The 144,179-nt window shown below is 39.7% G+C and overlaps 1 protein-coding gene and 1 pseudogene across 1 annotated transcript; both read left to right on the forward strand.

Moving 5' to 3' along the window:
• Nucleotides 1-14,385: 14,385 nt before the first annotated feature.
• Nucleotides 14,386-71,380, forward strand: LOC101548843 (zinc finger protein 322-like; annotated as a pseudogene).
• Nucleotides 71,381-85,316: 13,936 nt separating this feature from the next.
• TMCO5A (transmembrane and coiled-coil domains 5A) lies at nucleotides 85,317-101,508 on the forward strand. The gene is made up of 11 exons (XM_004609760.2): nucleotides 85,317-85,354; nucleotides 86,764-86,913; nucleotides 87,300-87,423; nucleotides 87,802-87,852; nucleotides 88,552-88,623; nucleotides 92,218-92,274; nucleotides 92,723-92,782; nucleotides 93,464-93,528; nucleotides 94,961-95,021; nucleotides 97,386-97,426; nucleotides 101,310-101,508. The coding sequence occupies exons 1-11, from the start codon at nucleotides 85,320-85,322 to the stop codon at nucleotides 101,506-101,508; spliced, it is 915 nt and encodes a 304-aa protein (XP_004609817.1). The 5' UTR covers nucleotides 85,317-85,319.
• Nucleotides 101,509-144,179: the final 42,671 nt, after the last annotated feature.

Below are 144,179 nucleotides of genomic sequence, written 5' to 3' on the forward strand. Positions count from 1 at the left end.
ACAAGGAGAAGAGAAAGGCAATAGTAACTTACAATATAAGTTCAGTGTCCTAGAAAGATGTTACTTTACAAATTAACAGTCTGATTAGGGGGGGAAAGCTGATTAACTGTTTGGGGAAGAGAGCATAAAGAAGTGGTTACAGATAGACAAAGAAATGGGAGTGACTCAGGAGCACCTTGATGGATGTGACTGGGATAAACCTAAGCTCCTTGTGGCTATATTATCCTACACACTAGCAAGACTCACAAAGAAAGAGAGGGAGAGAACCCTAATAAACTGAATCAGAAATGAAAAGGGGGACATCACAACAGAAACTAAAGAAATTCAAAAGATCATCAGAGACTACTTTGAAAGTCTATATGCCACAAAACAAGAGAACCTAGAAGAAATGGATAAATTCCTTGATTCCTATAATCTCTTAAGGCTGAATCAAGAAGAGCTGGAGTACATGAATATATCCATTAATATCAAGGAAATTGAAACTGTAATTAAAAGTCTTCCCAAAAACAAAAGTCCAGGTGCAGGTGGATTTACTAGAAAATTTTTTCAAACATTTAAAGACAACAACTTGCCAGTTCTTCTCAAGCTTTTCCAGGAAATTGAAGAAAAAATAATTCTCTCAAACAGTTTCTTTGGGTCATATCTCCCTAACAGTAAAAGCAAACAAAGACTCCACAAAAAAAAAAAAAAAACTATAGGCCGATATCTGTGATGAACACAGATGTAAAGATTCTTTGTCTTTTTTTGACATCCTTCAAAGAAGTGGATCAAACACTCAAAATTCATATGTAACAACAAACCCCCAGGTATAGTTAAAGCAATTCTGGGAAAAAACAAGAAGGGAGGCATCACCTTCCCCAACCTCAAACTCTACCACAAAGTGGTAATAATTAAAACAGCATGGTACTGGAACAAATTCAGAGCTGCAGACCAATGGAACAGGGTTGCATATCCTTATACACACCCTCAAGTATATGATTACCTAATCTTTGATAAGGGTGCAAGAAATGTGAAGTGGAGCAAGGAAAGCCTCTTTAACATATGGTGCTGGCAAAACTCGATAATTGTTATCATCACTGTCATCCCATTGATCATCGATTTGCTTGAGCAGGCTCCAGTAACATCTCCATTCATTCTAGCCCTGATATTTTAGAATCCTCTCTTTACTCATTCTTCCCAGTGGTGCCGCATTGCAGGCTCTTTCAGGGTAAGGGGAATAAGACCCATCATTGTTACTGTATTTGACATATCAAATATGCCATGGAGAATTTGCCAGGCTCTGCCATGTGGGCAGGATGCTCTGAGTACCTTGCTAGGTTCTCTAAGAGGGAGAACTAGGCTATAAAAGGTCATGGAAATTATACAGAAGAATATTGTGTATCCATGAGTGAGGTCGGTGGGTGAGCAGGGAGAGATAAGAGAACCAGGGTCAAAAATGGTTTAAAGACCTCAACATCAGACCATAAAATACATTAAAGACAAGGCCATAAAATACATGAAAGACATAAAATACATTAAAGAATTCATATAATACATTGGAGACAAGGTTGGCAAAACCCTCCATGACACTGAAGCTAAAGGTATCTTCAAAGATGACACACCACAGGCCAAGCAAGTGGAAACAGAGATTAACAAATTGGACTATCTTAAACAAAGAAGCTTCTGCACCTCAAAAGAAAGAGTGACCAAAATACAAAGACAATCTACAAAATGAGAAAGGATATTTACCCAATACTCATCGGATAAGGGGTTGATATTAAGGATATACAAGGCACTAGTTGAACTCTACAAAAAGAAGACTTCCAACCCCATCAGAAAATGGGGCGATGAAATGAACAGAAACTTTCTCAAAGAAGGTCTCTGAATGGCCAAAAGGCACATGAAAAAATGTTCTTCATCACTAATCATCAGGGAGTTGCAGATCAAAACAACCGAGATATCGTCTTACACCACAAAGACTGGCCCACATCCAAAGGAACAAAAGCAACAAGTGTTGGTGCGAACGTGGGGAGAAAGGGACTCTCCTTCACTGTTGGTGGGAATGCGGACTGGTTCAGTTCTTTTGGAAAACAGTAGGGATGATTTTCAAAAATTAGGAATTGAGCTCCTGTTTGACCCAGCTCTACCACTCTTGGGACTATTTCCTGGAGAGGCAAAAAAGTATAGTAGAAATGACATCTACACTTGTATGTTCATTGCTGCACCATTTACAATAGCCAAAATCTGGAAAAAGCCTGAGTGCCCAAGAACAGATGACTGGTTAAATAAACTTTGGTACATCTACACAATGGAATACTATGCAGCTGTTATAAAAGATGAAGTCATGAAATCTGCATTAAGTGGATCAACATGGAAAGTATCATGTTAAGTGAAATGAGTCAGAAAGAGAGGGAGAGACATAGAAAGAATGTATTCATCTGTGGAATATAAAGTAAAAGAATGGAGACTAGCAATCAAAAATAGTAGAGATAAGGACCAGGAGGTTTACTGCATGGCTTGGAAGCCAGACTCAAATGCCGGGTAAAAAGGCAGCTCAGGTAGAGAAGGGAACACCAACTAAAGGGTGTTTGGAGGACCCGGTTGGGTTGGGAAATGTGAACCAAATGTAAGCTATTGATCGAACACAGTGGCCACTCAATGCCTCTAGTGCAAACTATGACACCCAAAATGAAAGCAAAAAGAAAAGAGAATGCCTTGCCACAGAGGCGGTGTGGGCGAGGGTGCTGGGAGGGATACTGTGATCATTGGTGGTGGAGAATGGGCACTGGCGGAGTGATGGGTATACTCGATCATTTTATGACTGAAATGCAAGCACGGAAGTTTGTAAGTCTGTAACTGTACCCCACGGTGATTCACTAATAAAGTTTTTTTTAAAAAATATCACAAACAGAAAATGCTCAACTTATATAAAATTAGAGTAAAATAGACACTGTTAAAAGAAAATTTTTAGGATGAAGAGTCAAGAGAACAAAAGAACAAACGAGTAATAAATTTTTACATAATATAAAAGTCTGGGCAAAGAAACACATCTTTAATGTTTTATTCATAATAAATTTAGAAATAATTTAACAATAAATACTCCAAAAGCTCAAAAGCTAAATGCACAAAAGTTAGTTTTCTTGTGGAAGGTTCATTGCAAGTATTGGAGCCTCTTTTGAGTTTCTCCTCATGATGAAATTCAAAATTTTAATTCTGCCATCTGAATTCAAGGATTCTTCCACAATTGCTAAGGCAACAGATACAGTAGTTCAAAAAGTAGATAAAAACTTTTCTGTTCTTCACCCCAGGAATGCTTTACCCAACCTAGGAATGACACACTCTACCCACAAAACTAGGCATGCAGTTCAACCCAAGTACAAGAAGGAAAAGAAATGCAGGTCACCAAGGCTTATAAAATAAAGAGTATGGTCAGTGGAGAATCAAAGGCAAGAAAAATAGGAAATGAATAAAAATGAGGGTGAGGAAGGGATTCGGAGAAAAAGAAGAAAGGAAAGAAATTATTGCAATTCTACCTCAGATTTAAAACCAAGGATCTCTAAATTTTGAGTTCTACATTCCACTCAATGACAATCAATCATATGCAATATTTAAGTTTTCAAGCCCTGAGTTCCTTAGCTATGTAGAGATAATTTCTTGCGAATAAATGTAAAAAATAATTTGCAAAACTAAGTATTCTGGAGAGCAAAGTCCTTTGAAAAGAAGTTAGAAAAAATATGTAAATGAAGTATAGTTATATATGACAAACACACAGATACATGTATATTTTGCTTATAGAATCTTTAATCTACAAATATATGTGATTTGAAGAATACCAGTAGAGATAATTTCTTGCGAATAAATGTAAAAAATAATTTGCAAAACTAAGTATTCTGGAGAGCAAAGTCCTTTGAAAAGAAGTTAGAAAAAATATGTAAATGGAGTATAGTTATATATGACAAACACACAGATACATGTATATTTTGCTTATAGAATCTTTAATCTACAAATATATGTGATTTGAAGAATACCAGCACTTTATATATAGTTCAGCTTAAAGAAGAAAAAGCAACTATGTATATCTTCATATACATGCTTATATTTAATGTGCATACAAACAGAGAAGCATTTATGGTAAGGTGCGCTGGTGTTTGTATTCTTTTCTCTCTGCCTCTCAACTGCTTCTTCGCTAGAATCCGGCCTAGGAGGCACAAAAAAATGAGTACAGGCCATATGAATTCAGCAGCCCCATGTATTTGGATGCTCAAAAGCAGCAGTCATCTATCAAAGGAAGTGTATTGGACTAAATGGAGAGATTTTTAATAAGAGGCAAGGGGGTGCACTTTACCTAATAAAAAGAGCATAGAGAGACCCTGGCTGTGGCTAATGTGCATAAAAAATTCAGCCTGTCAGATCCTCACTTTTCTAATTCAGTAATCTAAATAATTTATTTGACATTTTAGCTCAAGATGACCTTTCTTAGGAAAAAATTACTGTTTTAAACTTTTAGCAAGTACAACCCCAGCCACAGAATTCCTATTGAAGCCTGCATTTTCCCAAATGAGCAAAGGTTAATCTTGTAGCACTCAAACACATTGCTGACCCTTTTAAACAGCTCACAAAATGTCATTTAATTTTTTAATCTAATTTCAATTATAGTGTAATATTTGGGTTGAGTATTTGGTGGGAGTTGGGGTGGAAGTGCGAGATTATAGTCAGGTTCTTTCTAGTTAAAGTAAAAGTTTGAGCAAGTGAATCATTTTAAATTAAATGGGCATTAGATAGGAACAAGCATCTCCCATGGCTGGAATTGATACAAAGCAACATTTTTATTTGTATACACAATACATAATAATATAATGCACAATATCTCTTAAATCAGATTAACAAATTGAAGGTATAGCTAAAGCTTGTTGACTCTTGAGAACAATATGAAAATCCAAGTGTCTCAAAGGTGTTGTGTGATAGAGGTTATTTAACCTTAAATTCAGATTACTCAAAAGAAATTCATGCCTGAGTCATAGAGTGTCCAGTTTATCCCGAGATTCCATTCTAGAACCATTCTGAATCAACCCAGGAGGTCAGCAAGGGTACACATGTCATAATCACATCACAGTCTCTTCCATTATACAAGCAGCTTTGGAATGTGGAATGAGCAAACTTTTGTCTAGAAAGTAAAAGCTCAACTTGTTAGTAGCAGGACAGCAAAATTGAAAAGGTGAAGTTGACAACATGATAATCATTGGATCTTCACTCTCCAGAACAATCTGTAAATTCATTGCTCCATCCTAGAAATCTTCTTTAGGTGACCAGGATGCTTTAACACTTTGTTAGCCGGATTTACCTCCTACCAACACCCAAGATAAGAGTATTTGATTCTCTACTTGATAAATACCCCAATCTCTACAGTACTGTCCATTTTCTAAGGAATGTCCTCATGGGAACATGAGATGGCTTAAATTTCTCTGCTATTTGCAACTCTAAAATTTCCTCATTGATAACTATGCCAATGATCTGAGTAGAATGCCCTGTCCTTTTCACATCTCTAGATAAAGCAGCCCCCTAAGATCCTGATGCTCCTTATTTTTACTTAATCATATACTTAATTAGGCTGGAGTGATAGCACAGCGGGTAAGGCATTTGCCTTGCACACAGTCGACCCAGGTTCGATTCCTCTATCCCTCTCAGAGAGCTGGGCAAGGTGCCAAGAGTATCCTGCCCGCACGGCAGAGCCTGACAAGCTAACCCTGGTGTATTCGATATGCCAAAAACAGTAACAACAAGTCTCATAATGGAGACATTACTGGTACTCGCTCCAGCAAATAGATGAACAACAGGATGACAGTGCTACATACTTAATCAAAAGTACCTATAAACCGCAGTCATAAACGTTGCCTCAGAAAAAATATGAGATTTTTGTTAACCTACATAAAGATGAGCCAGTCTCTTGCCTCTATGCACCACATAAGTTAAACCAAATTTGTCTCCATGGTAATTGGTAAGAGACACAAATATAAATTTGTACTAATATTTGGGGATTGAGCACACCCATCAGTGCTCAAGGATTACTGCTGACGCTGTGATCAGGAATCATTCCCACTGGTACTCAGAGAACCACCTGCAGTGCCAAAGACCATCAAAGGGGGTTGGCAGTGTACAGTACGAAGCACATTAGCTTCATAGCATTTAATCAATTTTTTCCAAATTTACATTTATAAAGACATGATGAAGTCTATGTGGTTTATACTATCCCATGGATAAGGAAATAACTGTCACTGTCATCCCATTGCTGATCTGTTTGCTCGAGCGGGCACCAGTAACATCTCCATTGTGAGACTTGTTACTATTTTTGGCATATCAAATATGCCATGGGTAGCTTGCTGTGTTGTCGCTCTGCTGTGCAGGCGAGAAACTCTCGGTAGCTTGCTGGGCTTTCAGAGAGGGGCAGAGGAATTGAACCCACGTCAGTCGCGTGCAAGGCAAATGCCCCACCACTGTGCTATTGCCCCAGCCCTCTTTTATTTTAGTGATTTTACCTCAAAGTTTGTCAACTCACATGCAAGTCAGAATCTATAAGAGTGCGCTCAGTCTCATACATTTTAAATAACTTTTTAAATAAATAAAATAAAATTATTTTTATGTTTAGCAATCCCTAGTGAGGAATCACTGCCTAGGTGACTAAGACTTCACATAAGTTATCAAATTTAACTTAAATAGCAAATGACTGAACATACACACCCATCCTGCCTTAAGAAATGTACATGAAGAAAACTCTAAGTTACATAGAAAATAAAATTACTATGTAAACAATTATTCATAACATGATTGGGAAAATGATTCAGTGTGAGGGCCCATAACTACCCCACACAAGGCCCTGAGTTCAATCCCCTGCACTAACGTCCAGCACCACTTCACCAGGTGGAGTCCTGACCTGAACACTGTAGAACTGAGCATCACCAGAATTGTCCATGGTCTGACCAATACTGAGTGTGTCCCCTCTAAAGTTTTCCTCTTATATCCAAAATTTATTTTGGATTTATTCTGATTATTTATTTTATAAGATACATCATATTTGTGGTCCTGATCATTTTTTGGCATGTTTACTATCGAAATTAGTGTTGCCATAATTTTTTTTAAATTCACAGTCCATGGAATGAAATAAACAAGATAGCATCGCAATACCAAACCACTCACAAAAGAGTAAGAATAAAAAATCAGAAAGTATCACAAAATTCCCTTAGACCAAATTTTCTGGACCTGATTAAATCACTAAACAGGTTGGTATGTTAGAAAGAAAATATAGCATCTCAAAAATTTGTTCCCAAAAAATACCTTTGTCATTTTCTTTAGTAACTCTTCTAGAAGATTCTTTCCACTTCAAAGTCTTAGGTCCCTGGAGCCAGAGAGATAGTACAGTGGGGAGGCACTTGCCTTGCATGCTGTTGGCTCAGGTTTAATCCCTGGCACCCGCACCATCAGGAGTTATTCTTTAGTGTAGAACCAAAAGTTGCTCCTAAGCATTACTGGATATGGCCCCCAAAACAAAACAGAACAAAAAGCTTAGGTTCCTAATATACTAATATCTGGACATTCTCATGGTTTTCTAGAAATAAGTTTTCCAAAGCATGGTCCTTAGAACACAAATTCTGCAATAGTTCTGAAACAAAACACTTATAGAATCAGGTAAGTCTGGGAGATCTAAATGCAAATTATCATAATACGTCTCCAGGAAATTATTAGTATATAAATAAAGTTTCTTTAACCAGCCTTTCCCAGTTTGTGAAATTAAAAATCTTTAATTTATATGATACAGTAATATTCAATGAGAAGTGCCTTAAACATTCTTTGAGGAACATAACATCTAAAGCTATCTTTTTTTAACCTTATTAAAAATAGCAGAACATAGGGGTTAAAAATGTGGCTTATGGGGCTGGAGTGATAGCACAGTGTTTAGCGCATTTTTCTTGCATGCGGTTGATCTGGGTTCGATTCCCAGCATCCCATATGGTCCCCCGAGCACCACCAGGAGTAATTCCTGAGTGCACGAGCCAGGAGTAATCCCTATGTGCCAAGTGTGACCCAAAAATAAGAAAAAAAAGAATGTGGCTTAAGTGGTAGAGAAAGCCCTGAATATTTGAACCTTGATGCATGGCCCACAAACACTGATTAGCATAGCACTGGTGACCCCAGAGGACCCTACGTACCCGGGGTGGCCCAGATAATCTCTTGCACTGTAAGTCAATGCAACCTCAGGTCCCTGCACTGAGCTACCAACCCCACTGGACAGAATTACCAGTGAGACCTGAGTTTCCTGAGCATCACTTGGAAGGCCAAAAAGAAAAGAGAAAGAGACAGAGACAGAGACAAAGATAGAGACAGAGAGAGATGGGTGATGGGGAGGGGATTTAGCAAAACCAGCTCCAGAGAGTTAGTAGAAGAGTTAAAGGTGTATGCCTTGCATGTGTCCGACTCTGGTTTAATCCCCAGCAGTGCATGGTCCCTCAAACAGAGAGCAAGAAATAGCCCCTGAACTACTCCAGTAATGACCCGATGTTCATCCCCAAAAAATAATTCAGTAGAATTAAATTACATAGTTAGTTGCAGGGTTGTAGATATATCTGTATCTTTCCTTAGAATTTGAAAAATAGCTTCAAACAGAGTTAATGAATTGGGGGGGAAAGTGGGAAATTATTACTGACCACACAAAATATGCTCTAGTTTGAGACTATAAATCCAGAAATCCTTTTGCTTTTGAAAGCTCAGCAGCATCCTAATGTAATAACTGTTGCACTTCTTAACTTTGAGTAAACTTGCTTACTATGCTTGAAGGTAAGATGAGAAGCAATTTAATTATAATGTCCAAGTTCCCCCTTACCTATGGCATAAAAGTAGCTATTAACATTCATACCTCAATATTTCTGAGCTCCATTTACTTGAGCCCCCTACTTAAATGTCAATAACATGTTACAGCTTCCAGTGAGTCACTCATCCTTACAGATTTTATTGCCTGTTGCTAGGCTAAAATCTTTGCCTACATTATCTGAAAGATCAAAAATAAGTCCTCGGAGCTATTCTGTAAGGTGGGTGTCATATAATCTATTTTAATGAGAAATTAAGGTTTAGGGAATTCCAATTGCTTCCGACCCTTAGAGGAGACTTGTGATAAGAATTCAGAACTTGTGTAGCTTTTCACTCCTCTGCTACACGACTTGAGAAGCTACATGCTCCTTGTTTTCAAGTTAACTTAGGAATTGGTCAGGACAACCAACTGGTACAGTTAAAACTCTCCCTCCCCCACCAGCCCTCCTGTGTAGATTAGTCTCGACCCTCACTTGCACTGCAGTCATCCCCACGGCCTTCAGTGCCTGTAGACTGATTCCTGTTAAGTGACCAATTATATTTGTGCAAAATAAAAATGCTTCCTTGCTTTTATGTGACAGCACTCCCTTTGAACACTGTTCCTGGAACTTTGTGAGAGTTTTGTTTGTCTGTTATGTCGAACAAGTCTTGTCATTTTTGCTACTAAAATTATTATTGCTTACTCCCCTCATCATCTTGGAATCCTGTCTGAGCCTACCACAGGAAAGAGAAGTAACACCCAAAAGCTAGGGAGTTAGAACACAGCTTCCTTAACTATGTGTACGGATAGCCCAGAATGAAGTTGAGTGACTTCATCCCAAAATATTCTGGTATTTAGAGAAACAGTTCTTTGAAGAATTACTCACATTCTTTCCACCCACCAGTGTTCATACACCAGAATGGATGATGGATTATGAAAATTTCCTGAAAGCTGCAGGGGGAGGGTGGGACCGAGGGGGGTTAGACTGAGGCTATTGGTCGTCGGGAATGTGCACTGTTGGTAGGATGGGTGTTTGATCATTGTGCAATTGTAACCCAAACATGAAAGCTAGTAACTATCTCACAGCGATTCAATAATTTTTTTAAAAAAATGAAAAGATGATTAGACTGGGGCTGGAGCAATAGCACAGAAGGTAGGGCATTTGCCTTGCATGCGGCTAACCCAGGTTTGATTCTCAGCATCCCATATGGTGCCCAAGCACCACCAGGAGTAATTCCTGAGTGCATTACCCGGGAGTAATCCCTGTACATCTCTGGGTGTGAACCAAAAAAGCAAAAAGCAAAATAAAATGCATTTAGCCCAACTATCCTGCAAAGGCAGTTTGGTCTTGCCTTGCCAGATGGCATCTCCACTACTTTCTTCCCCCTCACATCCTCTCTGAAACCAGACTCACATTTATTTAGTCCTTCTATCTCTACCCTCCACCATCAAAACATATCGACATTTTATTATGACCATTGACCTTTGGGCAATGGTCAGGGAACATGCTGATAGTGTGGAGGCAAAGTTCCTATATGCATCTCAGCCACTAGAGCCAACACACTGTAGTACAGGACCCAAAGTATCACTTGTATCACTTGTCACTTGTCACTCTGTTGTTCATTGATTTGTTCGAGCAGGCACCAGTAACATCTCCATTCATCCCTGTCGCGTGCCAGTATAGCCCAGTGGCATCTGCTGCCTCCAGGAATATGAAGAGCCTCAAACCATTCATTCAGCGTCTTGATGAAGTCTGATCATCTCGTAGGTGGGCAGCCAAGCATTCTTTTGACATCCAGTGGAATCCAGTAGGTAACAGCTCTAGTCCAGCGGTCATCTCCAAATTGTGTGTCCTGCCCATCTGATTTTCGATGACTTGGCAAATGAGACAGTGTCCCTGATTCTTGATCCTTGACGGAGATTGGAACTCCAGATTCCTTCTCTCACTTGAATGAAACATGATACTCCAAGCATAGCTCTTTTGATTCCTCTTTGGGAAAACCAAATCGTGTTCTCATCTGGTTTTCGTAGGGCCCAGGTCTCTCAGGCATATGTATTGCAGGAAGAATGATGGAGTCAAAAGGATGTGCCCAGAGCCAGAGGTTCTTCATCCTCTTATGCTTCGATGCTCTTGAAGGCGTTCCACGCTGCTCTCTTCCTCCTGCACAGTTCAGGTGCCAGGTCATTTGCCATATTGAGTTCTAGACCTAGGTACACATAACTGCTGCATTCGGAGATGTTCGTTCCATTGAGGGCAAATGGAGCATCAGGATCTAGTCCATTTCTTATGAACATTGTCTTCGTGAGATTCAGCTGCAGTCCAAACTTTCCACACTCATGGTCAAAGTCAGCCAGCATCGAGCCGCTTGTCTGATATTTGGTGCTACTAGAACAATGTCATCAGTGAAGTGGACGTGGTATAGTTGTTGACCGTCTATCTTCACTCCCATTCCTTCCCATTCCAGTCACCCCATGATGTTCTCAAGGGCGGCACTGAAGAGTTTCAGTGAAATGGTATCACCTTGCTGAATCCCTCTCTTTACGTCGATGATCACTTCTTTGTAGAATGGTGAGATCCTGGTGGTGAATCCGTAATACAGCTCACGAAGGATCCTGATTGGCTAGGGCTTTGATGACCTGCGTTTGAACGCCCTGTTTGGCTAGGGTTTTGATGACCACTTGAGTCTCAACAGAATCAAAGGCCTTCTTTAAATCAATGATTTAAAGCAGGACCCAAAGTATAATAATTAAACTGAAAATGTGTTGTTAAGGAACATGTAGAGGAATGACAGTCCTGGAGTTGGAACAATGTATACCTGAAACTCTATAAATAACTTTGTAAATAAAATCACAGTGCTCATTAATAATAAATGACTTGCAAATAATCCCTATTCTCTAATATTCAAGTCCTCCCCAAACCCCTTCCTGGAAATTACACACACACACACACACACATCCCATAGGCTACAAATATTCTGAGGGAAATATGTAAGCCTGTTTATTGGCCATTGAGGCTGATTGCAATGGAGGCCATTTGACCAAAAGTACTTGACCCCACCAGCTCAATTTCTTCCCCATGTATTCAACCTGGTCCTCTTTTCTATTCCTTCACCTTTACCCACAGAATTTAGAAAGCTTTGGGCCTTCTGCCTAGATCTTGTTAATGACTAGTTGCTCATGTTCTTTTATCCTTCACACTGAGATTTACTGTGGCTCCAAACTATGTATCCAATCATGCCCCACATGAAATCAGACTTCTAAAATTCATCTTGTACCAATCTCCATTCCAGACCAGTGCACCCAATGGATACTCTTCGGTCCCTTATTTGCTTGGCCTCTGAGAACCACTGCTGACCATCTTCTCTGTAATGACCTCTCTTCTTTCTCTCCTCTACCATAACATTTTTGGCCAGGTTATATTCTTGCTCCTCTGACAAATGTCCCTTTTATTTTTTATTTTATTTTTTTGCATTTCTCACACTGTGTCTGCTCCTAAAGCACTTGGATTTCACCTTTTATTATTCTATATACTCTTTGGGGGTATAGAGGGATAACTCCTATTTTTTAATTTTACTCACCACATATCTGGAATATATATAGTTTTTCTCTTATCTAACAACAGTCTACTGAAATTTCAGAGGTATATTTCCAAGAATCAATTTGACAAGTGGATCTAGGTACCCAGGACACACTTAAATTCCACGTGTACTGAATAGAATTATCTCCTCTCTCTATGAGACATGCATTTATTATATTAGTAAAGAGTATCACAATCTACCCCATCACCTGAGAAAGAAAATGACAAAACCATTTTTGTCCACCCCCATGGCACCAGCTCTGATCAGTCTCATTTTCTAGTCTTCAAGTATGTTGTCTTCCATGAGAAGAGTCAAGTTATTTTCAATCTAATCCCTACTCCACTTTCGTGTAATTCAACTCTAAGTACCCTGTCCCAATATGTTGATACTGAACTGAATTTAGAACCTTGGTGCATTTTCTCTTAAAATTCAAAGAGTTTAACTGTGTTTCTGTTCAAAAGATCTTCTCCTTGGGGTTGGAGAGATAATAATACAGCAGGTTAGGTGCTTGCCTCAAATGTACCTGACAAGGGTTTGATCCCTAGAACCCCATATCATCCCCTGAGCATCACAAGGTGTGATTCTGAGCAAAGAGCAGGGAGTGAGTCTTGAACACGAAAAACAATTCCTCATTCACCTGGTAAAATCATATTTATCCTTAAAGACATAGAAAGTCAAGTGTAAACGCCTTGTTGCCTCCTGCTGCTAGAACATACTATATATATGTATATATATGTGTATATATATATATACACCTCCATTAATGATATTGTTCTCACTGGTTTATATGTTTTTCATTTTATCTTTCCACTTTCACTGAAGGGCTGGAGCGATAGCACAGCGGGTAGGGCGTTTGCCTTGCACGAGGCTGACCCGGGTTCAATTCCTCCATCCCTCTCGGAGAGCCCGTCAAGCTGCCGGGAGTATCCCGCCCGCACGGCAGAGCCTGGAAAGATGCCTGTGGCGAATTCTATATGCCAAAACCACTAAAACAAGTCTCACAGTGGAGGCGTTACTGGTGCCCACTCAAGCAAATCTATGAGCAAGGATACTTTCACTGGAAGTGCTTCTGGTGTGGGAAAAGAGCATCTTCTTTTCATCTTCACATCCTCAAAGTATAATATGGTATTAAACTTAACATGGTAAGTTTTTCATAATGGCTAACTAAGTGCATTTTTCCATAGCACTTTAAAAGAAAAAAATGTGGGGGGAAAATCAGTGTTATGAGAGAAAAACAGGGATTTCTAGTTAAGGAAGAAGTAGGGAAACAAATGCTCTCATAGAAAGAATTCTGGAAAAACAGTTAGGCACTCTTTGCTTACCCCATGTCTGCCACTGTATAGTATATGTCAATTGTGACCTTAGGACATTTAACCATATGGAAAATAAAGCAATGCACAGCTTAGCTTAACTCGCTTGAGTCTATAAGTGCAATTAAGAACTTGTCAGATGGGGGTGGTGGGGGCAGTCCTTCCAGCACAGGATTGTATGAGATCTAAATCAGTGTTGCTGCTTATAGAATAGTATGCTATACAAAGCACTTACAGAATAAAGGACAAGCCAAGAACCAAGGAGATAGCACAAAGGGCTAGAGTATGCAGATGTCTGAGATCAATCACAGACCACATGACCCTCTGAGAACCTCTCAGCATAGCTCTAGGATCCTGCTGGGGAAGGCTCCCCACCCCTCAACCCCAAAAGAGACAAGCAAAGAACTTGAACTTCTCTCGTTCCTTAAAGTTGACTGTGAGCTTTAGACTCCCGGAATCTCGAATTTTTCCACCCTGGAGAAGCCCATGCTCTCTGTTAAACATGCAGCACGTTTTCTCTCTCTTACTTTCTCTCCTTTACATTTTTCTAAGTAAATTTCTTTCAATAGAAAAATCATTTTGATTCTCTAACAAAAATAGGACCCATTGTATCTTATATGTCAATAAATCTATGAATACCAAAATAGTCTGCATTTTGTTTCAGATTTGCTCTTTTTGCCAGATGACCAACCATTCTTCCACACTGCCGATACATAGAAATTGGACATTGCGTGAAAATGGCAGGAAGGATATTGAGATGTTGGAAGTACGTCTTGATGTTTACACAGTAGTAACCCCCATAATCCCTCCCCTTCCATTCTAAGGAAAGGAATAAGAGGGTCCAACATCACTAGGGGAAGGAATTTGATGCCTTCTCTCTGCACAGAGAAGCCAAATCCTTCTTAAGTCTACTTATGCTGCACGAGAAACAAAAAGAATGGCCTATTCCCCTATTTTCCACCCCCTAAAAAAGAAAAGAAAAACATTTTCCTTATTTTGGGGCCATCATTTTGATGCCATTTTCTCATGCACCCTCCTTTTTATCCAAAGCCAACCTCTTTTAGTGAGCCCCCTCAGAAGGACCTCAGCCCTAAAAGACCAACAGGTAAGAGAAGTGGGTGGGTGGGCACCTTTGATCTCCCTCTCATTGGACAGTCTCCCATATTGAGAGGCTTTAGTTAATAGGAACCTCTCACAACTATCAAAGAGCTTGTTCACCCTTCAGAGAGACTATTAAATTATCCACCGCTTCTCCCACATCAGAAAGATTCTATAACTTAACCCATTTGATGTGAGGCATGATAAAGGACAGACACAACCCTCTGTTCAGAGATGTCCTGAGAACCAGTTGAGCAGCTGGTGATGCAGGTCCCTAACCACTGCTGGGAGAGGAGCAGATGGGGTTCCTAACAAGCACTCACTAGCTGTCCCCTTAGAGCTGAGAAGGAAGAAAAGGCAATAGGGAAGATTTGGGCTCTGAAGTGCCACTCTCTTAAATTACTAATAAAAAACTTGGGAGACATTGAAGCACCATCATAAGTTCTTGCAGCCTTCATTCTTTTTAATACACTTTTGTTCGCCTTCATTTCCTTTCAGGGAGGGGAGAGAGTGACAGGAATTCATGATTTTTAAAAAATTTGGGGGGAGTCACACCCGGCAATGCTCAGGGGTTACTCCTGACTGTGCACTCAGGAATAACTCCTGGCAGTGCTCAGGGGACCATATGGGATGATGGGAACCGAACCCAGGTTGGCCGAGTGCAACGCAAATGCCCTACCCGCTGTGCTCCAGCCCCCATTCGTGATTTGCTGTCCCATTCTGCCCAGCTACAGACTGGTACACCTGAAAGGTGCTGCCTTATAAGGGTCTCAGCTTCCCCCACACCTGCAAACCACAACCGGCAATGTGGACCCGGCCCCTCCCTCCTGAGGGCCTAAGAGAAACTGTGGGAGTGAGGTCAGAGGGTGACCCTCACCTGATCACAATGGGGAAACCTTTAGGAAAAAGAAAGCAGTCTAATTTCTTTTATTCCTCAAGGCAGTGGTAAGGGGTTTTGATCTTTCCTGGGCTTGTTTCTCAGCCAGCCCGCTTCCTTTGTCTTGCCCCTTTCATTGAGGTTCTGCAGTTTTATTTTTTCTAACCAGAAAATGTAGTGTGATTCTGTAAATGTTTTCTTGCTGTTGTACTTTTCAGACTACTTTCTTCCTTGTTTTTTGGGGGCCTGAATCTGCCTTTGGTCACACTATCTGCTCCTCTATGGTCACCTCGGAGAAGATTAACCCTTTCATTAAAAAAGCCTGGCCAGGGTCAAACTACCGCCTGGCTAGGGACTCTTTACAGCCCTTTGATCTCCCAGCTATGGAGAAATTATTAGCAAATTCTAAGCCTTCCCATGTGATTTGTTTTTGTAAATTTGTAGAAATTATTCCTAATCCTATTATGTGGCCTAGGGCAAACCTGCATTAAATATAGGAGACTTTTTGTTATGTGGCAGATGGATAATAAAGGAATGCTGAATGCAGCTCCATTCCAAGTTATGGGAATGTGGACACTTCATCAGCATTCTCTTAATCCTCTGCCATGGCTCCGCCTTTGATGAATGCTCTCATTTATGACCACTGATGCCGCTCACTTAATTTCAGAGAAGAAAAATAATACCTAGCTGTTAATGTGAATATTTGAGTTTATGGCTGTACAATGAATAATTGTGACATTATCAAAGGAACATCTCCTTATACATTATTCAGTTGTATAGACCACATTAGCCAGAGATTGGAAACTTGCAATTTTGCATCTTCCATCTTCTTTGGAACGGAGACACCACGCAGACAAAAGTCAGTGTCTCAAACCAAATTCTACCTGACAATGCGTATCAGCCCGCACTATATTTTGCTCATTGTGGTGCCAATCTCCTATCTTACCAATGACATTTTTTCAAAGAAAGAGGGGATTTCCTAGAGACTCGACCCCATGCAACTTCCATAGTTTATTATCAAATAGGAAAATGTCATCCTGGTTCCTGCTTTAATACTGATGCCATGGAGGATGTCGTGAGAGATAGACTGAAAATTAAGACAGCTCACACCTTCACTTCTGATATTTTATATATAAACTGGGGATCTTTTCCTGTGTGTGTTTGCACACAGAAAGCTGGGGAAATTTTCTGGGAGACGTCTATAAAGCACTGAATCTTTACTGGGATCTGCCAGGCAGAGATCATGTGAAACATACTCGTGTAGTCACTCACTTCTCTGTTATAGAGATGAATGTGCCTTGGCTACTTCAGCACTAATGCCTTTGTTTCTGGGAAGGTGGGGAGTAAAGCACCAGCAAGGAGGTAGAGTGCTCTGATGGAACATTTTCATTGCAAAAGTCTCACTGGTCTGTGGGATATACATAGGCATATCATTTTAAAATCTTGGGAATATTTTCTAAAAGAGTACAATTTGCTTTAGAAGACCTAAATCAGTCAAGGAGTGGCACCACTGAGCTATTGACATTTTAAAAATATTTCCATTCTAATTTTAGTTCAGTCATGCTTGGTACTTTGTCTTTGGGGGTTAAGATCAGATTTCCCTAAAGATGCTTTTCTGAGTCATTATTTGGGTAATCCTTGTGAGATCAATTATAGTCACTGATGACAAAATGCCTGAAGAGAGGTTTGTCAGATTGGTAGGGACCCTTAGGTGAGTGGAATCAGCAGAATGCATCATTTTTTTCCAGTTTTAGTGAAACATAAGTTGAATATTCTGATGTTCTCCTGGTTTGAACACAATATTTCATTTATTGGCAAATACTATAAACTGAAAGATTGTAGAAAAAATGTACTTTCTATCTTCATAAAATTTATTCAAGAAGGAGACTCACATTTATGATCATTAAATGCCAGGAGCAGGTATAAACTGGGTGTGCCAAGCCCTAGTCACCCTGTATGTAATTTAGTAATGTGAATAGTAAAACACAAGAACTGTAAGTAGTTAAAAGAAAGGATCTGGTCAGTCACTTAGCATTTATTTGAATATTATACAATTAGTAAACTCAAAGCAAATTCAGACTTGCCCACCTATGACCCTGTATACACACACACACACAAACACATACACATATAATTTCATTAAATGAAACAAAGGGCCAACAGACGCTATCTGGTCTGGTTACTAGCTGGGAGAGAGGAAGGGACACTCAATGCCAGTGCTCTCAGTTCTGAGAATTGGAACCTGTGCTATCTAAAAAATGATAATAATAATAATAAAGAAGCTATGATGTTCAAGAGAAAGATATTGGTGCCAGTTTCTCATTCTGCAAGTTCCATTTACAGGAGTACAATCTGAACATTATCTAGTGATGCCAAGGATAAAACTGGGGGTGGCTGCATGTAAGGCAATTGCTTTAACTATCCCTCATCATGTTTGAGAATACCTCTTCCATGATAATAAAGGCCATACTTAACCTTATTTTGAGGCACTATGTTAAAGAGCACAGGGTTCAGCTTTGAAATCAGCCAACCCTAGATCCAAAGCCTCACAAGCCCCTCTGATTGCACTGACTATCTGCTCTCAGATACATCATCTTAGTTTCCTGAGTCTCAGTCTTCACTGCTATAAAGTGGGAATAATATTAGTTCCCTCCCAAAGCGTCTATCAAGTTCCCACTAGAGGTCAAGAATATATAAGGCAGTCATTCATTGTTGATTTTTTCCGTAAAGTTGAGCTAAATTCTTAGTTTACAAAAGGGAAGAATAGAAGGGGGAAGGAGGAGGAGGAAGGAAGGAGAGGAGTGGAAGAGAATTGTTTGCCAAACCTTCCTTTATTGAAAACAAACAGCCTTTACTGTCCAAATAACTCTGTTCACTTGTATTCTGAAAACAGAACAGCTAGCTTCCAAAAGAGTCCCATGTTTTTTTACTTCCAAAATATGACAGTCTAAGAAAAAAAAAAAAAAGACTGTAAGTCAACTTTGTTTTCACTGTCACGCAAAGCAAGCAGGGAAGAGAGAAAGAAAAAAATCTTATTAACACTCTCTAATTCTTTGTCTCTATAAGATCAAGAAATAAGTAGAGCCAAATGAGACATCAGAAGTGAGGGCTGTATATGGTGTTTTTCTTCATACATAAAAGAATTTCATGGAAAATTATACTGAGGTTGCATGCCAAAATGAGGGGGACTTGCATGTGCAAATATACATTTGTATACATGTAAACATATGTAAATACATGAATTCACTCATATATGCATATATATATGCTTATGTCTGCATACAAACAAATAATGGCACCAACCTAGTTAGTATCTGTTGGGACCCTGAAGTCTCCTGACCTCATTGATGTTTGCCTAAAGGCAAAGCAACCACTACAAAACTCCAAACCCACAGATCAAAATTTCTACTTGAATCTAATATGCCCGATGTCAGTTTTCTTTGTGCAAATGCATCTAACAGCAAATGGGTTGGGAAACTCACCATCTATATCATGTGCAATAAATTATACTTTCCTGAAATGTTGCCTTGCTAAAATATGCTAAGAAAGCTGTGAACAATATTTACAAATAGTTCAGATGTCACAACAAAACACCCACCACTCATGCATTCTTACATTTTGCTATAATAAGTGTGGTAATAGAGGATACCGCTCTTAAACATTAAGAAAGAAATTCTTTAAGAAGACATAATTGAAAGAAATTCTTTAAATTTATATTAAAATCCTTCCCTCCCCCTTCCTAAAGAGTCCGCTCTCTCAACTGTCAAGACAGCAGCCTCCATTTCAACTGGCTTCCAGCATCTCCTCACACAGCAGGCTGTTGTACATTGCTAATTTACTGACAAAGCAGAAAAGTTTGTTTTCTGCTATTATATACCATTGATGCTTTTAAAAATGGTTGCAAACTAACAAATGCCATGTCATACCAGGGAAGGAGAAAAGACTTCTCTTGAGCATAAACCAAATGACATGACTTATAATCTGGAAGGCAAGTAAGTGCAAGGTAAAGTAGGTACTTTCATCCTCTGGTCAATTAGAAGACACTGGAGAGAAGAAAATTAAGTGCATCTAAGCACCTAAAATGAATAAAGAGAAGGGCTTTTTATCATAACTCAGTTTTCCTGCCTTTAAAATTCCATGATATTTCAAAACAGAAAAGCTTGAGAAGGAGCTTTCAAAGCAAAAGGCAGGATTCTAGTATGAAAATGTGAAAAATAAAGTAGAAGCAATTTGCAAATGAAGAATGCCAAAAGTAAAATTTTAAACAGGGACTTTTACATAAATAAAAGATATCCTTATATGATGTAATGAAGAGGTTAAGGAAAATGTCCTATATGAAAGGAATAAAAGTTTTTTTTTCCATTTTAACTATTCTTGTTCTGTTCATAAATTAACACCGAATCTCAGTAGTGATACTACACCCAAAAATGACTCTAATAACATACACAATTTTTCTACAATGAAGTATCAACTCCATGTTGTGTTAGCAACTTTTCTAAAGTAGAAATCTAAAAAGAATTCTACAGAGAATCAAAATTTTAATAAAAGAAATCAAAAATTTAAATAAGGTATCACGATCATTGATTCATTTGCAGCTGCTTTGCTATTTAAAGAGAAATAAATCTCTTCTTAACTCTTGAGTCTTTTTTCTAAATTTTACTGTTTGGTATTTTATCACCTCATTAAATTAACCCTGTGTTCAAATTCCAAAGGTGGTACATGAGAAAGAGAACCCTCAGTTCTTAACCCCCCCCCACCCCCGACACAAGCATCATCCTCTCAGCTCTCTTTGGGTGTAATAAGTACAGAAAACAGAATCACTTGAAAAATAAATGTGTTTACCTACCATCAAAACACCTTTCAAGTCCAATACACATTTTTGTTCTTTTAATGCCAACACAAATATGCAGGGACTATGGCAAGGGGTGCTTTAAAACATAGCTAGACACACAGATTAAAACACACTTCTCTCTCCCTGCCAAATTCCTGCCTATGGGGAACAATTAAATGTGCCGTCCATGCATTCAAATACTGAATAAGAAGTGAATCTTGTATCTCTGCCACTTAGACAAGTGTAATTCCAATGGAAAGACTTATCAACAACTCACAGGCAGTTTAGGGTTTCGTTTGGTTTGGTTTGTCAAACAGCACAAGTCCCCACGCTGCATCTGGACTCTGTTACAAAGTCACACAGGAGAGAAAACCCCCAGGAGAGGGGTGCTCATTTTGGCTGATGAACAAGCAAATAAACCCAAACATCAAGGAGGCAGCTTTGAACAAATAAACTACTCTGTGCTAGACTGAACACACATAACATTACCCAGGAATACACAGCAGAAGAGCTACTTTATTGTGGCTTCTTTGCAGTTAAAAAAGTCAAATATAATTGCTGAAGCCCATGACTGAATTTTTTTTCAATGTGAATTTATTCCACCAATCCCCTATGAAATCACCCAAGGTTTTGTATAAGATAAAAGACCTCATTGCTTAAGAACATCTGAAAATAGAACGGAATTGAAATTAGAAAACAAGATGGTTTTCTAATATTTGATGTTGATATGTTGAGGTTTTCATCTTTTTCTGCTTCATTGATTACTTTGTGTGTGCAGGTTTGTGATTGCCAGAGAGATAAATGGTTGATGGCTATTAGTACACTGCCACTATGACGCTTCCACCCCAACTGCCAGACTTTAGTGATCTTTTGGGTATGACATTATGGCTTTAGTCAGAGTCCCCACCAGCCTCTAAAACAGAGTCCAAGCAATGGTCTTGCTGGAACCTGACTAAATGCCTAGTTAACTATAAGGTTACTTGCACTGAAGCAGGTCACAAAGAAACATTCAAGCCCCCAGATGTCTGTCTTCTTGCCTCAAACAAAGCAGATGTCTTAGATTTTGCAAGGCCGTATGTAATCTATTTTGTCTTTGCAATTAAGAAACCATATATTTACCATGTCTTTGGACATTCTGTCCTTGTTTTTTCAAGGGGAATATTTTTTTCAAGTGCATATAAATCAAATAACATTTGGGACTTTGCAAGTAACGAGTGCTTCTTCACATAAATTTAGGATAAAACACGGAAGCAAAGACTGCTTTTCTAATTCACTAATCAGTTTATTCAGATCACAGATCTCACAAGATTATCAAGTGTTGTGTTTTTAATAAAAGGCAAATCTGTTAATACCACTGAAATCATTACTGAGTATTTCTATTTTGATATCTACTTTCAAGACTTACAAGCTGATGAATTCACACTAAGCTGAGAACTGGCAGACAGATTAAAATGCCAGAGCTTTGTTCTTAATGAATTTTGATGTTTCTGTTTCAATATATAAAAACATTTTCACATGATTTTAAAAGAAATATCTTAGTTTATCAAGAATAAAGAAAAGTGAAAAATAGGTGAATACCTTAATTGACATTAAGGATATCTGAAAAAAACTCAATAGTTAAATAGCTTTTATGTATATGCATTCATGTATGACAAGTATATATATACACACGTATGCATTACATTCTAAAAGGATGTACATCAATTCAAGTAATTTGATACATGCCTTCACAGAATCTATCCAAACCCACTTAGAAGTTTTCCTAAATATGTTATTTCATTATATTCTTTATTGGTTCCAAACATCACAACCTAGCTGTTAAGTAACCACTGTCTTTAAAGCATTATAAATATTCATTTTAGACAATAAAGTCTTTAAAATACTCTCAAAGAATTTCAAGCTATTGCAGATGAATAAATCACCACATACCTAAATCTGTATTTGCATAGTTAAATTATGTATAGTAACTGTGGAGTCTTTTACTTCTATTATATCAAAGCCACACTGGTATGTTTCCATGAATCTTGCCTTTAGAGATTGCAACATTATCATAATAAAGTCAAATATCCCATATGCTACTATAGGTGTTCCATTTTCACCTGGGAGGAACTCATTAAAAAATAAATAAATAATGGCAAAATAAACAAGTCCCAGAATCTGAATTTCTTTCATTTGGCAACTTATGTCACCTTCTTTGAGGAAACTGAATCATTCCTGTTCTGTGGATTAATTCTAGCAGACTTTTTTATTTGCATAAAGGCAAAATGAAAACACTTTTGAAATAAACATAACATATATTGTTACTGTCATTTTATCAAAGCTTTCTCTTTTTGTCCTAAAAGTGCACCAAAATGCTTTAAAGCTCTTTCCATAGTATAAATTCTGGGTTAAAGTTTTAATAAAGAGGAAAGATGCCATCCAGACATGTCAACCACGATACCTATAGTCATTCTTTGCATTTGAAACACTACAAAAACATGAGCTTATTAGAAGTAAAAAACTTTAGTCAGTGTCCATGAGTTCATGTATATTTATGAGACTTGTTTGAGGGCTATCTCAATTTAATGTAATTACTAAGTAGCATCACCTGTTGTCTGCATAAATATCTAATAGCGTCATAGAATTCTGAGAAGAAAAATCCACCTTAAAATAATCTCACTTGTATGAAATATAAAATATTTTAAATATTAAATAATCCATAAGTTGTAGTTACTCCTTTAGCATGTTTGAATCTTTGTTAAATTTCTGCAGGGGAGGTATCTTTTCCTTTTCTGTATTTATTCTTTCTTTGTTTTTATTTTATTTTGTTCTTAATTTTGCCTTTAAGTAAAAGTGTGCATAGGAATTTTGTATTTAACCTGATTGTAGACCTGATTTTTACTTTGGTGTGTTCTAAGGACTCAAAAGAGTTTCAGGATATCATACAGAATGAAAATATGATAAGCTACATAGTGTATTTCTGTGGAATCTGAACAAAATGAAAGTCTGAATTGCAGCCTCGAGTATTTAAATAAGTTATTACAAAAGGAGTGCTAGAAACCATTATATTGTGCGATTTCTTGCAAATAATGGAAATGCTTCTATCAGGTATTTTTGTTTAAATGGAATAAATGTTGAGAGAGCTGATGTTCACCCATTGTAACCTTCCACACCACTAGAATTAGTAGTTATAACTTCATCTTTTGAAAAGGAGACAGACTAAAAAGAAATTCACAAAGTTATATAAAAAGAAAAACGATTTAATTCATTCTTCCATCTCCATCACTTGCAAGTGGATCTTTTCTTCTATAAGAATACTGATGAAGACTTTCAAGCATCCTTATCCTGAAAATTCTCCTGTCAGAGCTAAAAAACACTACAGCATTCTTTTAGGATAATATGTCTCCTCCAATTCAGAATGCCATGCAGAGATGCTGCGCTCAGAAGTTCTTAGAGAAATTAAAAATAGGTTTACTATAAATGGCCTGCCAACGCCTTTATATTAATTGAGTTTGCCCTCTCCCATAGATTCTTTGGTTCAGTTAACTAAAGGGTAATATACTTTGAACATCATCCACTTAAAATCATTTAAATAAAATTTCTGATGCTACACAGAATTGAAATCATATTTGGTGAGAATACTCAGTGAGTATCAGACATAATCAGACTGAATTGATCTCAGTTTCCCATTCGTAAATAACACTCTCCAGGAAAGACAGATGCTGGAGGAGGCATACCAGGTCCTGCTCTGTTGGACTCTGTATTTCCAGGGAAGTAGAAATAACAATGGGTAGAGGGTGAGAAGTCTATGTGCAAATCCTAATATCACCGCTGTGTGCATCCAAACAAATCTATGCCAGTATGAAGATCTTGGCTTCTTTTTTCATAAGAATTAAATGAGATGCTCTAAAAAGCTTTCCTCTACAAGAATGTGTTCCATTTATGTAAATTTTCGGAGGAGGATATTTCCAATAGACAATGAAGAAAATCAGCAGAGAGCATTGCAGCATGCAGTGGGTCTTCAAAAAGTGCTTTCCCAGGGTCAGATGTCTTAGCCAGAATCCAGCTGGACATCTTGCTATGCAGAGAAGACTGACTTTCTAAGTTTTCAGCTTTAAATGTGAATGGGAAAAATACAAGGATAATTTAAGATTCTTTAGATATTTAATGAGGATGTTGCTATTTGAGGTATATTTGTAATAACTTGCAATAAAGTCCACAGTTGCTCAGAGTACATATAAAATTGAAATTGGCCGAAGAAAAAAGAACAAATCAAAAAGTGTGTCTTGTTGTTCTTCTAATATTTTTTTCATCCAAAACATAAAGTATACTTTAGCTGAGTCCTGACAGGCCTCTCTTCTGAAGATTGTAGTTCAGACACAAAGAACTTCACTACAAATGTTTTTTATTTGGCCGAGTGGTAGTACAATGCTAGCATTTGTTTACAGAGAATTTATGTGGTCATTCCTGGGATATGAATTCTAAAAAAGAATTAATGCATTATGCCCAAGTGGTATTTAATTCTTCTTCTCACTTGCTAAGGGAATACTGATATTGGGTAACTTGCTCCACTATTAGTGATACCTTTAAAAATAGCCGGAGTGACAGAATCTGAACAGCCTAATTCCCACTCCTGGCAAAAAAGAAAATTGTTGCCAAAATATAGAACTCCCCAGACTTTAGTTCACTTACACCCATGGTTCTCCTCTTCTTTACATTTTTAATTTTCCAGTTGCTGCATGAACCATAAACCTCCTGCAGCAACTCAGTGTTTTCTTGAAAATAATGATGCTATTAGAACACAAAACACACATAAACAAATCAATAAAGGTGAACTGGCAGTTTGGAATAATCATGCCTAGGTGGCAGAAAAATGATCTCATCCTCAAAACTACAAGAAGTTCACAGGAAACATTTTTTTACACTTTTTCTCTGAAATCCCTTTTGTTTGTATGCAAAATCCTGACTCTTAACGATGAAGTTATTAAAGATCAACCACAGGCAAGCTGGGAGAGAGTAAGACTGTAAAATCTCGTCATAGTCTCTTCATGCACATTTACATCTTGTGGCTAAATGCTGGTTTAAATTTTTCAACATTATACATAAATAATTTCATTTATTATCATTAATGAAAATCTGAGTATATAAATTAACAACTACAAGATGCTCCTAGTTCTTTCCCATTTCTCTAATGACACAATGGCACAACGGTGCCTATTTAGCATGCAGTGCCTGCATGATCCAAACTTTCCAGTGGATTTTAAATGACTGTCAGCTATACAACTAGTTTGAAGAGAGCAAAAAGCACTTGCATTCAAATAAAATCTATATTTGATGATCTTAAAATATCATTTTCCTTGGCTTTGTACAGCATATTGCTTACTCAGATAATGTGCGTGCCTTTCCTAGGAAGTACTTTTTTGAAATGTGATCTTGGGTGATTTTATGTTAAACTTCCTTACCCTATACATAGGATGAATAATGCCAGATAAAGTACTGTCATTAAAAGCATTTTTATTAAGGAGGTTGCAAGAGAAACCCTTTAAGCAGTGCTGCCGAGCTCTTTTTTGAACGGGCTCTTTTTTGAACGGGACATCCATATGAATAGAATCTCTTCAGACCTAGACCTCAGCCACAGCACACCTGGCTTATGTTTGGAAAAGAAAGTCTCTCTTGTTTGGCTACAGAGCTGGCTACAAAGAGCAAAGACAACCTTAATTTATCCATTAAGAATAGAGGCCCATATTTAAGAGTCATCAGCAATAAAGGAAAATACACTGGATCATTTCAAGTGCATGCTAATCATTTAATGTAATAAATGGAGCAACTCTAATTATCTCCTGAGGAAATGATTTCACACTAAAACAATGGGAATGAAGAGGTTACTTCAGGAGCATAATACACAGCTGAAAATTACTCATGTGAATCTGAGGAGATTTCTCTTGCATTTAACAGAGAGAGAGAGAGGAAGGGAGAAAGAAGAAAGACGGGAAAGGAAAGATTGTGTGTGTGTGTGTGTGTGTGTGTGTGAGAGAGAGAGAGAGAGAAAGACAGACAGACAGACAGACAGAGAGGGAGAGAAAGAGAGAGAGAGAGAGAACTTTTCACCCACATCTGAATTCAGTGCCTCTAATTCTAAGAATATAGTAAATGGGGTTAAATATACTTGTGCCAACCCTTTGTGCATACTTTGTGTTCTTGTTTATAACACCAAACAAAGCTCCTACAAGGCTCAAGATCAGTGGCCATCACCACAGCTCTGAAAGCGACTCCTAAGTAAGAGTGTCTACTTCAGATGCAGCAAAACAAATAAATTAGACCACAGACCATGATAGCCTTGTCACTTTGCTTCTCACTTCTCGCTCCAAATGATCAATTTGCCACCTACACAACCCATCCTGAGAGGATACATTTCAAGCACCCAGTGAGATGCTTGAAAAAAATCTTCTAATTTTTCAAACTGCTATGACTAACTTTTTAAAAGGTGCTCTTTAGAAGTTACTTCTGTTTAGGTGTGTGCTTCATTTTTACATCACAAAATTAGAGTAAGATATACAAAGGTGGATCTGTGATAAAAGATGAAATCATTTGTTCCATTCCCTGGCAAAAGATGACTTTCACCATAAGCTTAAAATAGTATGCTAAATTCCATACTTCTGTTGCCTTCTTGTTCTATTGCTTTTTATGAAACATACAAAATGAGCAATATCATTTAATGCACTTAAAAGACATTCACGTTAAATAAAATAATGACAGTGAATGGGCACACAATTCCCTCAATACAGGGAAACAACGATTTTTGAAATCTTTCAATTTCTTCTCTTAAGTAGATACAAATCTGAAAATCAACAATAGAAAGTAGGAACTTGGCTGTTGTTGGGTTTTTTTTTTTTTAATATCCACCCTCCAATTCCCCATTGTTTAGCTTTGGAAAATAATGGACACCTTTAAAATTTTTATTCCTCAGAAATAACAAAGCAACAGAAAACTGTTTAAGTATTGCATATGACCTAAAATATTTTAAGTACATATTTATCCTAGTAGCTAGTAAGCATGAAATAATTCATGACTATTTCTGTTTTGGTCATATTCAAAGACCTATTTGTTAAATACCAGATCATTGTTGGGTTTGAATTAGCAACCAAATTAGGAAAGATAAAATAAATACACAAAATATAAAACAATCCTGTGTGAATAAATTTTCCAGTCAGTATAAAAATCCAAAGTGGAGATCATACTTTTGACATTCCAGTTTTGAAAGTATTTAAAATGAACATTGATATTTCATGGAAGGAAGTGTGTCGGTTTCCTTTTTACCTTAGGATCACTGGTCTCTGTGTACACAGAAACAACTCATTCAGATATGAAGTTAATTGGAATCAACTGCACTGGTCTTTCCAGACACACACCGGAATGTGTACCACTCAGGCTCGGCTTACCATAATATTCTCTATGGAATAGTTGACCACAGGATTCTCATTCACAAACAGTCAGGTTAAACAGTTAAATGCTAGCAAATCCTGCATAGCCCTGTGGGAAATTTCACTTTAATCCCGAACTTATAAGAGGACAATCAAAGCCCAAAGCCTGGTAACAAATCTGATCCTCTGTTGCAATCTGCGGCCTCCTGGGAAGGAGAGAGGTGCTCTCTGTACAAGCCCGAGATGGATAAATACCTAAATGATGAGATAGATGGGGAATGTAGAAGAGGCGTCTGGCCTCAGCCATTCGCTTCCAATTCCATATTACACTGCAAGAGGCAATTCTTGTGCAGCTCAGGAGCAGCCAGTCCTGATTACTACAAGTTGAAGTGTGGCTTAAGGAATGATTAATGACAGTGTCGGGAGAAAAACAAAGCACAATGAGAGTTATCTCTAATCCACCTGCTTGCAGATGCTATAGTAAGGGAATGAAAATGGCCCCGGCGAGCCCTGATGATAAAAAAATCAAACTAGAAAGGTGCAAAGCTGTAGATATGTATTAATCTGATATATAAAAACTAGGTCTAAGCTTGAATAAAGCATTAGGCATGAATGGAGCCCCATAGGTGATAGATACTGGGCCATAGTGGACTTCACATTGTCTGTATTTTTTAAATCAAACAGAACTGTTCCCTTCAGTATTGCCTTTGACATTAATAGGTTGGTATTTGAAAAGTCACAGTTCACTAGATGAGCAGGCTTGTGAGTCCAAGCTCATTAAACAAACCCCCTTTTTCTTGTTGTTCTTAAAAATTATGGTGACACCATACCACCACCTTGTGGTCTCTGTGTGCATGTACAGAGCACCCCTAGAGATCTAAAATTCAATCACTTTTTTTTTCAAATATGTAAATCCAGGTGGAACATAATTATAAGACCAATGGTGTATTTCATAAGCAAGAGCAGTTACGAGTCATTTTTACCTAAAACAATCCATTACCAGTAAGATCGTTGGAGTTTCATAATGCGGCCTCAGCCTGGTCATTCCAACGATAGTTGCACTAATTTCAGGAGACGCGTGCAACAATAATCAGAAGATATCAAGTACCCATTTATCTGAATAGAATGTGCAAAAGTCTCTTACCCACACACTCCTCTTTAAGAAGTCATTGACTTCTAAAAATTAAAATTTTAACCCTAAGTATGAGCATGTTCTGATATATTTTCCTTTTTGTTTGGCAAAGACTGTAGAGAAGTGAAATAGATGTGTTCATTATTCTAAAACAAAGCTTGTTTAGCTCACGTTCCCAAATATATAACAACAGAGTGCCAGGAACCCTTTATAAAAGCTGACTCTTTGTGGTCCGACATCTTGTAGATTGACCATGCATTAGCCTTTTGATAAAAACTTCATTCCACGAATGTGATCACATCCAGCAATTCCATTTGGGATGCAATCACTCCTGTTAGGAGGTAATGATGGATGATTCCCTCGGTAGCCTCTGGAGACCAACTTATTCCTGGGTTTGGGAAAGCCGAGTCTGCTTCTATGTACGATGCTAAATGCCAATTGCATGCTCTTCTCCTTCCAACTAACGAGCAACAAGTTAAATGCTAATTCATATTTCATGCAAGTTTTTTTAATATTGAAAGTCTAATGAAGATTTAGCGTTCCGTTTTTTAACAAGGCTGACATTACTGTTGAAAGAAAGCAAATACATTATTTTAATTAATATCAATTCATAAGTGCTCCTGATTTATATATTAAACAAAGAGAGAAAGTGTCTTGTCATATACTACAATTGATTCTGTATTCACCCATCATTTACTCAGAGCCCATTTCCCCCCTTCTTCCATGGAAAATGTATGATGAAAATTGCCACGTAGAATTGTGTGTCTCTCACGCACAGTTAATGCTGTGCTGTGATCACCTCGCCCCTTATTTCTGTATGAGCTTCAAGTCAGTTCTAGCCAACTGTGCTTGTCTCCACCTGACATCTTCTACTATCAAATAAGCAGCCTCTATTGTCTTAAGCATAATGCTTTTGTGTATGGCATAGCCTTCCAATAATCGCAGAGTGTAACAGCTCAAGTATTATCAAGGCATAATGTTAGGCCAAAGGCGGTAATTAATAATAGCAGTTGAATGCAGTGGGGAATAGAATTGCCTTACAAACCAAACCATATTCGGCCAGTTAGCTAAGAACAGAATGAACCAGATTACAAGAACCTGAGCAGTGAATTGAATGCCTTGCCATGGATGTCACAACACAAACAAGCAGGAAAGTTTCAGAATTTTAAAAGGTGCTCTTATGTCCTCAGATGATCATTAAACTGAATATTATTTTTTATCTAAATGCTCTGGGATATCCTACTTTTCCCCTTCAGTTCTCTCAATTGAGGGGTATGATCAAAATTGTGTTTTCTTAGTGAAACCTCTACCCCAAAAATGCTCTCATCTGCTTCCCTATAGCTCCCCTTTCTCACCCCACCTATAGACTCTGTCACATTGATAATATCAATTTCCAAGGGAATGACAAAAAAGAGGGTTAAAAAAAAAGACACACTAGAGTGCTTCACATTCTGTGCTTTGAATAAAAAAATATTTTTTCTTGGTGCTATCCTGTTAGCTATGTCCCTACCCCCAGAAAGACCCCAGAGATAGAAGCAGAACCTAAAAGACAGATATCTTGTGGGTGGGCGTGGGAGGGGGGGAGAGCTCAGTACTTCTGTAGAAATATTTTAGAGCCAAGGAAAGGATTTCATTTCTTCTTAATTGTTGGGCTGTGATACAAGCCAGTAATTATTTTGTCCCCCAATACCTCAACAAAAAAAAAAAGAAAAGAAAAGAAAAGAAACCCACTCTTCATGCTTCATGCATGAATCACTCCGGCCAATACTGCTGGCTGTCTGCTGTTTCCGGGGAGAAAACATTCCAAAGCCAAAGTCGAAATATTAATCCCACCCCATTTTTAGGAGGGAAAAAAAAATCATCATTTGCCAAGAGCAAGACAATTGGGACTGTGAGAGAATCTGACCCGAAATACCAGCCAAATTCCTCTTCAGTCAAGCCCAGTCCCTTTCTTTGACGGGGCTTAATCTAAAGGTATTTAGTCTTTCTGAACTGTATTGAGGCTCTATCCCCAGCAGTGGCCTGGCTTCCTCATTCAACTCCCTGAAGTGGCAAGTGTTGGATGTGTATCTACTCTTCTGCCCAGTCATCCAGGCCTTAGAAAAGGCTTTAGAAATGAAAACCCCAAAGAAAGATACGCTCCCATACTCACACTAGTTACAATTATGATCTATAAGATCAGGCATTTCCCCGTGAATTCACCATGGCCTGGTTATTTATAGCTGCCATTCTGGTTCAGCCAGTTGCTCAGTTACTCTGTTTTGGCTGGTTTTTGGTTTGGGGTTTTTGTTTTGTTTTGTTTTTTTTCTTCTGCAATTCTAAAGAACTGGTGTCTCCATTCTGGGTCCCATTTCCAGATGGAAGAGAAGACGTTATTTGTGCTTCAGTGAAAAATCTTAACAGCTGATGTAAGGAGGTGTTCAGATTCCTATCTAAATTACATGCCAGACATTCTGCATTAGCATTGTTAGGCGGGTTATTTATCTGCAACCTGAATATATTTCCAGGATATCAAATGATGACTTATAAGCTATCTCCTATGAGGTGATGCACAAGCCTAGAGCAATCTAGGAAAATGGTTAAATCCACCTTTACTGACAATCTTAGCTTGAAAAACAGATACAACATTGTTCTATTTACCTTCATTAGCACAAATCCAAGCCATATTTGTTTATAACACCGTGCTAGTGACGACATGAAACAGTTAGGAAGCTGTCTACAAGGCCACTGGGTATGCAGGAAAACTACACAGTCATTACTACCCAGTAGAGGGCAAACACAGTGGATTTTATTGCTAATTTGGACCAAATCCCTGAAATTTGATGTTTAGATTGTGCACGGGTTATGAGCATACAGTTGTGGAATAAATGTACCATGGTATGTTTTTAGCATCTGTGGAGGTCTTAATTGAATAATAGACTCCTCTCTGTACAGCTTAATGAAATGCATTGTGTATTTGGGAATTCAAACAAGGTATGTGCCATTTGGAAAAGAAATTATAAAATCATTTGCTTTGCTGCCAAGCACTCCCCTACATGACTAGAATGGGGTGGGGAGAGTTAAAAACTAGAAACTATGTTCAGGTAGACAATTTTTTTCCATTATGATCTTTGGCATCCCTTTGTTAGAATGAAGCCCTACGTCTCTTCCACCCCATCCTTCTCCCCAAGTGAAAGGTAGTTTGGGCAAACGTGTTGTGTTATTCCATTAGTTTATGTTTAAGACTAAGAAGAGATATTTCTGTGCTATAAATTATTTATAAACACAAGAACAAAGGGAGGCTGTCAGGGCTGCTGCTACTTTGAGAAAATAAAAAAAAAGAAATGATGAATTTATGGAGAGTCCAATTTGATAAAGAGGGAGGAGATGCAACCACTAATTATTAACATCCATCTGCAGACAGAGACCTGAGAGTAGAGAATTAGATGGATACATTTACATCTGTCTGTCACCAAAAGGAATCTCACTAATGGTATTCCACACTGTCACCAAACTCTCTTCATCCAGCTCAGAGAGCCTTGGAGACATAAGAGGATATTTTATCAACAGCCGAGCATGGAAAATATGCAGAGGACTTCAGTGAAACAACTTTCCTTCTTCCTGCATGCTTTCTTCCCTTCTCAAAAAAAATAATAATAAGTTAGCACAGTGGTATGGCCGGTATCTTAATATTGTGATAGGCAGGGGTCAGCAAATTTAGAAAAAAACTTTTCTAGGAAAGCTCCAAGCCACACTCACAGTGATGTCAGCAGAGGGTGGAGGGTTAACAGACATAATGAAGAATATGCAGGGGGCAAAAAGCAACCTGGTTTTTGATGCCAGCAACACATCTGCATACATAATTCTGACACTAAGTCTATCGCTTGTCTTCTAGATACTTGGTCATCCCTAGGAGGGAACTCAGAAAGGTGCTTTTGAAAATCCACCCCTCTGCACTGTTGCCTTTCGTTCTTGAAAAAAAAGCTGAGTGGGAGGATAAATATAATAAGTCTTCAAAGGGGAAGAAAACACTTCATGCCTCCTGGTCAGCTTGATGATTGGGACATGGGATGGGCAATAGCCCTTTATTTGTGAACATTAGTGTAAATCTACAGGCCCTGCAATGGGGCGCAAGTTCAACTTTGCCCTTGTCATCTTATTTTCAGTAGCAAGGTCATCCGCACTTGGGAGGTTTCAAATCACCTTTGAAAAATTTAGGGCACTATTTATATCTCTCACCCTTCTACACACAAGCCTTGGGCTGGTTCCCATATCTGCTATTCATAGATTTGGCCATTTTCAGCCTGGATTTTTGATGCGTTATCCATCATGTGATTTTTCCCAGTTGGTCTGAATTAGCCAGGGAGAGTATGGGAAGAGAATTTTTTCCCAATTCTCTTACTTTTTCACCTATTTTTAAATCAGGCAAGAGGAAAGAATGGTGTGGCTCTTTTTTAAAAATTGGAGATACTATTTGATCACTTTTGCACAGTATAAAATTAGACTGACAAGATTACACTGTTATTAATCCAAACCAAATTAATTTTTTTCTTTAAACATGATTAAACATTTCAAGTGAAAACACTGAATAGACATTGTGTTTAAATGTTATTAAGATGCCGTTTAGATCTTTATGTACTCTCCAAAGAATTTGGCAGAGCCTGAAGACATAGCTACAAGGGCCGGAGCTCATGCTTTGAATGTGGAAGCTCCAAGTTTGGTTCCCATCACCATATGGCCTTCCATAATCAAAAGAGACTCCCTAATGTCTCCCAGCACCCCCAGGCTGAGCAACTCTGCATCCTGACCCAAACCATCATGCACATACACATACCATAGTGCTGAGCACTCCTGGGAGTAGTCCTAGGAATTTGGGGAACTGGGTTTAGAAAAATGAGATGATAATGAATCCTGAGGTTTCTTTATATATTTTATTTTGTATTTAGTGCTAAAAATAACAATTGTCAGCAGAAATTACAAAAAACTAAGATTTAAAAAGAAAAAAACGTTCCACAGACCACAACCTCTATTTATCCTGCACAAAGATTACTCAAAAAATGGGACAAATGAAGATAAATGTGATACCTAGGAGTATAAAATTTGTTTAAATATTATATGATACTTTATGAAGTGGAGATGCTTCCTTCCATGTTCTTTTTTCATTACACTTTGTTTTTAAACAAAGAAGTTAAATGCTGAAAATAGGCCTGCAAATCCCTATAGAGTTCCAAAGAATGAAAAGCTGTCCATGAATTAATCACACAGGGCACATTGGAATAGATGGAGCTGTTTTTAATAGAAATTTTTTTAGAAAATTCTCATTTTTTCCTAAATAGTTGTTTACAATCTAGATATGTGCAAGATATATAGAAATTCCAGAAGTTTCTCCAACATGGTTTTCCAAAAGACAGAGTTAAATGTGGAGCTTGGGGAGTGGAGTGACCAGTAACTGGACACATGAACTGAGAAATCGAATAAGCATGACCGAGTGGAATAGGAGCCACTGTCAGCCAGAGGAAGAAACCTGTGTTCTCTAAGTCTATGGAACTTTGACAAAGGAAGAGAGGATGAGAAAACAATTGCAATCTAAAGGAATTAGGCAAGAAATTACAAAGAAACACACATCAATTGATAGCAAAGAGAAAGAAGGAAATAACTGCAAGATCCAGTGCCTCAGGACAGAGCAATAGAATTCCAAGTGCCATCAGGTGCTCATTTTCACTCACAAGTTGAAGTCAGACGCTGAATTTCCAATGACAGTTTCCTCTACCATCTTAGAGACAAGAGGTCCTAGTTGGGGGTGGGAGGGGGGCAGGGAAGGAATGTTCACATTCAAAACAAAACAAAATCTGACTTCATCACTAGCTGGTGACTTGACTGAACATTTCTGAGTCTCCCTTTTTCTATCATCTATGTAAAGAATTTAATAGCAGAAGATATCTTATTATCTGGGCACACAACAGGTGATGGATGAAGAGAAAAAATCACTTGCATTCGCGCTTGAAAATACGTATTTCCTGGGGGGCTGGAGCGATAGCACAGCGGGTAGGGCGTTTGCCTTGCACGTGGCCGACCTGGGTTCGATTCCCAGCATCCCATATGGTCCCCTGAGCACCGCCAGGAGTAATTCCTGAGTGCAGAGCCAGGAGTAACCCCTGTGCATTGCCAGGTGTGACCCAAAAAGATATATATATATATATATATATATGTATATATATATATGTATTTCCTGGGACTTATGTGAAAAATTTCTAATCTTACCTTCCTTTCCCCACATGTACACACATACACTTAAAAAATAACCTAGGAACTGTAGTAATAGCACAGAGGATAGGGTGTTTGCCTTGCACACGGACAACCTGGGTTCAATTCCCAGCATTCCATATGGTCCCCCAAGCACCACCAGGAGTAATTCCTGAGCATCGCTGGATGTGACCCAAAAAGCCAAAAAATAATAATAACCTATGCACACTTTGAGTGTAGAATGTTATAGAAAGGTGATTATTCTTTTTCCTCTTATCTGGACTCACAAGTTTTACAAAATCAGACCACGTTCAAAGATTGACTAATTCCTCCTGTTTCCTTCAGCACATTTTAAAGAGCAAATCTGTGTGCTTGTTAGTTTGTTTTCAATGCTACTGCACTTTAGAGATCTGCAGAGGACATCAAATAATTTGAGGGGTAGAAAGAGTGACAGATGCTTGATGAAGTTACACCAAGCACTGAATTCCAGACATGTAGAAGGAAAATGCATATTTTGTAAAGAATGGGAATTGGTAGTAAGGTACGCTATTGTCTTTTACTTAAAAATCGTATTCAAAAATTACTAGTTCATCTTTATATTTACTTCCCATCATGACACAGTGAAAGCAAAGGTTATGAATCTCCAGCACCTGTTTCTTTGCTCACCCTCTTCCTTGCACACACACACACACACACACACACACACACACACACACACACATATTTTCTTCATTGATTTTCCTCTTTTCTACACCCATGTTATATTTATCCTTCAAGATCAGTTCCCACAGAAGGCAAACATATCTCTAGTTCCTTCTAGAACACTTCTAATTGATACTGACTCCATATAATAGTACTGGTTCAATACAAATATCAAAGTCTCTTCCTTTGCCTTCTGATAAAGACAGTATGTTCTGCAGTTACTGTGCCAGCTATCAACTGACTGCTTCTCAACTCCAAATACACCTTTATTTGCTCTAGTTTACATTACTAGAGTTGAACTCTATAAACCTTTAATTTTACTAGATGCCACAATGTTAAACCTAATCAATTAAGACACTGGAGGACAAGACAGAAGGACTCCTCTTCCTTACTCTGTTCTTTTTATTATTATTATTTTATAGTTTTAATTAATCACTGTGAGATAGTTACAGATTTACAAACTTTTATGATTATGTTTCAGTCATACAATGATCAAGTACCCATCCCTCCACCAGTGCTCATTCTCCACCACCAATGTTCCAAATAACACTCCCAACAACACCCCCTCTCCATCTCCCCACCCCCACCTCTATGGAAGGCACAGTCCCCTTTACTCTCTCTCTCCTTTTGGTTTTATGGCTTGCAATACAGGTAGTAAGTGGCCATCATATTTGTTCTATACTAAACTTTCAGCACGTATCTCCCAACCTGAGCAACGCCCCCCCCCCAAGCATCATCCACTTAGTGTTCCCTTCTCCATCCCAGCTGCCTTTTCCCCCAGCATGTGAGGATTTCTTCTGTTCTTTCCTTATTTTCCTTACCACAGTTTCCAGAAGATGGTCTTCTGACCAGTGGTGTGCAGGGGCCCAAAGCAGACAGCTTTTAGCAAGTGCAATCCCTCCCTTCCTTCCTTCCTTCCTTCCTTCCTTCCTTCCTTCCTTCCTTCCTTCCTTCCTTCCTTCCTTCCTTCCTTCCTCCCTCCCTCCCTCCCTCCCTCCCTTCCTTCCTTCCTTCCTTCCTTCCTTCCTCCCTCCCTCCCTCCCTCCCTCCCTCCCTCCCTCCCTCCCTTCCTTCCTTCCTTCCTTCCTTCCTTCCTTCCTTCCTTCCTTCCTTCCCTCTTTCTTTCTTTCTTTCTTTCTTTCTTTCTTTCTTTCTTTCTTTCTTTCTTTCTTTCTTTCTTTCTTTCTTTCTTTCTTTCTTTCTTTCTTTCTTTCTTTCTTTCTTTCTTTCTTTCTTTTTCAGTTTTTGGACCAACCTTGTAGTACTCTTGTGCTCATGGATCACTCCTGGTTAGCTCTGGGGACCATATGTGGTACCAGAGATCAAACATGGGTTGGTCACATCCAAGGCAAGCACCCGACACACTGAACTGTCACTTCAGACCCTCAATACACATCTTTAATATATGGCTTCTCCAGGAGTTTGGCTGGCACCCAAGACACTATATCCTGCTTACCAATACCTCAAACACTTCACTTATGTTGGCTATACAGGAGTTCACTCAGTTTCTGGTCCTTCCAAAAGAAGCCTAAGATTAAGGCAGTAAACAAACATCTTACTACCCAACCCTGATTAAATTTCAACTTAAAAAAAATTATAAAGAAAAATTTAAAGACAGTATTAACAAAACAATACCTCTTGCATGAAGGAAGTACTGTGTGATTTTTTAAATAAGCATAAAAATAACACAACCTAGAATTCAAAATCAAAAGTATTTGATAAACTCAGTGGGAAGAAGTTACTTAGAATGCAGAATTTCAAATACATATGCCTGTGTAGCTAGTTGATTCTACATGTTTTTACACCATTGGACAGTAATTTCTCTTAACAAAGGAATTCTTATTCATGCTGATGACTTGAACCTAGTATCTGATAAGAAAATACTGATCATAGTATTTAATTAAAAGCATTATTATCAAAGGATTATAAAATAGCACTCCGATGAGAATTTTTCAGATTTTAATCCTAAACTATTTGTACAAGGTTAGGTTTTTTACTGATAAAAAGATAAGTGAGAATCCTTATGGTCCTCTGAAGAGATATATGATCCCAACAAGTTATCTCAGGTAAGTCTAAAATGGACTGTGGCAAATTGCAAATTGCATAACTATTCCACTAGATATTCCAGTTACCCTCCAGATGGTACTTCCACTCCTTAGCTTGTGCAGTCATGTTTGTCCCTAGACTTGCTTGAAACATATATATATATATATATATATATATATATATATATATATATATCAGCAGGACATCAATTCCAAGATAAGTCTTTTGCAGCCCATGTTCAATTGGTCATTTCTTCCTTCTCTATGTCACAAAACAGTCATGCATCCTTAATGGCTGTGTATTCAGCATAGATCCCAAAGTGATGACAACAGTGAATCCATATGGGGTGGGGGGTGGATAATAAAGCACATAAGGCATTTGCCTTGCACAAGGCCAACCCAGGTTGAATCCTTAGTATCCCATATGATCCCCTGAGGATTGCCAGAAGTGATTCCTGAGTGCAGAACCAGGAGTGACCTCTGAGCATCTCCAGGTGTGAACCAAAAAGAAAAAAAGAAACAGTCATTCCATGAAAAGCAAGAAAAAAATAAGCCTGTATGGTTGTCACTGTCATTCCGTTGCTCATAACTTGCTCGAGCAGGCACCAGTAATGTCTCCATTGTGAGACTTGTTGCTACTGTTTTTGGCATATAGAATATGCCACATATAGCTTGCCAGGCTCTGCCATGCAAGCAAGATACTCTCAGTAGCTTGCCAGGCTCTCCGAGAGGGATGGAGGAATGAAATCCAGGCCAGCCGCGTGTAAGACAAATGCCCTATCCGCTGTATGGTTATATAAGTCACGAAAATTTTTCTGAATGTTATCAGAAGATGATTTAATGTATTCTAATTTCAGATAATAATGGAAAAATGGAAATAAGATTTAAAGGAGAAAAAAAGACTGGAAGAAACAAGTGACCAGCCTGAACAGCAGAGAGAAGTTCAGAGAGATAAAGTTTTTTGAGAACTTCACAGCTTAACACAGTTCTAGGTTCCCTGTTTTTAATGATCTTACTCTGGCTTCTAAGTTGTTATTTTATATTTGTGAACCTTCCACAACTCCATCATTCTAATTTGAGCAAAAACTATTTTAGATTTCTTCTATAAGCAAAATATGTGAGGGACAGATATGCCCTAACAGAACCACAGTTACCAAGTACGAAATCCAACAAAAAATGTAAAATGGTGATGGCATGTTCAGACTCACAGATTCCTACCCGTGAAGTCAAAGCAGGGAACACTTCAAATTTTCCCACAAAATGTGCAGGATTTTATAATAATAAGAACTTAAAATTAAGTCTAATAATAAAGGCAAATTGACCAAACCAGAAATGTTTATCCTTCATCAATAAAGTGAGATTTTTTTTAGCATATGATGAAAAATTTTATTGCAAGTATGTATAAGAGTTCACGGGTCCCAGACATAGAGGGACTGCACTCATTTGTGGAGTATAAAATAACATCACATGAGGCTGACACCCAAGGACAGTAGATACAAGGGCCAGGAAGATTGCCCCATAGCTGGAAGACTGCTTTATAAGCAGAGTGGAGAAGGCAGATGGAATAGAGAAGGGATCACTAAGAAAATGATGGCTGGAGGAATCAGTTGGGATGGGAGATGTGTGTCGAAAGTAGACAATGGACCAAACATGATGACCTCTCAGTGTCTGTGTTGAAAGCTATAATGCCCAAAAGGAGAGAGAGAGAGTATGGGGAATATTGTCTGCCAGGAAGGCAGGGGGAGGGTGGGAAAAGGAGGGGTGTACCCGGGATATTGGTGGTGGGGAATGTGCACTGGTAGAGGGATGGGTGTTTGATCATTATGAGATTGTAACCCAAACATTAAAACTTGTAACTGTCTCACAGTGATTCAATAAAATTTATTTAAAAAAATAAATAAATAAATAATTTTTTTTTTTAAAGTTCACGAGTTCCTCTATTAGTTGTCACAATACAGAAATTGAGTGTTTAGGCTAATCAAGAATTTCGGTCTTTTATAGTTCAAAGTTTCTAAGGGATCATGAAACAAAATTATAACAAACACTAGCAAAAAGAGTGTTGAATACAATTTTTGACAATGCACCTTGTACTACATGGATCTTGAAATGCTTCATGACCATCCTTTATTATGATTCTGGTAACAATGTGAGAATGGAGAAACCATATTCTTTTAGAGCACAGTGTCCTGAGTGAGAAAGCCTGAGCAAAGTCTTCATTTACTCATTAGTAGAACAACCTTACAGTCAGACTTTCCAGATCAGTTCACTATATGCTGTTAAAGACAAAGTACTAGTATCTTTAAATCTCAGAATTGGGGGCTGGAGCAATAGCACATCAGGTAGGGCGTTTGCCTTGCACGCGGCCAACCCGGGTTTGATTCCCAGCATCCCATATGGTCCTCTGAGCACCGCCAGGAGTAATTCCTGAATGCAGAGCCAGAAGTGACCCCTGTGCATCGCCAGGTGTGACCCAAAAAGCAATAAATAAATAAATAAATAAATAAATAAATAAATCTCAGAATTATTTCCATTAAGCAAATAATATGTTCATCCTGCTTATAGGTAGCCTTGAAGATTTTAGGGTCTGGAGTGATAGTACAGTGAGTGGGGCATTTGCCTTGGACAAGGTCAACCCAGGTTAGATCCCTGACATCCCATATAGTTCCCCCAAGTACTGCCGGGAGCAATTCCTGAGTAACCCCCAAGCAACACTGGGTGTGGCAAAACAACAACAACACCACAACAATAATAACAACAAAAATAGATTTCAGCACCTTGTTTCCCAGTTACAGAACTGAGACAAAAACACAAACAACTTTATCCACAGAAGCTAAAAGAAAACATATAAAATTACTTAAGTATTTTTAAAATTCCGAGTATCCCTTAAACTGTGATTTTTAATAGATTTTAGAATTTTTAAACTATAATGTTAGATTTATTTGTGCAATAAAAAGCACTACACAGTATATTTTCTTTAAAAATATATTTAAGGTGGTGGGAAGGGGGAGAGAAAGGGTCATGGTAGGGGTAGTTGAGACAAGTAGTGAAACACTGTATCAACAGCTTTGTATTACAGTGCCTAAATGATTTTTTAAGTATTTTTTAAGAAAAAGTAAATTATCTTCTAAGTAAACACATACCAACACAAACACAGACACACACACACACACGCAGACACACACACACACAGACACACACACACACATGGGTTTTTATAAACTTTGAAACAACATGCAGCCAGTTTATCACCACCATTATTGATAGTTTTTGCCAACAGGGTATCAACTGTAAATTCATCCTGTCTTAAAACAGGGTTATCTTTTTATCTCCTTCACTTATTCAACAAATATTCGTTGAGTTACTGTTAAGTGCTAGAGATTATGCTTATTACTGAGGATAAAGATAAAAAGGAAACAAATGGCCCTGCTCATCCACAGATTTTACACTGGGGCTTCTGAAAATTAATCCCAGGGGGGAAGTCCAAATGAATGTGGGCAACTCTACTTTTCCTTTTAAATTGAACTGGGAGACAACTAAAATGCAGAAAGGTGAGGTTCTCAGATCTCTGCAAAACTCAGTCCATTTTAGATGAAGGCTAAAAGTCCGCAAGAATCCTCATTCACAGCCCTGCTCTAGCCCGTTCATTATTTTGTTTTTAAAAGACTAATGGAAATTCGTATGTGCCCTTGATCTTACCTCAAGAGATCTCCTAGTTCATCCTAGCCTCTGGGCAGGATTGCCCTTAAAGGCAAAACAAAAATAAGACTAATCCTTGCAATTGTGAACAAAGTTGGTCAGTCATGTTTATACTGGTCCCACACACCAATTCTCAGGATGTAATCTTCAACCTTAATGGCCCTCTCTTCAAAACTTTATGAGCTTCCAGAGTCCTTCAGACTTCAAGACAGCCCAGATTTTTCAGTTAAGGATTGTAAGACATTTACGGGAAATAAAAGAAAGGAGAGAACCCTTTCATAACCCATAAATCCATAAATAAATTAGCAAACAAATCACAAGCTAGAGTTTTGGCAATAGATTCAGAAAGGTGAGTTTTCAGGGCAAAAATTAATATTAGTCTTTTTCTGCTGTATTCTTTGGCTGTCAAAACAGCAACTCATGACACTAGTGGCTTTCTGCACTATAAACACAAAAGGAAATTAGATTTCGATTCATTAATATTAGATAAGCAAAATAAAATTGTTTTCAATTTCAAAACAAAGGATCAGAACCTGACTGGCCATGTCTTCCACGTCCCGCCACGGTTCCAAAATCATGTTTTAATCAGGTCTATTCTCTAGGAGTTGGAAAACATTCTGACAAATGCTAACGCTCATGTAGGGCTAACAAGCATTTGGAAAGCTCCAGGCGCCCTCTTTCGGCCTTTAGAAGGAACTGCAATTCCCCTTCCATTAAACGGAAGAGCCCTCTAGACACAGAAAGTGTTTACAACAAAGCCTTTTACTCATGAGCAAACCACGATGATGACTAGACACGCGGAACTTGCCTCTAGTCAAAGCACTTCTGCTCTTTGAAAGCCTCATTAACTGAGTTTCATTAAACATCCTTCTCAAACCTGGCCAGCAAACGACTGATTCTTAACCCTCTCAAGTCAAACGCTGGATTTCAGAAGAAATTCTTCAGGGTTTTTATTTCTCAGTAGAGAAGCTTTCTCAGAGGGTTATGGCCCAAAGTAATGAACCTTCTCCCTCTCTTCCCCCATACAGCATTAATTTCACTTGGTCCTATAGTATAACGTGATTTACAAATAAGCTCTCCGATTTCTTGAGGCACACACTAGAATAAAACACAATTTCTTGAGGAAGAGATTCCTCCCACCCCCACCAGAGAACAATGCCGAGAATGCAGTTAGGACTCGAGCTAATGAAAGAAACATTTATGTAAAGTAACCAAATTTCAGAAGATCTTTCATCACATCATTGCAAAAATGGAGTTTCTTCCTTCACTCTTCTTTTCTCCAAATTTCTGATAAACATCTCATTGCCTTTCCTTTCAGGGTTTTTGGAATACAGCAATACAGACACAATAATATTAGGTAACTCAAGTTTTTCAAAGGCAGAAGGAAAACCTTTGCAGCTTTATGGGTCTCCTTACTAAGACTGTGCTTTATAAAATCTACAGAAAGACTGGAAAGATAGCACAGGCCCTTGTCTTGCATGCTTGCATGTAACGAACCTGGTTCGATCTACATCTGGTCCCCTGAATAATGTCAAGAGTAATCCCTGAGCACAAAGCCAAGAGTAGTCCCAAGCATGGCCATCCTTAGGAAAATGTAGTGAAAAATTAGCTGTAATCCTCAGACTCTACCTTGGCAGAAAGCTATAAAGTTGGTGATGCTCTCTCATTCAACATCACTTTATAATAATGTTAATTAAGGGGAGGTAGGACCAACATGGTCAAGGTTGAATGAAATAACATTAATCCAGGACACGGATTAATTCTCTGTAGTCTTAGCTCAAAGCAATAGTTTTTAACCACCTACCTACTATACTATGTTAATATACCTAGATAACAAATTCAAAACTTACTAAGTTAATGTCAGAACTTACATTGTCATGGGGAATGCCACCTTTGTAAGAGATATCCTTGAACAACAGTAATATTTCCTGGAAAATACCCTAAATATTTTCTCCAACAATGTGCACTTCCAACTTTTCTGTTATGCTTAGGGCTGCTGCTAAATGGGACAAGTGGGTGCTGGAGATGCTAGCATTATAAAGTAATGTGAAATTTCTTTATGCAGTAGCATATGCCTCAGATACAATCTATCCTAATATAACATAACTTTTTTAGAATGAGGTTGACTGCATACTTCATATAGAATCTAAACCAGTATTTGTTAAGTATTTTCCATCTGTGGCCCCCTTCCAACTTTATTGTCTTCCTGTGGTCCCTCTGTTCTACCAATTACCCCCTACCTGCCCACCCAATCTCATGCTTTGGCCCACCAGTTGCATGACTTCCACATCTATATTTGTCTTAAAATATGCTGATAGCCTACAGATATGTCTCCCAGTTAAGAAAGTTTGGTCGAACCCATGCAGCACATACAACCTATTGTAGACAACTTCCTAACAAAGTTTAATATTACCTAGTTATCTCAAGAAATATTTCAAAGGGGTTCGGTAATATAGCAGGCAGAGCCTTTCATGGCACCAACCCACTTTCAATCCCAGTCACCTCACACACAACCAGGAGTGGTCTCTGAGCATAAAGCCAGAATAAACCCTGAGGACACTCAGGTGTGCCCCTCCCCCATGCCTGCAAAAATAAAACTAACCAAAAAAATGCAATACTTGAAGATGTACCAGGTATATGCCAATCGGAAAAACTCTTATTTGTTATGAATTGGCATTTATGGGGTTCCTGAAATATTCAAAGAACTTTGACAGCTATCTAACTAAACCATGACTCCCAATCAGGAGGAATTATTCAAGTACTTGACTTATTAAACAAAAAGTAACTTGGAGCTGGAGTGATAGCACAGCAGGTAGGGCATTTGCCTTGCATGCGGCTGCCCAGGGTTCAATTTCCAGCATCCCATATGGTCCCCCAAGCATTGCCAAAAGTAATTCCTGAGTGCATGATCCAGGAGTAACCCCTGTGCCAGGAGTAACCCCTGGGTGTGACCCCCCCAGAAAAAAAGTAACTTATGTACAAGCTTAAATAAAGATACCTTGATATAGATAGATAGAATAGACTCTATGACAGCAAGTTAGCAATAAAGGACGCATTCAAGTATACTCAATATTTTTATCGAAAAAAATACAGAACTAGAATAAATTTTTTGAATGACATTTGTGAAAGATACATGCAGATTTGTGGAAGGCATTTTATCTATTCCTCTCCCTAATTGAATAAAGCTTTTAAAAATCAGATAAGGGAGATAGCTCAGTGTTCAGGAGTGCATGCCAAGCATCAGGACCTGGGTTTGAATTCAGGTACCATATGCCCCTAGCCAGCACCACAGGGTGTAGACCTGGAGACTCCCAAGACCCCAGAGTCTAAATAACACCACTGAGTTGGTGCCAGCACTGAGCCCTCAGGCCTGGTTGACTGAGAAACACTGGGAGTAGCCCCAGCACTGCTTAAAACACGCTCCCCACATCCACTAGTACTAAACAAGAGATAAGACAGTGCTTTCCACTAGGGTTTGTAGGGAATGATCAAAAGTTAAAGTCCCAGGACCAGAGAAGAGTTCAATGACAAAAGTGCTACTTTGCAACATGAAGCTGGTGAGACCAGGAGTCCACTAGCATAAATAAAACTCATAAATGGAACTCAGACTCTAAGAAGAATATTGTGGTTAGCAAGGGGGAAGGAGGTGAAAGGAACAGAAAGGTATTAGTTTGATAGTGTGAATAACACTGAAACCTTAGTAGTGGGTGAAGGATATATACACATCAAGGTATTCTATGTAGTATTATAAAGATAGTACTAAATCATTAAAACTACTTTTTTAAAAGGTGAGTGAACAAAAAGAGGAACATATAAGCAGAACAAAACCATTGCCAAAAATTAACAATTTGAAAGATAAATTTTAAGGCATTCAAAATTTAACTTTGTAAATAATAATCATTAAAAAACTAATGATTAGGGGCTGGAGTGATAGCACCGTGGTAGGGCATTTGCCTTGCATGTGGCCGACCTGGGTTCAATTCCCAGCATCCCATATGGTCCCCCAAGCACCGTCAGGATTAATTCCTGAGTGCGGAGCCAGGAGCAACCCCTGTGCATTGCCGGTGTGACCCAAAAAATAAAAAAAAAGAAAAAAATGAAACTAATGATTAAATCACAACATGGCAAAAATAATACTATTTAATGGGAAGAGGTAATTAGTGAAAATTTAGTAAGTATTTTTAAACACCCCAACAGATAAGAAGCAGACTAATTTTTTAAAAATCCTAGTCTTTAAGGTAATGAAAACATCCATTTTCAGTCTTATCTCTAAAGTATAACAAAAATGCTTTTCACTGCATAGTAGGTAGAATTTGATAGCTTTGTATATTCAACTATGCGTATGTTAATATACGCCTGTGCACATAAATGTAACTTTGTTTGTGCTTTTATGATTACAAAATATAATTTGGGGAGGATAATTTCCAACTCAAAAGAGATATTATCAAATGTATTTTAAAGAAAAGAAGGGCTTTATTAGCAAGAAGACAAACTGCAAGTTACAAAGCAAGTCTGACCAGCATAGGATATAGAGCAGGCTTCAGGGAAGGGAAAGCGGGTATTCTGGTTTTATGTCCAGCAAATCACAGAATAGTCTGTACATATTTAGAAGTTACCCAGGAAAAGTCATGCCTATTTATGTGTAGGCATGAACAGATGAGTTACATACAATGAATACACATATCATACGTAACATGTTAACAAATAATGGAGAAGTGTTATTGGGGTGTGTTATGTAGTACAGTAATGAGGAAAAAGATCAAAAAGGTATAATGAATCCATTTTTACAGAAACTATTTATTATGATTTTCTTAAACACGTACAAGTATAGAAAATATGATACTAAATGTGGTATATTATTGACATTTCTAAGATTTCTCAAGCTCTATAAACTTTCTAAGCATAACTATTTAGTTACAAAGACAAGGGGAGTTTGTGGGATAAAAAATGTGCTTGGTCATTTTCTATGGCTATGTTGTTAGTAAGTAGAAAGTATCCATTGCTTCTAAACAATCTATTGCTTCATGAAAATAGAAGGAAAGACAAAGAAGAAAAACCTGCCATTATGGTAATGGTATCTATTTAAATCCAATTCAAAAATTTACCTAATTTAGGACATTTTGTGTCCTACAAATTTCTTTGACAACATGATGAGATATGTGGAAACTTTCTGAGAATAATATTTTAATGTGTATGAAAATACAGAACACGACAAAAGAAATTCTATTAAACACATTTTTAAATTGTTAAATTGAAAGTGATCAAACAATAGATATGCTCCTGTAACTTATTAAATATCACAATCTAGTGGTATATTTAATAATTTCCATAACTTCAAAGTAATTGTGAATATAAATGACATTTTGAGAGATCTGAAACAATTATAAAATGTGTAATATTTATCTGTGATATTTATTGGTGACAGATACACAGATCTTGCTAAAACTAAGGGTTTTTATTATTTATATTCATAATTTTAACTGTATTAAATTTCAGTTAAAAGTAAGATGTACTTTTTGCTGCCATATGTTCATGGACTGCCACATCTAGAAGATTTCAAGATCTAGTTTTATAGTACAAACACATAGATTTTGAATGGTCTAACTCGAGTAAAGTAACAGTAATTACATCTTCCTTGTTTAAACATAACATGTGTCTATATATGCTATGTGGCTGAAAAAACTTATAAATATCCTTATAATATCAAACTTGCAAAGAAAAAGCGGTGATTAATATAATACATGTTTTAATTTTAATAAAATTGTCAAGATCAATTAATAATGCATTGGTTTGTTCCAGAACTGATAACACAGAGTTTATTAAGAAGTAAATGTCGAAAAAGTAGAAAGAAAGGGAGATAAAATGTATCTGGATATTTAAGTAGGAGAGTAAAAACCTAAATTCAATCATAAGACATGATCTAAAATTTTTATATGTATGTGTTCACTAGGGCTGGAGCAATAACGCAGCGGGTAGGGCGTTAGCCTTGCACATGGCTGACCCGGGTTCGATTCCTCCGCCCCTCTCGGAGAGCCCAGCAAGCTACCAAGAGTATATTGCCCACACAGCAGAGCAAGCTACCCGTGGCATATTCATATGCCAAAAACAGTAACAAGTCTCTCAATGGAGATGTTACTGGTGCCCGCTCGAGCAAATCGATGAGCAATGGGGTGACAATGATGATGATGATACAATGATGTGTTCACTAACAATTGTTTCCAAACATTCTATGACTACAGGTCTGGAATTTAATGGCATGCATTACAGAGATTGAAAAAGCTGAAATAACAAATGGCAGTTAGACTAGAGAGAAAATCAAGAGCTTTCAAAGGGCTCAATGAGTTTGACTTGAGAAGAGATAAGAAAGAAATGAGGTAGAATCAGGAAAGTGATGATAAGTTCTGGGTGAGAAGAAACGAAACTCTTAAAGCTGAAATAATATCGAGGTTTTCCATTTCCTAGTCATCAAAATTTAATCTCTTCAAAATGGCTTGAGACTTTGAAATTAATACTTGATTTCTAAGTTAACCTAGTCACTGTTGAATTATATCAGACTACTTTCCCATCAACATACCATATCTTACTTCTCTCACTCTTAATCTCTATTCATAATAGTTTTTATCATTCTTCAGTATGAAGCACAAGTATTAATACTACTGGTATATTCCAATACACACTCTCTCTAATTAGGATTAACCTCGACTCCTTTAACTCTGGCTTTTCAATATACCACATAACCCTTCATTGGGTTAGCTACATAAATGACTTACTAGAATGATTAAACCTTTATGGAAAATGCCACAAATTCTTCAATTGAATGCTCTCTGCAGCATTTAGCAACATACCTAGAATATAAAAGATATCTAATAAAATGTTTCTTTATCATTAACAACAAGCCATCAATACAAGCAACAGTCAATTGTTCTGTACCATTCATGGACTCATGTTGCTCCTAAGAAGTAGAAATGCTAAAAATAAAAATGAGTCACCTATATTAGTTGTTAGTTCTACACATAATTTTACCAGCCACTTACTCCTTTTCTGACATTTATTGAAAAAAACTAAATCCAGGAAAATTTTACTTATTATCCAAGATCACATAATCTGAAAAATAATATAGATTTCTTACTACCCAGTTCATTCATCTTCAGGCTTCACCATTAAATACATCAAGAGAAGACAATAGGAGTTCTGGTTTTGAAGGTCATAATTCTGGCCATATTAATTCTGACCATTCAGTTCTTAGAGAGTCTGTTGGGCTTTTTTATTTTTTAGTGAAAAATAAGAGGAAAATTACACGCAATGGTAAACATGACAGAAGAACTAAGGAAGATACCAAGTATTAAATGGTGAAAGATATCAGTAGCAAACTTTAAAAAGTTGTGGGAGATAGAAGAAATAATGTGGTGGTAAGAAATTTGGAGAGGTGCGTGGAAAGACAAGGAGGGGCTGACTCATTTCCTTTGTTATCACTCTAGTTGTCTCAATTTCTCAAACTGAAAACCATTGTCTCATCCCTAGATCTTTCTTCGCTTGCTCATGAGAAAATCCCATTGGGTCAGCCTCCAACATGTACTGAGAATTTGCCTATTTCTCATTATCACCACAATCATTACTTATCCAGATAACTGCAACACCACCTAACTGCTGTCCACTTCTTCCTTTGCAGTTGATTCTTAGCCAATCATATTAAGTGTTTGTGGATTACACCACCTCTCTGCTCAAAACTCTACAATGACTCCCCCTACATAGATCTATAGTAATCAATGTCTCTCTTATAGTCTATATGATCAATCCTTTATGACCCATTAATTCTATAATCTCATCTACTGATAATTCTGACTCCAATTCCAACGTGAAGAAAGGGGGCTTTCGCACATCACTAGAGGGTGTCCTACAGTTCAACTCAATTTTGTTGCCATTCACCTGGAGAGAGCAAAAATTACAGTTGTTAAGGGTTCAGTTCCACTGGATTTCCACTTCCATTCCCACACTTATAACTGGTGTAAGTCTGATGGTTGAATATAGACAAGAGGTTCTTAAGATCTCTTTGGGCTAATTAATTTCGCTGAGCAACTCACAAAACTCAAAGATTTCACTTGTGAATTTAAGAGTTTAGTATAAAAACTAATTTGTTATTATAATTTATTTCTCCATTTTAGCTATTTCTATTATTTTAGAAATTTAAATTTTTTTTCTAAAAATTTAAATTTTTAGAGTTTGTTACAAAACTCAAAAATTATCCAATGGATGAGAAGTACAGGACAAAGGAAGGGGAAAGACATGGACCCCCCATCTCCTCTCCAAAGCCTGCCACTAACCCCGAAATATCCAAATGTTTACCTAGGAAGTTAAACCTAGTCCTCTGGACTTTTACAGAGGCATTCTCTCCAGAGGCATGACTCACTAGATCACAATTCAACTGGTGACTGATTCCAACCTCTCATTCCTCTCCCACCCCCTAAGTCAAGGATGAGGGACTAATTTTTACTGCAGGCAACCAGCCACCATTTCTTAGGAACTCCAACAGTCACTCACTAACAGACACTTTTATCCTCCCCCAAACAGAACTTTCTGTGACTTTTAGGAGCTCTGTGATAGAAATTGGAACAAAACAAAGTATACTTACAATAAAAATCACTATATTGGACTGGAGCGATAGCATAGTGGGTAAGGTGTTTGCCTTGCATACGGCTGACCCAGGTTTGATTCCTCCATCCCTCTCAGAGAGCCCGGCAAGCTACTGAGAGTATCCCGCCCACAGACAGAGCCTGGCAAGCTCCCCGTGGCATATTTGATATGCCAAAAACAGTAACAACAAGTCTCACAGTGGAGACATTACTGGTGCCTGCTCGAGCAGATCAATGAGCAATGGGACAACAGTGCTACAGTGCTACATACTGCACTTACTATCACACTCACTCACAAATTGCATTACACCAACCTCCTCTTTAGCCTAATACAAGACCACACCAGCCTTTTCCTTTGAACTTGTTCTTCCAGGTTGGTTTTGCAAGTTACTTTTAAAGAGTTCAGTTTTCAGTGAGATCATTTCTATTTCTCTAAATAGAATACCCTTGTGATTCAGTTACCTGCCTGTACTTTCTTAGTTCTCCTTAGGTCTTAGAAGAAAATTTTTAAAATCCCAATGGGTCAAGAAAGAGCTTCTTTGGATGAACCAAGAGCCGCGGCACGAGAAGCAGAGCCTCCGCGCCTACTGACTGTGATCCTGAGGTCTCCTAACCCATTTTGGCACCAGAGCAGATTCTTGCAGCCATGCATTTTGACTGTGAACTGAACTACAACCTTGTGCAGCCCGGGGAGGGATTTTTTTCCCTCTCCACCCCATTTTTCTGAGCGAAAATGGCGGCAGCGGCAGCAGCCACGCAGTGAGAGCCACCCTCTAAGACCCCTCCACCAGGAGGTAGGACTTTCTTTAGTGACGTAGCCTGTAGGTGATCCTGGGAGGGGAGGTGTTCCCAGCGCGCCTTCCTCCCAGAGATGAACCAAGAGCCGCGGCACGAGAAGCAGAGCCTCCGCGCCTACTGACTGTGATCCTGAGGTCTCCTAACCCATTTTGGCACCAGAGCAGATTCTTGCAGCCATCCATTTTGACTGTGAACTGAGCTAAAATATTAGAAACCCAAAACCGCGCGGCCGCTATTGCGGCCGCGCAGACTCAAAGTCTTCACTTTTACCAAGGAAGAGAAATTATTAGATGATGCTTATTCAGCAGGCCTGATTGTTGGGGAAGATTTCCAATCAACAATAGTGAGTTCTGTATGGAAATATGAAATGTACTCAATATATAGAGAGAATAATGGGAATATCATCAGCTACTTAGATGGGGGGTGGGGTGGGAGGGGGGTGTATTGGGATTCTTGGTGGTGGAACGGGTGCACTGGTAAAGGGATGGTGGTTTAATCAGTATTTGACTGTGACTTAAACCTGAAAGCTTTGTATTTTTTTTCTTGTTTTCACGGTGGTTCAATAAAATATTTCTTTAAAAAAAAAATAAAATAAAAAGCTCAGCATTAAAAAAATAAATAAATAAAAGCAACTGTCTTAATCCTTGAAAAAAAAAAAGAAAGAGCTTCTTTGGCATCTGGGCACAAGCAGGAAGATGGGGATTCATGTGCTCAAAGTAAGGTCTTGTCTTCATGGTCACAAGAAGGAGTTTTTATCAGGAGAGAACAGGGAAGAAAGGGTGGGCTGCAAGCCAGTGGCCACAGAATGAACAATAAACCTGAGGCTGAGCCCCTTGAAATGCAGCCATCTCCAAATATAAATAAAGTAAAGGATCAGGCTTTAGGGAGAGGAGAAACTTCAGATAAACTGTCCTTACTTTAGGTGTGGAGCAAGGACAGTTCCCTCATCTGACATTGATCATCAACCCAGTTTCAATCCCTACTGTCAGTTCTCCCCTATCTGTGGAAGTTGGAGCACCAAATCAAAAGTAGCTGCTCCCTGTTGAAATAACTGATTACCCTCCCTTTTCCTAGGAATTCTTGCATAAGAAGTCATTTTCTACTTTTCCTTTGTGTGCTAGTTCTTAGTCCCCACTGTCAGTTGTTAAAAGAAAACTAGATGCTGACTCACTTCTTTCTCCGTCAGAATCATCAAGGGGATAAAGGTTTGTATTAAATATTTTACTGACTTACCTTGCATACAGTCTGTTCCCCAAGTGGGATTTTTACCTTTTTCTTTTTCATAAAAGATATATTACTAGGATCTAGAATGCTGACAGATACATATATATGGTGCTACATATAGATTTTACTGTATTTTGAATAAAATAATAAACATTTGGGGGCCAGAGAGATAGATCACAATATGTGCTTACATTGCACACAGCTGATCCCAGTTCATCAATGGAACCACATATGCTCCCCCAAGCACCACCAAAAGTGATCCTTGAACACAGAATCAAGCCTGTGAGTAAGCCCTGAACACTGCCAAGTGTGGCCCCAATAGCCTTCCCCCTACCAATAAATATAATAAAATTAAGAATATAAGCACAATTCACACTCTTCATAGGATCTTAATATATTAGGCCTTGACCTACCTAGAGTCATTTAAAGTTAAGCAAATTCTCTAAAGGATTTTTCTGTCTAGACATACATTAGACAATTTCATACCCACTAAAAAACTCCCTGCTTGATTACAAGAATTAACTAGGCATAGCAAATTCTCAGATTACACATCAGAGGTGTGTTTCTATGTATGTTCATATGGAGACAAAAGAGTCAAGTGTTTTGAGATGGACATTTTTCAGACCAAAATATTCATAAAAGTATAATTGGTGGGCACCAAAGTGTTCAGTAACTGAAAACCAGAGGAGGAAAGGAATTTTACCAAAGCTGAAACTTGTACCAAGGAAATCTCCAGAAAGAACAGATGCTACTATCTGGAACTCAGAGTTATCCTTCCAAACCTTTAGAAGTCTGGATTCTCTAAAAATCAGTCCCACAATGCTTCAAAAAAAATTAATTTCAGAAAATCTTCATAAATTTTAGACATCTTTATAATCTAAACTTAGTGAAAGTGTGTTCATTACAGATGGAACCTAAAAGGCCAAAAATAATGTATTTCATAGATATGACATATTAGCATTGAATAGAACTCAGTTTAAAGGGGTTTTACTCTACTATTTTGAAGTAGATGAACTATACTTTCTCCCTAATCTTCACTGACCACTTTAACTGCATTTACCCTAATCACAAATTTTACCAATTTTCTTTCATTTTAATTAAATTTTATATGAAACAGGCAAAAAAGTAAAACTGAGCTACCTGGCTAAATATAATGGCAGTATATGTAGAAATGTCCATTATCCATATTTCTTACATAAATAAATTAAAGCTCAGAAGTTTGATCTTGGTGGGGGAGGGAAGTAGTGGGGACCTTCCCAAGCAGTGCTCTGGGAACCAGGAGTCACTCCTAGAGATACTCTGTCAGCAGGCTCAGTGTTTGTGCTCAGGGCCACACGTGGCAGCGTATGGGAGCTTCCAGAGCACACCTGGAGATTCTAATGACACCCTGTGGTGCTGACTTTTGACCTCAGTTTCCTACTGTGCCTTCCAAGCACACACACATGACCACCGAACACCTGCTCAGCTAAAGATTCATATTTTAATTGAGTATGTCCAAGTCCACACATATCTCTAAATTATAGTTGAGACGATAAAGAAATAACCTGACTGTGCACTGTCTACCAAATCACGCTTCTTTTCTGTGATATCCCATCCAAACTCATCTGGCAAGACCTGTCACCTTGTATTTTGCACAAGGCTGTCCTTACAGAGGCAATATAATCCCTTCAAGGATTCCATATAAATCTGTGATAGACAATCAGATTGTCTTTCCTGCAAAGTGCCCTGTGACATGTCCAGAGTCTGCAGAATGCCTCAATCACCTCAGATAGTACTTGGTTCATATTTTAATCCTCACCTAAGGTCCAGTAATATGTGCAGGAGATTAATGCCCCCCAAAAAAATGCTTGAAATAAATTTAGGGGGGCTGGAGCAATAGCACAGCAGATAGGGTATGTGCCTTGCATGTGGCTGACCTGGGTTTGATTCCCAGCATCCCGTATGGTCCACTGAGCACCATCAGGAGTAATTCCTGATTGCAGAGCCAGGAATAATCCCTGTGCATCACCAGGTGATGACCCAAAAAGAAAAAAAGAAAGAAAGAAATTTCGGGATTTGGGACAGTCTATCTTATCCTATCTGGCATATAGCAGGTACTCTTTAAGAATATCAGAGGATCACAGAGATAGTACAGAAGGTAAGGCACCAATTCTGGTTCAAATCCCCTAGTAGTACATGTGATCTCTCAAGTACCACCAGGGGTTACTCCTAAACACAGAGAGTTAGGTGTACCTACTGGATACTTCTGGGTGTGACCCCAACATCCTCCTACCCCTTTAAAAACGAATAGCTTAAATGTTTAAATTGAGGCATTCTAGATTGGAACAAAAACAATGGTGTTATGCTCAGCATGTTTTGTATTCTGGTTATAACACTGCTGGCAATATTTAATATATAATGACATCATGAAACTCATTTTTAAAGCCAGACATATTATCCATCACAGCCACACAGATCAAATGAGGTAAGCTTCCAAGAAACCCTTCAGAAGGACCAATACGCAAGGTCTGAAGTGTAGAGTTCAGAGCCTGGAGTCTGGCTCGAGTCTGGACAGGGTCCAAATGTGTGAGGCTTATTGGAACCACTGCCTGTTAGGAAGAAAGTGGAAGCAACCTGCGCTTGCAGAATTTAGGAGAAAAAGGAGCAAACTTTTCCCCTGAAACAGGATAAACCCAACAGAAAGAAGCAGGAAGGAGATTACCACCTAACAACCATTTAGGACATAATGAAGTGCTCACTCTCCAGGATAAAGAGAAAGAACGGGGACCTCCTTCACTAGGGAACAATGCTATAATAGAAGCCTCTGAGAAAATGAGAAGGAAATATCATCTGCTGCTCAGTGGGTTACAAGGTCTTATGATCACTACACTAAATAAGAAAGGCCTTCCCTTTTAGGCCAGAGACATAGTACAGGGGTTAAGGCACTTGCCTAGCATGTGGTTGACTCTAGTTTGAACCTTGGCACCATAGGGTCACTCTTCAACACAGAGTCAAAAATAGTCCCTGAGCAATGCTAGAGATGACCCAAACCAACATACACCCCCAGCCGAAAAAACAAAAAACATAAAGGCTTCCTTCCCCTTCACTCCATCACCTCATGCTGACCTTGGGGAGTGAGTAGGACAAGGTGAAATACAGAAAGCATAGACAGACATCTTCTTTCTCTGTCGGAGGTTTCTGAGTCTGAGGCAGGCTGGGATTTGAGTAGAAATAGGAGAATGATCTTTCAGGTAGATATTAAATATTAAGCATTCTGGTTAGTAGGCTTTCGAGTTGAATTCTTCTATGCATTGTGTCCTTTGTTTGCGGACCTCCCTGATTTCCTGTATGACTAGTGTGGAGTATGATACAGACCTAGAGCTTAGAAGTTCTGGTCAATCATATCTCTTCATTCTCGCAATGGAAAACAAATTATCAAATGCTTCCTTTTCAGCAGGTCCAACTTTAGGGTGGAGAAACTCCAAACAATAATAGTGAGTTTTTTGTTGAAATATTGAATGTAATCAAAGTAAAGTGAAATTTATCAGTTACAGAGACGGGGTGGGGAGCTGGGGAGGTAAGGGGATGGGGGGAGGTATACTGTGATTCTTGGTGGTGGAATATGTGCACTGGTGAAGGGATGGGTGTTTGAGCATTGTATAACTGAGACTTAAACCTGAAAGCTTTGTACCTTTCCACATAGTGATTCAATAAAAGAATAAATTAAAAAAAATAATTAATTAAAAAAAATAGAAGTTCTGGTCAAGATTGCAAAATGTTGCAATCTTGAGAAGTTTCTTAAACTCTCTAAACTTCTGTTTTCTCACATGCAGAAAGGAAATAATAATAATATTCTTAATCATATTGTTATAGAAAAATGTGATAGTATATGTGAAGCAATAACATTAACCAATATCTGTTGACAACTGTATTTCTTTGCTTGTTTTTGTGCCACAACCTGCAGTGCTCAGGAGCTCCCATAGTGGTGCTCAGAGGACCCTACTTGTCTGGGGGATGAAGCCAGAGGCTCCTGCAGACACCGTATATTCTCCAACCCTTTGAGCCATCTCACTGTATTCCTTTTCCTAAGTGACTGAAACAAGATACAAGGAGGAGGTGACTTGGACAAGAGAAACTGTTTCATAATTTTTGAAAAGCAGGAATCTGAAATCAATGTGTCACTAGGGTTCTTCCCTCTCCTAGGAATTTTTTCCAGGCCTTTCTCTAATCTTTTAGTACCCTGATGCAGAGCAGTCTAAATCTAGCTTCAAAATGAATTCTCCTGGTGTGCATATTTTGTCAATACTTCTTTATGTCAGAGCACCAGTCATATTGTATTAGCAGTCCATTCTTCCATGGTATGACCTCAACTTGTGAGATACCTTGTTTGAATAAGGTCATGCTCTGAAGGTTTCAATAATAAAACAAACATACAACTGGTTTTACTACAAAATTCAACCCATAATACTAGTTATGTGCCAGATTTCTAGGCACTGGCAGTACCTCAGTGGGGGGAAAAATACTTAGGGTATTTGTGTTCTAGCTAGGGGAAACACACTAAAATAATGAAAAAAAATAAACACACAAGAAAATTCCCATTGACTTTTCTGAAGAAAATGAAATTCTGAAGTAGGGGTCAAGGGCGTCAGGTGCAGTGGGGTGGTATAGTTATATACACAAAACACAGAGTCAACAATGCTGGAAACATGAGATCTAAACTATAACAATCAAACTTAAAAGCGGGCCTGTCAAAGTGGTAGATAGGGTTTGGAATGTGGGGGATGAGGGGAACCTGGGAACACTGGCAAAGGGAAGTTGACACTGGTAGTGGGATAGGTGTTAGGACATTGTGTGTGTAAAATGCAACTATTAATAATTTTGTAAATCACAATTGTTTCACTAAAAAGTTAAAGAATGAAAGTCCTCAAACATATGGGGCTCAAAACCCTCTTTTCCTCTTGAACCTGAAAAGATCTACGTATACTTGTATTATATGCAGATATTTATAATAATATTGACCTAACACCTATACAATGTAATAAATCAGTGTCATTCTGATCTTTTTTCAGTTGTGGTTTGGGGTCAGAGAGATAGTACAGAGGTTAAGGTGCTTGCCTTGAACAGAGATGACCCCTGTTTGGCCCCCGGCACCATATGGGTCCCTGAACTCTACCAGGAGTGAATCCTGAGCACAGATCCAGAAGTAAGTCCTGAGTACAAACAGGTGTGGCCCCAAAACCAAAATATACTTTGAAAATCAGCTTAGAGACTAGGAAGAGAACTCAAAGGACTGGAGTATATGCCTGGAGCATATGCCTCAGGTTCAATCTCCAGTGCCACATGGTCCCCACAACACTGCTGGGTACAGGTATGGCTCTGATGGAGGACACTGATGGGGAAGGGTCCTGAACACTACTTGGGAGCCCCACCATCAACAAAATCATGCTCATGGGGTTAGTTAAATACCTCAGTAGTTATATCATTATATGAGTACTTGTTGTTACCTCCAAATTTGCGTAGTTCTCCATCTAGCTGTACCTTAGAATCACTCAAGAGTGTAAAAATATTTGATAACACCATCCCAAATCACATCTTAGAATATTTGGAAGTGGGCTCTACTGAATGTTCATGTTATACTTCCCTTTTTTCCATAAATAATTTAGTAAGATAAAATTACAATTACTATGAAGGACAAAAACCAAACACAAGCAAATGCCAGATAGGTAATTTTAAGCCAGAATTGAAAGTTCTACATTCTGGATGAAAATAAACTCCAAAAGTTCCAAATTAGTAAGATGAACTCAACATTCTGGAAAACCTGACCTTCCTCTGCTCCACAGAATCCCTTTGCTCCACCATGTGTATGAACTAGAAATATGTGGATTCTATTCACTCCACCTGTATAGAGATAGCCAAGTGATTTCAATGCTGGGAGGGAAAGTTCAGCTCTCAATACCTTGGAAAATGCCCAACAATCTGTCCTGTAAAAAGGTTGAAATGTCAAATGACACTTCTTCCTACAAAACTGAATTAGAGTGTGACCTCAAATGTTAATATATTCAGATCTTTCCTCTGCCCTTAGAAGGTCAAATATTCACAACAGTCTAAATCTACACAGCCCCGTCCTCCAAGGACTTGATTTTGAAGTAACAAATTATACAATTAAAGGGGAGAAATGAAGATTGCAAATGTACTTTTGTGGTGAGATTCTATTTTGCATGTATGAGATTCTGAGTTTTACCTCCAATACCACAAATTTTTTTTTAAAAAAATACAACTCTCCACTGAAGGAAAATTATACTCTGAGGAAAAATTAAGGTTATATAAAGTCACAGGTAAACAGATAAAACATGTCCTCAATACCATGTTGAGACCTAATAGTTTTGTAATACTTTGCAACTTATCAAACTCTTTGGTATCTGTCAATTGATTTGTCTTGCTATAGATATATTTGGTGAATATTACTCTATTTTTATATTTTTATTCTATTTATATTTTTATATTTTTATTTTCCTTTCTATAAAAGGAAATATATATTTAAAAAAAGGTGAAGTGACTCACAATGATAGTCACATAGCTAAGAACTAAAACCCAAATTCAGGACATATTCGGGAAATCTTGAGCCCTATCAACTGTCTTTTCTTATAAGTGAGAAGCTGTTGAATTTGTTGAGAGTTCTTAAACAGGTTTTTATACAATCAAAAACTCCTTTGCATACCAAATAAATGCACAATTTTAAATTTTAACAATATATCTATCACTCAAGGAAGAGAGGATACATTCATTCACTAAAGTAAAATATTTTTCACCAAAAATTATCAGGTGTCCTGTAAAAAGGTTAAAATGTTTTCACTACAAAAGGTTTTCCATTCTTTATTTTCATTAACAAGTTTGGAACAGATTCCTGAGATGCTGGGTAAAATTTGTTTTGTTGTGCTTTGGGACCATGACTGGCAATGCTCAGGGGTTGCTCCTGGCTCTGCACTCAGGAATTATTCCTGACGGTGTTCAGGGGACCTTATGGAATGTTGGGGATCATACCTGGGTCAGCCATGTACAAGACAAGAGCCCTACCCACTATGCTATCTCTCTGGTCTAAATAGAATTTTTGAGAAACATTTTTTCAACATTAAATATTATTTCAACATAGTCAAATAAAGTATAGTAATGATGGTAAAAATCTAGCCACACAAGAAGGTAACTATCCCTACGAGGCAATTCTGTGATAAATGAAGAGATACATGGTTAAAACAAAGAAGAAAGATGGCTTCATTTCATCTAAAACTCTGATTTGACCAAAATATAGTAATGGTAACCCACATAAAAGACAGAGTTTTGAGTAACAGTGATGAATATGAGACCCAGTTAATGCCCATCTTAAATAACATCTGTGGCTCTTCGCAATCAATAACAATAAAATCTTCTTTACTTTGGTACTTGTGGAGAGGCTAAAGAGGAAATAGCCCTCAGCATAACGAGATGACAAGGGTCACTCCCAAACAACAGTCAGTTTTCCCAGAACCAGACAGCCAAATGAAGCCAGGACAGAATCACTGTCCAGGAGCACTGAATAGCAGATGCTTTGGCGAGCAGATAGCCCATAAATGCTGCTTTCCCAGGATTTTGAAAGCCAGAGCGTTTATCTTGTTGAAAGCAGAGTTTAATTGAATAAAAGAGTTTTTAAAATAGTGGGCCATTAATTAGGCTGCATGGGGTAAAGCACAGATTCAGTAATGTATGAGGCTTCTGGGAGCCACAGGCTGCGCTCATTGATTCTGTCAGGGCGCCAGAGGAAAGAGAGAGCAGAATGTTTTGCGTCGTCTGGAAACCTACCTGATGCATTTGGAAGTGGCTTTCTCAAGCGCTGCCTCTGTTCAAATCATCCCATAATTACCCTGGCACTGGAAGCTGCGAACTTGGCGGGGTCTGAGAGATATCAGATGTTTTCCTCATGCTTGCTGAACCTCTCTTAGACAAATTTTGCATTGTTTTTTGTGTCAGTTTTATCGTGGAACATCGTGTTGCCATCTGGGAAGAAAAACAACATGGTAGAGGAGCAGCTGGTGAATGGCAATGGCCAAATAAACATTGGCAAGCACCGGCCATTAGGTGAGATAAGAGGGATGGGTGGCCGCCAGCACCCAGACTCCCTCACCACTGGAACATCTTTCACTGTCCCTTTCTCTCTTAAATTCACTCAAACTCATGGCGATTTTTCAGAGCAACTCAGTCTCTCCAAGTATCACGTGGCGAACTTTCCTCTCTGGTCTGAAGGCACATCTAGAAAATGCCCCTCCAATTAAATTTCCCTTCTGGGCAAGGTAATGTGGTTGATGTAACAAGGGGAAAGCTTTTGACAACTTTATAGGAATGTTCCCTTAGGAATAATGGCATATCAAAACCTTCTCCAAGCTTTCCAGTCAATTTGTTGGCCATACCCAACACCATTGGTCTTCAGTTTCCAAATCTTTTAAGAACCCCTTTAAATGATAAACAAATATAAATAATACTAGCATGTCTTTTAGAGCAGGACAGCAAAAGGAAGAAAATGACAATTAATGGAAAAAAGTTATGCCCCATGCTTTCTTGTTTCAAAGACATAAATTTTCTATTGTAACATTTCTAAAATTGAGCTGCATCAAGTATCTAAAAAATATATATCTCATGACCTCTAGTAAGCATTCTAACTCATAAAGTGCCAACAACCCTTATTGCTTTGCACATGGTGGAAACTGATGAAGTCATAGTCACTTCTTCCCCCACTTGTACATCTCATTAATAATTGGTAGACCCTGTACTGATACCCAAAAGGTCATTTTACAATATGATAGAAACAGTGAATAACTTGCCCTGATGTAAAGCAGTTAGAGAAGAGAATTGCTCTCCAAGATTTGTGCTCTTCATTTTTATGGTATAATGCAAGATGTTCAATAATTAGGAACAAAATTAGTAGCATATCACTGATATTGTGACTCTAATGTCAATTCAAGTTCTTGGAAGAACTGAAAAATTAATAGGACCAAGAAGGATAAGCAAGCTGGGTTTAAAGCATATTTTATCAAAATCAACAAATAAGGACAAAAGTAATAAGGAGGCAAAATTTCTGAAGGAATTTTCTAGCAAGCCTTCAGGACAGGAAATCTACATTGGAGTGACATGCTAAGGCAGTGCAAATCAATTTGTAAGAGATGGATGTTTCAGTTGGAAGATTTCCAGGCAGACACCACAGTATGGACAGGAAGTAGACCCCCACCCCTACAACACGTTCTTCTTGCTAAAGATATTAACTTCCTTCACTACTCAGTAGGGACCAGATGACAGAATGCAAGAAGGTGCCAGAGTTAATGTGATCATTGCATGAAAAATTAGAGCACATAATCACGAGAATTTTTCACCCCGAAAGGCAGGATCTTGTCACTTAACAGAATCAATGAAAAAAGTATATCCTGACCCACAAAGAAGCACCCAGAGTTGCCTGCTATCTCTACAATGTTCAGAAAATCTTTTACATAGCAACAAAATCGTCTCTGGTCCCCTAGAAATAAGCTACTTCTTAAAAATAAGCTACAAGGAATCATTAAATACCCAAACTCCAGGAATGTAATAACAAAGCTATGTAAATTAAAGCTTCAGATTTGGAGAACTCAAATTTAAATGTCTAAAGTAGGAACCTAATCAATTAACAGTATTAGGAAAATGGGCAACCAAGTGAGTTTTTTTTTTAATTTAAACAATGTTTCCTTTTATGAGTCAAAAATCAAAAAAAGATTCAAATATTTCACAGTTATAAATACAGGTAGAAAGTGGGGTCCAAGGGTGGGAGTTCCTGTCACATAATTAACATGGGTGGGAACACTAAAAATTATGAAACCTGTTTGCATATAGAAGGCAATTTATTTTTATTTCCAGGTAACCAGTTTGAGCAACATCAAATGCCTCAGGACCCCAGAGTGGGAGTCCAAACTTTGGGAAAGCATGTTCAAAGGAAATGACTAGTGTCTGAACAAAAACTCCATAAAGAAAGAAATGATGTTGGGGGTGGAGAGAGCACAGAGGTAAATGTATAAACTTGTTTGCATGTGGGTGACCCCACATTAATCCCCAGCACCACATGGTGGTGCCCAAATACCACACCACATAGTTGATATGATCTGAGAGGTGAAACAGGTGCCTCATTCATTTTCATTAGGGATCATTTCTCAGTGTTCAGCACCACCCTTTGTTCCTGGAAAAGGACTCCAGAAACAGCGATCTCATGAAATATCACTGTATCACTGTACCACTGTCGTCCCGTTGCTCATCGATTTGCTTGAGTGGGCATCAGTAACATCTTCATTGTGAGGCTTGCTGTTACTGTTTTTGGTATAGCAAATACGCCATGGGTAACTTGTCAGGTTCGGCCATGCGGTGGGATACTCTCGGTAGCTTGCCAGGCTCTGTCGTGTGGGTGAGGTACTCTCGGTAGCTTGCCGGGCTCTCCGAGAAGGGTGGAGGAATCAAACCTGGGTTGGCCGCATGCAAGGCAAACACCCCACCCACTGTGCTATCGCTCCAGCCCATATATTTCTTAAAAAATGGATGAAGGGATATCTTGTTCATCAAAATTTTCTTTGATGAACAAGATTACTTATACCAAATTTGATTTCCATCACTGCCTTGTAGAGCAGCTGATCCTCAGATTAAAAGCAGTTGCTCCAATGCAAATGTGGGCTTGTCATTCCTGTGGGCCAGGGGTGACTCCAGGATCCGACTAGTTTGCCTTTTTGACTTCTTATTGCCTATTTCTGGGGTATAAAGAGATACCCAGGTAATCTGAGAGGAGCACTGTTTGACAAAAGAAAAGTTAGGGTAGCACTCCACCAATTAGCTATCATATTCCAAATTATAATCAAGGCCTCTTGATATAAAAACTGATATAAAACTGATATAAAGTGGATATGAAACTGATATAAAAGTTGTCAGTTGCCAAATATAACTCCTGTACTTTCATACATAATTTTAAAGCTTTAGAACAGTCTCCTAGGATGTGAAGGCGATCTTGCTGTGACATCTGTCACCTCATTGATCACCAGGGTTGATTCATCTGATCTAGCTAGTTAGATAGGTGTCCTCTTCCTCCCTCACTGCTCCAGTTGCGTCCCTCCAAAGCTGTGCACTTGGTTGAAGAGGACGGCCTTCCCTGAAGAGAGACAGAGTGATCTTTGAGTAGCTGCACTCTGCCAATAGAACCTCCAAACAAGCTCTCAAGAACAGTCTCCTGAACTGAGCTTAAGGAACAGTTGAAAGGAAGAAGAAAGGGAAGTCAGTGCTACAGGTGTCTTTCCTAAAGTGTCTCCTATACTGACCCCCAAACCCCAGAAACCCTGGAATAAACTGGTGGGAGGGGAAATGAGGATGAGAAAATTTCCAAGTGTGGTTGGGGGGCACTTTCTGTTTGTTTAAAGAAGGTAGACTTTAGAGGGGCATTCATCTTCGTATTCTTTTGTTTTAATCTGAAAAAAGAGATGTCCAGTAAGTGTGGGAACCTCTGGAAAGAATTCAGACCTGGCACTTGCTACAGAAATGTCTATGAGACAAATGACGGGGTCTTTTTCCTTCAGCACATTTCTGTCCGTTTTTCGGTACTGCTTGTATGATGCTAAATCATACTATGAATGGCTCTTGGCTTCATCAGCACAGCGGGTAGGGCATTTGCCTTGCACGCGGCCGACTTGTGTTCAATTCCTCCACCCTTCTCGGAGAGCCCGGCAAGCTACCGAGAGTATCTCACCCACACTGCAGAGCCTGGCAAGCTACCCATGGCATACTCGATATGCAAAAAAAAAAAAAAAAAAAACCCAGTAACAAAAAGTCTCACAATGGAGACGTTACTGGTGCCCACTCGAACAAATCGATGAGCAAGGGATAACAGTGATACAGTGATGAACAGTTGGGGGTTACAAATGTAACAGACTTGACAAGCCACTGGCCTGCACACTGGTCCATAGACTGACAATTCTAACCACGGAGGTAGACCACTAGGTTTTGGCCTTCCTATACCTGTAGACCAATACTATTTTATAGACCATTGATTGGAGACCTCCTACCCCAGCTGAAAGAGATTTCAGATGTGATAGGAATCTTTGTTTCCTTTGTCACACCTGTAACTTCTACTACATTTCTGATAGGTAATCTTTATTTGAAAACCTGCAATGAGACCGGGAAGGGAAAGCACTGAATTCATTTATAGTCAAGAGTAGTTTGGGGTGATGAAGAATCCCTCCTTTATGGGCTCCACAATTTTCTGATTTTGGATTTGGGGCCACACTTGGCAATGCTCAGAGCTTACTCCTAACTCTGGGCTCAGGAATCTCTCCTGGAAGTGCTCTCAGGACCATATGGAGTGTTTGAGAGCAAACTTTGGTAGATACTGTGCCAGATGATCTGTACTGTAAAACCTGTACTATCTCTCTGTCCCTGACTATATATTCTAAAAAGAAAATCATTGCAAGCTAACTGTTGAAAAATTAGAAAAGAGAAGAAATAAACTACCTGTTCTCAACACCCAACATAATAAGGTTGGATGATTTTGCAAAGGGTCAGTAGGTAAAGGGCAAAGTTGCTGAACTCTAACTGGCTTTCTAGATTTTACTATGAGGGCTCACTATCAGGATGGGGGTCTTAGTTTTGCAGTAGAAACTTTAAAAGAGACTCTGGAAGTAGAATTGTAAAGCCAGATTTCTCACATTTACAGCAGGTAGGGTGTTTGCCTTGCATGCGGCCGACCCGGGTTTGATTCCTCTATCCCTCTTGGAGAGCCTGGCAAGCTACTGAGAGTATACCGCCCGGATGGTAGAGCCTGGCAAGCTCCCTTTGGTGTATTTGATATGCCAAAAACAGTAACAACAAGTCTCACAATGGAAACATTATTGGTGCCCACTCAAGCAAATTGACGAACAACAGGAAGACAGTGCTACAGTGCTACCACAGACCAAAAAGAGAAGGGCTTTGAGCACCCTCAGAAAAAGCCACATATGAGAGGACCAGCAATATCCATGCCTTCCCTACAGGAGATATCAATTGAATTAAACAAATGAGAATAACTTACCCATGCAAATAACTCAGCCTCACCAAGCCTATAAAATAAGAAGGAACAGGTCTTTGGCCCTCTTTGTCTACATTGCCTGAACTTCACCTAAACCCCGGTCAGAAAATGAAGAAGTACAAAGTCAGTTCTTCATCAAATGATAGGAGAAAAAGAACTTTGAGTTTAATTTTAAACTAAGATTTTAAACAATTCCAACTGAAGACTATTTTAATAATCAAAACTTCTGAACCTTCTCATTCTAACAAACATAATATTAACGTACCTGTTATGAATTACATATATAAGATATTATGATGATCCGTGGCAAAGTAAAATATAGAAATTGTTTATCCCAGTGGGAGGTTCAAGATGCCTATTTCCAAGGAAGGTAAGACATTAATTTCACAGACACCATGGGCAACAACTCTTATAGCATCTCCCATCCCATTACATTATACATTATATTCCATAATAATGTATACCAAAGTCCAGTAAAACAGGTGATACAGGGGGGCTGGAGCGATAGCACAGCGGGTAGGGCATTTGCCTTGCACGCGGCCGACCCGGGTTCGATTCCCAGCATCCCATATGGTCCCCTGAGCACCGCCAGGAGTAATTCCTGAGTGCAGAGCCAGGAGTAACCCCTGTGCATCGCCAGGTGTGACCCAAAAAGAAAAAAAAAACAGGTGATATGGGGAGTCAAAGAGATAGGGAGTAGAATTATTATACTTAAATTAACTAGGAAATCGATAGTTACACTAAGAGAATAAAACTCAAGATCAGAATTTTTTTTAAGTAGTGGCTGGTGGGAAAAGAATTATTGCTCACTTTACAAAAGAAACACCAACTAGTCTGTTGAATGACATTTATTGAAAGAGTTGTGTTACCACAGGGCAACAACAAATCTTGAAGCCTCCATGAAAATTATTTTGTCTCACCAGGAATGCCAGTCTAAAAAGTGGGATTCTAGAGAGTGAGAGAGCACAGATAAAAAAGGAAAAAATAGAAAAAAATTTCAATAAATAGTGTTTTAAAGAACAATGAACAGTAGAGTAGGTGGACTTTTAGGAACATTAAAGAGAATTTGAACTACTTTAAAATCCTTCTCAAAAAGAAGATTTAATAACTGGTACTGATAGTGATTTGAAAAATAGTATCTATAATGCTTCTCTTTAATTCCTTATTAATCTTTTGCTTATAATAAATTCACACATTGTGGTCTAAGGGAGATGATAAATAAAAAATAAGGGACAAATAGCTAAAATTTAGTATTTGTATCTTAACTAGAACAGACATAGATAATAGATATAAATGGAATGCACATCTATAAAATCCATAACAATACAGTGAGTATAGTACAAATATTAATATACTATTTTATACATGTGGTTTTCTGAGCAATGTTATCAAAGCAAGTACTTTAAATTGCTCTTTGATTTCTATACTTTAATAAGCTGACCCATCAAATAATTCAGATCTCCTGTAACCAACTGAATAAATGGAACAGTAGCCTAATAGTTTCCTCACATAGTTACATGATGCTTAAATTATCCCGTTCTAGCTTTTTTAAAATATTGGCATAAAATTTTTTATAGCTATAAATAAAATTAATTTGGCAAGTCCTATTTCAGGGAATTCCAGCTGAATATTTCAAATCCAACTATTCGTTATAAAATCTTAAAATGATTTTAGGAACTCAAAATTCTCTATTTCAAATATTTTTTTAAAAAATTAAGAGGAGGTCTATTTGCTGCTACAATGCTAATGAATAGTTGGAACTTGTTGAATTCAAAACTAAGTATTACTTATTGGTTAAGGATTCCCAGTAACTCTGAATCATAGTCATTTTTGGAAACTGAACAAGAAATTTGACTGGAATGTCATATCTAATTTGACTAGAGACCGCCCAACTGCAAGGCAAATAACACGCACTTTCACCCCCAAGTGACCTGGGAAATAAGCACGAAAAATATTCAAGGGCTTAATATCTAGCTGTGGGAACTTCACTGCAGCTAAATACAGAAGAAAACAGATGATCCCAAGGGAAACAAGTAGATGGCAAGAAGGATGCAATTAAGAGCAATGACAAAGTCATTCACCACTGCTGTTTGTTCAATCCAGTCACTGTGAGCAAAGGTACTAAGGGAATTACTACAAGGAGGGATCTGTCCTCTCCAGAATCAAAGGAATTCAGAGATTCACAGCACAAAGACCCATCAGAAGGGAGCTATGACAGGGAGACTGGTTGGCTTATGGATGTGGGGAATAAATTCTTCCAGAATGTTCTCTTTTCAAACCATTGGAAAAGAGTTGCCCTTCAGATAATCTGTACGTCTGTTTCTTTTTTCCATTTTCAATTTATAATAACAGTAATGACCTAGACATAAGACATTTCCTGGACTTTAGTGACAGTCTAAGGTTAATGGCCCTCAACTACACCTCAGGCCATCAACCCCTCCCAGCTGGTCATTAATCTCCAGGAAATTTCCTGTTCCAGGGTCATTATTGTTTCAATATCAACTATACCTTAAAAGCTTTATGGATTCTGCAATACAGATCTCTTGCCAATAGAGGTTATAAAACCTGTTTAGAATTCTGAAACTATCTTGAGTTTGACTCTCAAAAATGTGTTGTTCAAAACTCAAATTGGCCTAAAAAAAGTTCAATTTTATCCTTATTTGTTTATGTTTTCTCAGAAAAGAGTCCATTCAATATTATAAGAATCTAAAAAAAATCAATGGAGAGTGGATGACAAAGGTCAACTTTTAAGAGCAGCACTTTCTCTCTTGAGCAGTAGCATTACTTAGCCTTTGAGGACACTGTTATTTGTGAAAATGGTTCTGTAACATAATTTATGAGACAAAGTATCTACAAACCACCCCATGCAGGGAATTTTCAAAATACACCCAAATTCTAAAATCTCATTTTTTACTCCATAAAAAAATACCTAATATGCACACTACTGCAATGAGTATCCTATCTGTAATAGAATATTCCAAATAAAGATGGACTAATAAATCAGGGGTAAAATACTATTTCTGGAAGGAGTATTCACTATCAAAATCAAGCAATTAAAATTCTGACTCCAGTCAATTTCCACAGGCTCCATCCATGAGTGAATCTGCTGAAAAAGACATATGTGTGGTATTTGTGACCAAAATCTTCAGACTCCCATTGAGTCAGGAATGGGCAACCCCCCCCATTCCCCTGTGCTTCCAGTAGCTTGGCAGTGACACCCACAAACTGCCTTTGGTGCCATATAAACTCATTAATGGCCATGATCCAGAGACTCAAAACTAAATCTCTTAGAAGAGAGCAACACAAGAGCAACATGCCACAGAGATACCTCTGGACCCCAAAGTCGGCATCCAGTTAGTAAAAAATTTAATTAACCTCAGATGTATCACTGTATTTAAAATTTTAGAATTCCTGGAGTGATCTCATACTCTACACCATTATGTACCAAGACAAGGGCTTAGTGGCTCCAGGGTGAAATACAACAATATTCACATACTTTCCTCTAAGGAAACTTTTTTGGGTCATTTTTAGTGGACTATTTATAACAAGATATACAAAATAAATTATTTAGGTCCTGCTTTGGGGGCAGGCTTGGGGGTCGAGGTGGAAACATCCGAAATATGGTGGAAGGAAGGTATGATGGTGGTGCAATTGGTGTTAAAATATTAAATGCAACAAATTATTGTGAGCAACTTTATAAAAATTAAATGCAAATAAAAATAAAATTTAGGCCGGCCGCGTCCCTGCGGGGCTGGGAGGGTTCGGGGAGCTGGCCCTGTCGGGCTGCCTGCACCAGGGGCGGCCCAGGAGCTGGGGCTGGCTCTCGTCCCGCCCCCGCCCCGGGTTCCCTTCCCTTCTGGCCCCGGGGGTTCTTCACCACAGCACCCACGGCCGCTCTTGGAAGCCCAGTTCCAAGTGTCCGCAGAGTAGTAACCAGAAGGGCGGGCGGCACCGGCGGCTGCTGGAATGATTTCTCAGGGCCAGGAAGTGAAGACTGCTTTTTATCCATCTTAAGTTTTGGGATTGGCAGTACCAACTAAGGAATTAATATATATGATGCTCGAAACCTCTGGAGACAAACTGCTCCTGACTGGAAGGTCTATAGTAGATGTCTCCTTCAAGTTTTGAATCGAGAAAATGACTTTGAAGAGAATGATGGGTCAGGAAGACCAGTGGGAAACTCCCTAGGAGAGAGACCTAGAAAACGTACGCTTTCAAAGAAAGGTATAATCGGAGAACTCAGAAAAAGAAAATCTATCATGTTTGTCCTCAGAAGAGTAAAAAGATTTTTATTCATGTACATGAGATGACTCAAATAGATGATCAGATATACCAGTGCCTTGAATGTGAGCAAAACTTCTGTGAAAACTTAGCTCTTACTATGTGCAAATGAACCCATGCTGGGGAGAAACCTTATCGATGTGATATGTGTGAGAAAACCTTTACTCAAAGCTTAGATCTTGTGTCGCATCAGAGACTCCACAGCTATGAGAAACCTTGTAAGTGTAGCAAATGCGAAAAGAGCTTCTGGCACCATTGAGCCCTTTCAGGACACCAGAGAACGCACGCTGGTAAAAAGTACTACACGTGTGATATCTGTGGCAAGAACTTTGGCCAGAGCTCGGATCTGCTGGTCCACCCGCGAAGCCACACAGGCGAGAAACCGTATCTGTGCAGCGAATGTGACAAATGCTTCCGGCGCAGCACCAACCTCATCAGGCACCGGAGAACGCACACGGGAGAGAAACCGTTTAAGTATCTGGAGTGCGAGAAAGCGTTTCGTGGGAAATCGGACCTGATCAGCCACCAGAGGACTCACACCGGCAAAAGGGCCTACAAGTGCACCAAGTGTGACAAAAGCTACCGGCCCCGTTCCGCCTTCATAGTGCGTAAGAGAGTCCACACGGGGGAGAAGCCCTACAAGTGCGGCGCCTGCAAGAAATGCTTCGGCCAGTAGTCAGACCTGATTGTCCACCCGAGTGTCCACGCGGGGGAAAAGCCTATAAGTGTCTGGAGTGTATGTGCAGCTTCACCCGCAGCGCCAACCTCATCAGGCACCAGGCCAACTTCAAATGCACACTTCTCAAATGTACGAGAAGAGTTTCAGCTGCGGCTCGGACCTCATCGTGCACCGGAGGATTCACATGGACTAGAAGCCGCGCCAGTGGGCGGCCTGTGAGAACGGCTTCCTCCTCGGCATGAACTTCGTGGCGCCTCAGAAAATGAGAACTCAGACAGAGGAGCTGCGCTTGAGTACGGTGTGTGTGACAGGGCTGCCACCAGAGTCCAGCGCTCGTTCCACATCCAACAGGCGGTGACAAACCTTATCTGTGTCGTGCAGGTGACAAAGGCCTCGAGCTCAGCCCTCCTGGGCAACAGACGCCTCACAAATGTCTTGGCCAGACAGAAATTTTAATTTGTTTTTAATGTACATGTTTCAGACTCATTAAGGTGGAAAGAAAACTCTTAAGTAAATCTCAGACTTTCCTCAGACTTCAGTGGGGACCAGAGAATCTGCAGTCAGACAAAGTGAGATGGTTTGCACAGAGCCGCCTGACAGGACCCCTTACTAGTCACTGCAGTGAGAAACCTTACAGATGCCCTGAGTTTGGGGAAAGCGTTAGTTGATTTCGTTCATGAGCACCTGCAAGGGCACTCAGGATTCCAATATGAGAAACCTTACAAGGCAATGAGTGTGAGCTTTCTGGCAGTGTGTCCCCCTCTCCGTTCTAAGGGAATTCATACTGAGGATCGCTTTTCCAGTGTCCTCAAAGTCAGTGGTGCCCCAGGCCATTTGCACCACTCTGTGGACTTCAGAAAACCCACAGTGAGGAGAAAGCTTGGCAAGAGCGAAACAAACCAACAGAACTCTGACTTGGCGATCAGTGAAGCCAGACTCGGGAAAATTTGTATACTTCTCCTGAACATGGCAAAAACAGGAGCTTGGAGCACCTTCTAGGGTTCTCAACAAAAATGGCCTGTTCTAAGGAAAGACCTTCCAAAGTGAATAACAAAATTTCTATCAGTGACCAGCTCTTGTGGTGGTACCCCAGGGAACTAGGATAAGTTCAGACTAATACCAAATCTGAAAAAAAGAAACGCCTTGCTTGAAACGACTACCTAAATGGGCCCCAGAACGTGGCCTCTGCAGAGAAATCTGCTCTAGTGAGAGATCAAACTGTGAACAATGTACATAATAATAGTTTGCAAAGAACTGTGCTCATAGGTGGCTGACCCATGGTCAAGATGGTTTTAATAGAGTCAGGATGGAAACATTTTTAAACACCCAGAAGCTTTTTCTGGGAAGAATTTTAGGGCAAGTCAGAGTAGACCAGATGGATCGCTCAGGTCAAGATGTTTTCCTTTACCTGAACCACTTAATGATTGGTTTACTTTCCAGTTTTTAAATTTGGCAATCCAATAAAGGAAAGGACTGTAAAAAAATAATAATAAAATCCCTTTGGACCCTGCTGTGGAGCGAGAATGATGGAAGAGCCCAAGGAAGCGCCCTTGGACTCCAAGCAGCCCACTGAACTAATTCCGGCATGGGACCAGAGACCCCACGGTGCGCTGAAACAGTGGGAACCGGGCATCCCCCAATTCTTTTAACCTCTCTCTCTCTCAACTCCTCCCTCCTGAGCACAGCGCAGGATCCGCGGTTTTCCTGAGCGCAAAATGGAGACGCCGAGCCTCTCTCTAGGCTTCTCCATCTTATGAGCACCATAAAAGGGTAAAAGTTTGTAGTGATGTTATTTCTGGTTGTACTTTCCCTGGACTTTATACAGAAACCCAAAACCGCGCGGCCGCGTCATCTTAGCATCAGCAATATGTAATATGTCCCCTTTTAATGGGTCGGACTTTTGTGGGAGATCCTAACAAGAATAGTAAGTCTGTTGCTGAAATATCGAAGGCAATCAAAGTGGTAGCCATCTCTCTAGACTGAACTAAGCTATATCCCCACGCCGGTTGAGAAGAAATTTTCTTCTTTCTCGGGAAGAAACGCGGCGTGTCGTCAACTACAGTGTGATGTCCATTAAGCAAACAGACCTGGTGGCGTGGGAATGGGATATAAGGGGGAAAATTATGTACATGGAACAGTGGGACGCTGGTGGAATCTCGAGCCGGAGCCGATACCAGCGCAAGCCCTTCGGTTCCAGAAACTGCTTGCAGACACTCTACTAGTCTATCAACTAAGCCAGAGCCCCACGCCTGCCGATGACGGGAAATAACCATCCTTTTCGGGTTTTTTTCCCTTGTCAGGCAGCGTGGCGATTACTAAACAGGCGTGAACTCGGTGGCGCGGGGCAAGGGGGAAAAAGAAAAGTTATGTAACAAACAGCGGGACTTAATATCTCTATATTCTTAGCAGTGGAGAACTATCAAATGCCTCCTTGGCAATAGGACTGCTTTCCTTTTTTGGGGGAAACCCCAAAAACGGTAGTGAGTTGTGTGTTGAAACATGGAATGTAATCGAGATAAGGCATAAACGAAGTGAAACTTATCATGTACAAGGGTGGGGACTGGGGAGGAGGTGGGTGGCAGGTATACTGGGGGGGTTGGTGATGGAAGATGGGCACTGGTGAAGGGAAGGGTGTTTGAGAATTGTATAACCGACATAATCCTGAGAACTATGTAACCCTCCACATGGTGATTCAATAAAATTAATTAAAAATAATAATAATAATAATAATAATAATAATAATAAAATTTAATTTTAAAAAAGAAACAAATGAAACTCTGACTCCACTGAGAGGATAGTGGTGTGGTTCTCGAGGAAGTATTGAGAATTAGAAAACTAGTGTGGACAAAGGAAAGGGGCAAGAAACCCAATAAATAGTAACAGGAAATTGCGCTGGTAGAAAAGCAGATTACAGACATAGACAGGCAGGGCATTGGAGATGTGGAGGCCCCAGAGCGTACCCAGCTCTGGGGAAGAGTTTAGGGTCAGGAATCCATGCATGGAGGTTCTGACAGAAACAGTATCTAATAACAAAATTAGGCTGAAACTGCCTTCTAGCTCAGCTGCAATAAGTTTCATATCTGAAACCGAAGAATGAAAAAGGACACAGGTCACAGGACTATGGCATAAACTCAGATGCCGATCAGAAGCACAGTGCACAGTGTCACAGAACATTGGGAATCAGGCAGGCTGATTGGATTCTACCTAAGTTAGAACTTAATCACCCATACCCCTCCACCACCCTTTCATCATTGAGGGAGGTTCTGGAGCTTAGCAATAAATGAATCTTGGAACAGTCAGAGGTAAAAAACAAAAAAGTTCACACAGCCAATCTATCCAGTATTTCCATTTATAATGGAAAATTAAAACTTTTTCCTTTGAAATCTCAATTTGATTCTGGATTATTTAAATGTGAATCCTGCTAGGTATCAAAATTCAGATCAGGGAGGACAAAAAAAATGCAGCAACTTCCCAGAATTTTCATACATTAACTCTTTATTTGAATATAAGAATTTCTTGAACTTTCAGGTAGGAAATCAACACTAAGACAAGGTGTTGTTTTCCTAATGAACTGCTATTCTAACACACTTTACAAACACTGAAGTTGACATGTGAATTGCTATTGAAATAATCTGTATGCTCTGTATGACATCATATATTCTGTATGGCATCAGGAATGCAAAAGATAAAAGATGAATTTGAAGTGGAACTAAACAAAATATCTGGAAAACTTCTTAGATGGATATTATGCCCATCATCTACATTTCAGAATTAAAGTTGTGTCACTATTTTAAGGAATCTTTCTTTAGAGGGCTGTTCTGTGAGTGTATACCCTCTGCAGGGAAGAGTGAGTCAGGAATTCCAAGGGAAGAATGGGAATGATGCTTCCACCTGCTCTCAAGGTGAGTGGAGCAAGGATCTGAGGAACAGTACAGGGGTTAGCTAAGAAATGCATGTGGCCCATCCTGGTTCAAAATCTAGCACCGCATACAGTCCCTACCAGAGATCATTCCTGCATACAAAGTCAGAAATAACCACTGAGCATCACTAGGTTTGGCTCCAAAACCCCCACCATCCAAGAAAATTTGAGTAGAACAAGCTAAATCATAATCCCTAAGCATGCTCAAATCCTAATCCCCTTTTACCCGAAATCTTTGCATATGCAATTAAAGGTCCTGAAATGAAGAGATAATTCTGGATTATTGCAAAGGGACGGATGTACTCATAGGATCTTCCTAATAGGGTAGAGGAGAATCAGAGCAAAAAACGGAAATGAGATGTCAATTGCAAGGAAAGCATGAGAGAAATTTCAATATTCTACAGTCAGGATTTGAAAATTGAGAGGTTACAAGTCAAAGAATACAGATGGCCTCAAGAATCTGGAAAATCTAAGGAAACAGGTTCTTTCCTAGAGCGTTCAAAAAGGATGCAATTTTGTTAATACCTTGATTTTACTCAGAGCTGCCTTGTAGAACTATACAATACTTTGTGTTGTGTGGGTCACAATTTTGATTCATTTACCACAGCAGCAAAAGGTAAGCTTTGACACAGGAGAAAGAAGGGCTTTAGCAAGCAAACTAGGAGAATGTCTGTATGTTCCCTAAAGCATAGCAAATACTAAGGACCACTATCTTACTCTCATCTTGAAAATATTATTCTCTATTTTCTATTTTGATGTTCTATTTTGACAGCAGAGCAAATGTGTGAGGAATGGTCCATGTTCTAGTTTATGGTTCTGTTTAAACAAGTAGTAGTGTATCTTTCCAGCAAAAATAATTGTCTTGTATATAATTCATGAGAGCCACCTATAGGGACAGCTTCATGAACTCAGGATTTGTGCAATCTATAGGGATCTACTTTCAGAAGCAACCTGTTCTTGGTTCAATGTTCTGCTGTCACTGACTTAAAATTACTGATAAATTTTGAATGAGGGTCCTGGCATTTTCACTTTGCACTGAAGTTATGCAAATTACATGGTCAATGCAGGCCACAAAGAAGGACAAGGACTAGCAGAGAGAAGCTGGCAGAATGACCACAGTCAGTCACAGATGTCATTTTGTCAACAAGTGATGAGATAAATTATACATGTATATGTTTAGGTCGAAGTTTGAGCTTCCAATTTGGTCATGAGAGTAGTTGGGCAACCTCCAAAAATATTCCTAAAAGAATCCTCAAGAGAAAGATACAGGTTCAAAGAAAAAAGTCAACAAGGATATAGTGCACAGAGTGTCAATATACTGGTCAAAGTGTCCTTTAATTCTGTTCCTGAGCTGGAGTGGGGAAAGTCTGAAAGTAATGACAGTTTGACAGAAGGAGGAGGGGAAGAAGATGTGTTTCACTATCATCTCACACCACAGAGACTGGCACACATTCAGAAGAACAAAAGCAACCACTGCTGGCATAGATGTAGGGAGAGAGGGATACTCTTTCACTGTTGGTGGGAATGCTGACTGGTTCAGCCTATTTGGAAAACAATATGGGTATTCCTTCAAAAACTAGAAATTCAGCTTCCATATGATCTGCAATACCACTTCTGGGAATATATCCCAAGGGTGCAAAAAAAGCACAGTAAAAATGACACCTGCACCTGTATGTTCATTGCAGCACTGTTCACAATAGCCAGAATCTGAAACAACCCAAGTGCCTGAGAACAGACAACTAGTTAAAGAAACTTTGGTACATCTACACAATGAAATACTATGTGGCTGTTAGGAGAGATCAAGTCATGAAATTTGTTTATAAGTGGATGAACATGGAGAGTATCTGCTAAGTGAAAGTGAGTCAGAAAGAGAGGGACAGACATAGAAGGACTGCACACATTTGTGGAAAATAAAATAATATAAGAACTGACACCGAAGGACAGTAGACATAAGGGCCAGAAAGATTGCATCATAGTTGAAAGCCTGTCTCATGAGCTGGGGGAGGATGCAGCTGGAATAGAGAAGAAATCACTAATACAATGATGGTTTGGAGGAATCGTTTAGGATGGGAGATGTGTACTGAAAGTAAGTAAAGAACCAAATGCGATAACCTCTCAGTATCTGTATTGCAAACCATGATGCCCAAAAGTAGAGAAAGAGTCTGGGGGAAGTTTTCTGCCATGGAGGCAGAGGGAGGGTTAGAAAGGGGGATATACTGGGACCATTGGTGGTGGAGAATGTGCAGTGATGGATGGATGGATGTTTGACCATTGTATGATTGAAACTCCAACATGAAAGGTTTGTAACTGTAGCTCACGGTAGTTCAATTAAAAAAAATTAAATTTAGTTAAATTTAAAAATTAAAAATTTTTTAAAAGATGTGTTCCATGTTGAAAGAAGTAAACCAATGAGCCCACCCCTAGTTTGCAGCCTTTCTAGCCTTGGTAGTCCTCATTTGCCAGAAGACAGAATTCTCAACTCAATACCAGAATTTTTAATTATTAATGGACACTGGATCCTTTGATGACTCTCCTGGGACATTCTTTTTTGTGACTGAAGGCAGCTAAAAATGCCACAAGACTACCAAATGTCCACGGGGTAAAGAATTAGTCCCAATAAGACAATTTAAAAGAATAGTGAGAAACATTGTGAACTTAGGGATAATTTATGAGACCTTTCTCATTGCAAGGTCAGTATACCTTGACCATTTAGACGATTCAGTATTATCTTCATAAACCAAGTAGAGAGTAATTCATATACAGGCTAAAACTCTAGGATATTTTTTCCAATAGTAAAAAAATATGTGACCGCCGAGATGTGATCCCGGGGGCCGCACGCATGTGCGGCCTCTCCGCAACTGCACAAGCGTGAATCCAGACCCAGCAAAACCTCTTTCGGCGTGGGCAACTCCCCGCAGAATGTCTCCAGCCTGAGAACTGAGCCTCGGCCCCGTGCCCGCCCAGGAGGGGAAAGGTATTTCTCTCTCTGCCTCTTTCTCTCCGGGGATGAAGGGCGCGGTGGCCGCCATATTAAGATGACCACAGATGGGATTTACGACAAAAACTGCAGCAAAAGGACACAAGGGTGCTCTTGGGAAGGTGGGAGGCACCGGCCCCTCCCACCGCCGAGATGTGATCCCGGGGGCCTCACGCATGTGCGGCCTCTCCGCAACTGCACAAGCGTGAATCCAGACCCAGCAAAACCTTTCGGCGTGGGCAACTCCTCGCAGAATGTCTCCAGCCTGAGAACTGAGCCTCGGCCCCGTGCCCGCCCAGGAAGGGAAAGGTATTTCTCTCTCTGCCTCTTTCTCTCCGGGGATGAAGGGCGCGGTGGCCGCCATATTAAGACGACCACAGATTGGGTTTTCAAGCCTGCAATTATCTAATATCTGGAAGAAATCTCCCTGGACTTCTTGTTAAAGTACAGAAATTCAAAACCGCGCGGCCGCTACCGCGGCAGCGCGACCTTATTTGTCTTCACAATAGGTCTGAATCTAGTGGGGTACTCCTAACAACAATAGTGAGGTCTGTGTTGAAATATTGAATGTAACCAAAGTAAACAGAATGTAAAATGAAACTTATCAGTTACAAGGTAGGGGGTGGGGGGGTGGGATGGGAGGTGTACTGTGTGGGTTTTTTTTTTTTTTTTTGGTGGTGGTATATGGGCACTGGTGAAGGGATGGTTGTTTCAACATTGTATAACTGAGACCCAAGCCCGAAAGCATTGTAATCTTCCACACGGTGATTTAATAATAAATAAATAAATAAATAAATATGTAATAAAAGTTGTATGTTCATTCCAAAAGCAATCATCATCATCATCATCATCCCGTTGATCGTCGAATTTCTCGAGCGATCTCAGTAACCTCTCCATTTGTCCTAGCCCTGAGGTTTTAGAAGCCTCTCTTTACTCATCCTTCCCAATGATGCCACATTGAAGGCTCTTTCAGGGTGAGGGGAATGAAACCCAGCATTGTTACTGGTTTTGGTATATGATTACACCATGGGGAGTTTGTGAGGCTCTCTCATGTGGGCAGGAAACTCTCAGTAGCTTGCCAGGTTCTCCCAGAGGGAGAAGTAGGATATAAGATGTCACTCTGGGAGCTTGGTTTTAAGTCTCTGAATTACACAGAGCCGGGGGCAGTCCCTGGGTGTGACTGCCTAGCTACTGGAGAATGGGAAATCTGGACGGGAGAGGCCCAGAACTGATCAGAGCAGGCTTGGAGGTCTCAGCCCCCGGTCCCACACACCTGGGTTCCTCTGCCGGTTCTTTCAAGTGTGAGACTTGTTCGAACGTTTGGAGAGGAGCCTTGAGCATGGCTGTGGCTAGGCTCCAGAGGTCTTCGATCATGGGAGCTCTGCTAGGGGCGGGGAGGGAAGCTGGAGCCCACCTGCTCTGAGGGTCCCCGGGGAAGACAGCCAGGCATGTGGGCAAAAGACTCTCTTGAATATGATAATATACCACCACTAAAATGTAGATTTGGTAATACACTTATCCACAAACACTGAGGGCTTCTTACTTCATCCATCCGCCCTTCATGGCCCCAGAATAACTTTCTTAAATCTTTGAAATCTTAAAACCCCTTAAAAGAAGAATTTCATCTCTTAAATACAATATAACACATTTATACCTACAGATCTCCAACACCGTTTGAGGTGGTTTGTAATGAAATCCAAAGTCTTGAGCACAAGTGTGTGGTCTTCCTCAACTGACCAAGCTATCCCTGCCCTTCCATACCACACCTGCTCTTCGGGCACCGATCCTCAAACATCTCTCCCATACCCCCTCCAGCATGTATGCTGAAAATATATGCCCACCCCCAATAATACCTAGCTTAATATTTTTCCATAAGCTGGTTGAACTCAAGTTTATTCTCATTCAAAGCAGCAACTTGAAATACATCTTGAATGACCTATTATACTTTTGCTAATTCTTTATCACTGTTAAAATTTTAAAATTAAAGGCAAGTTTAAGCCCCACCAAAATTCATGGCACACCACTGATTGTTTTGAGATATACACACTAGCATATGTTATTAGCAAAAGACTGAAACTACAGTGAATTTTTACCACTTACCTATCACACTGTGCCTTTGACCTTGCTGCTCCTCCCTCTAATAATTTCTTTCCCCGTTATCTGTGAATATAATCTCTTCCTTTAGAAATCCACCCAAAGGTATTTCCCCTATGAAGTTATCTAAATCATGAGTGTCATGCACACACACACACACACACACACACACACACATCCCCTATAACGTTTATCATTTGCATAATCCTAGGAAGAAATTGAGTTGTTTGGGAGACATACAATTATTATCTAGAGAAAAACCTCAGGAAAAAAAAACCACTAAATAATTGAAGAGTGATGAAATTCAGAACTGAATATAAACTTGTCATCAGCCATTTATAGAAAGAATTTTACAGCATATTATTTCTATTGTCACTGTCACTGTCATCCCGTTTCAAAATGGAGACGTTACTGGTGCCCACTCGAGCAAATCAATGAGCAATGGGATGACACTGATACAGTGATTATTTCTATTATACCACATATCTTCTCAAATATTAACATATGAGACTTCTTTATAATTATTACTGTCACTATCACTGTCATCCCATTGTTCATCGATTTGCTCTAGCGGGCAACAGTAACGTCTCCATTGTGAGGCTTGCCGTTACTGTTTTTAGCATACCTAATAATCCACGGCTAGCTTGCCAGGCTCTGCCGTGTGGGCGTGATACTCTCGGTAGCTTGTCAGGCTCTCTGAGAGGGATGGAGGAATTGAATCCAGGTTGGCCATGTGCAAGGGAAACACCCTACCTGCTGTGCTATTGCTCCAGCCCTAAAATTATTAAATAGAACTAATATGCAAACTAAAAGGACTGCGTTTCTAAGAGGGGAGAGATACATTTTTAAGTTAAAAGAGCAAAGAAGAATCTATAAAAACTGCATCAAATTTCAGTGAAAATTTTCATAAACGTCTGATATGAAGATCTTAGCTATCTGTTTAGGATTCCCCCACTTAATGACTACCTTCTTCCTACAGCACTTTAGTAATGTACTAAAAATGTACATTTAAAATAAAGTAGAAAGGGATCAAAGGAGAAACCAAATATTGATTACCTCAGAATAAATGACCTGTTGAATGCAAAAATTGTTACTACTATGGGGAATATACCAAAAAAAGCTGTTTCATAGTGCCAATCCCTTGTTTTTACTGAGGAAATTCCCTATTCCAATTACACTTTTCAAACCTACTGAGAATGAACCAGGAAAGCTGAGGATTATGGCTAACAGACAGGCCTGGGAAGTTTGTTCTTGCTTTTTTTTTTTTTTGCTTTTTGGGTCACACCTGGAAATGCACAGGGGTTACTCCTGACTTTGCACTAAGGAACTACTCCTGGAAGTGCTCAGGGGACCATATGGGATGCTGGGAATTGAACCCGGGTTGGCCTCGGGCAAAGCAAATGCCCTACCCACTGTGCTATCACTCCAGCCCCAGTTCTCTTGCATTTTCTTTATTCCACTGTCCCTTCCCTCTGATGCTGCTGCTGTTGTGATGACTGGGGATCACACACTTGGTTATGTGCTCACCAGTGGTGGTACTTGTGCACAAGATCACTGGGGTCACACTGTGTTATCACACTGGTGGATGTGTTTACCAGGGGTCCCTGTGGTGCCCACACTGGTGCTCACTGGGGGTCACATTCCTGGCCACAATACTTGCCCATATTTTCTTCATTGCTGTGCACTCCAAGATCTGTACCCTGTTAGCTCTGGTACTCACACACACAGAGCTTCGCTGTGACCAGAAATGGCTTGTGGTGCCAGGGTTCCCAGACAGTAGAGCTGCCAGAATCACAGTCGGCATACAGGGCATCACTAGGATTCAAAGTCACATGATTGCAGGCATGTGCTGAGTCACTGAATTATCTCCCCACCTCCCTTTATTTTGTTCTTTGGGAGAAATCAAATCCCCTTAGGCATTTAATAGCTCGTCCTTACTTGTTTCATCTATAAAATTTTTAATTGGCAAGCTAATGCATAGGCATGCAAAAATGCCAAAGAGTGTATTGTTAAATATAGTAAAATTATCTTTAAATTGTGATAGCACAGTGGGTAGGGCGTTTGCCTTGCACACGGCCAACCCGGGTTTGATTCCTCTGTCCCTCTTGGAGAGCCCAGCAAGCTACCGAGAGTATCCTGTCCGCACGGCAGAGTCTGGCAAGCTCCCTGTGGCACATTCGATATGCCAAATACAGTAACAAGAAGTCTCACAATCGAGATGTTACTGGTGCCCACTTGAGCAAATCTATGAACAATAGGATGACAGTGCAACAGTGCTACAACAGTGCAAAAAACATGCAGATAATTAAGTTAAAAAGGCATAAAAACAAAAGCCCCACCTCACTTCTCCCCTCATCTCCCCTTCCTTCTCTCCCTCCCATCTATCCTCACTTTGTTTGACTCGAGTTTCTGTTTTTGAGAAGTATCCCAAAATTTCAAAGGAAATTCAGAGAGAGTTTGAACTTTTAAATTAAACATAGTCACAAAACATAAGTGACAACATGTGGAAAAGCATGGACTCATTCTGTATTCAAAGAACAACTATCTAAAATGTTTGCCAGCCTGGCCTTAGCAATGAGCATCAAAACTGAGCATTTATGAAAATATTCCAGAAGGCGTTGCTCAAGTAAGGAAGGACACACAAGATGAGAGAGAATTGGCTCTTGTTCCTTTGAGGGAGCAGCAGACCTGAGTCTGGGTGATTCCCTGAGGAGCTCAGGCACCCGGTCAGGCCCCTGCCAGCTAAGGGTGAAGACCCAGCAAACAGCCTGCAGGTCCAGCCTGGAGAAGAGCAGGTGTTTTCCCAACAGCGGTCCACACAAAGGCCGCAGCACTGCTGGCAGCACTCTGAGATGTCTCCTAGTGACTCTTCTGAGTGGGGCAGGGCATGGCACAGAGAAGTTAACAAGGTGAAAACGGCAGCTCTAAAGCTGCTCTGGGTGTTAATAAAGCCACCTCCTGAAGAGCAGGAAGCCTTATATCAAGGATCTTAATTTGCCTCCGAGGCCCTGTTTTAACCTTGATCTCATAATTCTACCTAACAGCAATCTGTTGTCCTCACCCCACACACAGTCCCCAAGCTTGGGGTTCTGCTGCTCCTACAGGTTTGCCTTTGGTAGCCCCTCAAGGAGAAAAGCTCCCCAGGAAGGACATGGAGCTTTATTTTTATCCCAGTTAAGTCCCTACCCAATCCATTAATAGCAAAGATAACCTTGGTCCAGGGCATTTCCTGGAGAAGCTATAACCAGCTGGGGTTAATGAACTCTCCCTACCATTAATTCCTGGGAGAGGCCATTGGCCTGAATTGTTACTTAATTACTCTTCTGTGTACAGCTTCATAAAGCAATGAAATGCCTTCTTTCAGGAAGAAGGGAGATGGTAATGGGGGTCATCAGAGGCCATTAATTTTACAAATAGTTTGTTAGAAACTACAGTATGTTAAGAAGTCACTCTCGCCCACAAATCAACTCAATGTGGTCCTTATTAAGCCAAGACATGGGACTTTCCAGATTTCCGTGACTTGCACACACAAAAAATGTGACAGACCATACAGCACCTGGCCAAAACATACATATTTGGGTATGCAGAAACATATTGTTTATATTCTACAACTAATTTTATCACAGCACCTTCTTAAACTGGCAGGAAAGACTCAATTGAACCAATTTATTTACAAATTATTTACTGCTGAGCACTGCCATGTGTTAAGTCCTGAGCACTAAATATGAAATATGTGTGCATGTATAAAGTGTGGATATGTATACATATATATAATATGATCTCATTCCCCGCCCCGAGCAGAGTTCCCACGCCGAAGACCTCCAGAGCCTAGCCACAGCCATGCCCAAGGCCACTCTCCATATGTTCGAATGAGCCTCATGCATGAAGGTACTAGCAGAGGAACCCAGGTGTGTGGGACCCAGGGCTGAGACCTCCAAGCCTGCTCGGATCAGTTCTGGGCCTCTCCCGCCCAGATTTCCCATTTTCCAGTAGCTAGGCAGTCACACCTAGGGACTGCCCTCAGTGCCGTATAATCCCACCAACGGCCAACATCCAGAGACTTAAAACCAAGCTTCTGGAAGACATCTTATAGGCTACTTCTCCCTCTGGGAGAACCTGGCAAGCTGCCGAGAGTTTCCTACCCACATGGAAGAGACTCGAAAACTCCCCATGGTGTATCCATATGTCAAAACCAGTAACAATGGAGGGTCTCATTCCCCTCATCCTGAAAGAGCCTCCAATGCAGCATCGTTGGGAAGGACAAGTAAAGAGAGGCTTCTAAAATCTCAAGGCTAGGATGAATGGTGACGTTACTGAGACCACTCGAGAAATTCGACAATCAATGGGATGATGATGATGATGATGATGATGATGATGATGATGATGATGATGATGATGATGATGATGATGATGACGATATATGATCATTTTTGAGTACTGTCTTTGAAGGAGAATCTCCTTCAGTACTCTCTTCTTTCCCTGGATAGTAGCAGATGCAGGCACATATCTATAAGGCATCAAGGAGCAGCTTTGGGTCTTCACACCTTCTCTTGGTATACTGGGACTGCTGATCTTTCAGGCTGCCTATCGGTCCATGCTCATGATAACCTGAACTTTACGATTGCTGCCCATTATGAAGTCTATGAACTCTGTATCCATTTCAGGATAATCCAGTCTTCCAATCCTCATGTCTCTCAACACATTTACACCACAAGCCTGGTAATACATAGGTGCTCTGCCTCTGGAAAACCCAATTTAAAATTTTACAACTTCACACACACACACACACACACACACACACACACACACACTGCATTTACCTCTTACTTATTTCACATTTGTATGTACCTTCTTAGCAAACTGTCCTCTTATATCAGACCAAATAAAATCAGTTATTTTATTTTTTATTTTGTTGCTTGTATTACTCATGTCTCTCCAGGAACATCATTCTAGAATATAATCTCATTAAGTACCAGTGCTTTGGCTGCCTTATTGAGCACACCTAACCAGTTCTTAGAATAGTGACTGGCATACACATACATTATTACAGGTATTCTTTCAATGTCCAACAATAAGTGAGATTAGATTGCTGGATGATAGTCAGACCACTGACCATGGGATATAAAGGTTCCAAATTAGGACCAATTGGGCATTAAAGAAGCTTAATTGGCCTAGGAACAATCAGGGTTTATCTTTACATATGCCCCCAAATCCCATCCAATGACCTTCCCCCTGTCAAAGGAAAGACTTGACTATGAAACCATTATCCAACTGAGCTCAGCACTCTGTACAAATTGAGAAACTGTTGCCATCCACCCCTTTGTGACATGATGCCCCACCCATCCTATGTCAACAACTGACTCATGACCAATAGGAAGGCTTTAAGATTCTATTGGATGGTTCCGGTGGGAAAGCTGCAGTTTTCAGATGCCAATTGACTAGGGCAGAATCAGAAAGACCGTACATATCAAAAGGGAGGTAGACTTTATGGAAGAAAGAAAGAGGAAACTAAGGAATAGATAAAAACAAATCATTAATTCTGCTTAGTCTCACTGAGCACTAATTGAATGCTAAAAATTTTATTTTAATATCGAGTTTTAGTCAAGGTCTCGATAGATCAGAGATTAGTTTTCAGGATAATTATTATGCACCTTTATACATGCTTGTGGTGCCTTAGAGAAAGCAGATAATGCTAGAATAGAAAAGGACTTAGGAACAATTTGACAACTACTTTTAAATTTCTTAGCTTGTATTATTACAGCAGCATAACCAGATCATGAGTAAAATAATAGGGTTGGATTTTGTTGTGGCCAAATTTTAGGAGTGGGAGGGAGGAAACTAACATCATTCTTGTATTCACTGACTCTTGGCTAGTTAAGTTTATATGTGAATGAACTTATTTTCCAATTCATTAGAATCTTCTTTTCTTGTATCTTAGGGAACCTACAATGGAAGAACACACAGAAGACCAACTAGATTATGAGTAAGTAACCATGATTATGCACAGCCACATGTTGGGAGGGTGGTATGAAGCATGTCTGTTATTGCTATCTTCCCTCATATTCCAACTTTTATTCCTTTCCTCCACTCTTTTCTATCTCTGAATGCCCTTTGCCCCAAGTATGTCATTTCCTAGGAGGCAATAACTACTATTAATTTCCCATCCAAGCCATCCATTCTAGAGCATAATTTTCTTTTCCAAAATATCTCATTCCTTCTCATAATAAAAGTCCCATTTCAAAGGCAAATCAGTGAATTAAAATATGAAGAATATCAAAAACTGCCAATTCCTTATCTCTAGCTATTTAATTCAAATTTACTACGAAAATATGTTTGTACACCTGCAAGTTAATGCCTAGATACACACAAACACACACACACAAACACACACACCATATCTGTGTGCTCAATGGAGTGATTTCTGTAAAAGTCTTAAGTTATGTATCAGGCAACAGAGAAAGAAACTTTTGAGGTTAGAGGGGTAAGGAAAAGATTGAAGTCCTCACCATGCTGGGAAGACCCTATTGCAGCCTCTATAGAACGCCAGGCTCAAATTAAATACCAGATCATTGTATCACTGTCATCCTATTGCTCATTGATTTGCTTGAGCGGGCACCAGTAACATCTCCATTGTGAGATTTGTTGTTACTGTTTTTGGCATATCAAATATGCCACAGGTAGCTTTCCAGGCTCTGCCGTGCAGGTGGGATACTCTTGGTAGCTTGCCGGGCTCTCCGAGAGGGGCAGAGGAATCAAACCCAGGTTGGCCACATGCAAGGCAACCTATTGCCCTACCTACTGTGCTATCGCTCCAGCCCATATACCAGATATACTAGAAAAAATACCAAATAAAAATGACCTTTGTAAACCCCCTGACCCTCACTGCCAGGTTGACTACCACAGGGAATCTGAGAACCTCTAAGGAGATCTCTTCAAAAGAGTGGTATTGTGGAAGCATATTTTATGAACAACTTGTCTAGGAATGCCTAGGAAACCATTCTCTCTGTTTCTCTCCAAGAATCAGAGCAGCGGTTCTACTTCATGACTCTGTTGAGTACTTGGACAAAACAGTCTGAGAAATATCTCCCTTGCTAACCAATCTGAGAATTACTGAAACATACTATAAAGCATTATTAGGAAATATAATTTTCTGAGTGGAAGGCAGTCAGAGGATGGTGAAGGGAGAGTAGCTTTTGTGGTGAGAACTGTGTAACAATCTTATTTGTCAAGGGGTGTGAAATGATAAAATTTCCTATGAGTGAAAAGGGAAAGATGATTTCCCAGTAAAAGTCTGGTTAACGAATTATATGACTTCAAGATAACCCCTCCAGCCCAAATATCACTGCTCATTTGTAACTGAAACCTTGTTCATTTGTGGGGATGTGTCTCCAGGTCAGAGAAAGTGGAAATCTTAAGGTTGGCCCAGTCAAAGAAGAACATTAACATTCTGAACACAGACCTTGAAAGGGATATGCAGAAAATAGATGAAGCAAATCAAGAACTACTTCTGGCACTCCATGAGAAAGAAGATGAGATTCAAAGGTAAAACTTGAGATTTCATGTGAAAAGTTCCTAATATACAGGAAGTAGAAGGAGCAAATGAGATAAAAATTGAATTAGGTGGTTTGCTCTAGAGATCTTTACCTTTTATAACTAACATGTTATACTTCATCTTTGGACATTTCTCTGTGGCCCAAACTCTGTAATAATATAGAGCAAGCTTCAAATTGCCAAAAGACAGTGTGTTATTAGGGTTGTTGACTTGGGAATCAAGTAAATCTTACTGTTCCTGCCTAAGAAACTAGAAAAGAGGGGTTTCAAGTTTGATATTTATGTTGAGTGCCATCTGAAGTAGTATAGAAGGGATATGTGCATTTTATCTATTTGGAGATTACTGATTCCTCATAGTGTGTGTTTGTCCCATCTAGGCTGGAAAGTGAGATCACCCAGAGCAGCAACCTGGGAGAGGATGAGGAGTGGGAGAAGGAGAACTCGACCACCATAGAAAGGGAAAGAGCCTTGCAGGAGCTGGAAGAAGAAACAGCTAGACTTGTAAGAAAGAAACTGAGAGTCATTAGAAAAGTTATAGTTCTTATCCTGTTCTTCAGCAACAGACAGAGAAGCTCATTTCCCATTTTAATATATATATATAAGAATAGTCAACTTAAAAGTCAGGAGAATGTGTTCTTGCATGGAAAGGGAATTGTGGAGGGAAGCTTTATTTTGGTTATATTTGGTACAGTGTATGGACATCTCAATGCCTGGTTAGCACTATGCCTGGGCTGAAATCAAACCACTCATCTTTAGCTAACATTACTCTGTAGAGTTACTATAAGAAAATTTCACTGGGTAGAAATGGAGAACTACCAATTGATTAGAGATGGTGGTGCACAGATTACACTTACAGGCAGGTTTTTTTTCTTTAAATAGGAAAGGAAGAATGAGACACTGGTCCACAGTATAGAAGAACTTCAAAGAAAGGTGGGTGAGGTCTTATATTCCTAAACCCAGATCTTCATGCACAATCTGTCATTTAAGAGACAAGAAAGGGAAAAGGAACATAAACTATGATTCTGAGAAGTCTTTTTGGGATCCAATATTCCTCTGCTTCCCTCTCTGAGGGCTGAGACTCCTGACTTAAATTCACAATTTTTCCTACAAGTGTTATGGCAAGAAGTATATGGAGTCTTCTGTGGTCATATAGGTTCTTTGTTCTATCACAAGAAAAGACATTCTAGTAGACACTCTGTTGAAGTGACTGACTGAGGCCTTTATGGTGAAAAGCCATTTACTTTCAACAGCTATTTTCCAAATTTCTTATTGTCAAGAATTTATGGTGAGATATTTTTTCTACCTCAACTATTGCTTATAACACAGCAAACTTACTATCATTGTCCTACTTTCTGTGCCGTGGTTACAGTCCTGAGTAACAGCACAAATTAGGGGTGCAGAGAAGTATTCCTGCTTTAAACAAACTCTTGCTTTGTGGTAAGACTCCTGAGAAAAAGATGGAGGGTAGGATAAAGGTGATTCCAGGGTCATCAAGTATCCGCCAAGGAACCATCTCATGACAGCGTTCATCAAGGCCAAGTTACAGGGTCCCAACAGAATGTTTCTTTGTCTTTCATATTTTGATTTGATATATTTTATGTGAATTCTATTTTTTTATTTGTACTGTAGCTTACAAGGAAATCACAAAAGGCAACCAAGTGGGAACAAGGTAACTCAAAAAGTACACCAGAAGAGTCAAAGGTAAGCAAAAAAGCAATCTTAAATGGATTTGTGCTATGTGGTCAGGAATAAATCTTCCAAAGGAACCAACTCTCAAAGTTGGAATAAATTCTTCATAGTTTTAGCCCTAGCCAGGCATAAGCCTAGACAACTGAGTGTTGATTTCTCTGCCCTTTGGAAAGAATTTGACTCTGAAGTACCATGTGTATAGTTCTCTCATCAGGAAGAGCAGAATATAAATTCACAAGTGCATGCATAATTGAAGCTTCTTAAATTGTGGCCCCTATCTGTGGCCTGACATACAAAGTTAGACAGTTCAATCTTTCCAAGTTTCAGTTTGATAATTGAATGAAGTTTCACACTTAAAATATTCTTTACATATTTTTGGATAGCTAAACCTTCAAGTCAAAATCATAAACTGATATATTTTGTCTACTTGTTTTTGGTGCTATACTCAGCAGTGCTCAGGGGTTAGGTTAGTCCTGGCTTTGCACTCCAGAATTACTCCTATTGGTGCTCAGGTGACCATATGGGATGCTGGGGATCAAACCTACGTTGACTGCATGTAAGACAAGTACCTTATCCACTGTAATATTTCTCTGGCCTGTTAAAGTGATTATTATAAAGTCCAGCTGAAGCACATATATAAATTTATAAAGGCAGAGTTAGGATTTATTACTCCTGTATGCTAAGCAATTTACATACTTTGTCATTGAATGAAATCCAGATTGTTCAATTCAGGTACTTCAATTTACCTCTAAGTCCTAAGGATGTCACACAGTGCTTAGCTTTGCTTTCCAGAGCTAAGAAATTAGGGTTATGACCCCAACCTCATCTGATTTAAGAAAACAAAATCATAGATTTATTTCTTTATGACTCTTGCATGGCAGAGCCTGGCAAGCTACATGGCATATTCTATATGCCAAAAACAGTAACAATAATGGGCCTCATTCCCCTGAGCCTGAATGCAAGAGGGACAAATGGAGACATTACTGGTACCTACTCGAGTAAATTGATGAGCAACAGGATGACAGTGATATAGTGATGCAGTGATATTTCTTTATATTCAAAAGTATATAGTATTCTTATATGATGCTTTCTGTATAGTGTGTATTTGTCTTTGTCTGATTTTTATCCCTATTTCTTTAAATCCCTCAATTTACTGTAATTTCTTTAAATCCCACAATTTACTATCAAATGAAGCTTCTGAATATATGGACAAAAATAGCAATAGAATATGAAAGAATAGGGACTCACTCCTTTATCTTTTGCTGTCCAAGTAAGTATTGGTGCCAACACGCGCGCGCGGGCACACACACACACACACACACACACACACACACACACATATGATAAAGTCCAAAGTTACTTAGAAGACTTGTTTGGTCATGCTTATCCAGGAAACCAATCTGGAAATAAAGAAATCTAGAATGTATATGAAGTAACTGGTCAAGGACTGATTTTCTTCCAAGATCCCTTCTTCTGCCAAGAACAGGTTTTCTAACAAGAAATACCCCAGAATCTTAACAGTTACATCTTCCTAATCTGGTTATAGTCAGGTGGGCTGAGCTATTTATTTGACTATGGAGAGTCACAGACTTTTATAAGAACAGTAACTATTATTTTCCTGACAAAACTCACTCTAATCCCAATGTGTTTTATTAACCTTTGAATCATCTGTTCATCTACATGTTACATAAATGTTTGGGATAGCTTCTCTATGAAATAAACATCATTTGTTTTTTCTTTTTGGGTCATACCTAGCGATGCACAAGGGTCACTCCTGGCTCTGCACTCAGGAATTACCCCTGGCGGTGCTCAGGGGACCATATCGGATTCTGGGAATCGAACCCAGATAGGCCGCGTGCAAGGCAAATGCCCTGCCTGCTGTGCTATCGCTCCAACCCCAAGATCATCAATTTTTAGCTTCTGTTGCTCTTACATGCTGATAATCATGTCAGTTTGATGGGGTTCCTGCTTCATCTTATGATTCAGACCAGCGTCTTGAAAGTATAATCCATAATACATTTGACTGTCTGGTTCTACACATAATTGACTGGAAAGGAAGGAACCATTTAAAAGTAGAAGTGTGAAATAATGGGATCTAGATGAAAGTAGAAACAAAAGAAGTGAAAGGGATGGAAGAAAAAATGTTGTCGTGTATGACTTAGCTCTAAGAATATTCCAGATACCTCTATTCCATTCTTCCACCTGAGACTATAATCCCTACCCTTTTGCATGCCTATATAATTTCTCAACTAGTAGCTTCCTAACTAGTTCTTTTTTTCAATTCTTAATCTACTTTCCACGCATAAAAAAAAGACATTTAAAAAAATAATAAGGCAAATTGTGTTTTTGCTATTAAACTCTCTTTTCAAACCTCTCACTACATTTTAAATAGAGAAAAAACTCTTCTTGGAAACACTGACTCATAAACTTATCTATATCTACCTTCCTAGAATACGTTTTGTCTACTACTTATCAGTCTCCTTTACACTCCAGTCACATAACTTCATTTACCAAGTCTGTGCTCTTTCACAGCATGGGTCCTTGTGTAATTTAGGAATAATTTCTTTCATATTTTCTTATCTTAGGTAATAGTTATCATTTAGATTTTTTTCATAGCTCTGATTCTTTATCACACTTCCTTTTCCATTTCCTTCACTGCACTTATCATCCTCAGGTTGTTGGTTCGATATGCCAAAAAAGAGTAGCAACGAGTCTCACAATGGAGATGTTACTGGTGCCCGCTCGAGCAAATCGATGAACAACGAGACAACAGTGACAGATTAGTGACATGAGGCAGGGAGATTATCAAACTTGTAGACAACCGAATTCTCAGTAGTCTTACAAAACCAACTCATCTGTTCACATAGTGGTCAATATAGAATAGTCTTTCATCAGATGTTTAAGGCAGGAAAAATATAGGTAAAGGAACACAGGGAGGATTAATGGAGTGAGCAACAAATATAAAAGAAAAAAGGAATAAAGTTTTCCAGATTTTTTTCTAATAAAAATAGCTAAGTCACAACAAAGGTAAGAATCAAAATTTAGAAGTAAAAAGAAGCACTGATAAATATCAAAGTGTCAAGCTTGTAAAAGAACAGATTCACTGTATAGGTAAGGAGTTTGTCTTGCATTCAGCTGACTCTAGTCTAATCCCTGACCAGATGGTCCTCTGACCACAGCGGGAGAGCAGGAGAGCAACCCCCGATTATAGATCTAGAAATATCCTCCAATTTTCCCCCATCAAAATAAAGAACAATTTTGCCCAGCAGTTGCAAAGGACAATAGATGGTGTGTTTTCATCATCAAAAAGACATCTGAGAGGTAGGGGAGGTAGCTCAAATGGTAAAGCATGTGCAAGGGAATATTGGGTTTCATGCCTGGGACCTCACGAATTTATGGCACCATTAAACCTAAGCAGCATTGCACTATGGGGCCAAGCATTGCTGGGAGAGGCCCAAACCCTCCAGAAGACACCAGGTATTATAGTCAATACACTTCAACTGACTCTGAGGTTATCTTTGAGCCTTTTTGAGCTGATATACCAGACTGAAGTCATATATTGTTTTTGAATTAATGAATTTTGGGGAGTCTCCTTCCCTTTTACAGGCTAAGTTACAACAACTGGAAGCTTCCTGCGCAGACCGAGAGAAGGAGCTGAGCAAGGTAACAACAGTAACTTCAATGTTATTTCTTCAAAGGAAAAGAAATGTGGTCCTCAGTCAGAAAATTTATTACATTTCTCTAAATCACTGCATTATAATAAGGTTCCAGACCCAAGATCATTATGGGGCTCTGGAGGGAAGCAAAGAAAGTAGAATCCCCTGCATTGTCATCTTTAGCATTCTTTAACAAAGATATATTTTATAATTTGTATCTGCCACAAGTTAGTTTCTATTCTTCTACCAACTGCCCTCAAATAATTCTCACTTAGGACAGAAAATATGGCTTATTTACCTTCATAAAATGAGATGAATTCATGTGCATAACAAAAATACACTTAGAATGATTATAAAATTATATTTAGGGTCCTAGAAGTAAGAAAAAACAGCATATTGCTTGTTCTTATAGAAACTTTCTGAGAAAAACTTAAGACTGAACCTTGACTTCCCAGGTAATGGAAGACTATGCATTTGTGGCCCAGCTCTGTGAAGATCAGGCCCTCTGCATAAAGGTACAGCTTCTCTCCGTACAGGAATAAGCAAAGCATTTGGTAAGGTGCAAGAGAAAGCAGAACCAGATTTTAAAGACTTCTGTCTGGCGGGTAGGGCATTTGCCTTGCACTCAGCCCACCCGAGTTCGATTCCTCCATCCCTCTCGGAGAGCCCAGCAAGATACCAAGAGTATCCCTCCCACACGACAGAGCCTGGCAAGCTACCCATGGCATATTTGATATGCCAAAAACAGTAACAACAAGTCTCACAATGGAGACGTTACTGGTGCCCGCTCGAGCAAATTGATGAACAACAGGATGACAGTGCTACAATGCAACAGTGCTAAAGTGCTGTCTGGAACCATTTTAATTCTGCAAAGTGGCACCAAAGAGACTTTAAGGTCTTAGCCACTTAACCTTCATTATCACTCTAACAGTGTTCTTGTATACCTAAATTCTATGTTCTGAAATTTATCATGAATACTTTTTCTATGTATACTCCCCAGTATACACAGGGCCTCACCTAATGATGATGGCTAGTGATGTAAGAGATCAGAAAGAGCAGGTTGGGGATCTAAGACTAGAGAAAGAGGGAATGGTCATACCAAAGTGGCATCTTGCAATGAAATAAGAAGTGCTTGTTATGATTAAAAAAGCATAAGGTTTCTAATTATTAAAGGGTCATTTTTGTTCTCTTTGAAGAAGTACCAGGAAACTTTGAAGAAAATAGAAGAAGAACTAGAGACTCGGTTCCTTGAGAAAGAAGTGTGAGCGTTGGCAAACAAAAGAACATCCTGGTTTGAGTGGTAACACCATCTCAGCCTAGTCAGAACAAAGGTTTTTCCTGACCAATTCCTATCTGGAATTCATAGGCTCCCATGACATCTTTCTTTCTGCAAACGATTTGGTTGAACCCCCACTAAAATACACCAACTATAAAATGCAAATGGTGTGTCAGAGAAAGAGCCCAACAGGCTGATTGTATGCTCTTTATGTGGGATGCCCAGGTTTGATGTTGGCACTGCATGGTCAGCCAATCAGGGCCTGAAGTACTCAAAATCATTTATCAGATATGCCCCATCAAAAAGAAATTCAGGTGTTTCTCCATCCTCTTTATAAGTCTGCAGAAACACATATTCCCTTCATAATTTTAACACATAAAATTACTTACATTTGAATAAGAATATGCTTTTAAAAAAGAGTGATCAGGGGCTGGAGCAATAGCACAGCGGGTAGGGCGTTTGCCTTGCACGCGGCCAACCCGGGTTCTAATCCCAGCATCCCATATGGTCCCCTGAGCACCGCCAGGGGTAATTCCTGAGTGAAGAGCCAGGAGTAACCCCTGTGCATCGCCGGGTGTGACCCAAAAACCAAAAAAAAACAAAGAGTGATCAGGCAATTATTCTTTATAAGTATTTGCATTATGTACCTTTAAAAATACCTTGAAACTAATATCATCCTCGCTCCTCCAAAATACAGAAAATAATCATATGAGATAGACATGAAACCGATCTTTAGAAATACACTAAAGTGATCAGATTATGAAACTCAGAACTACACACTATATTAAACTACAAATAGAAATGATAAATTATAAGAAAATCCCCCCACTTGCTTCCTGAGTTTGTCAAAAATAAATGGTGAAAAAACAAAACCGAAAACCTGATTAACACATTTTGACCCTTCCTTAGTCAAATCACAATTCAGCCAAGAAGTATTTCTATTTATCAAATATTTTTAGAACCTTGGGAGCAAGGAAAAAGAGACCCAAACTGCATAAAGCCTCTAACTAGAACTCTGTGGCCTGGAACAAAGGTACCAGAAATTGCAAGTCCTCACCCCTAAAGGTGAGAGCTCTGAGACCTCCCTAAAGGTAATTCACCTATCACTACCCCAACATATTTCTTGAGCATTAGATGTGGCTTGACTGATAAGATTCTAGAACAGGGCTGTGGGTCAAAGTTTCTGTGCTATATATTAGGTCGAAATTAGCCTTAGATGGCTAGTGTAAATTGAACTTTTCCATTTTAATGAAAAGAGTCACATTCAGCCAGTAGATAGTTTCAACAAGGGACAGCATAGCTTCTGTCCCTATTGGACAGTATAGCTTTTAAATATAAAAGTATTTTTAAGTATTCACGTATCGTGAATATTACAGTGAAATTTATTCAATCCCTATCCTGGTTATTTTCTTCATAGATCAAAAGTCTTAAGCATAGAAAGTGCAAGAAACTTACAAAATAACAGTAAAAACATTAAGGTAAGCACTCCAATTCATCTTAACTTCTTTCAGTGTCTTTGCTTCCCAAAGGTGTTTCAAAATATACCAAATACCAGTCTCCCATGTGCATTTTCCAAGAAGAGTGTTAGATATAATTCCAAATCACTTCTACCTTAAACAGAAGATTCCAAGAAATAACTATCAGACCTTTATTTTTTTATTGCCATGTAAAGGACATGTTCTCAAGTGAAAAGACCAATGAGAATGGTGGCAAGAAGAAACAGTAATGAACTTCACTCAAAGGAGAGAGGGTCATAACATGTCTCATACATCACTTCTCTCATCTCCTGCAATACAGTATAATATTTGTTTCTGATGACCTCAAAATGGTCCATAATCTTTCATATCACAGAAGAGGATGGTATCAACCACCATGTAGTCAGAATTGGTTCATAAGTTAAAGGATAGGAAGTCATTGCTCCTTTATGGTACATGTAGGTGTTGGTTCATGTTTAACATCATAATATCACTAGCATATGTGCAAATGTCTGGAGGAAAGTTAATTGGATGTAAAGCACTAGACCTCTTGATAGAGTTGGTACCATATGGCAACAAGTATATGGGCTAAAAGACAAAAATTATATTGGATTACAAATTTTTCTATTTATATTGCCTTTAGAATCTGGATTGACATTCATCAGAAATTTTACCTTGTTAAGGTAAATGGTCTCAGAAGAAAGAATCTATCTTTTCCTTAAAAGCAATTATCAACAACCAACCATAGTCTTTATGGTCATCCAGATGTTTGGAATTATCTTATACTACATCTGCCAGGGGCTGGAGTGATAGCACAGCGGTATGGCATTCACCTTGGATGCAGCCAACCCGTGTTCAATTCCTCCACCCCTCTCGGAGAGCCAGGCAAGCTACTGAGAGTATTGCGCCTGCACGGAAGAGCCTGGCAAGATACTCGTGGTGTATTCGATATGCCAAAAATAGCAACAATAAGTCTCACAATGAGAGACTATACTGGTGCCTGCTCGAGCAAATCGATGAGCAATGGAATGACAGTGACAGTGACATCTGCCAGTAACCATGGTTCTTACTGCTATGAGAAAGCTATCCTAGCCCCTATTCCACTAGGCAAATAAAACTGAAATCAACTGCATTCTGTTTCTCTAGAACCAAACCTGAGAATTTTTATCTAGAGGGCAAAGTTCATCACCACTTGCCTTCCATGCAGTCAAGTTGGCACAGAAGTGATTCCTGAGCACAGAGCTAGGAATAAGCCCTGAGCACCAGTAGTTATGGCCTTCCCCCAATAAAAAGGTCCTACATTGATCCTTAGGGAAGTAACTTGTTACTTTTGACCAACTGTTGAAATAAAAACAAAGCTGGGAGCAGAGCAATAGTATGGTGGGTAAGGTGTTTGCCTAGCATACATATTCAATACCCACCACCACATTTGGTCCCCTGAGCACATCCAAATATGATCCCTGATCACAGAGCTAAGAGTATGTGCTGAGCACCACAGATAAAGCTCCAAAGCAAAACAACCCCCTCAAAAAAAGTCACCAAGTAAACAAAATTGCTTTCAACCTTTTTATCAGAACTTCATGGTGGTTCAATAGCCTGTGATATTCAAAGAATCTTTGCAGCTGGCATGCTACTGAATCTCACTTGAGTTATATCATTTCCACAGTTCTTTAGTGTGATCATAATTCTTATTTTTATCTCACAAAGAGGTCAAAGAAAAATGAAATAGGGGCTGGAGCAATAGCACAGCAGCGGGTAGGGCGTTTGCCTTGCACGCGGCCAACCCGGGTTCTAATCCCAGCATCCCATATGGTCCCCTGAGCACCGCCAGGGGTAATTCCTGAGTGAAGAGCCAGGAGTAACCCCTGTGCATCGCCAGGTGTGACCCAAAAACCAAAAAAAAAAAAAGAAATAATTGAGAAACTAGTAATTGGAAGAGGTTTATCACAGAAATAGAGGACAAATCCTCATTTTTGAGTTTATAACTTTTAGAACTTACATCTTGGAATATATGTGTGGTTTTCATCAATTGATTTTCTGAGAATCATTGGATAAGTATAAAGTAAAGGTATATTCAAGAGAGCCCAGAATTTGTGTCTATAGCACTTAGGTTACAGGGCTGGGTCCTGACTCTTACCAGCCATATGATCTTTACAATATAAAAACCTTAATCTTTTTCTTTGCTAGTTTATTCATATGTACATAGAAATTAATATAAAAATATATGCCTAGGTATGTATGTCTTTGAAAATATCATATATAGATGTAAATCATTATTATTTAAATATCACATTTGACTATTGTCTTATGTGAACCATTATCAGTAATTATAACTCCAATAAATTATTAATGTCCTTTCTCTCCTAGAATAAGTCTCTTCTGAAGAAGACAACACTGTTCTTTATAAGGTAAATAAAACTTAGAGTCCTACTTAGCTTACTTAAACCTATCCTAGCAAACAACAAAATCTAGACAAAGAGAATTTTGTATATACACTTACCATCAGTAAAAATGACTGTGGTCCACAGTAACTATACACATCAGCTGTAGGTTGCAATATTTTTATGTAAAAAAATTTACTAGGGGCTGGAGAGATAGTACAACAGGTAGGATATTTGCCTTGCACACGGACAACCTGGTTTTGATTCCCAGCATCCTACATGGTCCCCTGAGCACCGCCAGAAGCAATTCCTGAGTGCAAAGCCAGGAGTAACCCTTGAGCATCGACGAGTGTGACCCCAAAAAGAAAAAAATGAAAATCACTAATCTCAAATTTCCATATTTTTATTGTTGTGGAGGTAAGACTCTGTGGTGGTCTAGGCACTATGCCACCTGAGATCAAACCTTGACTCATATACAAGGTATGTGCTCAGAACCACATTCCTGACCCTGTTTCCCAGTGTTAGAAGTCAAAGATCTAGTAGTTAACAGAAACAAAATCTTATCCTCTAAAGTAGATGTGGCAAACCTTATACTTAATCCTTGTCATGATTTAAATATGCATGTATTAAATATGCATGTATGTGTATATTTTGTTTGCCAGTAACAAAATATTCTAGATGCAAGAATTTAACTGCTTAATAGCAGATTTTAAAAGAAGTAGAAAATAATGATGAAGAATAAAATATAGTCCCTAACAGTACTACTGCATAATAAAACCAGTGCGCCAAGAATTGTTAAACTGAGTAATAACTCAAGATTCAAACAACTGAATGTGGAATCCTGAGGGACTTGTGACAGCAAAGTAAAACTGGTTTTCATGAAATCCCCACATTTTCAAGAAAAGGTAAAATTATGTTCATAATAACCTGTTTGAGAATCATTAGTGTTTAAAGGTGAGCTATGGGTGCTGAAGTGATATCACAGTGGGTAGGGCGTTTGCCTTACACGCGGCCAACCCAGGTTTGATTCCCAGCATCCCATATGGTCCCCCAGGACCGCCAGGAGTAATTCTTGAGAGCAGAGCCAGGAGTAATCCCTGTGCATTACTGGGTGTGACTCAAAGAGAAAAATTAAATAAATAAAGAAACAGAAAATAAATTTTCTGTTGCAAATTTGCTTAAGGGGGTTGCCCTTCATACCATATATGTGAATTACTACATATATTGTTCTGTGTTGTTTCATGAACACTGTTTCATGAATACAATGTTTATGCAGCAACCAACAGAATTTCCCAAGAACTCCCAGGCCACCTTCACCTCTTCTTTCACACCAGTGTCCAGCATGGAATTAACATGTGTACACCTGGGATAAAAATTACTTGCCTTCTGAGGGAATGGGAGGGGAAAAAAAAAACAAAAAAAACTATATACTTGGAACAGCGGGACGCTTGTGAAGTCTCAGGCCAATACCAGCGCATGCTCTGCCGAGACTCGACCTGGGTGGCCACACTTTTGAGTGGCCGCGATGTTGCTGATCAACCAGAATTCGGAGCCTAACTAGACTACTTCCAGTTCCAGAAACTACTTGTAACCATGTCTCTAGACTGAACTAAGCCATAGCCCCACGCCGGCAGAGGACTGGAAATATCCTTTTTTTCTCGTAGGGTGGCGTGGTGTCAACCATAATATGAGGACTATTCATTAAGCAGGCACGAACTTGGTGGCGCAGGAAGGAGGGGGGAAAAACTCTATGTACTTGAAACAATGGGGCTTCATATCTCTCCAGTTTCAGCAATGGAAAACTAATTATCAAATGCTGCATGGCCAGTAGGGCTGTCTTTCTTGGGGGAAAACTCCAACAATAGTGAATGTTGTGTTGAAATATGGAATGTAATCAAGGTAAAGTGAAAACAAGTGAAATTTATCAACTAAGGCAGGGATGGGGGGTGGGGGGTGGAGGGTGGGAGGTATACTGGGGTCTTTGGTGGTGGAATATGGGCACAGGTGAAGGGATGGGTGTTTGAGCATTGTATAACTGAGACATAAACCTGAGAACTTTGTAACTTTCCACATGGTGATTCAATAAAAAATAAAGAAAATTTAAAAAAAAAAGAAAAGAAAAACAAAACAAAACAAAACAAAACAAAAAAAAAATTACTTGCCTTCAAAGGAGTTGGTATGCCATAGGGGACCTGATAAAGATATGCTAGCCTATATCATCACATCAAACTTCCCTCTTTTTCCCTCTTTTTCTTCCCCAACTTCCTGTGGGACATGGGAACATTGGGCCTGACCCAGGAGGTAAGATGGGTTATTCCTAAAATTGTCTCTGGAAATGTCATCTCAAAATGTCCTCAGAAATACTGAATCCAGTTCTAGCAGCATGATGGAAAGACATTTTTTGTTTTCATTAAAAGAAGTAAAGGACTTCTGATTGTAATATAAACAAGATGCTGAATTAGAATGGATTTTGACCACTGTCACCAAAATCAAAGTTAGAGAGGGAGAGGGAAGGGAGAGGGAGTGAGGGAGAGAGAGAGAGAGAGAGGGAGAGAGAGAGAGAGAGAGAGAGAGAGAGAGAGAGAAGGAAGGATGGAGAGAGGGAGAGAGGAAGAGAGGAGAGAGAAAGAGAGGAAGAGAGAGAGAGAGAGAGAGGAGTACAGTGGGCAAAGACCACATATGATCTCTCCAAGCTCTGAAAAGAGTGATCCCTGAGCACAGAGCCAAGAATAAGCCCTTGAGCTTATGTGCCAGATGCGCCCCCCTCCCCCCACCGCACACACGAAGAACTACTATGAAGTTACAGTTACAGTGTTGGCCAACACCACATTTTTGAAGGTGTGGCTGGGGCTCACCCATCTGTTTTCAAGATAGCTGACTCATAGTTTTGGTAAGTTTTTGCTGATAGTTAGCGGAATTCAGCTCCTCCTGTCCTCCTTATGTGACCCTCTTCAAAGGGATACTAACATCTCCTCTCAACACAATACCTATATTCCTCCTGAGGATATACAATGACTTTCAAGTGTCATCCAAGAAGTCACTGTCACTTTCGTGTTGTTCTATGCTATAGCAGAACGTCAGCAAGTCCAGTACCCATTCCATAGAGGGGCACCTCCCTTTAAGGTACTCTTAAAGGGAGGAAAAGCAGAGAATTTAAGGATATCTACAAACTATTACAAACAGAAAATAGAAATGTCTTTTAGGTATTCATGGATAAGAAATAATCCTTTAAGATACAAAACATACTGATTCTAACTAATGAAAAGGTAAACTGGACTTTATAAGATTAGTTTTTGTTCTTCAATACCTCAGGTACAGCAAAAGTTATAAATCCTATAAGAAGATATTAAAAATAAAAACAATGGGAAAGGATTGGTAACAGTTACATGAAAAAATTTCTCCCAATTAATAAGAAAAGTTTAAAAACTCATAAATGGACAAGAGAAAACAGATGAGGCCAATATTCTATAAATAGATACTCAGCATCTGCTCCTAAGGAAAACATAAATCAAGGCCATAATAAGATAATACTTTACATCTATTTGGCTGGATGGTTTTTAAATCTGATGTTATTAGTGCCAGCATGCTGAAACAACTCAAGTGTCCAACAACAGAGGAACAGATAAAGAAGTCGTGGTCTGTATGCACAATGGAAAACTATGCAGTCACAAGAAAAAATGAAATACTGTAGTTTATGAAAACTTGGGTTGAATAGGAGGTTATTATACTGGGAAAATAAGTAAGAGGAGAAATACAAATACCATATGTTCTAACATATCTGTTTTCTATGAGTTTGTAATAGTTTGTAGATATCGCAAGATGGAGTTGAACATGCATTTCGGTTTGATTTGCCATTTTGTCCCAAACTTCCAAACCTCTGGTTAACAGTTTCTTGGCTTTCTCTTTTCAGGATTTTTCGCTATCTCTTTTTCACCACCCTCTTTTTCATCAGACTGCTTGGCTACTTGATTTTCCATATAAGTTTTATAAATCCGGATTTCCTTGTCAACATACTGCCCAAGATACTGAGCAGAGACATGTTGTGGAGGCTAAGAAGCTTCCTCTTTCCATCTCTGACGCTTGATACAGAAGACATGTTACCCCACTAACTTAAGTAATATCCTCAGACAAAAGAAGGCAAGTGGTATCTGAAGTCTGCACAGAGGAGGCAGCCAGAGTTGTGGAGGGAAAAGGTTTTCATCAGTTTTTCCATTGAGGATGGCCTACTTAATTACTTTCTTTCCCCATATTCTCGTTCCAAGATTGACTTTGCCCAGTAAAGAGCTCTGTCAACAGATTTCTGCAGTTCTGTGGATAAGCTACATAGAACAGATAGTTTAAGGGAAAAAGTCACAGAGGACAATACTGGAGTAATGCAGCAGATGTCAAGCTAAGCGAAGGTTGATCAATTCCTCTAGTGCATCTTAAAGAACTGACTAGACCCTGCAATGCTTACTGCTCATATTAGAACTCTTTGGTTGCAAGAAGCCTTTGCTTGCGTTCTTTAATAAATTTACAGCAGAAGATCACCCAAAGGGGAATTGAGTCTTAGAACAAAAACTCTCTGGAGCTACATACGTGGCTGAATCCGGAAGGTGAAAAACAATGACCTCATGTTTTCCTAACCTCTCTCCTCTCTTTGAGCGGACACTGGTTCTCAGTGCTGCCAACAGTCTAAGTCTCCTAGAAGAGCAAAATCTTTTAGAGCACTGACAGTGAAGTCCAGAAAAACTGGCTTGGTGAGGCTCAACAACTACTCCATCTCATAATCAATGTGGCCAAAGGGATGAGCAAACTCTGATCAGTCAAGCATAAAGACCCATAGCTGAAGACCCACATTTCTAACCACTGTAATGGGCAGGGGGGAAAGGAGACAAAATAAAGAAATAAGGGGAATCGGTTCCACTTAAACTATACAAAATATATTTTCACAGAAAAAGTGGCTCCATTCATAGAGGGGAGAGAGAAATTGGATAAGCAGAAACAGATGTCGGCTTAATTGCTAGTTTTAGCCTTGCACATCAATATTCAACTCTGTCAGTTGGAGGGGAGGTCCATACCCAATGGTATTTAAGGGCTACTCCTGGATCTATGTTCAGAGATTGCTCCCTGTGGTCTGGGAACCATGTGGTATAGGGGTCAAACTCAGGACTCCTACATGCAAAGCATGCACTCACCTATTGAGGCTATCTTCTCCCAACTTCTATTTGTCCTTCATATTTTTTTTTGTTCTTGGGGTGGGCAGCTTTTTGTTTTGTTTTGTTTGGGGAACACAACCACTGGTGCTCAGGAGTTACTCCTAGATCTGCACACAGGAATTACTTCTGGAAGGTTCAGGGGACCCTATAGGATGCCGGGATCAAACCAACTTGGTCACATGCAAGGCAAGAGCCCTACCCACTGTACTATTAATCCAGCCCTTGTTTTTATTTTTGTTTGAAAGCATAGCCATTGGTCCTCAGGGGTCACTCCCAGGTAATACCAGATAATATTGGGTAATACCTGTGGGTAATCTCTGTGCCCGGGATCATGCTACATAACCTGGGCCTCCCACATGCAAATTATGTGCTCCCACCCATTGAGTGCTCTCTCTCTCTCATCCTCTCTTTCCCTCCCTCCCTCTCTCTCTGTCCATCTCTCTTTCTCTGACTACAAACTTAAAGTTGTAGTTCACATGTCTTAATAGTTACAACCTTTCTAGATTGTAAACTGAGGTTTAGAAAGCTACAGCAAACAGTACACAAGATCACAAACAACAACCAATGGAAAAAATCAGAATTTCTCTAGGGCAAAAGCAAGCAAGGATTCTAAAATAGTTATTTAACTGATACAAACCACTTCACAAACTTTGAGTGTCCTTTAAATGATCAATCTCTTGTTTTCCCAATTCATTGCTGCAGACTCACATGCCTTGATAGGATATGTTCAAACCCCCTCTTAAAACATACTCTCCTTTTGAAATTGTCAGAAGCATTGAAAGTTCTGCAGTCCCAAACTAGGAGGGCTTGCATCATTTTGGCTTCCACACCAGCAGGAAAGAACCTTTCTAGACCTTCGTTCACTGGCACTGCTGCTTGCCACCACACGGTGGCACTGTTGAAAAGCCAGTACTAAACTGGTTGGTCTAATACGTTTTGTAAGTAATGAGACATCTGATAATAGAAAAAGTGTACCAGGAAGAGAGGCATGTGACTCATGAAGAGTACATATCCTCCCTGTGGGAAGGTCTTCGTTCAAACAAAAGAAACTACCCTGGAGTCAGCAAACCAGCATATTGACCAGCTTAGATACACTCAAAGTTTACGTTGTGCCTTGTGCAAATAGAGGTGGATATCACTCTCTGTTGTGTTGAGCCTAACAAATATTGTGGTGTCAGTACCAGAACTCAAGGTGCACCTCTCCTCCTATTCACATTCTCAATCCTCTGCTCCACCCTCAGGTTCCTGGAAGTTCAGTCACTTCCAATCTCTGCTACCCCCACTATTCCCTTTCCTAAATAGGGAAGTCAGTATGTTCTAATGGGACACACCCCTCTAGAGGTCAGGCTTCTGAATGGGACCTTTAAGACACAAGGTCAAAATGACCACACTCCAGGGGAGGGCCTGAAATACACCCCTTGCCTTACATTAGCCCCTAGAGAAGAGAAGCCTTTGTTTACTGAAAGGCAGTGTTTAAGCTTCAATCATAGCTCTGGTCAAAACTGGGTTTTCTTAGTATCAATGGGTCTGTTTACCCACATATCTCTCAATATTTCAAAATGAATTATTGCTCAGACTGATGATGTGGCTTCTGATTTGAGAAGAGGAAAGAATATTTTCCTAGAAAAAATTCCTAGTAATCTAGTGTTGGCAATGAAAAAAAAAACATTAAATCTGTCCTTGTAAGTAATAGGAAGGAGAATCAAATATACCACATGTGCCCAAGATGTGTTCTATAATTGAACAACAGAAAAGGAGGTTATTTCCCATGTGTATGTTGATTAGGTCACCCATGACCCATGGTTCTGGTGAGAGAGAATGACATGCCAAGTACTAAGTAGCTAGTCATGTGTCAGCTTGACCATTCTTTGTTGAAAGATTAAAAGTACTTTCTACCCTAAACATTTTAAGAGCAAACCAAAGAACTACCCAAAAATTGAACAAGACCCTTTATCTGTAAACTATAGAATGAAAAATGTCATATATACTTTGTGAATCCCAGGTTTCAGAGGAAATAAAATATTTTTCTCCCTGGATCTTTTCAACATAACATACCATAATCTAACAACACAAATAACTTTGAATGATATAACCACCACACTGAATGTAAAGAGCCTCCTTCGTTGTTAAAAATTTTGTTTTTCCCTGCACTGAAAGGCAAGAGAATTCTGGGATCTGGTGGAATCTGGCAGTTTCTTCCTGCTGGGTGGCAACTGGGACATTAAATTGGACTTCATTAACGACAAAATGAAAAGATGGGTGTGGCCTTTTCCCTTTTACCAGCATCTTGCCAGCAAAGCAAGAAATCTAAGTAATCTAGTCTTCAACATGGAAATCAGGGAGAGGAGAAAGAGAGAGAGAGAGAGAGAGAGAGAGAGAGAGAGAGAGAGAGAGAGAGAGAAAGGGAGGGAGGGAGGGAGGAGAGGAAGAGGGAGGGAAAGGGAGGGAGGGAGGGAGGGAGGGAGAAAACATGGTTTTAAAGTGATTTGAGAAAAAATATCCTTTTATGCATATTTCACATCCCTCATTCCATGGAGCTACAGCTCCATGGAATGATGCTAAGAACATAATTCAGAAGTCATTGTAGCATAAACAAATTCCTATTAGGTCAGCTTTAAATCTGAAAAGTGTCCTTTTGTTGTAAAATAAAGGTAACTTGACTATAGTTTAGGGTTGTCACAGGAATATTTGTAACTGAAAATTTTAAGCGCAGATTTTTGCTCAGTTTCTAGAGGGTCAGCAAAAACAAAGACTTTTCCTAAAATGTAGAACAAGTTAGCAAAACAAATTCCACCAGATAATGTCATCACTGTTGAAGGAGACTTGTTGAAATTTAATCTGGTGAGGAATGGAAGGAAAGAGGGAGAGAAAAAAAGAGAGGTTTGGGGCCACATCCTGGGGTTCCCAGCTATTCCCAGTTCCATGCTCGTGAATGACCGCTGGTGGTACTTAGGTACTTGGGAGACCATATGTGCGGTCAGGGACTTGAACCAGGCTCAGCCACATGCAAGGACCTTACCTCCACACTTCCTAACTCTTTGACCCAAAGATTAAATTTATTAGGGAAGGTTGGGATTTTATGTGCAATGGTGCCCAAGGTTATTCCTGGCTCTTTGCTTTGGAGTGATCCTAGCACTGCTCAGGGGATGATATACCGTGAGGGAATTCCAACCAGGGTCAGCCATTTGCAAGGCAAGCTCCTGTACTGTCTACCCAGTTTTAAAGGCAAGGCTCTACGGTGAAAATGATGAAGAAATTCTTGCCAAATTAAGGTTTTCCTGTTTGCGGTGAAAACTGGGGAGCATGGATACGTGTGGCATGGGACCAGAACCTGCCTAGGAACGACGGAAGGAGAGGAGCGCAGTTAGCTCACCAGTCTGGCTTCTGTTGAGATTGAGGACAGCCACTGAGGGCCTTGGACTGTTGATCTCTGCAGAAAGGAAAGCAGCTTAGTTTGGAAGCGCCCCTGAGCAGTGCTCACAGGATTTGATCAGCAGATGGCACTGTTCTGTGGCACAAGTGTGAACTCCTACTAGATGCAAAGTAAGGGGAGGAAGGGCCAAGATAATGGCAGCCTGACCCATTTTCCAGTTTCTTAGACCAGAGTTTGGAATCAACATCTGAAACAGTATGTCCTGTTCCAAGGAACAGCAGAGCCACTCCCTGTAATGATAATCTGCATTAAGTCTTCAGAATGCATGTTCTGAGTAGAACAATTTCTTTTGTCTTTCAATACCAATGTTCACTGTGAGACCCAGTTCCACACTGTAATAAATCTGCCCCAGTAGATCTCACTCCCCAGTGCTATGTATATTTTCATAAATGCACAAAATTACTTAAGGCAGAGAAAAGGCATGAATCTTGCTAATCACACAGGGGAAACAGAATCACATGCCTCAGGCCCACTGATTTATACTTTTCAAAATCCTCTTTCCTCCTCTTCTTTAATCGATATCCCTTCCTCTCCTCCCATACAGTTTAGAAAAAAAACTTTCCAGAATCATCTAGTATCCTTTTGGTAATAGTTTCCACGCAGCTAAACCAAAGTCTAAGAGCTACAGTACAGAAATCTAAGTACATTCTACCCATAAAATAAGATGTTTCTGAGTTCTCAAGGCAAAGTAAACCCCGAGTTTTGTTATGACATTCACCCAGAATCTTCGTAACAGGTAATGATGTGAGTGACATAAACTCCATTTATCAAGCGCTCAAATGACAGACATGTTAATATGCCACTTGCATTTTTGTATCTTTTTCCAATGTCATCTTCCAAATAGATATGATTCACCTAGTTTACAAATAAGAAAATTATGGATCTGAGCAAATAAAACAAGACTTGAGTTGAAACTAGTCTGGCTTCGAAAGTTGGCCTGCAAAAAACTCTGAGAGCAGATCCTGACTAAACAGCTGATGAGGGAAAGCAAATAGATGAGACCAAATCCAAAGTAGTGGAGCAGTCACCACTATATATTGTGAAGTCCAACACTACATGCCTCATCCTAGAAAAAATAAATGCATAGCAGGTTGATCATTGATTCCATAGAAATAGTAGGTAAGTTACAGATGGTTCATTTAGGTCCAGGGCGATAGTTTTACTAAGATGATCATGTGATTTGCTGCTGCATGGATGGATCTGGACAGTCTCATGGTAAGTGAAGTCAGGAGAGGGATAGGCATAAAATGATCTTTTTCATATGTGGGAAGAAGAAAACGTAGTAAGGGAATAATAAATGGTAAAAACAATAGAACACGAGAATTGGTCCATTGAACTGAGCAGACGGGCTCAGAGAGACAGTACACCCGGTGAAGTTGTTGCCCTGCGTGCAGCCAAAAGGTTTGAACTTCTGGCACCACATCCCGTATGGTCCCCAGAGCAATGCCAGGACTAAACCCTGAGTGCAGAGTCAGAAGTAAGTCCTGAGCATAGCCAGGTTTGCCCCCCACCCCAAACAAACAACAACAGCATCAGCAACAAACCAACCTGAGCACCTGAGCTTAGCAAAAGTAGGAGGATGGGGGGGTCAGTGGGGGACATAGATAATGGCAGAAGGAAGCTGACTCTGACGGGAAGGGGGTGCTGGTAGGATGTATGTATGAAATTTACCATCAACATATGGTAAAGTCTGGTGTCTCAAAGAAAAATTTTTAAAAGATCACTAAACCCAATTTTTTTCCCATGATTATAATTTATTTGGCTTTTGTGTGTCTTGGTGATATTCACCCAGTAGTGCTCAGGGACTACAACTAGATAAAGACTACTACTAGATACTACTACTCCAAAAAGCATTTGGGGGATTGTGCAGTGCCAGAACTTGAAACCAGGACTCCTGCAGATAAGACATACTTCAGCACTTTGAGCCATCTCCCTGGTCCCATTTCTCAGCTCTTTACTGAGAGCCTCTAACACACTGGAGAGAAAATTTTATTACAATTTTCAGTCAAAGCAAAAGTAACTGAGCCCTCATGTCATAAGGTAAAGGCAGAATCAGTCCCTCCGTGGAAATAAAATCCTATATTTCCCTCCCCAATCCTGTAGAAACTAATAGGGAAGGGGGAGAGAATTAAGGGTGATATTGGAATATAGAAGCTTTTTTTAGCAGAGCACATTAATAAACCTTAAGTTATGCAAAGTGTGAATTGTGGGGGAGTGGTAAGTGCTAAAGCTGAAATAGTCTTTATAATGTGAAGAATTTTTGTCACATCCGGGGATAAAAAGAATCAGAAGAGAAAGCTGAATAACATGAGACATTGAAATTCAAGTTGGTGGAAATGGGCAGGGGAAACAAGGGATGCTAATATTCCATTTTAGATTATTTTCTAAATGGCATTTCAAAATGTTTCCTCCTACACACTTCAGTTACCAGCATAATCTACTATACACAGTGCAGATTCTTGTCTCAGCATGCTGCCTTTTTGCTGCCTCTTCCAAGAAAATTGGGGGTGAGGTAAGGGGGCTGGTGTCTCCACTTTGAGTTAGTGCTCAACAGAATTAAAACATTCAAAAGTTATAGAATGGAATCACTAAGAGAATGTGTTTGCAAAAAATTTTAAGAAAAGAATAAAATCACATATGGAATTTGAAAGATGGTAGCACTGTAGCACTGTCATCCCGTTGTTCATGGATTTGCTCAAGCGGGCACCAGTAACATCTCATTGTGAGACTTGTTACTGTTTTTGGCATACCAAATACACCACGGGTAGCTTGCCAGGTTCTGCCGTGCGGGCAGGATCTCTCAGTAGCTTGTTGGGCTCTCCAAGAGGGATGGAGGAATCAAACCCGGGTCGGCGCATGCAAGGCAAATGCCCTCCCACTGTGCTATCGCTCCAGTCGAAAGATGGTAAGAAAGGAAATATTGATAATATCAAGGGAAAAGTCATTCCTGCTGTCCTTTAGGTTATAAAAAAATCTTCATCACTTTCTTCCTCTATTTTCTCCAAATAATCAAACCAATGTCAAGTTTTCCTCTATATTATTTCCTAGGATTTTAGTGGTTTTAGACCTTACAATTAAGTCCTGAATCCACTCTGCATAATTTTTGGTTATGGTCCAAGATAAGGGCTCAATTTCATTCCTATGCATGTGGCTGTCCGGTTTTTCAGAACCATCTATTAAACAGACTAACTTTAATCGATTGTGTATCCTAGCCTTCGTAAAATTTAGTTGATGGTCCAAAGTCCAGCAGCCTCTTGCATTAGTATGTGACGGGTCTGGATTTAGTTCCTGGCACCATGTATGACCCCCACAAGCCCATCCAGGAGTAAATTCTGGGTACAGAACTCAGGAATAATCCCTGAGTATAGCTGGGTGTGGCTCCCAAAATAAAAATAATTGGCTGTATATATGTGAGCACATTTCTGAGCTTATTATATTTCACTGATTTATAAGTATCTTTTTATATAAAATTATATTTTTTTGCTTCAGATAGTTTTTTTTTAATTTTATTGAATCACCATGTGGAGGGTTACATAGTTCTCAGGATTATGTTGGTTATACAATTCTCAAACACCCTTCCCTTCACCAGTGCCCATCCTCCATCACCAACCCCCCCAGTATACCTGCCGCCCCCTCCCACCTCCCCAGTCCCCACCCTTGTACTTGATAAGTTTCACTTCGTTTACGCCTTATCTTGATTACATTCCATGTTTCAACACACAACTCACTACCGTTGTTGGGGTTTCCCCCAAAAAGAAAAGCAGTCCTATTGCCAAGGAGGCATTTGATAGTTCTCCACTGCTAAGAATATAGAGATATTAAGTCCCGCTGTTTGTTACATAACTTTTCTTTTTCCCCCTTGCCCCGCGCCACCGAGTTCACGCCTGTTTAGTAATCGCCACGCTGCCTGACAAGGGAAAAAAAAAAAAAAACGAAAAGGATGGTTATTTCCCGTCATCAGCAGACGTGGGGCTCTGGCTTAGTTGATAGACTAGTAGAGTGTCTGGAAGCAGTTTCTGGAACCGAAGGTCTTGCGCTGGTATCGGCTCCGGCTCGAGATTCCACCAGCGTCCCACTGTTCCATGTACATAATTTTTCCCCTTATATCCCATTCCCACGCCACCAGGTCTGTTTGCTTTGACGACACGCCGCGTTTCTTCCCGAGAAAGAAGAAAATTTCTTCTCAGCTGGCGTGGGGATATAGCTTAGTTCAGTCTAGAGAGATGGCTACCGTTTTGATTGCCTTCAATATTTCAGCAACAGACTTACTATTCTTGTTAGGATCTCCCACAAAAGTCCGACCCATTAAAAGCGAACCATTACATATTGCTGATGCTAAGATGACATTAGGTTGCGCGGCCGCGGCAGTGGCCACGCGGTTTTGGGTTTCTGTATAAAGTCCAGGGAAAGTACAACCAGAAATAACATCACTACAAACTTTTACCCTTTTATGGTGCTCATAAGATGGAGAAGTCCTGCGCTGTGTTCAGGAGGGAGGAGTTGAGAGAGAGAGACAGGTTAAAAGAATTGGGGGATGCCCGGGTCCCACTGTTTCAGCGCACCGTGGGGTCTCTGGTCCCATGCCGGAATTAGTTCAGTGGGCTGCCTGGAGTCCAAGGGCGCTCCCTTGGGCTCTTCCATCATGCTCGCTCCGCAGCCGGATCCAAAGGGAAGCACACGTGGGGGAGGTGGGTTTAAATATCTATCTGCTGTGGGCGGGGGTCACCGCCCCCGCCCCCTGCGGTCTCCCGCAAGCGCGCGAAAGCGCCCTGTTTCAGCTGGATCGCCGGCTCCATTTTGCGCTCAGGAAAACCGCGGATCCTGCGCTGTGCTGCTTCAGATAGTTTTATAACATAACTTAAAATCAAACTGTGATATCTCTAACTTTGTTGTTCTAGTTCAACAATAATTTATGTATTTAATGTCTCATGGGACTTCATATAGATTATAAGAGTATTTCTCCTATTCCTGTAAGTGTTGGAATTTTGATAAAAATTGCACTGCACTGAGTCTCTAAATGGCTTCCTATTCATAAATCTGGGGTACATATATCCATCAATATCTTCCATCAGTGTTTTGTAGTTTTCAGTACATAAATATTTTACCTCCTTAATTTAATTTGTAAGTATTCTATTTGATCTACTGCCAATCCAATTGCTTTGTTTTGTTTTTTCAGGTAATTCACTTCTACTTTATATAAACACAATTGATTTGGGTATGTTGATTTTTTTTATTATTGAATCACCATGAGGTACAGTTACAGGCTTACAAACTTTCGTGCTTGCATTTCAGTCATACAATGACTGAATACCCATCCCTCCACCACTGCCCATTTCCACCACCAATGGTCCCACTATCCCTCCCACCACCCCCACCCCATCCCCTCCACCCCGCCCTACCTCTGTGGCAGGGCATTCCCTTTCGCTCCCTCTCTCCTCTGGGGTGTTGTGGTTTGCAATAGAGGTATTGTGTGGCCATCATGTTCAGTCTACAGTCTACTTTTGGCACGCATCTTTCAACCCAAATGGGTCCTCTCAACATCCTTTACTTTGTTTTCCCTTTTCTATCTGAGCTGCCTTTTCCTCCAGCATGTGAGGCTGGCTTCCAAGCCGTGGAGCAGACCTTCTGGTCCTTATCTCTACTACTCTTGGGTGTTAGTCTCCCATTCTGTTAGTTTGTATACCACAGATGAGTGCAATCTTTCTATGCCTGTCCCTCTCTTTCTGACTCATTTTACTTAACATGATACTTTCCATGTTGATCCACTTAATGCAGATTTCATGACTTCATCTTTTCTAACAGCTGCATAGTATTCCATGGTGTAGATGTACCAAAGTTTCTTTAACTAGTCATCTGTTCTCAGGCAATCGGTTTTTTCCCAGGTTTTGGCTACTGTAAACAGTGCAGAAATGAACATACAAGTGCAGATGTCATTTTGACTATACCTTTTTGCCTCTCCGGGATACCTCTCCCAGGAATGGTATTGCTGGGTCAAATGGGAGCTCAATTTCTAAGTTTTTGAGAATCGTCCATACTGTTTTCCAAAGAGGCTGAACCTGTTGGCATTCCCACCAGCAGTGAATGAGAGTCCCTTTCTCCCCACATTCGTGCCTACACTGGTTGCTTTTGTTTTTTGGATGTGGGCCAGTCTCTGTGGTGTGAAATGACATCTCATTGTTGTTTGGATCTGCATCTGTCTGATGATTAGTGATGTAGAGCATTTTCTTATGTGCCTTTTAGCCATTCGGATTTCTTCTTTGAGAAAGTTTCTATTTATTTCATCACCCCATTTTTTGATGGGGTTGGATGTTTTCTTCTTGTGGAGTTCAGTCAGTATATCCTTGATATCTACCCCTTATCAGATGGGTTTTGGGTGAATATCTTTTCCTATTCTGTAGACTGTCTTTGTATTTTGGTCACTGTTTCTTTTGTGGCTCAGAAGCTTCTTAGTTTAAGATAGTCCCATTTGTTTACCTCTGTTTTCAGTTGCTTGGCCAGTGGCATGTCATCTTTGAAGATACCGTTAGCTTCAACATCATGGAGGGTTTTGCTGACCTTGTCTTCAATGTGCCTTACAGATTCTGGTCTGATGTTGAGGTCTTTAATCCATTTTGATCTGACTTTTGTACATGGTGTTAGGTAGTGATCTGAGCCCATTTTTTTTTTGCATGTAGCTGTCCAGTTTTGCCAGCAGAATTTGTTAAAGAGGCTTTCCTTGCTCCACTTCATATTTCTTGCTCCCTTATCAAAGATTAGATGATCATATATATTTGGGGGTTGTATATATATATATATATATATATATTGCTTTTTTTGGGTCACACCCAGCAATGCACAGAGGTTACTCCTGGCTCATGCACTCAGGAATTACTCCTTGTGGTGCTCAGGGGACCATATGGGAACCTGGGAATAGAACCTGGGTTGGCTGCATGCAAGGCAAATGCCCTACCCACTGTGCTATTGTCCCAGCCCCCGTCTGTATATTCAACCCTGTTCCATTGGTCTGCAGCTCTGCTGTTGTTCCAGTACCAATCTGTTTTAATTATTACCGCTTTGTAGGCTTTGTAGTAGAGTTTGAGGTTGGGGAGGTTGATTCCTCCCATTTCTTTTTCCCAAGAATTGCTTTAGCTATTTTGGGGGCATATTGCTCCCTATGAATTTCAGGAGTGTTAGTTCCATTTCTTTGAAGAATGTCACAGATATTCTTATAGGGATTGCATTGGATTTGTACAGTGCTTTAGGGAGTATTGCCATTTTTACAATGTTAATTCTCCCAATCCATGAGCAGGGAATATTTTTGCATTTCCTCATGTCCTCTTTTATTTCCTTAAGTAACGTTTTGTAGTTTTCTTTGTACAAGTCCTTTACCTCCTTAGTTAAGCTGATTCCGAGGTACTTGATATTTTGAGGCACGATTGTGAACAGGAATTGCCTGGATTCCTATAATCTCCCAAAATTGAACCAAGAAGATCTGGAATACCTGAATAGACCTATTAATACCAAAGAAATTGAAACTGTAATCAAAAGTCTTCCCAAAAACAAAATCCCAGGTCCAGATGGATTCACTAGCGAATTCTTCCAAACATTTAAAGAGGACCTATTGCCAGTTCTTCTCAATCTTTTCCAGGAAATTGAAGAAATAGAAACACTCCCAAACAGTTTCTATCAGGCACATATCTCCCTAATACCAAAAGCAAACAAAGACAGCACAAAAAAGAAAACTACAGGCCAATATCCCTGATGAACACAGATGCAAAAATCCTCAACAAAATATTAGCAAATAGAATCCAACAACTCATCAAAAATATACACCATGAGCAAGTGGGATTCATCTCAAAGATGCAAGGATGGTTTAACATTCGGAAATCAATCAACATAATCCATCATATCAACAAAAGTAAAGATAAAAACCATATGATCATTTCAATAGATGCAGAGAAAGCATTTGACAAGTTCCAACACCCATTTATCATAGAAACTCTCACCAAAATGGGTTTAGAAGGAACTTTCCTCAAGATAGTCAAAGCCATCTACCACAAACCCATGGCAAGCATTATCCTCAGTGGAGAAAAACTACGGGCCTTCCCTCTAAGATCAGAGATGAGACAAGGATGCCCACTCTCACCACTTCTGTTCAACATAGTACTGGAAGTACTTGCAATAGCAGTTAGGCAAGAAAAAACATTAAGGGCATACAGATAGGAAAGGTAAAAATCAAATTCTCACTATTCACAGATGATATGATACTATATCTAGAGAATCCTAAAACCTCTACCAAGAAACTCCCAGAAACAATAGACTTGTATAGTAAAGTTGCAGGCTATAAAATCAATACCCAGAGTCTTGGGCCGGTGCCGGTGCCGGCTCGAGCTCCGCCGAGATTCGACCCGGGTGGCCATGCCTTTGCACAGCCGCTTTGCTGCTGAATGACCAGGATCTAGATCCAGCTATATTACTTGGGGTCCCAGCGAGTGCTTGCAGCCATGTCTCCAGACTGTGAACTAAGCTTTTTCTCCATGCTGCTCCAGGAAGGGAGATGATGCAATTTCCAACTTAAATCTCCCTGGACTTAATTACTAAAATACAGAAATCCTAAATCGAGCGGCCGCAGTAGCGATTTTATATCTCTTCATTCTCATTAGTGGAAAACTAATTATCAAATGTTTCCTTGTCAATAGGGCCATATTCTTGGGGGATAAACTCCAAATAGAATAGGGAGTTCTGTGTTGAAACTCCAACAACAATAGTGAGTTTTGTGTTGAAATATGAAATGTAATCAAGGTAAAGAGAAAAGGAAGTGAAATTTATCAGTTATGCGAGGGGGTAGGGGGTTGGGAGGGTGGGAGGTATACTGGTTTGTTGGTTTTTTTTTTTTTGGTGGTGGAATATGGGCACTGGTGAAAGGATGGGTGTTTGAGCATTGTATAAGTGAGAGAGAAGCCTGAGAACTTTGTAACTTTCCACATGGTGATTCAATAAAGTAAATTTAAAATAATAAATAAATAAATAAATAAATAAAATCAATACCCAAAAGACCATGGCTTTCTTATGTGCAAATAATGAGAGAGAAAAAAGCAACATGAAAAAAGCTATGCTTATTTTTTAATCTTAGTACTTTACTATTAATTTACTTAAACATTCTTTGCTAGAGTCTAGGGTTTTTTATATATAATATGTCACCTGCAAATAATTTTACTTCTTCCCTTCTTATTTGGATTCCTTTTTTTTCTTGCAAATTTGCCCTTGGTAAGATGTCCAGTACTATGTAGAAGAGAAGTGAATTTTAAAAGAGTGGACATAATTGTCTTCTTCCTTACTTCACAGGAAGACATTTCAGCTTTTCACCATTAGGTAATATTCGCTCTAGGCTTGTCATATTTGGCCTTTTTATGCTGGATGAACATTCCTTCCGTGGTTAAATTTTAGGAGTTTTCATAAAAAAGTGATGAATGTTGTAAATACTTTTCTGCACCAAGTGAAGTGATCAAATTATTTAAGTCTTCATCTTGTTAATATGGTGTGTCATATTGGCTGATTTGCATATACAAACTACTCTCACATCCCAAGGAAAAATCCTGCTTGCTCTTGGGTATATGATCATTCTAATGTGATGATGAATTTTTGTTAGTATTTTGTTAAGAAATTTTGCTCTTTCCACTAACATATTAGCCTACTGTCATTTCTTGTCTTATCCTTTTCTGAATTTGGCATCAGAATAAGGATGACCTTGTAAAATAAGTTTCCAAGTTTTATCATAGACCCTCTTCAGTTATGTCCAGTTGTACTATATATATGTTGATAGTCTATAACTAGGTCTATAAAAATTAATAATTGCACTATCTTCTTGCTATATTGAATCTTTTCTTTTTTTTGTAGGGGCAGGGAGTTTGGTTCCTGGTAGTACTTACAGACTACACTGTCTCTGTACGCAAGGATCCCTTCTTGGCAATACTAGGAGGACATACATATGCATTGGCCAGAATAAAGTTGGAACTGGCTACATTCAAACAATAGCCATATTCTCTGTACTATCTTAACAGCCCTGTGTTGAATATTTTACTAATATATAATGTCCTTTATTGTCATAAACTTGATTGAAACTAGCTTTGACTCCTATTTTCTGCATTGCTGTATTTTCTTGTGTTTAGATAATTTTCATGTTAAAAAGTTTTAACTGCCTGGGGCTGGAGCTATAGCACAGCGGGTAGGGCTTTGCCTTGCATGCAGCTGACCCCAAGTTCAATTCCCAGCATCCAATATGGTTCCCCCAGCACCACCAGGAGTAATTCCTGAGTGCATGAGCTAAGAGTACCCCCTGTGCATCGCCGGGTGTGACCCAAAAAGAAAAAAAAATTTAACTGCCTTCTTATTTAACTCTCTATATTTCATAGCTATTTTCTTTGTGGTTACCATGGGGTTACATTAAACAGCCTAAAGTTATAACACTCCAGTTTCAATTTATATTGACTTAAACAGTCACTGTCATCCCATTGCTCATTGATATGTTCGAGTGGGCACCAGTAACGTCTCTCATTGAGAGACTTATTGTTACTGTTTTTGACATATCCAGTACACATCGGTAGCTTGCCAGGCTCTGCCGTGCAGGCTCCATACTCTCGGTAGCTTGCCGGGCTCTCCAAGAGGGGCGGAGGAATCGAACAAAGGTCAGCCGCTTGATTGGGGTTCCAGCAAGTGCTTGCACCCATGTATGGAGACTGTGAACTAAGCTTTTGCCCCACGCCGGCTAACGGAGGAAATATCCTTCCTTCTTGGTCTCTCTCCCCTCCGGGAGAAGGCGTGGTGTCCGACATTTTGTGGGTCCTTTGAGAAGGTATGAACTTTTGGCGCGGAAAAAAAAAAGTGCTTTGAACTTGAAACAGCCACGGGATACTGGGGCAGTCCTAGCCGGGGCCGGTGCTCGGCTCGCCGAGTTTCGGCCCGGGTGCCCATGCCTCTGCACAGCCGGTGGATGTGGAACGAGCGGAAACCAGGGGACAGCTTTAGGATTTTTGGTTTCAGCAAGTGCTTGCAACCATGTATGGAGACTGTGAACTAAGTTTTTGCTACATGCTGTTTTAGGAAGGGAAATGATTCATTTTCCAACTTAAATCTCCGTGGACTTAATTACTATAATATAGAAATTGTAAACTTCCTTCATTCTCATCAGTGGAAAACTTATTATCAAATATTTCCTTGTCAATAGAGGTGTATTCTTGGGGGATAAATTCCAACAAAAATTGTGAGTCTGTTTTGAAACTCTAACAACAATAGTGAGTTGTGTGTTGAAATCTGGAATGTAATCAAGGTAAAGAGAAAAGGAATTGAAATTATCACTCACGCATGGGGGGGGCATTGGGGGGTGAGGGGTGGGATGTATACTGTTTTTTTGTTTTTATTGGTGGTGGAATATGGGCACTGGTGAAGGGATGGGTGTTTGAGCATTGTATAACTGAGATATAAGCCTGAGAACTTTGTAACTTTCCACTTGGTGATTCAATAAAATAAATTTAAAAAAAAAAAAGTTCTGCCGCTTGAAAGGCGAACGCCCAACCGCTGTGCTATAGCTTAAACAGTATACAATTTATAATTTTGAATTATACACAATTCCATCCTCGCTTCTGTTCAGTTCTATAACTACATTTTTTACACTGCCTATCAAAAAAAGCTAACGATGTTTTTGTACTGTAATTTCTTTGGTTATATAAAATAATAGCATATTTTAGACTATGTTATTGGTGTTATAGTGAAAGTAACATGTTAGCAATACCATTAATGTTTATGGTTTTGATGTGCAACTTCCACACCTCACTACCACCACACTGCCGATTACCCTCCACCTACATCCCTATGTTATATCTAGTTCAACTCATTATTTCTTCCCAAACCTCCAGTTCTGAATCAGTGATAGCTTCATTCTTTTTATACAGCTGCACAGTACTCCACTATGTGTATATACAACCTCTTTATCCATTTAATTGCCTTTAGACATTTGTTTTGCTTCTTTATCCTGTCTATTTTACTAAGCACTGCAATAAACAAAGCTGTGCATAAACCATTCTGAGTCACATGTATGTAGGGTAGGAGAGGGTAGATACCCAAAAGTAAAGTCACTGGGTCATATGGAAGCCCTGTTCTTAATTTTTTAAGTGTCTCCATACTGTATTCCATAGGGGCAAAAGCATATGGCCAACAGTAAATGGTGGCTCCTTTTTTACTACATTTCCACCAACACTGTAATACTAAATTTCCCTGAAAACTGATGAAGACTTTTTTATATATTCACACATCCTTTATCAGAGGTATGGTGTGCAAATATTTTCTCCCATCGAGTGGAATATCTTTATTTTAGTCCATGTTTCTTTTGCTATGTAGCACTGTAGCACTGTCATCCCATTTTTCATCGATTTGCTCAAGCGGGCACCAGTAACATGTCTATTGAGAGACTTGTTGCTACTGTTTTTGGCATATCGAATATGCCACAGGTAGTTTGCCAGGCTCTGCTGTGAGGGTGGGACACTCACAGTAGCTTGCCAGGCTCTCTGAGAGAGACGAAGGAATCGAACCAAGGTCAGACACATACAAGGCAAACGTCTTGCCCGCTATGCTATCCTCCAGTCCTTTTGCTATGTAAAAACTTCTAATTTTATGTAGCCCCATTTGTTAATATTTGGTTTTCTTTTCTTTGCTATTGGAGTCAAATCACTGAAAATGTTGCTAAGGCACATATCTTAGAGAACTCTATCTTGGTCTCAATTAATTTTATGAATCCTAGTATAATCTCAAGGTCTTTAATACACTTTGAATTAACTGTTTTTTATGGTTAATAAAACAGATCCAGTTTAATTTTTGGCAGGGGGTTATCCAGTTTTCCCAAAGCCATTTATTAAAGAGGCTTTCCTTGATGCACTTCATTAATCATTTTTAAATGAAAGTTTCCAAGTCCACAAAGAAAACAAAGCTATAAACTGAAGTTTAAATAATACAAGTTTGTTTACTAAATTGCCCATGTATCCATCTATACTGACTATCTTTATTTTTGGTATACAGCTTCAACTTCCCATCTCTTATTTAATTTCAATTATAATATTCCTTTTAGAATTTTATAATGGGAAGTTCTAGTTACAATAAATTCCCTTCACTTTTATTTGTCTAGGAATATTTTAATTAATTCCTTACCTTTGAAAGAATTTTTTTCTGAATGACAAAATCCTTTTTGCAAATAAATTTATTTATGCAACTAGATTTATAAATGTGCATGTAGTAGAGTTTCAGGCATACAGTGTTCCAATACTAATTCCAACCACCAGTGTCAACTTCCCTTCACCATTGTTGCCAGGTTCCCCACCTGCACCTGTTTCCTTGACAAGCACATTTTTTTAATTAATTACTATAGTTCACTATTTATGGATACATGGCTTAGTTATATCATATACCATACCTGGACACCACTGCTCTGTCCAAGTTCCCTAACCTTTGCCCCTCTTGCCTCTCATCCACCTCTTCTTATTATCCGCTCTACTTCTCTCCTCCCCTGGTCATTTTATTTCTATAATCTAGGACCGGGTTGGAGTGATAGCACAGCAGGTAGGGCATTTGCCTTGCACGCGGCCAACCTGGGTTCGATTCCTCTGCCCCTCTCGGAGAGCCTGGCAAGCTACCAAGAGTATCTCACCCACACAGCAGAGCCTGGCAAGCTACCAGTGACGTATTCCATACTCCAAAAACAGTAACAACAACTCTTACATTTATAGACGTTATTGGTGCCTGCTTGAGCAAATCGATGAGCAATAGGATGACAGTGATACAGTGATAGAATCTAGGGCCAAGGGTTTGTCTACCCTTTGACACCTTAAATTCCCTTGTCATGTTATTCTACATACCACAGTTAAGTGAGAGCATCTGGTATTTGACTTATTTCCTTATTCTTACTTCTTTCATTTAATCATTACTTCCCTCTCCCCACAATGAGGCGGTGAACCATCAAGGTGGGGAAGAGAGTGGTTCGGCAGGGTGATACCATTTCACTGAAACTTTTCAGTGCCACCCTCGAGAACGTCATGAGATGACTAGAATGGTAAGAATTGAGAGTGAAGATAGACAGTCGGGCAACTACACCACTTCTGCTTCACTGATATCATTCTAATCACACCAAACATTAGCCAAGAGGCATGAATGCTGGCCAACTTCGAGTGTGGAAAGATCGGACTACAGCTGAATCTCACGAAGACAATGTTCATGAGAAACAGACTAGTTCCTGAAGTTTCATTTGCTCTTAATGGAACGAACATCTCTGAATGTAGCAGTTATGTGTACCTAGGTTAAGAACTCAACATGACAAACAACCTGGCACCTGAGCTCACAGGAGGAAGAGAGCAGTGTGGAACACCTTCAAGAGCGTCGAAGAAGTTAACAGGACAAAAACCCTTCGGCTCTGGGCACATCTTTTTCACTCCACCATTCTTCCTGCACTAACATTAGCCTCAGAGACCTGGGTCCTACGAAAACAGGATGAGAATACTATTCAGGTCTCCCAAAGAGGAATCAAAAGAGCTATACTTGGAATATCACGTTTCACTCAAGTGAGAGAAGGAATCTGGAGTTCTAACCTCCATCGATGATAGAGAATCAGGGACGCTGTCTCGTTTGCCAAGGCGTCAAAAATTAGATGGGCCGGACACAATGCTATTTGGAGACAACCGCTGGACTAGAGCCATTACCAACTGGATTCCACGAGACGTCAAAAGAATACATGGCCGCCCTCCTATGAAATGGTCAGACTTCTTCGTCAAAACCCTGAACGAACTGTTTGGTGTTTTTTGTGTTCCTGGAGCGAGCAGACGCCATCGGGCTACACTAGCACGCGACACGGATGAATGGAGATATTACTGGTTCCCGCTAGGGCAAATCAATGAGCAACTGGATGACAAATGATACAAGTGATTTCACTTTAATGTGATATCTATCCAAGTTACCTCAAACTGCATAATTTTATCATTTCTTATGGCTGCATAGAAATAACATAAGTCTTGGTTCAGATATTTTTCCTGAAGTTCTTTGAATATATCAGTTCTCTGCAGACTTACTTCCAAAGTGTCTGATAAGAAGTTTACTGAAAATCTTATTGAGGATCACTTGTACATGTTGAATCACTTTTCTCTCATTATTTTCAAAATTCTCTTGTTTTTGACATTCAACAATTTTATTACATAGGCCAGCCTCAAAGACTGTAGATCCAAACTGGACCATTAAGCATATGTCACAATTTTTAAAAACATGATTCAGAATGACCATGTAAAGTATCATGCTGAGTGAAATGAGTCAGAATGAGAGGGACAGATAGAGAATGACTGCATTCATTTGTGCTATATTAAAATATATATAGTAGAAAACTAATATCCACGGACAGGAAAAACACGGGCTTAGGGGACTGGTCAATGGTTGGAACCTACCACAAGTGTGTGTGGTGGGGCGGAGGGTAGGTAAGATAGAGAAGGGGCCAGTATGACAATAATAGTTGGAAATGATCATGCGGGACAAGAACTGAGTGTTAAAAGTAGGTAAAGGGATATACACGATAACCTTTCAGTGTCTGTATTGCAATAATGCCCAAATTGGGGGGGGGGGGAGAGAGAGAGAGAGAGGGAGAGAGAGAGAGAGAGAGAGAGAGAGAGAGAGAGAGAGAGAGAGAGAGAGAGAGAGAGAGAGAGAGTGCCTGCCATAGGTGCATAGGTGCAGGGGCGGGGAGGGCAGGGTTGACGGGAGGGAAACTGGGGACACTAGTGCTGGGAAATGTAAACTGGTGGAAGGATGGGTGTTGGAACATTGTATAACTTAAACTTAAACATAGAAGAGCTTTTTAGAGGTCTATCTCGCAGTGGTTCCATTTTTTAAAAAATCATTGAAAAATAAATTAAGGCATGATTCACACAAAAATTTTTATACACTACCAAGAGTATTGCGCCCACACGGCAGAGCCTGGCAAGCTACCCGTGCATATTTGATATGCCAAAAACAGTAACAATAAGTCTCTCAATTAGAGATGTTACTGGTGCCCGCTCGAGCAAATCGATGAGCAATGGGATGACAGTGACAGTGACAGTGACTGCATACAAAAGTTATGTTTACACAATTATTTAGTCTATTAAGTATGCAGTAAAAGTATGTCATTGTCTCGGGGGAGTGGGGGCACATCCAGCGGTGCTCAGGAGCTACTCCCAGCTCTACACTCAGAATTATTCCCGGTGGTGCTCAGGGAACCATAGGAGATACCAGGGATAAAACCCGGTCAGCCACGTGCAAGACAAACATCGTACCCATTGTACTATCACTACAACCTGTAGCAGTATGTCTTTTTTAAAAAGAAACACACAAACTTCAACTAAATATAATTGTGACAGACACATGAACTGAACTGTTGGGGGAAAATTACATTGATAAACTTGCCTGATTTCAGGTGCCACAAACCTTCAATCTGTGAAAAAGGGGAAAATATCTGAGAGACACAATAATGCAAAAACCTGGATTTGTGACTGTAATGTCTCTAGGTATGAGCAGGGGTTCAGGGGTTTGTTTGGTTTGGGGTTGTTTGAGGATTTTTTGAGGCGAGGTTGTTTTCTTACTTTATCCTAATGGAATTCATTAAGTTTTTTGGTAGTTGATACTTATGTGTTAAATAAAATTCAGCAACATCATAACCATTATTTTTTTGCATAACATGGGGCTGGAGCGATAGCACAGTGAGTAAGGCGTTTGCTTTGCTCACAGCCGACCCGGGTTCGATTTCCAGCATCCCATATGGTCCCCTGAGCACCACCAGGAGTTAATTCCTGAATGCATGAGCCAGGAGTAACCCCAGTGCATCACCGGGTGTGACCCAAAAAGAAAAAAAAATCTCATCTCTTTTCTTTGTTTCTACAATAACAGTATATTCGTCTATTATAAACCCACATGTCCAAGATCTATAACTTTTATTTAACCTTTTTCCTTTCTGGTCCTCAGATTCAGTCATTCTAGTATTCTATATTCAAGTTTTCTTTTTCTTTCTTCCACTCATTTACATCTCTTTCTCCAATGTTTTGGGTGTCTTTCAGTAACTGTACTTCTCGGTTCCAGAATTTACTTTAGGTTTCTTTATAGTTTTCTGTCTTCTTGAGTGATTTTTAAATTTTTTTCACATTTCTTTTATTGAGAGGACTGGAGCGATAGCACAGCGGGTAGGGCATTTGCTTGCACACAGCCCACCGGGGTTCACCTCCGTCCCTCTCAGAGAACCTCGCAAGCTACCAAGAGCCTGGAAAGCTGCCCATGGCATATTCAACATGCCAAAAATAGTAACAAGTCTCACAATGGAGATCTTACTGGTGCCCACTCGAGCAAATCAATGAACAACGAGACAGCAGTGCTACAACGTTTTTATTGAGATTATTTTCTCCACATATTTAAATCTTTAAGCATCTTTCAGCTGCTTATCTTAAAGTCTTCTCTAGAAAGTTAACTGCCTAGACTTTCTTAGGGGCAGTTTCTCTTGGGCTCTAATTTTCCTATAAATGGTTCACACCTCCCTCCTTATTTCTTTGTATGCTTTGTCAATTTTTTAAGTTGGAAAGTAGACATTTTAATGTAACACTGTGATCCTGGATAAATATTCTCCCCTTCCCCAGGGTGTGATGATTTTTTAAATTTATTTTTATTGGTATAAGTTGTGTCTGCAAGTGGTTCAGGTGGAGAGAAAAATGAAAGACTTCTTGGGTCTTCTTGGGTCTATACCTTACCCTGTTCAAACACATAGACTTTTCAAATTCTCCTGGAGATATAATTGCTCTAAAATAGCCTAGACTTTACACATCTGGCCCCCCAAAAGGAAATAGAAAAAAATTAAAGTGGGAGTAGAAAAAATAAAAGAAAAATGTGTGTTGACTTTTTTAATCTCTTAGAAGTGGCTCCTGTCATGGAGGGTGTTGGAAATAGTGGCAGGAAGCCATGATGTGTAGCCACCTCTGTGTCAGCAGCTCCAGGTATGAAACAGTAACTATCAGTTGGAACTCAGGTCCCTAGTGACTGGAAGCCATGGTCCTTATTGCCTTCAAACTGTATGCTCTGCTTTGCTGCTCCAGAAACTGACTATTTCCAGGTTGAGGACAGAAATGGATCACGTCACAGAGATAAGACCAGAAATTAACTGCAGTGTTTAATTCAAGCACTCCCCTAAACACAGCACACTTTCTGAAGCAACAGACTCCTGAACTCAAAAATCACTTCATCAGATTCTGCCAGTGCAATGATTATTTTTGAGTGGGGCAAATCGACACCAGGTGTCTTTCGCCCAGAATTCTCACCCAGATGGAAAAGTTCCATTTGACAGGGGAACCCATTTTTAAGACAAAAACAAAATTTAGACACTTCACATATTAAATCTTCAGCAGAACAAAGATTCCACTGCTTCATACCTATGACTCAGATAGAAGGGAAAGAGAAAGAGAGAGATACGGAGACCCTTACAGGGAAAGGAAAGATTCCAGAGAAAGGGAAGCAAAGAGTCTAATTTCTGAAATCTGTGTTCTGGGACCGGAGCGATAATATAGCAGGTGGGTCATTTGCCTTGCATGCAGCCAACTGGGTTCAATCCCCGGCATCCCACATGGTCCCCCAAATGCCACCAGGAGTGGTTCCTGAGTGCAGAGCCAGGACTAATCCCTGACTATTGCTGAGTGTGTCCCCCAAAAAAAACCAAAAAATAAATAAAATAAAATCTGGGTTGCATTTTTTAACAAAGCAATGCATTATCCAACAAAGGGAACCAGGAGGAATAGGAGCAGGTGCCTAACAAAGACTTTCCAGGGGCTGGAAAGGAAGAAAAGCCCCCCCAAATTTTTCTAAGCTGGAGTTTTGGTGTGTCCATGGCCTTGTACACGGTAACCTCATCCTCCAACAATGGACATGTTCCCCATATTTAATGAGGATATGGGAGACAGTTTTAAATAGATAATAACAAAGGAATATTAATATAGGAATTATTAGTCACTAATTTACTGGGTTTTGTATATTTCACCATCTTATTCCAGTTATTTATTTGAAAAAGCTATTGGGATTCAAATCTGCACTTCGTATGTCAACAGCCCTGCCACTGATACTTGACAGACTTAAATTTGATACATGGTCTGCAGAGCAGAACTCCAAAGTAGCGCCTAGAAACTCCCTCCAGACTGCCATCAGCCCTTATCACACACATACTGTCTCTGCCAGTTTGCTCTGGGAAGAAGTGAAGGGGGCGGGAAAAGGTAATAGTGAATGGTAGGTGACAAGGACTGTTTCACACATTTTCCTGACTTTAGAAGCTTATCAAAAGAGGAAATGTTAGCATATCCGGGTTTGGTTTTGACTTTCCCAAATTTCTACAAGCAAGTTTCCTGTTTTAAGTGCTGATAAAATACTTTCCCGTTGGAACTATACTACACAAGGAGGAGCAGGTCCTATTGGGTGTTAAACGGTGTTAGATCTTCATAAGCAACAGATTTTCCTACATGTACCTAATAGAGCTCATGCCCAACACATACATGCCAGTATCACTGTATCACTGTCATCCCGTTGCTCATTGATTTGCTCAAGCGGGCACCAGTAACGTCTCTGTTATGAGACTTGTTGTTACTGTTTTTGGCATATTGAATACGCCTTGGGGAGCTTGCCAGGCTCTGCCGCGCGGGTGAGATACTTTCGGTAGCTTGCCGGGCTCTCCGAAGGGGCGGAGGATTGGAACCAGGGTCGGCTGCGTGCAAAGCAAACGCCCTACCCGCTGTGCTATCCTCCAACATGCCAGTATATTTGGAAATGAATCACTCAACACCTTACCCTAATCTAGGGGTCTTTGTGCCAGCCCCCAGGAAAGGTCACACAGAGGTCAAAACATTTTTGCCAGTTCTCCCCCATGCTCTGAGGATGTAAAAGCCACTTCACATAGCTTCTTTATACTGTTCACACTCTGTTTCTTTCTTCCAAGAGAGTACAAAAGACAGCCTCACCTTCCAACACCCAGGGGGTCAGCTTTGTGGTTTGATAAAATCCTTCTGCATCCGACAATAAACTTTAAAACTTTATTGCTCTTACTCTTCTCTGGTTCAGCCTGCATCATTTGGGGCGGGGAGGGGGGGAGTCAAAAAGTCACCTCGGAGTCAGGGTTTGGCATTTCTCACCAAGTCCAAATCATCAGTAAGGTCCCCCTTGATAGCCTGGCTGATCCCGACTAAGGTATCTATCTAGTTAGCCCTGCTGGGAGAATCAGTCTCCCGCTGCCATCTTCCCGCATGCACTGCAGTCATGTGATAGAAGTACACAAATCTTGATCGCCCAGACGTCGTATACGACACTGCTGCAAGGAATATTTTTACCACTTTGCTGCTCAGTGATGACTCAGAAAAGATGTTAACAGGCAAGAAGACGCGGAAATCGCGACTCGAGAGGCACAGTTGCGGTCCTGTTATGCAAGTGGATAGAAACGCTGCAAGTGAATAGAAACGCTGCATCCGCTTTCTCCACGTGGTGGTGCTAGCCTCCAAAAAATGTTTCCGGAAGCCATCGTAAGGGGAAGTTTTCTTACTGTTTTCAACGAGATTGGGATACTCTAAGTGGGCTACACGTTGATTCTACAAATAAGGATCAAAATGAAGAGTTTGTCCAAATTATCCCTGTGTGTCTTCCCAGGGAGAATAGAAAAAAAAAAAATCACCGTGCTCTTCAAATCACTGATTCACTCTATTTTTTTAGTAAATTTTTTTTTTATTTAGGCACCATGATTTATAATAGTGTAATACTAGATATTCAGGCATACAATTTTCCAACATCAATCCCACCATAGTGTCATCGTCCCTCCACCAATGTCCCCAGCTCTCCCCAAGTCACACCCAGACCTAACTCCTTAACAGGCATAATTTTATGGTTAATTATTATAGTTTGGGGCCCATGTTTCAGTACTGATGACTTGTGGTTACATATATACCCCACCTCTACACCACTGGTGTGTCCAAAACCCTTGGTTCTTGTTCCTGTTAATTCCTGTTTTCATTTTCTTTAGTCCCCCATTATGTCTCTCTTTTCTCTAATCAAGGACCAAGGTCTTGCCCCTGCCATGTTTTTATAGATACCACAGGTAAGTGAGATCTAGTATTTACTCTTTTTCTTATTACTTACTTCACTTAACATGAGATATTCCAGTTCTTATGCAGCCGTGGGGCAAAAGTGACTTGTGCTGGGTCGGTGGGTCTAGACAACCTAGTCCAGGGTCTGATCATTACTGAGAGGGAGCTGGGGTGGCCTGGGTGTGGCTGGGCAACAAGCCACCCTTGGTGCTTTATTGTTTTTTGTGAGTTTTGTTGGCAGTCCAAATTGATGGGAGAAACAGATATTACAGTGTGTCACTGAATCAAGGAAAGTGGGTTCCATGTTGGTGCCTTTGAAGCCTTAGAAAGTCTAAGGCTTCTAGGGGCTGGAGCAATAGCACAGCGGGTAGGGCGTTTGCCTTGCATGCAACCGACCCGAATTCGATTCCCAGTATCCCATATGCTCCCCTGAGCACCGCCAGGAGTAATTCCTGAGTGCAAAGCCAGGAGTAACCCCTGTGCATCGCCAGGTGTGACCCAATAGGTAAAAAAAAAAAAAAAGAAGAAGGAAAGAAAGTCTAAGGCTTCTAAACCCCAAATATGTTCTCCACCTGTCCTAGACACCAGCTGCCTCTTATTTCCTGGAATCTAAATCTTCTGTTTACATGCTTCAAAAGCAGAGGGGGATCTCATTAAGTAGGTTAAATTAGTGCTTAGGCAACACATACGATGCTGAGTAGAACCAATTAACAGGTGTACAAACAAGTTTTAAAACTTGTACCGAAAAGCTCTACAGGAGGAGGATGGACAAACATCTGATAATGGTCCTCTAGGGCTCAGCCTTTCTCTGACAATACTGAAAAGAATGAAAACCACAAATAAGTTGAATTGGGGTCAAAGTGTTTTCACACCTGGCCCTAGATTTACTTACACCTATGATTTAGGGGGAGTACAAGGTACCACTTATTATCCTTTACAAATATTCCTTCTGGCATCACATGGACTTTAGGCCACTTTACATGTTTTAATGCACAACTTTAGATAAAACTTTCTAAGGATATTACTCCAGTAACTTCATAAAAATGATCTTCTGAGGCACCAGAGAGATAGTTCACTAGATAGGGAGTTTGTCTTGCACAGGGCCAACCCAAGTTTAATGTCTAGCACCTCACAAGGAGGCCCAGAGCCTGCCTGGAGTGATCTCTGAGTGGAGAGCCAGGAGTAAGCCCTTAGCACAGTCTAATATGGCTCAAAAACCCAAACAAAGCAAAACAAACATATCCTCCTGACAGGGAGGAAGATTCCCAATGAAAATTCCCTTTTATAATAAGCATGCTTGTTACATTGGTCAATTTACCCCTTGAATAGCAAAGAGAGAATCTTGAGAAGATGGTATTTAAAAGGCCAAGAAGTTTGATGGTCTCAAGCTTGGGAGCCAAGGATGTACCTGGAATACAAGAGAAAATAAGACTGGAAAAATTTTCCCACTCACCACACATCGAATATAGCAAGGTAATGTTTCACAGTTTTGAGCAAATTCACGGTTGCATGCCAGTCGTTCCATACAATTTCTTGTTTTTGCTGTTTTGTTTTCAATTTGTATGTCATACAAATATTTAAAATTCTGAGGCTGTCATTTTAAAGTCTGGATTTTGAGTTTCTTCTTTGCTTTTTTACAAAACATATGGTCACTACTGAACAAAATTCTCAGGTAGTAGCAATTGCTATAAGCCAAAAAATAGAAGCTAAGCCAACCCAGTATCTGACCATTTGTTCCCTACCATTTGACTGTGTCATGAAACACCTAGTTGTGCCATCAGCACATCCCTTTTAAGAACTACTCCATTTTGACTTCTAAGGGTTACCTAAAGAGGGGGTCCTGAAAAGGAAAATAATGGTGCCAGTTGGAGGGTACAAAAAAAACTTTCTGAAAAGAAGTCTTATCTGACAGAAAGAAAAGAAAACACCTGGAGAAAAATTCATAGCAACATCTCATCCTGGGCAAAATAGAAAGAACGAGTACCAGAAAGTGCAGAGTGGGATGAAGAGGACGGACAACTACAAAACCATATGATGTGATGAGAAAGTTTTCCTGAATCTCAGTTTTTGATTTATGAGGTGGCAAACCACAAGACTTATGAACAAATCATATGAACTTTAGAAATAGCCTGCGCAGTAAGGATGCAGTCTTTGTACAGACTTTCCCACAACTCACAAAGGAGGGGTGATGGATCCAAAGTACAACAAAGGAGTGTGGGCTTGGAACCAATCACTCCTAGATTTATATACATTATGCTCTGACATATTGCACAGAATTATAAATTTCTTGGGCTTAAGTGATTTGTGCCTGAATCTTAATTTATAAAGATGACTGAGTGATGACAATATGAAGAGGTTAATGGCACTGAATGAACAATCCATTGTGGCTTACGGATGCCCTAGAAATGATAGGCACAGAACCCCATGCAGGGCTACATGGGAAATTCCCAATCCCATCAGGAAGCAGAAACAGGAAGGAGAGGACTGTATGTCCTACAACCACTGATGTGTTTTCCGTGGAAAAGGCAAGGCAGGGAAGGAAAAGCAGTTTAGGACTGGCTAGTCTGAATAAGCTTGGCAGACTTTGAGCTACAGAGATTGTTTCTAGTTGTCTGGCTCCCTAGAGAATTAGGACATGGGAAACAATGGCTGGGCATGTGAGATAAAGAAGAAGGTGATGACAGTATGGACTCAGACTTAATTGGGGAGTTAATAATATAATACTTGAACATCTGTGAGAACTAGAAGAACTATAAATACCTCTAGACATTAGTTGGCCCTCTGATGAGTGGATGCCCAATAGACACATTAAACAAATACAGAACTCAAGAGAGTATAGGTGAATAAAGGAATATAAGCAGTCTTTTGTCCAATTCCTCCACTTTCAAATTGAGAACGTTAATATTTAAAGATAAGTGTCATTTGTCCAAAATTCAAAGAAGTTTGTTAGCATCAGTGCAAAGAGTAGAATTCACTGTATACTACTCCCAGCTCTGTGAATTCTGTTATACTTTTTTGACTTAATATTGATATGGACATCGACCTATGCAATACTCTTTGTCATATCTTGAGAATCTAAAGCAGAGATTGACATCTTAAGTTTGGGTCATACAATCTCTTGTCACAAATTCTTAACTCTGCATTGTTCAAATAAAGCAGCCATTGATAATACTTGTGTGTCTATAATCAATGAAACTTCATAAATATTAAAATTGAAAAGTCATCAATTTTGACATTTAAAAAACTTTACTTTTTAAAATTATTTAAAAGTGTAATAACTTAGTTTTTTTTGCTGAGCTGGAAAATCATAGAAGAAACATACAGCAAAGTTTTTTCCATGAGCCATAGTTCACTAACAATTTGTCCACATACTTTCTATAAAATATCAGGAGATTGAAGCAGATGATAATGTGCGGCTGCTTTAGATCTTAGCTTCTCCACTGGTAAAGTAAGTTTTCTAGATACTAGATTTCTTGTAGATCTCTAAGCTTAAAGTTTTTGCCAAGGATATTAAAAATCAAAAGGAAAACCTGCAGGTTCTCTTTCATGGGATTCTGTGAAGAACTATCACTATAACCCTAGGAAGCCATGTCATTCAAAATTCTATTGAGAAGAACATCAGAGATATAAAACCTTACATTATTAAAAGACTCAAACAGTAATACAGTTAGGGTATAGGATTAAATTAATATCTCTTTTCCAAGACCAATCAAACTTTCTAGACAAGGGATATTTTAAGTGAGGTATCTAGGTTTTTATTTGTTTGATGTTTCTTTTTTCTTGGGGAGAAGGTGAATTAGGCATAGTCAGTGGTGCTCCGGAATTACTCCTGACTACTCAGGAATCATTCCTGAGAGTGCTCAGGAGATCAAATTCAGTGTTAGTGATCAAATAAAATCATGTCAAACGCATGCAAGGCAACTGCCTTACACTTTGTACTCTCGCTCTGGCCCCTAAAATAAGATTTTCAAAAGTCAACAAAGACTTGGGTACAGGTGATTTAAGTGAACAGGCAAAACAGGAAACAAAAAGAGACAGATAAAATTGAGATAGGGCAATGAGACAAACCTTGTTATAACACGTTAATGAGTGAGAGACTGCTGGGAGCTACTGGATCTCAGTTCAGCTGGTATCTCTCTAAGAAAGCATGATGAGGCTTCAGAATTATTCCAAAGAGGATGGAAGGGCATAGGCATATGCCCCTTATTAAGTTCAACTTCCTAATGGTTAAGGTTGTTCCAAAAGTGGAATACTCCATATTCCCAGGATTTCACCTGCAGAAAATCCAGAACACCTTGGCTTCTCAAAAGACCTTGGCAAAGAAGAGACATTAAGGTGAGAAACTATCAACGCTTTAGATTCATCTGCCAAGACTATATTTAGCAAAAGAGGTGCTGAAGAGATATGGTGAAGGTACTAACGCCTTGGCTACAAAGGTGACTACTGGGTGGGAAAAAGAGTTGGAGGGAACAAATTAATGTTCTCCAACCTCGTTTGCCCTGAGAAACACTTTCTTGCATGCAGCATCTTAGGTGATTTACTCTTTAACGTAACAGAATAGTGCCAGTGACTGGGCATCTGGTAACATTAGAGGATCTCTCCAGCTTTATTTTCTAAAATCAACCTGACAAAGCATACACTAAATACCAATAAGCCTCTGTCATCTCTAGGGCAGAAACTAGGTCAATGCATTCACACCATGCCAGCCATGAGGTCAACTCCAACATAAAAAAAAATAAATAAACAGTGAAGAACAATTCACCTCTAAATGAGGGTGCTTCTGCAATGATGCATGTCAAAGGAAGGACAGAATGTTCAAAGTCTAGCTGGAACCATGACAAGACATCACCATCTGCCATCTGAGTCCCACCTCCTTAGTCCTTTTACCATCTGCACACCTGCTCAAGCATGTCACACTGGGGAAGGGATGGCCATGTGATCACTAAAGCTGAAGCAATAAAAACAAAAGCTCATGGAGTGCTCTGAGACCTTTGGCACCTTTAATTCCTTAAATTTGAAATCTGCCTCCAAGAAGAAACACACTGAATGGGAAATTCATCAGCCTAAAGCTTAGAGTCACATGGGACTAAATTTTCTGTGTAATCTAAATTTTAGACTACACAGAAAAATCAGCAAATTGTTAAAGGACTAATGTAGCAAGTGCTCAGATGAACCTAACGGGGAGTCTCTTACACAAACTCTTTTCAAATTTTGATCTATAGGAACCACCTCTTCGCTACCTTTAATTCTGATTCCATCCATAGACCCATGTTTCCCAGCAAGGTAAAAATAAATCCAGACAACTGATTATGGAGAAGTCTCCCTAAGTGTTCAATCAATTCTCCCTGAAAGTCTTGCACTAGAGTACATTTCGGGTTTGGCTATTGAAGTTCTTTCAACATTATGAGCCCTAGACTGGGTTTATGCAGATGTAGCTCATGAAAAGAGAAAGTAACCTGCTACAGGATCTATTCAAGCCTGCAAAAGGCTATCTAGCTGATCTCTAAGAAGGCTATTTAGTTGATCTCGTTTATCAAGACAAAATTTTGATTTTAAATGTCAAGTTCTTCCTAGATCAAGTGTCATCCTTAAAACTAACACAAAGTTCCTTTAATTTGCAAGGATACGAAAAGACACACTCTGGTAATTACTATACACCAAATATACTGTATGCCATGAAATAGACAGGTCCTTTCCGAATGAGTGTCTTTGAAAAATGAAACAATGATGGAGACCTGAGTTCAACCACCAGCACAACAGGGTCCTATGAGCACCCTCAAGATGTGCCCTTCTCCCCCGCCCCCAGCATAAAGTTGAAAACTGCCACTGAACACCAGTGGGGACAACCCAAAACAAAAAAGGACAGACCCAAAATGAGTCATTCATGCGAAATCCACCAAGCCTTAATACCTCCCGTACCTGCTCTCTGACTCTCCCCAAAGTGGAAATTTAAACTAAACAATCAGAAGTTCTTTAATTAACACTAGTGAGCTAATATTTAAGATTAAGACTTTAAGGTTAAGTCTTGGCACGTGCTGACCCTGATTTCACAATACCACCAAGTATGACCCAAAAACTGAAAAAAAGAAAAAGATATCTGCCCCTCTCCCTCTCACCAGCCATCCCCCTCCAGGGTAGGTAGCTTTGCCTGAAGTAATCCTTTTCATTTGCGAATGGCCTCACTGCCATCTCTTTCTGGCTCTAAAAACTTTCCATTTTTATTATTTTTATGGCTTAAGAAATTACAATAGCGTTAAAGTTAATGGCATTGAACACCCAGCACCACCACAAAAGTGTCCTCAATCCTTTATCACTGTCTCTCCAGCTCTTCTTGTCTGTTCCTCTCCCCTTTTTCTCCTCTGTTTGGTAATTGGTCAGGATTCCACTGCCAAGGGTTTGTCACTGTTCAGATCTTCTATTCTTTATTTTGACTTTCTATATTCCACAGACAAATGAGATCATCTGATATTTGTCCTTCTCCTTCTGACTTATTTTGCTTAACATGATACCCTCCATGTTGCAGTGAAATGCATGATTTCATCTTCATTTTGAATAACATCTTGTCATGCTTTTCTACTTGCCAAATGGGATGCTGTCTGGATTCATGCAGCTTAATAAGTCAAATAGATCTTTAAAGTTAACTTGATTGTATTTTTGTGACTAAACCTTAGGTTAAGCATGGGAAAGTGGGGAGACAATACATCCCAGCAGTTAGACATCTAAGCTCTAAGATCAGAGTGCTTGCTTCTCTCTGGCTTTGCCACTTGTAAGCATGTCACCTGAAGAATGTCACTTAAAGACCCTACTTTCAGTCCAGCAACAAAGGTCTTAGATTTCTGACATCAAGAGGTATGAGGGAATAAATTTCTGTTATTTTCAGCTGCCAAGTTTTTTGGCAAAAGCCAAACTATCATTTATTGGAACAGGCACCAGAAACAAGTATGCAACTGCTATACATTTATGTTGGTTATCTCATAGCTACATAACACAACTTGGTGCATTAATACAATAGATATGTTATGGTCCAGCTTCTGTGGGTCAGAAATCGAGGCACAACTTGCTAAGAGTCTCTGCTTCAAAAGTCTCTCATAAAGCTGTGAGTAATGGGCAGGGACAGTCTTATCATAAACCTTGAAAGAGGAAAAATCCAAGCAGGATTCTGTACTTCCTAAATCTCTATCTAGACTTAGGGCCTTAGATTCTTACTGAATGCTGGTCAGTGGCTCTCCTTTTTCTAGTCACATGTGCCTTCATGGGGCAGCTACAATACAGATCTCCAGAATAAGAGAAAAAGAGTATGGGAACAAAGAAAATAGATATTTAGGGCCAGAATCACAGTAGAGTTTGTGGGATACTTGCCTTGTGTGTGGTTGAACCAGTTTTGATATCCAACACTCCAGATGGTCTCCTGATCCTCACAAGGAGTGATTCCTGAGCATAAAGCCAGATGTGATCAAACAATAAACGGATATTTATTTATTTGCTTTGGATTTAGGGCCACGCCTGGCAGAGTTTGGTGGCTACATCTTACTCTATGCTAAGGGGTCTCTCCCACTAATGCTTGGAGTCCATAAAGTGTCTGAGATCAGGCCGGACTCAGCACATGGCCTCAACCCATGGAGTTCTCTCTTTCTCCTGTGCAAAAGTCAGCATCTTTTTTTTTATCTTTTAATGAGATAATGGACAAAGAGTATTTTTTATTTTTTTATTTTGGTTATTCATTTATTTATTTTGCTATTTGGGGGAGGGCATCACACAGGGGTTACTTCTGGCTCATGCACTCAGAAATTACTCCTGGCGGTGCAAGGGGGACCACATAAGGTGCTAGGAATTGAACCTGGGTTGACCACGTGCAAGGCAAAGCCCTACCCGCTGTGCTATTGCTCCAGCCCCCAAGTCAGCATCTTTTTAAATCTCATCTCAAGTATGAATACCATCCCCTAGTCTTATCTTTGATAGAATCACTACCCAGAGTAATTACCTACAGAGACTCTTTATTTGATATGCCTCCCTGCACCTGTTCATCAGTTGAGCTTTTTTGAATAGTAAACCAACCAAATTCACACTGACCAGTTTTTCCTATCATACAGGGCTATTAATTTAAAAAAAAAAGTTCCTGGGGCTGGAGTGATAACACAGCAGGTAGGGCATTTGCCTTGCACGCGGCCGACCCGGGTTCTAATCCCAGCATCCCATATGGTCCCCTGAGCACTGCCAGGGGTGGTTCCTGAGTGCACAGCCAGGAGTAATCCCTGTGCATCACCAGGTGCAACCCAAAAAGGAAAAAAAAAAAGTTCCCAGTCTTTCTACCAGCCAATATTTAAAACTAAAACTTTAAAGAATCCATATTTGTGTAACTTTACACCTATTTCCATATTCTTTCATCCCACTGGAAAAAATGTCTGCTGCATAGTTGTCCCGGAGTGACTTCTGACTGGCCAGGACTGTGGAGGGAGGGCTGTTCCTGATCTCCCTTCATCTAGCACCAGGAGAACAACAATCAGTCCAAACATCTCTTTTGTTCTCTATGGTTATTCCCATTGTCACATGCCTCTTGCCAAAGCATTCTGCAATTCTGCCTTTCTCTCTGTTCTCTTCAGATTTTAGGACTGACTCTCTGGGGTTAGGAACAGCTAAAGCAGATTGCCCTGGCCTTGTAGTTCAAAGGGTTTTCCCCCTCTCCCTGAAAGAAGACATCTTCTTTGGACTCTGATGTAGCCCAGAACTGTAGAAGGATCATTGCACTGATAAGGACTCCAGGCCCTGTCAGGGCAGTACCAGTGAGTGGAGATTAAGCACTGGAAGCTTCCTCAACCTCCAGCCTCCTTTCTCTTCATTACCACCCTAAAAGACACAGCCCTGATGATATTTGTCTACCATTTCCTGTACATGCTGTGTATGTGAGTTATATGTTCCTCAACTGTGTATGCTCGTCTTTTCCCTTTAGGAATACCCACGCATCTCCTGAAAAATTAGAATATGTGTAAACTGTTTCATCACGTGAGCTATGCAGGACATAAATCTAGACTCCTGCTTCCCATCTTCAAAGCTTGCTTTCCAGCCTATGCTGATCATATTGTCTTCCCAACTTAATTCGTTTTTATGCCAATAAAGCCCGTTTTCATTCTGTGGCTTCTGTGCTGTTTGTCAGAAGGCTGTCTCTCATGGCCCAGCCTCCATGGCTGGTATTCAAAACCTGCTTTTGTCCCTTTGCATGTTGCCATCTGACTGCTCACATCACTTGTATCATTTGTCATCTTGTTGATCTTTGATTTGCTCAACTCGAGCGGGTGCCAGTAACGTCTCCGTTTGTCCCTGTCAGATGCTAGTATAGCCCAGTGGTATCTGCTCGCTCTAGGAACATGAAGAGCCTCAAACCGTTTGTTCAGGGTTTTGATGAAGAAGTCTGACCACGTGGGCAGCCAGGCAGTCTTTTTGACGTCCCATGGAATCCAGTCGGTAATAGCTTTAGTCCAGCGGTCGTCTCTAAATTGCATTACGTGTTTGGCCCATCTGATTTTCGATGGCTTGGCAAACGAGACAGCATCCCTGATTCTTGATCATGGAAAACATATACATTTGGTGACAGAAAACTTGGAGGTAAAGCAGTCCACCACTACTCTTACAAATTCCTGCAAAATTAATGGTTTAAAATAATACCAATGTATTTATTTACAGCTCAAGAGAGCAGAGGTCTAAAGTGGCTGTCCTTGACCACAGTCCTGGAGGCACTTTGAGAGGATCTATTTTCTTCTCCACTTTCTCTAAGTAAGCTATACTCTATCTCATAGCTCCTGCCTCCGTCTTCAGAGCTGGCAGCATATCATTTGTCTTCTTTGACCTCCATTCCTGTCCTCACAGCTTCTGTCCCAAAGTTCCCTCTTGCCTCCATTTTACAAGGACTCCTGTGAACACATTGCATCTATCAAAATAATCTCTGCACCTCAAGACCATTGATTCAATAACATCTGCAAAGTCTCTCAGCATGAAATGAGACATAGTCACAGGTTCTAAAGATTGGGGCAAGGATGTCTTCAGGAGACCATATTTCTACACACAATTCCCCCAAATTTAAATCTCATGAAGATAATCTACATATTTTTAGCTTCGTGCATATTTTCTCGTATTAAAGGATCTCAAAACTTACCTCTCTAGTCTTAAAGAGACAGCAAAAAAATCAGTAGATACCTGTTCTCTTAAGAGCCCCTCTTCCTTTGGGTGCCGGCTCTTAATCAGTGCTCAGGGGGAAACTTGGCCAGCTGTGTAGGGCTGATCAGGCTTAGCTCTGTTGAGGTCACCAGAACATTTCCAGCAGTGCTCAGGAACGCCAGGGCTATACCCAGTGGGGTAGAAGATGGGATGGGTAGGACATGCTGGGGATCAAACTACAGACCTGCTTGTGCTACAACCCTTTGAAAGTTTTTTAATTTCCCTAATAAACTATTTAGTCAACTTCTTGATCCTCATTAACTCCTTTTAATTAAACAATAAAATGACATAAATTTCCCCACCGACCAGTAATTTCCCTAACAATTCTCTTTATTTATTTACTTGAATTGTATTCCAAGAACTAGAGGGATTTCTGGATTACTGATCAGGGGCAAAATGGCAATTCATTACACTCACACACAGAAGCAGTATACAGAATCCTATGCAAGAGTTCACCACAGCGTCCCCAGCCTAAAGTTGCTTGTTCCAAGTTCTCTTATTCTCATTCTGCTTATCAGTATTTGGTGTAGTAAATAAAGTTGAACGTATAATTAATTCTGGAACACTTAAAAATTCTCAAGGCAAAGAAAGTCTTCCATTAGATAATGGAGTTGTCAAAAATGAAATTATGAAACAACAGTTCAATTTCATTACTCACCTATCAAAATGTCCAAATCCAAAATTTCTGACACCAAAACTTAGTAAGTATGTGAAGCAACAGGTACTCTTATGCACTGCTAATAGATACAGTCACTTTGGAAGATAGCTAAGCAGTTTCTTAGAACCCTAAACATACTCTGACAATATGCTATAATTATATACTTATAAAATGCAGAGCATAATTATGGTAAGCTAATTAATTAGGAAACAAATACCAATGTTCCTATTTTGTTCATATTTTATCAATATATTCTTGTTTAGATGCAGTGTTGCAGATTAGTAGGCAATTCTTCAGGATGTAATACAGGAACTCAGGATATACCAACCTATGACTCCACCATTCCCAATAGACTAAATATTGTGTACACTAAAATACCTATAGCACACATAATGCAGTATTGGTTTCCAAATATATATATACATACATGTATAAAGTGATTACAAATCAATAAAAGTCTTTCAGATCACTTAATGGAACTTCCACTGAAAATGAAGAAAATATCTAATTTTTTTCTGAAGCAGGTCAATTTAATAGTATATCCTCTATCTTAATTGGTCTTGCCAAATGATTTTTTACCAAAAAAGCTGCCTTTGAGCATTATGGCAAGGGTTCAGGCCAAAGTCACTTTTAACATAGTTGATAGAGGTACACATTAGTCACATTTAAAATGTATCTCAAATTTGGTCCCATTATATTACATCTAGGAATCTATCACAAAGAAATATTAACTCAAAAGTATAAAGAAAATTATTGCATGTCACTTTCTTTCCAGACACTAGTTGCTTCTAATATCTCAAAACCTTTGATTCTTTGCTCAGACTTCATATTCTGAGGAAGTTTTACCTTGACCAGCTTTTTTAATATTGCAACACCCATTTTACCCTACTCTGCTTTATTGAATTAACAAAAACAATTCCTGGCACAGTATATGTTCAATAAATTTATGTAAAATTAATAAGTGAATTTCAACAGTATTTGTAATAATGAAAAATAATAAGTCATCTGAATGCTAAATAGTGGTAATTACAATCCCCGAAAAATATGCTCTAACCAGTGATGGCGTGGATGTGGGGAAAAAGGGATGCTCTTTCACTGTTGGTGGGAATGCTGACTGGTCCAGCCTTTCTGGAAAACAATATGGACAGTCTTTCAAAAACTAGAAATTGAGCTTCAATATGACCCCACAATACCACTTCTGGGAATATGTCCCAAGGATGCAAAAAAAGCACAGTAGAAATGACACCTGTACCTATATGTTTATTGCAGCACCGTTCACAATAGCCAAAATCTGGAAATAACCCAAGTGCCCTAGAACAGATGACTGGTTAAAGAAACTTTGGTTTCTTTACACAATGGAATACTATGCAGCTGTTAGAATAGATGAAGTCATGAAATTTGCTTATAAATGAATAGACATGGAGAGTATCATGCTAAGTGAAATGAGTCAGAAAGAGAGGGACAGACATAGAAGGACTGCACTTATTTGTGGAGTATAGAATAACATCACATGAGGCTGACACCCAAGGACAGTAGATACAAGGGCCAGGAGGATTGGCCCATAGCTGGAAGCCTGCTTCATGAGCAGAGGGGAGAAGGCAGATGGAATAGAGAAGATAGAGAAGGGATCACTAAGAAAATGATGGTTGGAGGAATCAGTTGAAATGGGAGATGTTTCCAAAAGTAGATAATAGACCAAACATGATCACCTCTCAGTGTCTATATTGCAAGCCATACTGCCCAAAAGTAGAGAGAGAGTGTGGTGAATATTGTCTGCCATGGAGGCAAGAGGGAGGGTGGGAAACGGGGGGTATACCGGGGATATTGGTGGTGGGGAATGTGCACTGGTGGAGGGATGGGTGTTTGATCATTGTGTGATTGTAACCCAAACATGAAAGCTTTTAACTATCTCACGGTGATTCAATAAAATTAATATATATGCTCTAGTTTTAAATATATTATATATTTATGATACCAACTGACAATGTGATAAGTTTTGATTTTTAAGTCAATTATTGAATTACGTATGGGACTACATAATTCAATAACCTAGAAGCATGTATCACCCATTAACAATGGCTGCCATTAGTGAATTTGAATGGAAAAAGAAGAAGAGCAAAGGGATGCTTTCACTGGGTCACTGCTTTGACTAATGCTCAACTTCATCAGGCCAGAAGACTAAAACCATCATTTCATCCTGAGTTGAACTTAGTGCCAGACTTAGGCTTGGCTAAAAAGTGCCTCCACCCTCAGGTTCTGCATGGCACATGTCACTATGGCCCCTCTCTTGACCACCATCAAACCCATAGCACCAAGGACTCCTGGGCACACGCCAGTCTAGTGCCATACACTGCCTCCCGCTCTGCCAATATGGATAGTGGTCCAGGAACACAGAACCTCCAAATCTCCTGCCTGGATCTCATCTCCAGTGCCTGCCTGGGTTTCTTCCCAGGACAATCCTCCTGAGCAGGGTCTGGCCAACAGTGTCCCCTCCCCAAGGACTGAATGGCAGCCAACAGGCGGCTGTCAGTATTTTTTTTTTAGTGTCTTATTGAAAGTATTTTTTTTAAATTTTATTTTATTGAATCACCATGTGGAAAATTACAATGCTTTCAGGCTTAAGTCTTAGTCATACAATGCTGAAAAAAACCATCCCTTCACCAGTGCCCATATCTCACCACCGAAGACAATAAACAACAACAACAACAACAACAAAAAAACACAGTACACCTCCCATCCCGCCCACCCCCGCACCCCCACCCCTCCTTGTAACTGATAAATTTCACTTTACTTTCTATTTACTTTGGTTACATTCAATATTTCAACACAAACCTCACCATTATTATTAGGAGCACCCCACTAGAGTCAGACCTGTTGTGAAGAGAAATGAGGTCGCTACTGTGGCCGCGCAGTTTTGTATTTCTGAACTTCAACAACTAAGTCCAGGGAGATTTCTTCCGGATATTCGATCATTGCAAGCTTGTAAACCCCATCTGTGGTCGTCATAATATGGCAGTCCCCATGCCCTTCATCCCTGGGAAGGGACAGGCGAGAGAGAGAAATACCTTTCCGCAGCTGAACCCGCGTGAATCCAGACCCAGCTGAACCAACTACAACATGGACTGCTCCTAGCAGATTGTTTCCTGCCACAGAACTAAGCTGCGACCCCATGCCCGCCCGGGAGGGGAAAGGTATTTCTGTCAGTATTTTGTGCACAAAACTTGGATGTGGACTGGAAATTCCCCAGGACAGAGCAAACACAGGTTTGAGAAGATCAGATGGTAAAGCACAGATTGGAGGCTTCCTTAGTTCTAGGGATGCTCGAATTTGGTCTGCCTGAATTTAACCACGTCAACTTTCTCTACCTAAATCCGAGGTTTTGTCGATGATGGAAATGCTTTCCAATCGTGTTGAACTAGCTGCACTTCCTGTCCTTTGGATCTGGCCTTACTGAAGCAGAAAACAACTGCTTTCTGAAAGCTACAGATCACTGACCAGGACACAAACAACAAATGTCAGCTTGTCTCAGACACCACCAGAGCCTAATGCCTCTGCCAGTCTAAAAGCCACATGGTGGCAGAAATCCAGTCAGCAACTTGAGGGCAGTTAATTCAAGCATGCCTGTCTCTGACTGTTACCCTTTGCTGCTATCCAAAATGCAAGCTTCTCCCGGGACTGGAGCGATAGCACAGCGAGTAGGGCAGGTAGGGCGTTTGCCTTGTATGTGGCCAACCCAGAATTCAATCCCCAGCATCCCATATGGTCCCCTGAGCATTGCCAGGAGTAATTCCTGAGTGCAGAGCCAGGAGTAACCTCTGTGCATCACCAGGTGTGACCCAAAAAGAAAAAAATGCAAGCTCCTCTGATCCTATACCATTTCTTTGACTCCCTTTTATTCCCTGTGCCAGGGATCAAACCTCAGAACCTCATACATGCAAGGCATGTGCTCTACTTCTGGGCTATATCTCCAGCCACTACTTTCTTCTCTTTTCACCCATGGTTAATTCCCTTCAAATTCACCTATCATCCTCCCATTACTACAAATCCATCAGCTCTTCTCATATTACTCTCTTGGGTACCTTTTCTTTCTAAAAATCTCTGATATGGGGACTGGAGAGAGTTCATCAGGTAGGATGCTTGCCTTTCTTGCAGTCAACCTGGGTTCAATCTCTGGCACCCTATATGGTTCTCCTAGTTTCACTATCTGTAACTACATAAATATATATGCTTACATATAGGTGCTGGGGATTGACTCCAAGCCCTCAAACATGCAAAGCACATATTCTACTGCTAAGCTAAGACACAGGTACTCATTTATATTAGGTTAAAAAATTCCTCTACAAGGGGCTGGAGTGATAGCACAGTAGGTCGGGTGTTTGCCTTGCACACAGCCAACCCAGATTCGATTCCCAACATCCCATATGGACCCCAGCACTGCCAGGATTAATTTCTGAGTGCAGAGCCAGGAGTAACCCCTCTGCATCGGTGGGTATAATCCGGAAAGCAAAAAAAGAAAGAAAAAGAAATTCCTCTACAAGAATCACAGATGAACTGCTACAATTTTTCCTCAAATCATCAAATATAATTTAGAAATTACCATAAAAGGAGGAAATCCTACTTATACTCTTTTGCCATGTTCTTCCTTCCATTATAATGTCTAAAATTCCTTTTATCATCATTTTCTTTTTCCCAGGAAAGAAAGAAAAATTTAATAAAGGATGGTTTGGATGTTCTTCAGGTACTTATTTTGGTTCTGGTCAATGGCTGACAAATTCTCTTTATTTTGCTTAGTTCAAACAAGTCATGATTTCTTATTTTCTCATAATAAGAAAATATTTTGCTGGATATACGTTCCTGAACTAAACACTTCTCTTCTTCCAGCACTTGAAAAATAATTGTATCATTTCTTCAATTTTCATGATTCACAATAGCAAGCATTAGCATTCAAATTGTTCTCTATCATAGGTCAGACATCATTTCTCTTACTTCAAGTTTTTCCTTTGTCTTTAGTTTTCACATGCTCACAGTTAGACTATGATGTATCATAATGTCTTTTGATTTATGCTACTGAGGGTATTTGGATATTTAAATTTCATTTTAATATTTTCCATATTGGAAAGTTGTTGTTTTTCTTTTTGGTTCACACCTGGCGATGTACAGGGGTTACTCCTGGCTTTTCACTCAGGAATTACTCCTGGCGGTGCTCAGGGGACCACATGGAATGCTGGGTATCGAACCTGGGTTGGCCGCGTACAAGGCAAACGTCCTACCCACTGAACTATTGCTCCAGCCCCCATATTGGAAAGGTTTATGTTATTATTCTTCAAGCATTTCTAAAACTCTGTCTTCTTTCTGCTCTCCTTATAGGACTGATGACATAAATGTTAAAAAATAGCATAAACTCTATAAGGATGATGCAGTGAAAAGTGAGAACTACATCAAGTGAATTAAACTTCTATTCTTACATTTCTTCAATAGAACAGGGGAAAGACTTGTACATATGCAGAGTCCTTAAAAGGTATTTGTGGGGCTGGGGTGATAGCACAGAGGGTAGGGTGTTTGACTTGCACACGGCGACCCAGGTTCAATTCCCAGCATCCCATATGGTCTCCTGAGCAGGACCAGGGGTAATTCCTGAGTACAGAGCCAGGAGTGACCCCTGAGCATCGCTGGGTGTGACCCCAAAAAAACACCAAAAAATAAAAGAGATATTTGGGTTTTCAGTAATTATGACCAACTGACAGTAGGATCATTGTGTTCTTTGCCTTTGTTAGATAGTTCAAATAAAGTCTCATAGATAATAGACTGAGCAAATGTCTTCAAGAATTCAGAAATGAGTCAAAGTGACATTGATTCATACTTTTTCAAGACTCATTAGATGATACTTGTCCCATGGGACAAGATTCAGACTTCAGTGATGCTCAGTTAGTGCTGACCTTCCTCTCTGAAATTCTCAGCAAATGCATCTACCTGTACAAAATCACTTTTTGTAGGTAATTAATCACAAAATTAATCCAAATTAATTTCTCTATGAAATGCCTTAAAAGCAAATATTTTATAAGAGAGTTCAGCACCAAATATGTTTGAAGAGTGACTCTTTAAGGGGGCGAATACGTTGATGCATGCAAGATGTCCTTCCAAAAGCCAGAGACCC

The sequence above is a fragment of the Sorex araneus genome, chromosome 3, assembly GCF_027595985.1.
Source record: "Sorex araneus isolate mSorAra2 chromosome 3, mSorAra2.pri, whole genome shotgun sequence".
In the NCBI taxonomy this organism is placed as follows: domain Eukaryota; kingdom Metazoa; phylum Chordata; class Mammalia; order Eulipotyphla; family Soricidae; genus Sorex; species Sorex araneus.

Coding starts and splice junctions, on each gene's coding strand:
- TMCO5A (XM_004609760.2), top strand. CDS start 85,320: ATGGAAGAACACACAGAAGACCAACTAGATTATGA. Junction 86,914..87,299: donor AAAGAAGATGAGATTCAAAG/GTAAAACTTGAG, acceptor TGTCCCATCTAG/GCTGGAAAGTGAGATCACCC. Junction 92,783..93,463: donor ATCAGGCCCTCTGCATAAAG/GTACAGCTTCTC, acceptor TTCTCTTTGAAG/AAGTACCAGGAAACTTTGAA.